The 144,179-nt window shown below is 44.8% G+C and overlaps 1 protein-coding gene across 2 annotated transcripts; it reads right to left on the bottom strand.

The window, feature by feature from the left end:
• Positions 1-80,004: 80,004 nt before the first annotated feature.
• On the bottom strand, positions 80,005-133,006 carry ANKRD46 (ankyrin repeat domain 46). Of its 2 annotated transcripts, XM_077493106.1 has the most exons (6): positions 132,861-133,006; positions 116,551-116,634; positions 111,538-111,865; positions 106,716-106,787; positions 97,195-97,428; positions 80,005-81,362 (listed from the first exon to the last, which is right to left on the bottom strand). In XM_077493106.1, the coding sequence occupies exons 3-6, from the start codon at positions 111,846-111,848 to the stop codon at positions 81,146-81,148; spliced, it is 834 nt and encodes a 277-aa protein (XP_077349232.1). In that variant the 5' UTR covers positions 111,849-111,865; positions 116,551-116,634; positions 132,861-133,006; the 3' UTR covers positions 80,005-81,145. The 2 variants fall into 2 exon arrangements, with proteins under 2 accessions (XP_077349232.1, XP_077349233.1); XM_077493107.1 differs by lacking the exon at positions 106,716-106,787 and having other exon boundaries at positions 132,861-133,005.
• Positions 133,007-144,179: the final 11,173 nt, after the last annotated feature.

The raw sequence follows: 144,179 nt of genomic DNA, 5'->3' as shown, positions 1-144,179 counted from the left end.
ACATTTTTTGCAGCTTATCCAAGCCTCCTCTTTAGTTCTAATGAGTGTTGGAAACATGCTCCAGTCTCCAGGATTCATCTCCAAACAGGTAACACCAGGTTTTTTTTTCAGCAGGAACTAGGGGGAACTCAGTTCCACCACCTCTGGCTCAGGTCTTCTGTTCCCTGCTCACCACTATCACTTGGTAACATTGAAGTCCAGCTTCTGAGTTAACAAGTGATAGCTTATCTCCCAGTAGCTCCCACTGGTCAGATCTCCTGAGCAGATCCCACTGAGTGCCAGACAGGGACAAGGGAGATACAGAACAGGTGCACCCTAGGTGGTCTCCATTTTTTCCCTGGTGACCAATTGTTGATGCTCCTACTGCATGGTCTCCCTTGCAAGTGACTGTAGTATAGTATAGTATGCTCGGAGGTACTACAGTCGGATAGGTTCTTCAGCTTAATATTGAAACAAAGGTAAGACATATGACAGATGGTGGAGCTTTTAAGGAGGGGGAGAAGATGAGGGCAGTGGAAAGAGGAATTTTATGCAGAGGGAAGAGCTACTATCTGATGCCATTTGGCAGGTATGTGTGTGTGGCGGGTGTCATGTCAAATAGTGTCCCCCGTCGGATAGTGTCTGCTGTGTACTGCGCATACGCAGTACACATCACAAGCAGATTCCGAAAATATCCGAAGATGAACGGCGAACGGCGCCTGCGCCGTAAGTCCAGGTTCAAGCCTCACCATCCAAGTGGACATAGAGTTATAATAAAAAGAGCAGAGCGAAGCGAGGCCGTGCCCGAAGCGTGGCTAGCGAAGCGAGCCCGCGAAGGGCCATCCACTTGGATGGTGGGTCTTGCACCTCGACTTACGTGGCAGGCGCCGTTCATCTTTGGAGATTTTCCGAATCTCCTTGTGCTCCGTACTGCGCAAGCGCTGTGCCTGCGCAGTACACAGCAGACACTATTTGATAGGCGGACATTTTTGGACAGAACACCGGCATGGTTGAGTTCCTGCACCTTTTCTCTGAGCAAAAAAGCCCTGGGTAACACCATCACCTTAATCCACTCACCATAGAATTTGTCAACACAGATATTGAACGTCCAAGAGAAGGAAGAGGTGTGAAGGTTGTGGAACCACACTATTCTAATTACATAATGCCATCCCATGGTGTCAGGTCTGCAGGACTGCTAATGCCATTATTTACATGGCTTAAACTGGCCTTACACTAGTAGAATTTCAAACAAATGAAAATTCTCCATACATCGGATGACTTGATGAATGTTGTTCGAAAGCACTTTAAATAATCGTTCACTTTTATAATTAGATTTTGGAATAATCTGATTTTCCCAAACAAGAACCACATTCACTGGTATAAATTTGTTCCTTTTAAATTTTCTCATCATTGTAGTGAAAAATAAATGTGATTTTTTTTTTACCCCACTAACGATTAGAAAATCAAATGAAGGTTTTTAAAATGAAAACATTTTAACTACTTGCTGACCACTGCACACCGATATATGTCGGCACAATGGTGGGCAAATGGGCGTACCTGTACGCCCCGTGGGACTGGTGGACTCAATGTCCGCCAGCCTCCTGGCAATCGTGTCACTGAGCCGCAAAACGGGGCAAACAAGGCATTTCCCTGTTCTGCCTTGTGACATGACAGAGATCACTGCTCCCTGTAATCGGGTGCAGTGATCGCTGTCATGTGAATGGAAGCCCATCCCGCCCACAGTTAGAATCACTCCCTAGGACACACTTAACCTCTTGATTGCCCCCTAGTGTTTAATGCCTTCCCTGCCAGTGCCATTTACACAGTAATCAGTGCATTTTTTTTTAACACTGCTCGCTGTATAAATAACAATGGTCCCAAAATAGTGTCAAAAGTGTCCAATGTGCCATAATGTCGCAGTCATGATACAAAATTGCAGATCACTGCCATAAATCTATCCCTTATTTTGACACTATAACTTTTGCACAAACCAATCAATATACGCTTATTGTGTTTTTTTTGTTTTTTTTACCAAAAATATGTAGAAGAATACGTTTCGGCCTAAACTGAAATATTTTTGTGGGATATTTATTATGGCAAAAAGTAAAAAATATTACTTTTTTTTTCAAAATTGTCGCTCTGTTTTTGTTTATAGTGTTTATAGTGCCAAAAATAAAAACCGCAGAGGTTATCAAATACCACCAAAAGAAAGCTCTATTTGTGGGAAAAAAAGGACATAAATTTTGTCTGGGTGCAACTTTGCAAGGCTGCGCAATTGTCAGGTAAATCATCACAGTGACGAATCGCAAAAAGTGCTCTGGTCAGGAAGGAGCTAAAATCTTCCTGGGCTGAAGCTTAAGTTAAAGTCAAAGAGAATCTACTAGTGAATTTTTTTGGCAAATTGCCAAGACATCTCTTGGAGTGCACATTTTGGACAGAAAGAATACCTGGTTTGTAAAAGTCAGAGATAAAGGTAATTTTGATAAAACTGGGACAACCAACCCCAAACAAGGGAATGTGAATGGCACAGGAACCGCACCTCATTCAAGTTCAATTCACATGCGATTCAGTATGGTGTGATCCGTGCTCCTTCATTTTGAATGGGCTAAAATCACGCCAAAGACGTGCATGCAGCAGTTTTGGAACTGCACTGCAACCGGATCGCATGGTCGTTTTGTACCAAATCCACTGCATTTGCGACTTGCATTTGGGGTGCCATTCAGCTCGCTTTGACACCTGCTGTAAATCGGAAGGGCAAAGGGCAGTGCAATTTGAATGTAGTACGGGAAAGGTGCGCAGATTGCAGGGTTTCCCGCACCGCACTAGTGTGAACCTAGCCTTAGACATCTTTCTTTCACATACAATGCTGTTTTAACATCCCAGGCTATTTAAAACAATCTGTAATCTGCTGGGCTAGGCTGTCAGTTTGACAGCTGGATTCTGCTCTGTGTATTTGGAGTGTGACAATAGTTCCTGTACAAATGAAAGATGTGGTTGTAATCTTCATTCATAAATAGTAATTATCTGCAAATATTCTCCTTTCGATCTGTACATGATGATTCAGCAGGAAGGGGACAAAATTGGAGCCATGTATAGTAGGTCTAAAGTATAGCTAAAAGCAAAACTCTGGCCTGGCTCGCTCCAGGGTAAGATTTGTGGTGACCAGAGGTCACTTCCAGTTGTCTGCATTTTACAGAATTGGCACAGCCCAAGGAATCTTTTTGAAGATCTTGTTGGCAGTGGTGGTACCTTGAGCCAGGTGGCACATGAGGTTGTTTCAATTTGCCTTCTTTAGCCTATGAGCTCTTTCGGAGGCATGCCTCTCAGCCCAGGCGATAGGATGATTCTGAAGCCTGATGCCAGTCTCTGGGGCTGGGGAGTCCACCATCTGAAAGGACAAGTGCAAGGCTATTGGAGCGCGGTGAAACACAGACTCCCCAAGTATCTTGAATGGAAAAAAAGCCTTTTTCTAGCATTGCAAGCCTTTCAAGATTTTCAAGGGGTTGACAACAAGACAGTAGTAGCCTACATTGCCTAAAAAGGGACACCAAAAGTCTTTTTCTTGTTGCATCTTGCAAAGAAACTTTTTGTGGGGCAGAGAATCACTTAAATCAGTTAAGGTTGGTCTTCTTCCCAGGAAAGCAAAGACAATTATTGGCTCGGTTAGGCAAAATATTTATTTTTTCCAAGTGCCTCATACCAATATTGGTCCTATGGGGCGTTCCAGCAGTAGCTCTCAGGGAGACTTCACTGAACATGCAGCTTCTGATATTTGCAACAGGATACCAATGCAAAGACTCCGTCATACAAGAGGTTCACAGTGCCATGGGATTCTCTTTGATCTTTGTCTCTGGTCAAATTAAATCCTTTATGGCAAGGTCAGTAACAGCTCCCCAATCCAATTTGAGGTTGTTCAGACCTTGGTGACCAGAAGATCATCCACGAACGCTACATAGGAGAGGATATGAAAGAAGTCTGTTTTGTCTACTCAGCAAAAGCTTTCTCGCCTGTGTTCCCTGCTCTAGCCAATATCCTTGACATTTTACAGTCAGCGCTAGGGGTTGGTCTGGCATTCAAATCCATTTAAGGTACAGATCGCTACCTTATCTTTTCACAGACTGCAGATGGGTGCCAAAGCCAGTGACCAGATGATTCTTCCAGATGACAATCCATATGACCTTGAAGCAAATCCTGGTTCCCTCTGTGGGACTTAAGCTTGGATCTAAGCGCACCCTTTTGCTCCAATAGGTTTCATTTCCATTGAAGTACCTCACGGTAAAACTAGTTCTGACAGCAACTACTTCAGACAGATATTGAAGATTGCAACACTTTCCTGCAAGGGCCCTTTGGTGGCTTTTTCTTTTTACCAGAGATAGGGGTACCACTTCTATCTCCAAAGTTCAATTTTAAAGTGGTATCCAATATCAGAGGGACTACTTCCCAGTTGTTCTGGAGTTTTCACATGAGAGGCACAGCAGGAAGACTTCAGTTTTCTTACAAATAGTCAAGTTACTAACAGTGTACTTAGTCAAAAGAGGAAAAGTGTACAATTGTTTCATTTAGCCATCAGGTCCTCAAGAGTCATCCACTCTTGGGTTACCAGGGTGATTATATTTGCATGCAGGAAGCATGCTTTTCTGCTCTGAAAACAATTGCAAACCTATTTGACTAGAGAGGTGGCAGCCTTTGGGGCAGTTATGCCAGGATTGTTTGAAAGATATAGGTAAGGGCTAGCTTGAAGTTCTGGTGTGGTCTTCATTCAACCTTACAAACTAAATATGCAACCAGCAAGTTTGGGACAAGAGAGATCAATTCTTTCTGGCTTGAGCAGCTTTTCTTTGATTGTCAGTATCTCTTTTCATTTGTTCTCTCCCACCCTATGTTGGCTTTGGTATATGGCTTTGGTATATCCCGTTATGTACTGACGGGAGGATGGGCCAGGAAAATTTAAAATTGTTATCACTTACCGTCTTTTATATTCAGCTTGGAACATGTGGTCATTGGGGGCTCCAAAGGAGGTGTTAACAGACAATTCCTTGGACTTCATGGCTTTGTTTATGCTCTGACATGCACTGTTAACTGTGGGGCCTTATATAGACAGGTGTGTGCTTTTCCAAATCATGTCCAATCAACTGAATTTACCACAGGTGGACTCCAATCAAGTTGTAGAAACATCTCAAGGATGATCAGTGGAAACAGGATACACCTGAGCTCAATTTTGAGTGTCAGGGCAAGGCTGTGAATACCTATGTACATGAAATTTTTATTGTTTTTTATTTTTAATAAATTTGCAAAGATTTCAAACAAACTTCTTTCATGTTGTCATTATGGGGTATTGTTTGTAGAATTTTGAGAAAAATAATGAAGTGAATCCATTTTGGAATAAGGCTGTAAAATAACAAAATGTGGAAAAAGTGAAGCACTGTGAATTCTTTTAGGATGCACTGTATGTGGCCCCACAGAAAAAAAGCCCAGTCCAGTGGGGCCACATATATGTATACTGTCGGTGTGAAGGGGTTAACGTAAAATAATATCTGATGGTCCACTTCAGATTGGTGAAACTTTTATATAAAATGTGATAGGGCGATGAATGGATGAATGGCTTAATGGCCAGACAGTTTCAGAAACGTTATATTTAGCTCCAGTTTTCACACAGTTTCATATTTGTTTAGTCTGGGTTGAGAAATTGAAAAGGCAGACCACAATGTAGGCTTCCATGACTAACTTGACATTTTGAAATACTTACACCTTTCTAATGTAAGCGAAAAACACTCCACCTACGTGTAACCTAATTGTGTGACTTACTGTCTCAGAGATAACAACAGGCACACGTATTACACAAACAAGCCCCATTCATAGCGGTTTCACTGTATGCAGACTTTGAAACAGCTGCACAGGAACCAGTGGTTGGGATGGTGTCTGGCCTTTTACAATATCACTGCTGCTATTATGGTAGGAATTTATAGATGAATGTAGACTTCTGCAGTGCATGGCAATGTACGTGTGTGTGTGCTGTATGGCGGAGCCATTCATTGTGAAAGGCATTGTCAACACATTGTACAATACAGCACAACACACCATTTGTAGAGTGTTGCGTTACCAAAAAAGGGTCATGTATGTTTTTTTCACCTGGTGTTAGGGTGAACTTCTACTTTAATGCTTATATGTAACATAAGCATCTGAACAAACCCCAAAAAAAATCATTAAAAATAAACTATAAAATTATATATGTGCTTATCAATTTTTGTTTAACTTTGACACTTTTAATTTGTTTATTGAGCTTCAAATGCATATACTGATAAGCACCGTAAACATAACATAGTGTGACGATTGACAGTGTAGCATAGCTGTCTGAAATAACAAGATAGAAAAGTGGAGTACAAAAAAAACTCAGAAAATTGTATCAAATACTTACCGTAATTTTCCTTTCCTGATGCCAATCCATGGCGGAATACATGTGGTAATAGCCCTGCCTACTTCCTCCCACAAGACCAATGCAGAGCTACAGAGAGTTAACAGCCCATTCCCTGTACATCGCTAGGAACAAACTGGGTGAGTTTAGAATAGTGTCATGGATTCTTGCCAGGAAAGGAAAATTACGGGAGCAGTGGCGGCTGGTGAAGTTTTTGGATGGGGGGGCGCCAGACCCCGCCCATCATGACCCCGCCCATCATTTTGGCCCCTCCCACTTCTCATAAACCACGCCCCTTATGTAATCTGAAAAAAAAATTGGCGTGGGTTCCCCCCTCCGAGAGCATACCAGGCCCTTAGGTCTGGTATGGATTCCAAGGGGAACCCCCTACGCCGAAAAAACGGCATGGGGGTCCCCCCAGATCCACACCAGACCCTTATCCGAGCACGCTACCCAGCCGGCCAGGAAAGGGGGTGGGGACGAGCGGGCGCCCCCCCCCTCCTGAGCCGTACCAGGCCGCGTGCCCTCAACATGGGGGGGTGCCTTGGGGGAGGGGTGGCGTGCGGCCCCCCCACCCCAAAGCATCTTGTCCCCATGTTGATGAGGACAAGGGCCTCTTCCCGACAACCCTGGCCGTTGGTTGTCGGGGTCTGCGGGTGGGGGGCTTATCGGAATCCGGGAGCCCCCTTTAATAAGGGGGCCCCGGATACCGGCCCCCCACCCTATGTGAATTAGTATGGGGTACAATGTACCCCTACCCATTCACCTGTGAAAAAAAGTACAAAAAAAACACAACACAGGGTTAAAATATTTTATTGCACAGCTCCGGGGGTCTCTCGTCTTCGGGGGTCTTCTCGCCGGACTCCTCCGCAATCTTCTTGTAGCTCTGTTGCTAGCGGAGGAGCCCGGCTTTCTTCCTCGCCGCCGGCCTCTTCTTCCGACTTCGGGGGTCTTGTCCCCCTCTTCGGTTCTTCTGCCGGGCCACCGCGCCTTCTTATAGCTCTTTTACAGGCGGTGGCCCAGTCTTCTGTCGCCGCCGCCGCCGCCCGTTCTTCTTCTTCTTCTCCAGGAGATGTTGACTCGACGATCTGTCCGGCCGCAATGCCAGGGACGCGCTGCGCTGCCACTTATATAGGGACAATGGGGCGGTGTCACATGGGTTGATGTCACATGGGTTGGTCACATGGGTTGATGTCACATGGCGACATTCCCAGCATCCTCCGGGACTGTGACATCGTAAGGGGGCGGGGTCACCATGTGACATCAACCCATGTGACCAACCCATGTGACATCAACCCATGTGACACCGCCCCATTGTCCCTATATAAGTGGCAGCGCAGCGCGTCCCTGGAGAGATCGTCGAGTCAACATCTCCTGGAGAAGAAGAAGAAGAAGAACGGGCGGCGGCGGCGACAGAAGACCGGGCCACCGCCTGTAAAAGAGCTATAAGAAGGCGCGGTGGCCCGGCAGAAGAACCGAAGAGGGGGACAAGACCCCCGAAGTCGGAAGAAGAGGCCGGCGGCGAGGAAGAAAGCCGGGCTCCTCCGCTAGCAAAAGAGCTACAAGAAGATAGCGGAGGAGTCTGGCGAGAAGACCCCCGAAGACGGAAGACCCCCCGGAGCTGTGCAATAAAATATTTTAACCCTGTGTTGTGTTTTTTTTGTACTTTTTTTCACAGGTGAATGGGTAGGGGTACATTGTACCCCATACTCATTCACATAGGGTGGGGGGCCGGTATCCGGGGCCCGCTTATTAAAGGGGGCTCCCGGATTCCGATAAGCCCCCCGCCCGCAGACCCCGACAACCAACGGTCAGGGTTTGTCGGGAAGAGGCCCTTGTCCTCATCAACATGGGGACAAGGTGCTTTGGGGTGGGGGGGCCGCACGCCACCCCTCCCCCAAGGCACCCCCCCATGTTGAGGGCACGTGGCCTGGTACGGCTCAGGAGGGGGGGGGCCTGCCGCTCGTCCCCACCCCCTTTCCTGGCCGGCCGGGTAGCGTGCTCGGATAAGGGTCTGGTGTGGATCTGGGGGGGACCCCCACGCCGTTTTTTCGGCATAGGGGGTTCCCCTTGGAATCCATACCAGACCTAAGGGCCTGGTATGTTCTCGGAGGGGGAACCCACGTCAAATTTTTTTTCATAAATTTGGCGTGGAGTTCCCCCTTCAGAGCTCATTCTCTGATTGGCCACGGCAAAAGTCGCCTGGCCTGGGGAAACCTTTCTGGCTGTGAAAGCTTTTTTTCCATTCATTCAGCTAAATGCATGAACATTCTCAACAAAGTAGAAACTAGAAAGCCTTTATGCGGTGACTCACCTCCTGCCTCACTGTCTTGCAGCTCCGCTCGGGCTGAGGAACGGAGCTGCCGACGTCACTTCCGGGTTTCGTGAAGCAGCCGAAAGCTGGAAGTGACCTGCCTGTCTAAGAATGACAATGCTCCCGCCCGTAGAATCACAGTGATTTTACGGGCGGAAGCTAGTCGGCGTTCTACAGTGCGCCGCAAGGCGGGTTTTTAACCCGCAAATGAAGCGCCATGGATGCAATCTTGTGATTGCATCGACGTGGCGCTTCTCATAGTGCACTGTGACCGGCGCCACAGTACAATATGTTAAATTGTTAAATGACATTTTTTTATTTTTTTAAATGTCTTAAAGGGCCCGTTTTTTTTTTTTTTTTTTTTTTACTTTTTTTTTTTTTACACCTAGGGGGAGGGGGGGCGGCCACTGGAATGGTGTCATGAATTTGTGCCAGGAAAAGAAAATTACATTAAGTATTTGATACAATTTTTTGTTTTCCTGGCACTAACATGGCAACATACATGTGGTAGACAAAACACCTAGCTATTGGGGGGGCGGGGGGTTGGGGAATCTTAAGCAAATCCTGGGGGGCTACAGTTCATTGAGGAAACTTTGAATGCCAACATGGACTGTGACATGCCGAAGCATAGCATTGAGCATCTGTGGGACATCCTCAAACGGAAGGTGGAGGAGCGCAAGGTCTCTAACATCCACCAGCTCTGTGATGTCATCATGGAGGAGTGGAAGAGGACTCCAGTGGCAACCTGTGAAGCTCTGGTGAACTCCATGTCCAAGAGGGTTAAGGCAGTACTGGGAAATAGTGGTGGCCACACAAAATATTGACACTTTGGGCCCAATTTGGACATTTTGACTTAGGGGTGTACTCACTTTTGTTTCCAGCGGTTTAGACATGAATGGCTGTGTGTTGAGTTATTTTGAGGGGACAGCGGGAAGGTTTTTTTTAGAGCTGTGTGAAGTTGGCACCCCATGTTTGTAAAACCAAAATAAAAATATACCATTCGTTTGTGCCGCATTTGTGCTGATTTGTTTGGCAAAAATTAGCATTTTTGCCAGTTCGGTTTTTGAGATATTAAACGTGCAATTTAATGCAAGCCCTGCCCACTTTGCACCCCGTGTTGCTGAATTTTAAAGACAAACAACCCATCAGTTTGTATCGCCTTTGTGGTGGTTTGTGCCGCAAAAATAAAAGTTTGTGCCGATTTGGTTTCCAAGATATTGTGCGGTATAGTTGCTGAAACCAAGCCCACTTTGCACCCCGTGTTGCTGAATTTTAAAAACAAACACGCCATTTCTTAGTGCCACGCTTGTGCCGCAAAAATAAACGTTTGTGCCGCTTTGATTTCCGAGATACTGTGCGTTATATGTTGCCAAACCACACTGACTTTACACCTAGTTATTAAATCTTACTTACAGAACTTACCGAAAACTTTTACTCTGCAAATTATGCGCTGCATTTGGAGATTTCACAAATGTTAATTCTCCATTAAGAACGCTAGTTTACAAGACCAACAGTTTCTGCTTCTGAGCATGCATGTTTGTACTTTGAAATTTTGTCTAACAGACTTGTGTACACATGATCGGAAAGTCCGACACCACACATTTCTTGGAGGAAAATTTGAGGACATGCTAGCCAACATTTGTTGGCGGAAAGTCCGGCAACAAAAGTCCGATGGAGCATACACACAGTCGAACTTTCCGCCAACAAGCTCCCATCCAACATTTCCCGTCGGAAAATCCGATCGTGTGTATGGGGCATAAGGCTCGGCTAAATCTTCTGGCTCGCTGAGCCTCGTTAAACCCTGAATGATTGCTGTGCTATGCCCAAAAGTGCCTACAGCAGTTGAAGGCAACCAAAGGAAGGACCGCATGTAGCTGGGACGAACATACATGATCCAGCTCATCAAACACACAACACACAATAACTCCTTTATTTTAAAAGAAAAATGTCCACCGATGTAATCCACATGTCAATCACGTCATCGAGTGATGTAGAGTCACGCCAATCACTATGGAAGACGGCTGCCGCTTTGGCGAAAGAAAAAATTCCCTTCTGCCAACGCGACCGATCCTGCCGAACTCTTGCTACAAAATGACGTATGGAAGTTTTAAACAAAGGTGTAAAGTCAGTGTAGTTTGGCAACATATAACACACAATATCTCGGAAATCAAAGGGGTACAAATGTTTATTTTTGCGGCACAAACGAATTGTGTGTTTGTCTTTAAAATTCAGAAACATGGGGTGCAAAAGTGGGTGGGGCTTGCATTGAATTGAATGTTTAATATCTCACAAACGCTCGTTTTTGCAGCACAAATTAGCACAAACGAATGGTATATTTTTATCCAGGTTTTACAAACAGCTGTTTTCCAGGCCTTAGAAATTGTTTGTTTTGCTGCTGTGAGAACATGCAGCAATAGTTTGAAAGTGTACTTGTCTATGTCCAGGGGTCCTGATGATCAAAAGGGCGTATTAAGCAGAAGGGTTGAAGTATCTGAAAGTATTTCTGAAAGTTCCGAGATTATCCAATAAATGGTATTCCAAAAATGATGCACTACAGGACAGGTCCACCAGCCTTGGGTGGAGTATCTTGGGACATAATGTGCAACTCTAGAGGGGACTAAATACCAGTTAGTTAATACTTTGTAGTTGGTTTCCACAGGGAGGATGTTGATGGAAAAAGATTTATTTGTCTCCTAAACTTGGGTTTAATCCTGAGTGGCCAACTCTGTGCCTAGATCTGATGACTATTTATGAGTATAAAGCACTGGGAGGAGGTAGCTAAGAGCTGAGAATGAACAATGAAGATCAGACCAATGGCACGGTAGTCTGAGGCACATTTGGGTTAAAAGGAGGTGAGTATCCTGGGCAAGTCTGGATACAGGATATTTGTTTGCTCCAAAATATTTAATTTATAAATATGAAAAGAGTTCGCTCTGCGGTATCTTTTCTTTGTGTTTCAGTAGTGCAAATGGCTTAAAGTGGTTGTAAACCCTTACAACACACTTTGACCTACAGGTAAGCCTAGATTAAGACTTACCTGTAGGTCCAAGAAATATCTCCTAAACCTACACGTTTAGGAGATATTTGCAAAAAGACAGGCACCGCTGTCTATGGCACATGCGCCGTAGACAGCGGCGCACAGGCGCATTGAGCATACCGCTGCTAACGGTGATATGCCGTTAGTGGCGACTCCCGTACACATGCGCAGGAGTGATGTCACCGCGGCTCTGGCCAATCACAGCGCCGGAGTCACAATACCCGGAAAGAAGATGGACACTCAGTGGAAGAGGGGACAGCGGTGACATTGCAGGCTCTTGTGTCAGGTCGGTGACACATAATGGGCTACTATGCGATGCATAGTAGCCCATTATGCTTTACTTTTGCAGGGAAACAAAGAGGAAGTAAACCCATCAGGGTTTACTTCCTCCTTAACCCCCTGTGATTACCATATTTTATACATTACTTACCTGTAAAAACCTCCCTTGTGTAGTTATCCAAAAGCGCTGAGACAGCCGCTGGGCACCACTTTCATGGATGTAACATCAGCATTCCCAGTGGACTCCTAGGTGTCACTCAAGTGACATTCTATAGCAGCCATTCTCAATCAGTGTTTCATAGAACCCTAGGGTTCCTTAGTACCTAAGGATTCCTTGAGCTTTGGATAATTAACCTCCCATGTGATGGTTCCTGCATAGTTCTGGGTCCAACACTGCTTGGCATAGCCAGCTTCATGAAACAAATGTTCCTTTCCACTTCCTGATTTCTTTATGGAGCTGGTGATGTAGCCCTGGCCTTACAGATGAATCCTAGAAAGGTTACAGCACCAGTGCTGCCTTCAGGAAGATGTAATCTCTGTACATATAAGTTAAACCCTGTTTATTTGCAGTCTTCTCTTTTCTATACCTGTTCAAAGTGCAGAATTTATAAAGCTTGTCTGGGAGTTACGAAAAAAAGGGGGTGGAGAGCTGAAATTACACACTGCAGAGCTCGGTGAGGAGAGCTCTGAGAGCTGATTGGAGGGAAGGGATGCACCCCTCCCCACAGCACACAGGGACAAAGCTGAGGTTGTCAATAAGCCAGAGGAACGAGGCAGCAGACAGGAATTATACTTGGTGCTCTTAACTGAGACAAGTACACACTATAGAGGGGTATGCTTTGTCCATATTCCATGTCCAAAGTTTGCAACCACTTTAATTACACACTTATATAGGGGTCCGTTTATATAACATTCACTGGATGAACATCACACACATTCGTGCAGGTTGCATGGATTTTGCCCGTAATTTCTGTAATTTATTAATTCTTTTGATCGTCTGCTCCATCTAAAATGGTAATGTGGTATCGTTTGCTGAAATAACTCACTGAGAATATACAATGCATTTTTGCCACTAGATGGGGTTTACAATCATAGGAATTAATCTATTATGGAAATTATAGCCAAAATGTATGTGTGTGACATTTATCCAGTACATTTTTTATAATAGACCCCATAGTGTTGGCGGTTTTAAAAAAAGGAATGGGAAGGAAAGGATGCTTTAAATGATGTGCTTACAGAAAATACACTGTGGTTTCAGTTTAGAGCTCCGAGGCCCTGAAGGTCTTGTAATGGTTCTTTCATTAAAGTATAACTAAGGCACCTTTCACACTTGTTCACCTGAAAGTCGGGCGACTTTGATGTGACTTGAAGCAATGCCTGTGTAAGCTTGAGGTCTATGGCCCTCAAGTTACATAAAGGTCAGGCCAAAGTATGCAAGGATTACTTTGAAGTCGCTACGACTTGAAGTCGCACAGATATGAACGGTCCTCATTAGAAATCATGGGATACGACTTGTCATGTGACTTTGCAGTCCCAATTCGCAGGTCAAGTCGCACAAGTGTGAAAGGGTCCTAAAGACAAAACTTTTTTTACCGTTTGAAAGAGTGGAGAGGGATTAGAACACCTGTCAAAGTTTACTGCTGTCTGTGCCCTGTTAGGGAGCTTCACTGTCTCTATTCTCTATCATGTTCATTGTTATCAGCAAAGGTGAAAGTTAAAGAAAAAATGTTTTCCTTGAGTTCCGCTTTAATTCAGGCTTTGCATTGGTGCAGATTCCTATAATCGCGGATAATAAACGTGGTGCGTATAGTTATGAGTAGTATCAGCAGGGTTTTATAGAAGGGTGTGAGACTTCCTTTGTGCTCTGCTTAGAGGTGGCTCCTGGTTTGCGCAGTGAATCACTGTGTGGTTACTTTTCTCATAGATGGATTTTGGCAGGAGAGATCTGGGAACTCCCCATTCTTCTAGACTCAACCCCCAAGCAGATGGACACACTTCATTTGCGGAAATACACAACGATATGGAAAGACTATTTCAGAACTGATAATCCCGCAGGTCCACTATACACAAACAAAGGCAGACAATCTCCGTCTGATGAGTCATTTTTGGCTTCTCAGGCTAAAGGAATAATGTATGCTTTACAGGGTGCAACAGACTTAGTATGGTTAGAATAGTATGTTCCCTGGCAAGGCTCCCTTGCAGAGTAGTGTGATATACGTGGCTTGGCTCAGGAATGCTGAACTACTTATTGAGAACAATATGTGACCGTAGGCTGCGTTCCAAACTACGGCTATGTCAATGACTAACCAGGAGAAATATGAATGAGGATTTCTTTCTATTTAAAGAGGATGTAAACCCTGATGGGTTTTACTTGCTCTTTATTCCCCTGCAAGTAAAAGCGTAATGGGCTAGTATGCATCACATACTAGCCCACTATGTGCCACTTACCTGCAAACAAAGACCGCAATGTCCCCACTGGACTGGGTAGTGCTGGGCCACTCAAGGACATTTATTGAGTTGCATCTCAATATAGCACGGTCCTTTACTCAGCAGGGTCCTGATGCACTTACAAACACATACTAGGGCCAATTTATAGACAGGATCTGATTAACCTACCAGCATTTCTTTGGAGTGTGGGAGGAAACTGGAGTACCTGGAGGAAACCCACGCAGGCACAGGGAGAACATGCAAACTCCAGGCAGATGTTGTCATGGTTGGGATTTGAATCAGTGACCCTATTGTTGCTAGGTGAGAGTGCTAACCACTACACCACTGTGCTGCCCCGTAGTTGTCCTGTAGCCACTCCTTTCTTATCTTGGCTATGTTGGAAGATGAACCTTCACCCCAGTCTAAGTTCCAAAGCACTCTGGAGCAGGTTTTCATCAAGGATGTCTCTGTACATTGCTGCGCTCATCTTTCCCTCGATCCTGACTAGTCTCCCAGTTCCTGCCGCTGAAAAACATCCCTACAGCATGATGCTGGCACCACCATGCTTCACTGTAGGGATGGTATTGGCCAGGTGATGAGCGGTGCCTGGTTTCCTCCAGATGTGACACTTGCCATTCAAGCCAGCTGCCAGCAGCTTCTTTGGAGCGCATTAGGAGCGGTGTACTCACTGCTCCTAAAGTGCCCCTGCCCATTGAAGACAATGGGGCAACGCTGCTATACCGCTGTCAAAGCGCCACTGCAGCTGCAATCAGGGCTGATTTAACCCCTTTTCGGCCGGTAGGAGGGTTAAAACTGCCCCACTAGCAGCCAAATAGCGCTGACACCCAGGGTGGCTCAGTGTGAAAGGTGTCTTAGTGAAGGAGAAAAATTACACATTTGCAAAATTTTATAACAAACCTTGAAAAAAAAATTTTCAAAATTTTCGGTCTTCTTTCGTTGCTTTAGCAAAAAATAAAAAACCTAGCGGTGATTAAATGGCACCAAAAGAAAGCTTTATTTTTTTTAAAAACGTAAAAAAAACTTCAAGAGGAAGTAAGCTCTTGTAAAAAAAAAAAAAACCCAAAAAAGACAACTTACAAGACAAAAGCATAATGAGCTAGTATGCATAGCAACGGCACATAGGTGCGCATGTGCCGTCATGTCATCGGCACATGCAGGGGATAGTTCCTAAACCATGCAGGTTTAGGAGATATATTGGTTAACTACAGGTAAGCCTTAAAGTGGAGGGCCACCCTTAAAAAAAAAAATAGCATTAATATTCTTTAACAAAATTTTTTAAAAATTTCGATTTTTTTTTAACTTACCAGAAACTCCTATTGCTAGGCAGTCTTCCTAATCTGCCTCTTCCTCTTCCGCAGCACTTCCTCCTCATTGACGAGCGACCCCGTTGCCTTCTGGGACATGTGTGTGTCCCAGAACACAATAGGGCCATTCACAAAGTGCCTTGGGACTCGTGCATGCGCAGTAGGAAACGGGCAGTGAAGCCTCAAGGCTCCACTGCCTGTTTATCTTTGTTAAGATAGCGGCGTCGGCAGGAGATCCGATGGCAGATCGGCCTCGGGGAGGCCATCATCGCGGGCTCTCGCTGGACAGGTAAGTGTTCTTATTAAAAGTCAGCAGCTACAGTGTTTGTAGCTGCTGACTTTTAAAAAAAAATTGCGGCCAGAACTCCCCTTTAATATAGGCTTACCTGTAGCATAAAGTTAAAAAATAGGGTTTACAACCACTTTCATATGGGCACAGTGTTGCATGACCATGCAATTGTCATTCAAAGTGTGACAATACTGAAAGCTGAAAATTGGCCTGAGCAGGAATGGGATAAAAGTGCCTAGTAGGCAAGTGGTTAATATTTTTTTTCTTTTCTTGTTATTTATTGCTTTCTTTTCCTTTTTTAAAACACACTGTGACCAGAGCAATATAATGTTACCATAGTAACATTGTACTACTCTGGTGAAGTGCTCAGGATTTTTTTTTTTTTACACATTATGTTTGCATATAGCAATGTAATGCATTGCTATATGCAAGCATTTTGCCAAATCCAACTGTTTCATTCAGTCTGTTTTGTTTTGATTAGCTGTGATTGGTCAGAGCTAATTACGTGGTACAGATAGGCTGTGATTGGCCCTGTTTGTACCATGTAATCACACTGACCCATCCCATCTAGCAACACAGTTGTATTCAATGGATGGAATGAAAGGAAGCCATGTATTGTTTACAACTGTCATGTGACCTGCTATGATATGTCACGGGAGTCACAGTGCAGGGGGGAAGCCCACTGCAAGAGTAGTTTTTGTCATTCCCTGAGAAGGGGTTTAAAGCTGAACTTCAGGCAGATGTAAAAAATAAAAATGAATGCAGCTAATCACTAATACAATATTACAGGTGTTTTAAAAATGTAATCACTATATGTAACTGGATTTGGTTTGTCTCAGCCACTTGTAGTCTACTGTACAACAGAGCTTAGATAGGGGCAGAGAGAAACAGCACAGGGAGCCAGTCAGATGTGCTGCAGTAAAAAGAGGAAAAAGTGCAGCGCTATCTGGATACAAGTAATAAACTGATCACCCAAACTATGCATACAAAATAACATATAGTGACATAAATTATAAGAATGCAATGTGAATCAAATAAACTAGAATAGGAAAAAGTAGAAACTTTTTGCTAAATATGTGATGAAAAAAGTCCAAAAGATGGTAAACAATAAAATAATAAAGTGTCCAGAAAGTGTTGGTGAAGTCCAAAAATGATAAGTGACTATCAAACAAATAGCCATTCCGTGAGTGTCCAACCCAGCAAGTGACAAATGTAATGCACCACCGACAGCACAAAACGCCTACCGGAACACGATGACACACACAAGCATATACTTGGTGGGTCAAACAGGCTTATTAGATGCCGATCAGACCTTTCCAGGGATCGTTCTCAGATAATGGGATCAAATTATGACAGGATCAATCTCTCCAGAGAAGCCAGATAGGAAGAGAGAGGGAGGAACATAGCGTAATTCCATATAAAAGGTGTTTATTAGGACAATAATGTAGGAAATGCACTTACATGCTTCCGAGTAATGACAAGCGCTTATAAAGAATAAAAACAGCGGTAATGAACAGGTCAGCATACAGACCCGACGCGTTTCGCTTGATTAAGCATCATCTGGGGTTGTGCTGCAGTACACGCTGATGGAAGAAGAGAACAGAGTGGCAGAAAGATTAATTCATCAGTGTGCTGCTTCTCCTTTAACTGTCCAGTCGCAGGGTGGGGAAAGGGAGAAGGCCTGAAAGTAAAAAAAATGTACCTGCAGCAGAGTAAGATCAGGTCCTGTTGTGCGGCAAAGCAGTGTAAATCCCTGGACTGGATGGACAAAAATAGAAATCCTTTGGCTGGTAAACGCACTCTCATATGCTGTGTGTATTTCATCTGTGTATATAGCTGTTCTCTTGAAGAAATCAAAACAAATGCCTGCAGCTCATGCCTATTATTTGCAGGGTTTTCTGTTATGTAGCTGAGAATGCAACCCTCTGTTACTGTTAGCATTGGCTCCACAGACCAAATTGAAGCCAAACTCTTTGTTCTTTTTCTTTTTGGGATAAATATTTTACATAAATAAATAAAATCTGATCATTGTAAGCACCACTGCCAGTGTTAAATGGTTTGTCTCAACCCTCTAACTGCTACATTTGCAGGAGGGCTTAAAAACAAGGAAACAAATCCAACCATCACATCTAAGAATTGGTAAGATGAAATATAATAAATGTTTGCTTTTGGGGGTTAATACTGCTTTAACAGCATACACTGGGTATGGGAACCCTAGGGAAACTACTACTACTACTCTCCCTTGTGTGTGGGGATGCCTGTGGGTGACCCGTCCTGGCCTACTCGATACCCGTTGACCGTTCTCTGCACACCCATGGACCCCAATTTGCGTTTTGGCCACAAGTTTCATTTTAATAAGACTTCCCCCATATGGAGGTTAGGAGAAGGAGGAGTCCACACCAGAAATATCTTTTAACAGTTCTCTAAATCAATAGAAACAAAGGTAGCTGCATCCTTGAGCCAACCCTTGAAGGTGGTGTAACCTGTTTTTAACATTGGGGGTGTCTCAGAGTCTGGCATCCCAAGACAAGGGAATACAAGCAGTCCTGGAAATTGCATACAGTCCTCACACTGCTCCCGGCTTTCCCACTAAGGAGAAACTAAAGGAATGAGGCCCAACTATTTACATGTTCCACATATAGAGCGAGACCCCAGTGGGTTACCGCCTTCACTATATATAAGCCAGATTTCCCATGGTGCCCCGCAGGGGAAACTAGGCCTTTAATACTCCTGAGCTATTCCTTGACTTATGGCTAGGGGGCATCTAGCGGTTACAGAGGGAATTACAACAGGACACCTGTGCCCTACCCTTAAACGGGTTGTAAACCTTGCGTTTTTTCACCTTAATGCATTATGTGATGCAGCAGCCCCCCAGATCCCCCTGTTACTTACCTGAACCTGGTCTTTCCAGCGACAGGGACAAGAACACCAGCTCCAGCCACTGTATCAGGTTCTGATTGAATAGATTGATAGCAGCGCAGCCAGTGGGCATGAGTCCTGCTGTCTGTGTCAATGGACGCAGCAGCAGGACATGGGAGCATGCCCCGAAGGAGAGCATCTCTCCAATGGGGCATTCGAGAAGAGGAGGAGCCAGGAGCTCCGCTGAGGGACCCCAGAAAGGGAGGATCAAGGCCACTCTGTGCAAAAGCAAATGCACAGAGGAAGTAAGTATGACATGTTTTTTTTTTTTTTTTTTTTTTTTTTAAACTAACCTTTACATATGCTTTTCACCTAGTATGCACAGAGCAAATTTATTTATTTCAGGTACTTATATAGCACCGTCAATTTACATATACATTGTAAATTCACATGAGGCCCAGTGTTGGCCGGAAATGGCTGATTCAATAGAAACTGTCTGATTTTTTGTACAACCAGCTGGGATGAATGAAAAAAAAAAAAACTAGTGGCGTGTACAAGGCTAGTGATTGTAAAGTCTTGTTTTTTTTTCTATAAAAATAACAAACATATTATACTTACCTGATCTGTACAGTTGGTTTTGCACAGAGTAGCCCAGATTCTCCTCTTCTCGGGTGCCCTTTCGGCACTCCTGGCCCCTTCCTCCTGTCGAGTGTCCCCACCGCAAGCAGCGTACTATGGGGGCACTGGAGCTGAGCTGCAGTTCTCTGTGTCCATTGAAAGACAGAGCTGCGGTTTGACCCCACCCCTCTCTCTCCTGATTAGCTAGCTGATTTTGATTGACAGTAGTGGAAGCCAATGGCTCCACTGCTGCATCTCAGCCCATCAGGGAGAGTTCCGGACGACCGAGACACTCTTGGACATCGCTAGACAGAGATGGGGCTCCAGAAAGTATTACGGGGCCACACAGAAGGCTTTTAGAATGCATTAAGATAAAAAACCTTCTGACTTTACAACTCTCTTAACCCTCATTTACCATTACCAAGGAGGGAATTAAATTGACCACTTACAGACCGGACCATTTTGCTGGTCAAAGACCAGACCACTTTTTGCGATTCGGCACTGCGTCGCTTTAACTGACAATTGTGCGGTCGTGCGACGTGGCTCCCAAACAAAATTGATGTCCTTTTTTTCCCACAAATAGAGCTTTCTTTTGGTGGTATTTGATCACCCCTGCGGTTTTTATTTTTTGCGCTATAAACAAAAATAGAGCGACAATTTTAAAAAAAAACGCATTATTTTTTACTTTTTGTTATAATAAATATCCCCCAAAAATATATAAAAAAAACATTTTTTTCCCTCAGTTTAGGCCGATACCTATTCTTCTACATATTTTTGGTAAAAAAAATCGCAAAAAGCGATTACTGATTGGTTTGCGCAAAAGTTATAGCGTTTACAAAATAGGGATAGTTTTATAGCATTTTTATTAATAATTTTTTATTATTTTTATAATAATGTAATGGCGGCGATCAGCAATTTTTATTGTGACTGCGACATTGTGGGGGACCCATCGGACATTTTTGACACATTTTTGGGACCATTGTCATTTATACAGTAATCACTGCTATATAAATGCAGTGATTCCTGTGTAAATGACACTGGCAGTGAAGGGGTTAACCAGTGGGTGGCAGTGTAGGGGTTAAGTGTTCCTAGGGGTGTGTTACTAACTGTGGGAGGGTTGGGCTTTCATTTAGTGAACACTGATCTCTGCTCCAATCACATGGAGCAGAGATCAGCGTCACAAGTTGCTAGGCAGAATGGAGAAATGCTGTTTACACAGCATTTTCTCCATTCAGCCGTCCCGTGAGACGATCGCGGGGATGCCCGTGGCGATCGAGTCCGCGGGTCCCGCGACCGGACTCACGGGGGTCCCGACCAGCGCGGGAGCATTGCGCCGCCAGCGGCGCGCTCCCGATGGCAGGGCGGCATTGAAGATTGGACGTACCTGTACGCCAATATGCCTGCCCGTGCCATTCTGTCGACGTACATCGTCGTGCGCTGCTCGGGAACCGGTTAAACCGTGTTTTTTTCACCTTAATGCATCCTATGTATTAAGGTGAAAAAACACCTGCCAATGACCCACACCCCAGCCCCCCCGTTTTAGTTACCTGAGCCCTAGAACTTGACCTGACGGGGATGTGCTGTCCCTCTGCCTGGGGTTCTTGGCTCTTGTTTGGATAGATTGATAGCAGGGCAGCCATTGGCTCCTGCTGCTGTCAATCAAATCCACTGAAGTGGGCTGGGGGCGGGGCCAAGTCATACATTCAGCTGCTATGGACACCTGGGAGCGTGCCCACAAGGTAACCCCCTCAGGAGAGCTCATCTCCTAGGAGGTTATCTGATGTGGAGAAGAGCCGCGAGAGCCGCCGGGGGACCCTAGAAGACGAGGTTTGGGGCCACTCTGTGCAAAATGAGCTGCACGGTGGAGGTAAGTATGATACGTTTGTTATTTTTTTTAAAACAACCCCTTACAATCACTTTAGGACCAGCTAGGGCTGGGGAAAAAAATTGATTTTAATCTTGAATCGAGTTGTGAGTTCAAATCATGAAAAAAAATTTTTTTCCCTTCAGAGTTTCCGTAGCAGGGGGCGTGTCCGCAGGCCCGTCGTGACTGGACAGGCAAAACAAGCAGCTTTGCAGAGCACACAGAGGACACGGGAGGCTGTATTCCCGATCTAGCCAGCAGTGAGGGGGCTGGGCCGGGAGCTCCACTGACGCGCTGACTTGCCCCCATGTAGCCTGTATGCTCAGAAAAGAACGGCTGTAGTTAGAGCAGTGATCGGGGTGGGCACATCAGTGGAGCTCCCGGCCCCAGTCTCTAATAAACTCATGCAGTATATCCGCAGTCTCTGATAATCTCATGCAGTATATCCGCAGTCTCTGATAATCTCATGCAGTATATCCGCAGTCTCTGATAATCTCATGCAGTACATCCACAGTCTCTGATAATCCTGTGCAGTATATCCACAGTCTCTGATAATCTCATGCAGTATATCCGCAGTCTCTGATAATCTCATGCAGTATATCCGCAGTCTCTGATAATCTCATGCAGTATATCCGCAGTCTCTGATAATCCTGTGCAGTATATCCACAGTCTCTGATAATCCTGTGCAGTATATCCACAGTCTCTGATAATCTCATGCAGTATATCCACAGTCTCTGATAATCTCATGCAGTATATCCACAATCTCTGATAATCTCATGCAGTATATCCAGAGTCTCTAATAATCTCATGCAGTATATCCACAGTCTCTGATAATCTCATGCAGTATATCCGCAGTCTCCGATAATCTCATGCAGTATATCCGCAGTCTCTGATAATCCTGTGCAGTATATCCGCAGTCTCTGATAATCCTGTGCAGTATATCCGCAGTCTCTGATAATCTCATGCAGTATATCCGCAGTCTCTGATAATCTCATGCAGTATGTCTGCACTCTCTGACCCTCTCCTGTAGTATGTGTATTAATGTGCTGCTTTACTTGCTCAATTACTTTTCAGTTAGAGAAAGGGTTTGCCTTTGCAATTTTGTTTGTTGATGCACTATAATTAATATAATAAAAAAAAATTTGAATCGTAAATCGAGTTTTTTATAGAAAAAAAAAAAAGATTTGGGGGGGAAATAGCCCAGCCCTAGGCTGAGCATACATGGGTCAGGTTGTTTCTGATCAGCCAGTGGGCTGACTGAAAAAAAAAAAAACGGAACGGCTTACCCCATCTACACATTTAACAAATGGATGGAGGAATCCAGGGACTCTGTCAGAATACAGTGATCAGTGCTGCAGCTGATTGGCCTGGTTGTGGGGCGCTTGCAGAGCAGCCCTATTGTATGGGTTGACCTCAATGGGTGTGACATGGGGTGAAATTCCTGCCATGGCTGTAATGCTTTGCTTGTGTACACCTCTAGCTGCTGCCTCTGTAGCTAAAGGGGGAGCAGTTGGGGGGCAGTAAAAACATGGCTCGATTGTGAGGTGCCCCTGTCCCTAAGCCCCGAAACCAATAGTGTGAATGAGTCCTAAGAAAGTTGGTAGGTACGAAACAGCATATGCAACTATAGAATATTCTGCATGTATGACCTCATCTAAAGGGGGTTAGATAGGGTCCTGTGTGGGCCCGTTACCATAGACCCTTAATTAGTAGCAAGAATATTCGTTCTCTGTGATTACTCATGTCTGAGTTCCTGAGTGGAAAAGTACCTGCACTGTATTTGATCGTTACAAAATGAACTGCCTGCACTTGGCACCTTATCTTTATTAAGCCTCTGGGGTATTACGGAGCATTCAGTGCCAAATACTTTACACAATAACAGGCCATGTCATTTCCTTTCTTCAGAGGTATTACAGACTTTATCCACTCTTATTAACACACAGCTCAGGTAGAAGAAAAATTCCACAGGATTGTTAACAATAGGCAGTGGAGATTTTCTGTGGTGTTATTGCGCCATCATACTTAAAGTAGATCTAAATCCAATCACTAAAATCTCTTATAAGCTTTAACATATTAATGTATTTTCAAAATGTCATTTTCAATCTGCCTGAAGCTTTCAAGTGGTTTGAAACCCTTACATGTACACAGTGAAATTAATATCCTCAGGTGATACACAGAGATGAAAGAAATCCTCCTACATACGTTGTACCTGTCTATCTGCAGCCTTCTGTTCTCCACATCTGTTCAAAGTGATGAATTAATAAGCTTGTCTGAGCTGTCAGAAAAAAGGGGGCAGAGAGCTGTCATTACACTTTGCAGAGCTCAGTGAGGAGAGCTGTGAGAGCTGATTGGAGGGAAGGGACACACCCTCTTCACACTGCACACAGAGCTGAGGCTGTCAATCAGCTTGAGGTCCCTCCCCTGTCACCTTTTTTCTCTTGGTGTCAGGAAAACATGTCAGAAGTGATTCGTGCTGATAGCAGAGTAATGAAGCAGCTGACAGAAATTGCACTTTTAGTTGAGACGAGTACACACTTTAGAGGGAGTAAGCTTTGTTCATATGTCATGCATAGGATTTGCAAACACTTTTATTATAATAATAGCTGGTCAATGACCTGGGTTCAGTCTGAACCTGGAAGCTAGATGTCATTGCTGAGCAAATGAGCTGAGGGCAGGAGATTCCCTGATCAGCAGCTCACATACACAAATGGGCGGGGATGCTTACAACATCATTGACCTAATATGGGCACATGGCCATATTAGGTCAATGTCATCGGGTATGGAGAATCTCCTGCCCACAGCCCATTGGCTTAACAATAACAGATAACTTCCACTTTTGAACAAACCCTGATTTGTACTTTGTACTATGGCGATATCCTTGAAACGATTTTCCAGTCCCAGGGTACGCCGGCCAAATGTTATTACAGCTTATTGTATATTAGCATGACTGGTAAGTTGTAGATATGATAATAAAGTAAAGCTATGAACACCCACAGAGGACAAACCAACAGTAAAAATGTTTGTGCGCCTTTAAATCAGTGGTGAATGGAGAAATTACCTTTTTCATTCTTGTTTGTCAGTGGCATAGTACTTTTCTTTCACTGGAGGTAAGCAGAAAAGCGTTCCTTTATATTGATGATCAGTATAATAGTGCCATTTTCCTTTTACATTGGTGGTCAATAGAAGAAGTGCCTCCTTACAATGAAGGCCAGTGGGGTGGGTGCCCCCTTACATTGGTGGTCAATAGAAGAAGTGCTTCCTTACAATGAAGGCCAGTGGGGTGGGTGCCCCCTTACATTGGTGGTCAATAGAAGAAGTGCTTCCTTACAATGAAGGCCAGTGGGGTGGGTGCCCCCTTACATTGGTGGTCAATAGAAGAAGTGCTTCCTTACAATGAAGGCCAGTGGGGTGGGTGCCCCCTTACATTGGTGGTCAATAGAAGTGTAAAAATAAAATAGTATAATACTGCGCTGACCTAACAAAAGTGAACAAATAATATTAACTGCTGCAACTAAATTATGTGAGATACCCACACCAAAATAAAAATACCAATACTTATTAGCTGCACTGAAAAAATAAAACATACATAAATTGCCTCAAAATGCCAATGAGACTAATGAGACATTAAGGTGATAGACAAAAACATCCAAGGCAATCAGTGGAATGACATAATCCAAAGGCAAAACAAATTATTGAATAGAGCAATAGATGAATAATATAGTCCTGGAAAAAAACAGTCCAAAGGTGAAAATCCACCAAATAAAATGAAGTCCTTAATGGTCTGTTAATGGTGACATCACACAAAAACACCCAAGAAACAGTGACAGTTTCTGCTGGGAGTCTCTCTGTGGAATGCCAGGCTGTGTAGGTCATGGCGGAAGAACAGGAGGACAGACTCCAGAGAAGAACCAACTGGAAGGCAGGTCTCCTCAAGCCCAAGGAGACGACTGAGTCTGTCAGTGTCTGCTAACTCTGAGACTGTAGAGCAGACAGGGGCGGACTGACCATTGGACCACTAGGGCACTGCCCGAGGGCCCCATGCCACTAGGGGGCCCAATCAGGGTTGCCAGCCTCAGTAAAACCAGAGACAGTATGTAAAAATGTGTGTGTTTTTTACATCTGTCTCTGAAATGTCCCTTACCGACATCCTTTTGCTCTAAAAAGAGATTATAGCTGCCCCACCTCTCCAGTACATTCTCAGCCAATAGAAACATGTCTGTGTATACTGTGTTTGTGTATACTGTGTGGCCCCATAATCTCTGAAAACCTGGGGGGCCCCATAATCTCCTATTGCCCGGGGGCCCCATGAGTTGTCAGTCCGCCCCTGGGAGCAGATTAAGTTAACTTGTTATGCGCAGTGACTAACTGGTCACTGGAGTGGACTTAGCACCTCAGCAATAGCCAGGGACAGTCACAGGAGGGAGAGACTGGGTGGTCTGGCCTGGGACTGGGGCCTGCCTGGGGGTCAGTGCAGTGGGGAGAAAAAGCACAGGGCCGAGGAGGAGGAGGAAACAAGGAAAGAAGGTGCTGCTGGCCTAGATGCCTACAAGGTGTTTTAGCCTGTGAGATAGATAATATTAATGATTGCATGAACTCATTCAGGAAAACATGGGCTGCTGCATCACTAGTGCAGATTTGCAGAAGCTGCGGGTCTGTTTGATGCAGTGCCAAGCAAAGCAGTATGTCTGCGGTCTCTGATTCACTCTTGTACTATGTCTGCAGTCTCTGATCCACTCTTGTACTATGTCTGTGGTCTCTGGTTCACTCTTGTACTATGTCTGCGGACTCTGGTTCAGTCTTGTACTATGTCTGCGGTCTCTGATCACTCTTGTCCCTCTGGGGACCCTGGGGACCCTGATTGAAGGGGGGCCTTCTGGGGACCCTAAAGTAAGGGGGGCCCTCTGGGAACCCTGATGTAAGGGGGGCCCTCTGGGGACCCTGATGTAAGGGGGGCTCTCTGGGGACCCTGGTGTAAGGGGGGCCTCTCTGGGGACCCTGATGTAAGGAAAGGGCTCTCTGGGAACCCTGATGTAAGAGGGTTGGCTCTCTGGGAACCCTGATGTAAAAGGGGAGGCTCTCTAGGGACCCTGATGTAAGGGGGAGTTCTCTGGGGACCCTGATATAAGGAGGGTCTCCCTGAGGACCCTGATGTATGGGGGGCTCTCTGGGGACCCTGGTGTAAGGGGGGACTCTCTAGGGATTCTAATATAAGTAGGGAGGCTCTCTGAGGATCCTGATGTTAGGGGAGGCTCTCTGGAGACCCTGATGTCACATGTATATTATATACATGTATATGCCTGCTTAAGTGTATGACTTTCTTTACTTCGTTGCTATGGGCTCTAGCCCAAGATCTTTTGTATACCTAGCAATGCCCCTGGTGGGGGCCCTTCATGGTTTCTTGCACTGGGGCCCTGAAGTTTCTAGTTACGCCTCTGTAATGGAGTCTTCTAGACATATAATAAGCAAGGGGTGCTTTGATGCACTGGTGCCCACCCAACACTATGAAACATGAATTTTTGGTAGAGCTGGCAATAAACTGTACATGACCAAACAGTTCAAATCCTGCAGCTGCAGATAAAAAGAATAAACTTATGAGCCCAGAACTAGTAAAATTATGCTGCTTGTCCTATATAGCTATACAAAGCAAACCTCTTCTTCTATTTAATTGCCCATGGTGATTTGCAACAAACTGCGTCACATGTTACCGAATCGGCCAGCTTCCCTAAGATGTTTACTGAATGAATGAGAGTCCATTGTATGGACAGGACACTGAAAACAGGGACAGATGCTAATGCTGCTGTCAGACTAACACACAAAGGAAGGAAATGGTAACTCTTGATAAGTTGTGTAATGGTAAATTTGTCCTCAGGAGTGGCACTGCAATGTATTGTGTAATCAGACCTCTTTTGTCCCCTTCATAACGGCCCCAGGAGGTGACCCAGTTTTGGATAAATTAAAAGAAAAATGTGTCTGTTGTCAATTTTTATCCCTCTTACCTTCATTTGCTTTATAGATCTAAAGGGAAAAGCAAATATTAAAAAAATTACTGCTAATGCCGCGTACACACGATCAAACAATCGGGTGGAAAAGTCCGGCAAACTCAAGTCCGCCGGACAATCCCCCCGTGTGTAGCCTCCGGCGTACTTTTTTGACCCGAAAGTACGGCGGACTTAGAAAGTAGTTTTGCACTCCAATCTTCCCGCCGGACTTGCATTTCGGTGGAAATCCGGCCGTGCTTGTGCCAGTCCGCCCGGAGAAAAGTCCGCTCATTTTGAGCGGTTCTCCAGGTAGGCGGGGCCCGCGAAGGAGACGTCGCTGACTCCACCACCTGGTATGGACTTAAAGGGGAACCCCAACGCCGAAAAAAATCGGCGGGGGGTCCCCCCAGGTCCACACCAGACCCTTGTCCGAGCACGCTACCCGGCCGGCCAGGAAATGGGGGACGAGCGAGCGCCCCCCCCCCCCTGAGCCGTACCAGGCCGCGTGCCCTCAACATGGGGGTGCCTTGGGGAAGGGGGGGCAGCGCAGCCCCCCCACCCCAAAGCACCTTGTCCCCATGTTGATGAGGACAAGGGCCTCTTCCAGACAACCCTGGCCATTGGTTGTCGGGGTCTGCGGGCGGGGGGCTTATCGGAATCTGGGAGCCCCCTTTAATAAGGGGATCCATGGATACCGGCCCCCCACCCTATGTGAATGAGTATGGAGTACAATGTACCCCTACCCATTCACCTGTAAAATAAAGTTAAAAAAAACACAACACACAAGATAAAATAGTTTATTGCACAGCTCCGGGGGTCTTCCGTCACAAGAATGATCATGCCAAATGGAAACAAATATTCAAAGATCAAAAATAGATCAATTAAAAAAAAAAAAAGAAAAAGAAAAGAGTACCTGAACTTCCTTTCCAACCCTCTGATCCCAATGTAAGAGACTGTTCATTGTCTACGCTTTGCAAATAAAATCCATTCAAGTGGATCTGTTGTCAGTCTCTCGAGTTACTGGGCCATCTACCACGGGACACCCCTAGACGTGAAACGGGGAAAGCAGAAGGTAACGGTAAGCCCAAATCTAACCAGCAGCTCCTTCGGGGGTAGTGCTACAAATACAAATTGGCCTAAATTGATGAAGAAACTAGATTTTTTTTTTTCAAAATTGTCAGTCTTTTTTTGTATATAGTGCAGAAAATAAAAACCACCAAAGGAAAGCTCTATTTGTGGGAAAAAAAGGACATCACATTTATTTGGGTACAGCATCGCACGACCGCACAATTGTCAGCTAAAATAACGCAGTGCCATATCGCAAAAAATATCCTGGTCAGGAAGTGGGTAAATCCTTCCGGGGCTAAAGTGATTAAGAGCTTTGTGGTGTGATTGGTTAGAAAGGGGCATATTTTAGAGTTGTTGCTGAGGTCAAGGTGGCAAGATTGGATGTGGGGCTTAAAGGATAGATCAGAGTCCAGGATTACACCTAGAACCCTGCGGGGACGGGTTGATAGTTGTGCGATCGATTTTGACAGAGAAATCAGGGGAAGGGGCATGTGGGGGAGGAAAAATCATAAATTTGGTTTTGGATTGAGTGAGCTTGAGGAAGTGGTGTGACATCCAGACTGATATATCTTTAAATTAGTGATACGTGAGAAGACTGGGGGGAGTGAGCTGAGGGGTAAAAAGATAGATTTGGGTGCCGTGTTCGCCCTGCAAGGGGCGCGCAGGCCGCTCGAGCACAGGTGGACATCTATTGATGCCCTCCCAATCTTAAAAAATCATTAATTCTTATTCACCCTGGTTAGTAGAGACATATTCCAACAGACTAAAGGCTGTAATTAAAGCAAAAGGTGGTTCAACAAAATACTGACAAAAGTGGGGGATCCTTTTTCCAACTCAGTTATTCTATTTTTGAATTTTGTTCATTTTTTTTTTCTGACACGTTGGTGTTATATCTTTTACTTGGATGTTATAAGTTGAGTAAATACAGCTGCATAAAACAAAAACTGTGTCTGCCTTCATTTCAGACAGCAAAGGAACAAAATGTGATTATTTTAAAGGGGAGTGATTCTTTTCTATACCCTCTGTATTTTGTTTTTATTATTGTTTGATCTTCCACTGTCGGAGAATAATATGACCATTTAGGTAGTAATTGATCGGTTCCCCAAGATGGCTCATTTTGTTCCTCTTTCTGGTCTCCCTTCTGCCCCTGCCTTGGTTCCCATTTTTGTACGAGAGATTTTCCGCCTTCATGGTGTTCCTTCTCATGTTGTTTTGGACAGGCAATTTTATGGACTGGAGAACTGCTTCTTCTTTGAAGCTTACCCTTTCTCCCCTCGCTACTCCACTGGTAGTCTCGGCAATTGATGGCACTGTGCTTCCAGGGGGCCCTATCCGTTTCCAGACACTACCTATTAGGATGTCGGTAGGGATAATCCACCAGGAGTGGATCTCCTTCCTCATCCTACCCAAGGCCTCTACCACATTGTATTGGGCCTTCCATGGCTACAGCTTCACTCGCCACATGTGGACTGGGTCTCTGGGCAGATCCTGGCTTGGGGTCCTTCGTGTTCCTCGTGCTGTCTTCTCAAGGTGACCCCCAAGGGGAAACTTCCCATTGCTACCACATCCGTATCGTCTGATCTTCCCGTGGCATACAGCGATTTCCGGGATGTGTTCTGTAAGAAGTCTGCTGAGGTGCTTCCTCCCCACAGATCTTTTGACTGTGCTATTGACCTTGTCCCTGGAGCAACCCTGCCCAGGGGTCGTACCTACCCTCTGTCCATTCCAGAGACCCAGGCCATGTCTGAGTATGTCTCCGAGAATCTGGAGAGAGGTTTCATCTGGAAATCCTCATCGCCTGCAGGAGCAGGGTTCTTTTTCGTTGCCAAAAAGGATGGTACCCTCAGACCCTGCATCGACTATAGAGGTTTAAACGCAGTGACTATCAAAAACCGATATCCCTTACCCCTAATATCTGAGCTATTCGACAGGTTGAAGGGGGCTTCCATTTTCACTAAGTTGGATCTCAGAGGTGCATACAATCTCATTCGAATACAGGAAGGTGACGAATGGAAGACCGTGTTTAACACTAGGGACGGGCATTACGAATACCTGGTTATGCCTTTTGGTTTGTATAATGCTCCAGCTGTGTTCCTGTCAGACTCGAGTAGAGGAGAGCCGATCGGCTGCTCCTCTGACAGGGGGGGTCTGTGCTGATCGATTATCAGCGCAGCCCCCCCCCCCCCGAGGATGCCCACACTGGACCACCAGGGACGCCACCAGACCACCAGGGATGCCCAAGACAAGGTATGCCACCCTAGACCACCAGGGATTCCAGTCAGTGCCACAATGGATGCCAATCAGTGCCCATAATGGATGCCAATCAGTGCCCACAATGGGCATCACTGATTGGCATGCATTATTGTTTGGCACTGATTGGCATCCATTAGTATAGTATATTATAATACAATGCCGCCTATCAGTTCCCATCTGTGCCGCCTATCAGTGCCCATCCGTGCCACCTATCAGTGCCACATATCAGTGTCCATCAATGCCACCTCATCAGTGCCACTTCATTGGTGCCCATCAGTGCCGCCTTATCATTGCCCATCAGTGTAACCCCATCAGTGCCCATCAGTGCCCATCCATGCCCATCTGTGCCGCCTATCCATGCCCATCTGTGCTGCCTACCCATGCCCATCTGTGACGCCTAACCATGCCCACCTGTACCACCTATCCATACCCATCCATGCCGCCCATCCATGCCAATCCGTGCCAGCTATCAGTGCCAATTTGTGCCACCTATCAGTGCCCATCCGTTTTGCCCATCAGTGCCACCCATCAGTGCCACCTATCAGTACCCATTAGTGCCACCTATCAGTGCCACATATCAGTGTCCATCAATGCCACCTCATCAGTGCCACTTCATTGGTGCCACCTCATTGGTACCCATCAGTAGTGATGGACGAACTTCCGACGGGACGTTTCGCGAAAGCGAAATGCGAACGGACCCAAACGTTCGCGAAACCGAACGTTCGCCGCGGGCCCCATTGACTTCAATGGGAGGCGAACTTTGCAAACCTTCATGTCGAATTTGCGGCCACGTGGTAATTATTAGGGGGTAAAACGTAGTCCCACCATCTGGACAATGACATAATACATGTATGAGGTGAATTTGGGATCGATAACTACAAGCATTTTTATTTTATTTGGGAAATTGTTCTAACAATTCAGGACTATGGAGCTAATGAAGGCAATGGAGGAGAGGGAAGGTCAGGGACCAGGGTAGGCAAAGAAGAGGGTGCAGGAGATGATCACCAGCAGCGTGACATACCGGAATGACACATGCACCGTGATAGAGGCATCTGACAGCAGCACCGTAATACAGAGCACTGACAGCAGCACCGTGACATACAGCGCTGACAGCAGCACCGTGACATACAGCGCTGACAGCAGCACCGTGACATACAGCGCTGACAGCAGCACCGTGACATACAGCGCTGACAGCAGCACCGTGACATACAGCGCTGACAGCAGCACCGTGACATACAGCGCTGACAGCAGCACCGTGACATACAGCGCTGACAGCAGCACCGTGACATACAGCACTGACAGCAGCACCGTAAGCAGCCCCAGGAGGAAGTCAGCACAGCACAGGGATGGTGTGATCCCCTCATAATAAGAACCCCCAGGAGGAAGTCAGCACAGCACAGGGATAGTGTGATCCCTTCATAATAAGAACCCCCAGGAGGAAGTCAGCACAGCACAGGGATATCATAAGCAGCCCCAGTAGAAATATGACACCGCTCAACCTCTTCAAAGAGGAGGGTAGGGGCATATAGTACGGTGTGCTTTTTTGGGTCAAGGAAGTGAGCAGACTGTACGTCAGTCCCTATACCGCTGAAGGACTGCTGCAGTATAGGGCAGCAGTCAGCAGTGGTGCACGTCAACCCTATCTATTGTGGACCGATAGCGGTCCTTACAGAACAGCAGACTGTACCGCACTCAAGCCTATGTACCGTAGCACCCTATACCAAGTTACCAGTCCTTATAAGAACTTTTGTGGACCAAGCAGGTTGTGTATTAGTGTTTAGCAGACTGTACGTCAGTCCCTATACCGCTGAAGGACTGCTGCAGTATAGGGCAGCGGTCAGCAGTGGTGCACGTCAACCCTATCTATTGTGGACCGATAGCGGTCCTTACAGAACAGCAGACTGTACCGCACTCAAGCCTATGTACCGTAGCACCCTATACCAAGTTACCAGTCCTTATAAGAACTTTTGTGGACCAAGCAGGTTGTGTATTAGTGTTTAGCAGACTGTACGTCAGTCCCTATACCGCTGAAGGACTGCTGCAGTATAGGGCAGCGGTCAGCAGTGGTGCACGTCAACCCTATCTATTGTGGACCGATAGCGGTCCTTACAGAACAGCAGACTGTACCGCACTCAAGCCTATGTACCGTAGCACCCTATACCAAGTTACCAGTCCTTATAAGAACTTTTGTGGAACAAGCAGGTTGTGTGTTAGTGATTAGCAGACTGTACGTCAGTCCCTATACCGCTGAAGGACTGCTGCAGTATAGGGCAGCGGTCAGCAGTGGTGCACGTCAACCCTATCTATTGTGGACCGATAGCGGTCCTTACAGAACAGCAGACTGTACCGCACTCAAGCCTATGTACCGTAGCACCCTATACCAAGTTACCAGTCCTTATAAGAACTTTTGTGGAACAAGCAGGTTGTGTGTTAGTGATTAGCAGACTGTACGTCAGTCCCTATACCGCTGAAGGACTGCTGCAGTATAGGGCAGCGGTCAGCAGTGGTGCACGTCAACCCTATCTATTGTGGACCGATAGCGGTCCTTACAGAACAGCAGACTGTACCGCACTCAAGCCTATGTACCGTAGCACCCTATACCAAGTTACCAGTCCTTATAAGAACTTTTGTGGAACAAGTGAGTTGTGAATGTTTAGCAGACTGCAGCAGAAGGGCAGCAGTCAAGTATAATATCCTTTCTATATTTGGAAGAAAGAATATTATACATGTACAAGCCTATTACTGTACCACTGATACCAGTCCTGAAAAGAACCTTTGTGGAACTAATAATAACAGCAAGTCTTTAAAATTACCCTCACTGCCTGACAACACTGCTTCCTTCCTGTCCCTATACAAATTGGCAAAAAAAGAGAACGATTAGTGGTTACTGGAACAGCTCTTTTGTGGACCTTGATAGTAACAGCTAATGATGATGATGATGATGATGATGATGAAAGACTAATCTGGCTGTCCCTGTAGCATACACCGTCCTTTCCCTTTCTCTAAACTAACAAAAGACACTCAGGCTGCTGCAAGAATCAGCAGCACAGCAAACCTATCAACACCTAACACCTATACCAGTCCTGAAAAGAACTTTTGTGTACCAAATAGCTAGTGGTTTATCTCTCCCTACTCCACACAGGAACCTGTCCCTATCGTAACAGAAGAAAGAATGTAAAATGGCCACCGGATCGGGTGTATTTATAGGTTAGGGGGAATGTCCAAGTGTCCATGTGCTGTCATGTCTCAATTGGCTGTCCTGTATCACATGATAAACGTGTCACCAAAGGTTAAAGTTCTTGTATACATTAAACACGTAAGTCCGCCGCGGCGAACGACGGAAAAAGGCGTTCGAACGTGCGGACCGCGAATGTCGGAAATTCGCCGCGAAACGACCGCCGGGCGAAACGTTCGTCCATCACTACCCATCAGTGCCGCCTTATCATTGCCCATCAGTGTAACCCCATCAGTGCCCATCAGTGAAGGGGAAAACTTATTTACAAAGTTTTGAAACTGAAACAAAAAAAACATGTTTTTTTTTAAAAAAATCGGTATTTTTTTATTTGTTTAGCAAAAAATAAAAACCGTAGAGGTGATCAAATACCACCAAAAGAAAGCTCTATTTGTGGGAAAAAAAGGACGTAAATTTTGTTTGGGAGCCACGTCGCACGACCGCGCAATTGTCAGTTAAAGCGACGCAGTGTCAAAGTGCGACAGTGCTGAAAGCTCAAAATTGGTCTGGGCAGGAAGGTGTTTAAGTGCCCTGTATTGAAGTGGTTAAGAAGGAAGTTTCAGGAAAAAAATTAAATTTTAAATAAGGAACTTTTTGAAGCAAAATACGGTTCAGTGCCCATCTGCAGCCTCACCATTGCCATCAATGCAACCTGATCAATGCCCATCTGCAGCCTCACAAGTGCCTTCAATGCAGCCTCATCAGTCCACATCAATGCAGCAGCCTCACCATTGCCTTCAATGCAGCAGCCTCACCATTGCCATCAGTGCAGCCTGATCTATGCCCATCTGCAGCCTAGAGGGGACAGGAAGGGGAGCGGGACGAGTGCCGACAGATTACATACAGTGAGAATCTCCTATGATAGACAGAACAGTGTTCCAATGGTGGCCCAGGAGACGGGACTCCTTATTACAGACGCCGCCAAGTAAACAAGAGATACTCACTGTATGTAATCTGGCGCCGCTCGTCCTGCCCCCCTCCCTGTCCCCTCTGAGGCAGCTAAAATTGAAGTATTATAACACACACACGCTATTTGCACCCGATCTTCATGTTGAAAAAGTGAGTGTTATACGCCAATAAATAAAGTATTTGCTTTTTATTGACTTTTACAATAGCAAAACATAAAAAAGGTAAGCACAAAAGAACCAACAATGTAAAAGCAGAGTCATCAAACAAAGGATACTCGTTACGAAAGACCAATCAAAGCCCCTAGAGCAGTAAGAGGAAGGCAATTTATTTGTTTATTATTATTATTATCATTCATTGATTCATTTTTATCTCCATATACCTACCTGCGCCTCACCAGAGGAAGCGAGAATTACCTCGCAAAACGCGTAGAGATCTTTCACGCAGCAGCAATAGATCGGTTGGAGTATCTGTATGGTGCTTTCAGGTCCCGCATATCTAATTTTTTCATATGAACTCTATGCAGCACCATTCATGTTCATCATTTATGTGTCATGGGTATGCAATAGTTTGTCTGCTTACCTGTTTCCATGTGTTCATCTAGAGACCAGCCGACCCTCACCTGTCTGCTTTTGTAATCCATCCTCTGGCATGGCTCCACCCTAGCTCCTATCAAGGAGCTCTATATTAACCTGTGCACTGCAGGCCAACCCTGCTGATCAACCTTTGTGTGTTAGCTTCCTGTTACCTGTCGTGTGCTCTTCTGTTGTTCCGTTACCGACTTTGGCGTGTCCTTGACTATCCCTGTTTGCCTGTGATCCTGACCTTTTGGTGTGTCCCTGACTATTCCTGTCTGCTTGTGGCCCCGACCTTAGCTTTGTCCCTCACTATCCCTATCCTCCTGTTGCCTACTGTGGGTGTGAGCTGGGGGACCCTGGGGGTCGCGACCTGGAGCCAGTTGCAGCCAAGTCCATCCTCACCACTAGAGGCGCTGGTGAACACCTACTGGCTCTTAGACTCCGCGCCCCAGGGAATCTTACGCTCTAACCCCAGTGGGATCTGTCTCCCGTCCGCAGCAGTCAGCCGTAGGGTCCACAACCTTGCGGTTCACTCCTGATCCCTACGGTGTGCATCTGTCACCTCGCCTCAAGGTGACTAGGGATGAGCTTCGTGTTCGAGTCGAACATACGTTCGACTCGAACATCCGCTGTTCGCCCGTTCGGCGAATTCCGAACGTTATGGGCTGTTCGCGCCAAATTCGTGTGGCGCTCACGGCCCACAATACACTGCGTCATCGCAGTGCATTGCTGGCTCATGATTGGCCAAGCATGCACTGTGACCCCGCATGCTTGGCCAATCACAGCGCCAGCAGCGAGGAGAGCCATGATTGGCCACAGGCAGGATGCCTGTGGCCAATCATAGCTCAGGCTGTGTAGTACATGCCCCACACTATATAAGGCCGCCAGCGCGGCGGCCTAGTGTAGTGTGTTGGCGTCTGAAGCAGTTAGTGGGTGTTCTGTGTACCTTCAACACAGTACACACCGATCGTTTTCGGCTGATTTTCGATCTTGCTGTTGTGTAGTGGTTGTTGTCTGTGTGCCCTGACCGCAGTATACACCGCTATATTCACCTCACCTATATAGCTAGTGATCTATCTTTTATAATAGAGCTTGCAGTCAGTAGTGTTAGGAGCTTGTGCGTGCTGTCTGCGTGCTCTGTACCCAGTACACACCGCTATATCCACCTACATAGCTCTTTTCTATTTGAGCCCACTTGCCATCTGCAGGAGTTATTGGAAGTTGTGTGTGCCTCCAGCACAGCACAGTATACATCTGTATATACCCCTTTATCTCTGGTGTTCTATAAAAAAGGCATCTGCAGGAGTTAGTGGTTATTTTGTGCCTCCAGCACAATATACACCTGTATCTACCCTTTATTGCTGTTCTCTAATAGAGCCATCTGCAGGGCTTAGTGGGTGTTGTGTGACTCAATTACAGTATACCCCTTTATCTCTGGTGTTCTATAATAAAGGCATCTGCAGGAGTTAGTGGGTGTTGTGTGACTCCAGCACAATATACACCTGTATCTACCGTTTATTGCTGTTCTCTAATAGAGCCATCTGCAGGGCTTAGTGGGTGTTGTGTGACTCCATTACACTGCTGTTTTACCCAACTCCCTTCAGGCCATTACCATGTCTGGAAGGCCAGCAAGGAGAGGCAGACAGGCGCGAGCCGATAAAAGAGGGCAAGCAGGCTCTGTGTCTAGAGACAACAGTGCTGGTCGTGGACGCGGTGCATTGTCATCAGCACGTGGCCATGGGACACGCTTGTCCTTCTTTTCGGCAGCTGGACATGTTGAACCGCAACATGCCAACGACTTGGTAGAGTGGATGACCAAGTCCTCTTCATCCTCCTCATCCTCTCTCACGCAGTCTCAGGGTACTAGCAAAGCAGCTGCCAACGCATCGTCTTCCCTCCTCTCAATGTCATCATCAGTGACTCCTTCCCTAGACCCACCACGTCCTCCTGAGGAGTCTCCTGAACTCTTTGAGCACAGTGTTGGGTACATGCTCCAGGAGGATGCCCAGTGTTTTGTGGGCTCTGATGATGACACTCAGCTAGAGGAAGGCAGTAGCGTGAGCGCAGAGAGAGGGGATGCTCAAGAAGGACAGCAATCTGGCAGTCATGTTCCACAAGCTGCAGCATACTGCCAGGTTTGCTACAGCGATGAAGAGGGAGGGGATGATGAGGGCACTGACTCCACGTGGGTGCCTGGTAGGAGAGAGGAGGAGGAGGAGGCACATGTCCAACGAGGCAGGATGCCCTCCGGGGGCCAGCTTAGGGGCAGCAGACCGACTGAATCACACCGCAGAGCTCCGCCTGTGCAGGGCGCTGCCTCTGCGCGTTATTCTAAAAGTTCTTTGGTGTGGGCCTTTTTTCAGACGAGTGCATCAGATCGCACCGCTGCTATTTGCAACATATACCAGACATATGTTGACCTGCCATGCAGCTCGTTGGCAAGCGTACCTCAAAGACCCACACCAAAGAACAAAGCGGACCTCTCCTTGCTCCTCATCAGCTGGCATCTCCAACCCCACTAGACCTTCAGTCCTCTCTGAAACCTGCTCTGAGAGGAATGAAGGTGTAGAATTAGGTGTGTCACAGCCAAGTGCTTCCGGGAACTCTGCTAGCAGTACACCCACGTCCGATTATAGCAGGCAAATGTCCCTGCCCCAGCTGCTAAACCAGCCAAAGAAGTTCACTCCCAGCCATCCACATGCCCAGCGGTTGAATGCTAGCTTGGCTAAATTGCTAGCACTTCAACTGCTGCCTTTTCAGTTGGTAGACTCGGCCCCCTTCCGTGAGTTTGTACAATGTGCGGTTCCTCAGTGGCAGGTCCCCAAACGCCACTTTTTCTCATGGAAGGCGATTCCGGCTCTCTACCGGCATGTGGAAGGCAATGTCCTTGCCTCGCTGGACAGGGCGGTCAGCGGTAAGGTGCATATTACCGCTGACTCATGGTCCAGCAGGCATGGACAGGGACGTTACCTGTCTTTCACGGCCCATTGGGTCACTCTTCTGTCAGCTGGGAAGGATGCAGGACAAGGTGCAGTAGTGTTGGAGGTTGTTCCGCCACCCCGCCTCCAAAATGCTACTATTGGTTGTGACACACCTCTCTCCTCCACCCCCTCCTCTTCTTCTTCCTCCATGGCCTCTTCCAGTGCTCTGTCCTCAGAACCAGCGGTGCTCCGTAGGCGTTCCAGGGGCTACGCAAGTACGCAGGCAAAACTATGCCATGCCGTGCTTGCGCTGGTTTGTTTGGGGGACAGGAGCCACACTGGGGCGGATGTTTTGTCAGCTCTGCAGGGGCAGGCCGAGAGGTGGTTGACGCCACGCCAGCTTAAGCCAGGAATGGTGGTTTGTGACAATGGCACCAACCTCCTCTCCGCCCTTCGACAGGGACAACTGACCCATGTGCCCTGTGTAGCTCACATCCTTAACCTGGTGGTGCAGCGGTTCTTGGGCAGGTACCCCGGCTTACAGGATGTACTGAAGCAGGCCAGGAAAGTCTGTGTGCATTTCCGCCGATCATTTAATGCCTGTGCTCGGCTGGCTGAGCTCCAAAAGGAGTTGAACCTGCCCAAGAACCGCCTTATATGTGACATGCCCACCAGATGGAACTCAACGTTGGCCATGCTGCAGCGGCTGCACACGCAGCAGAGAGCCATCAATGAGTCCCTGTGTGACTACGGCACCAGGACAGGGTCAGGGGAGCTCGGTTTTTTCTCACCACGCCAGTGGGGCATGATCAGGGATGCATGCACTGTCCTGTCACCATTTGAGGAGGCCACAAGGATGGTGAGCAGTGACAGTGCATGCATCAGTGACACTGTACCTCTTGTCCACCTCTTGGAGCATACGCTGCGTGGAATAATGGACAGGGCACTTGAGGCAGAACAGAGGCAGGAAGAGGAGGACTTCCTTGCCTCTCAAGGCCCCCTTTATCCAGACAGTGTTCCTGCTGTGCCACCCATCACACAGGAAGAGGATGAGGAGGAGGAAGAGGAGGAGGAGGATGATTGTGTCAGCATGGAGGTGGAGGCTGGCACTCAGCATCAGCAGCAGTCTTGTAGGGATGATTTACAGTCCCAAGAAACACGTGGACTTGTACGTGGCTGGGAGGAGGTAGCTGCGGATCATGTTTCCCTTAGTGACCCAGAGGACTCCGGACCGAATGCCTCAGCTAACCTACGCTGTGTGGCCTCCCTGATCCTGCAAAGCCTGCTGAAGGATCCTCGTATTCTTCGGATCAAGGAGAGGGACCATTACTGGCTGGCCACTCTCCTTCATCCACGGTACAAGGGTAAGGTTGCCGACCTTATCTTGCCATCGCAGAGGGAGCAGAGGATGAGACATCTCCGGGAGGCCTTGCAGAAAGGTCTGTGCAAAGCGTTCCCAGAGACTGGGAGGTTACAAACTCCTGGTCCTGGACAACGTGTTGCTGAGGCATCGGTCAGAAGGAGCGGTGGAGAAGGTGGCCCTCTGACTGATGCTTTCAGACAATTTTTTAGTCCGCAGCCCCAAGGTATGATCGGTTCCAGCAACCATCGCCAGCGTCTGATTTACATGGTGCAGGAATACCTAGGGGCAAGGTCAGACTTGGACACCTTTCCCACCGAAAATCCTCTGGCTTACTGGGTCTTGAGGATGGATCACTGGCCAGAGCTTGCACAGTATGCAATTGAGCTACTGGCCTGTCCTGCATCCAGCATTCTTTCGGAACGCACCTTCAGTGCTGCTGGTGGCTTTGTTACCGATCACAGGGTGCGCCTGTCCACCGAATCAGTTGATCGACTGACCTTCATCAAGATGAATCAGTCTTGGATCACCCACAGCTACCAAGCACCTGAAGCTGATGTAACCGAATAATTTTTTTTGAAATATCACATCCCTTCAAGACTGCCTATGCTGATGCTGAGTGACTGTCCTGTTATGTTGATTGTCTATCCTCTTCCTCCTCCGCTGATATGTTGGAAGAACATTTCTGGTTCTGGGTGATGCCATTAGCCCAATTTTTCTGCCCCTGTTTAACAGGGGCGTTTAAGTACAATTTTTGATGCAATGCTTTGCAGCAGGGCTAATTCCTGCAATAAAACTAGAGTATATGGGAGAGGTTGCAGTGTGGTGGCACCAGCACCAGTGCCTAAGGCCCAATTTTTCTGCCCCTGTTTAACAGGGGCGTTTAAGTAAAATTTTTGATGCAATGCTTTGCAGCAGGGCTAATTCCTGCAATAAAACTAGAGTATATGGGAGAGGTTGCAGTGTGGTGGCACCAGCACCAGTGCCTAAGGCCCAATTTTTCTGCCCCTGTTTAACAGGGACATGTAATTACAATTCTTGATATAATATTTCACAGGAGGGCCCGTTCCTGTGCCCACCCAGAGTAACTGTGAGGACTTATAGTGTTGTGGCACCAGCACCACAACCACTAAAGGTCAATTTTTCTACCACTGTTCAACAATGGCATGTAATTACAATTCTTGATATAATCGTTCACAGCAGGGCGCTCCAGCGCCCAGCAAGAGTCACTTTGAGGGCTTACAATGTTGTGGCAAAACCAACACCTTGTTCCGCCATTTCTGCAGAGCATATAGGGCAGGCCCCTACTTTCAAACATCCAACTTACAAACATCTCCTACTTGCAAACGGAAGGAGACAACAGCAAGTGAGATGAAAAAAGATGGACGACAAAACAAATTATACAGGGGTGATAACCCTTCCCTATGTTTTCCAAAAAACTTAAAAATAGTTTTTTTGACTGGAGCTACACTTTAAAAATGTACCAGTTGAAAATTACAAACAGATTCAACTTAACACAACAAACCTACACAGTCCCTGTCTTGTTTGCACCGCCTGTATACTGCTGTTCTGAGTATATAGGGCCTGGGGGCCACACGCATTTCCTTTTTTTTAAATGGGTACAGGGTTCCCCTTGATATGCGTACAAGACCCAAAGGGGCTGGTAATGGGCAGGGAGGGCTACCCATGCCATTTTTCTCAATGGTTTTCAACCATATTGCAGGAACCAGATATAACATTAAAACCGCAAGCAGTTTTCAATGATGTTATTTCTGTTTAATGTCATTTTGTGCAGGGACTGTTCTAAACACGGGAAACACGTGGCACTTCACAGGCATACTACAGACACCCCCCAGGCACCATATTTAAAGGAATATTTCACTTTTTTTTTCACTTTAATCATCATTAAAATCAGTGCTCCCGCCAAAACGGCCATTTTTAAAAACATTTTAGGCATTGACCCATGTCCCCTGGGGCAGGAGCCAGGTCCCCAAACCCTTTTTAGGACAGTATCTTGCATATTAGCCATTAAAATGAGCACTTTTAATTTCGAACGTTCGAGTCCCATAGACGTCAATGGGATTCTAAAGTTCGTTCGAATTTGGGGTCTGTTTGAAAGTTCTGGTGCGAACCGAACCGGGGGGTGTTCGGCTCATCCCTAAATATGACCTGACATTATGTCTTCTTTATCATTGTGGTACATATGTTTTTAAATGTATGATAATAAAAAAAAATTCATATTTTTACATTTACTGTCTGAGGTATGACTCTTTAAAAGTCTCGTGGGCAAAACATTTTTTTTTTCTGTGTTGGACATACAAATTTGGGAGTGAGACACTACCTCAACCCTTCTCACATTAGCTCTTATTGTCTATCTAAGCTTATTCCCCAATCTTGAGGTTGAGAAATAGTGATGGCCGAACGGTTCGCCCGGCGGTCGTTTCGCTGCGAATTTCGGACGTTCGCGGTCCGCTCGTTCGGCGGACTATTGGCGTCGTTCGCCCGGCGGACTTTCGTGTTTAATGTGTAAAATAACTTTGACCTATGATGACACATCCATCATGGGGTACAGGACAGCCAATTGAGACATGACAGCACATGGACACTTGGACATTCCCCCTAACTTATAAATACACCCGATCCGGCGGCCATTTTACATTCTTTCTTCTGTCACTATAGGGAAAGGTTGCTGTTTGGAGCAGGGACAGATAAAACGCTAGCTATTTGGTACACAAAAGTTCTTTTCAGGACTGGTATAGGTGTTAGGTGTATGTAGGTTTGCTGTGCTACTGATTGTTGCAGCAGCCTGAGTGTCTTTTGTCAGTTTAGATAAAGGGACAGAGCGCTGTGTCTGCTGCTATTTTAGGGACAGCCAGATTAGTCATCATCATCATTAGCTGTTACTATCAGGTCCACAAAAGTGCTATTCGAGTAACCAGTTATAGTTCCAGTCTCCTCTGTTTTGCCAGTTTGTATAGGGACAGGAAGGAAGCAGTGTGTCAGGCAGTGAGGGTCAGTTTAAACAGTAGCTGTTACTATTAGTTCCACAAAGGTTCTTTTCAGGACTGGTATCAGTGGTATGGTAATAGGCTTGTACACGTATAATATTCTTTCTTCCAAATATAGAAAGAATATTATACTTGACTGCTGCCCTTCTGCTGCAGTCTGCTAATCATTCACAACCCACTTGTTCCACAAAGCTCCTTATAAATAAGGACTGGTAACTTGGTCTGTCTAGGGTGCTACCGTACATAGTGTTGAGTGAGGTACAGTCTGCCTTTCTAGAAGGACTGGTATCGGTCCACAGTACATAGGGTTGAGGCGCACTACTGCTAACTGACCGCTGCCCTATACTGCAGCAGTCCTTCATCGGTATAGGGACTGACGTACAGTATGCTAATCATTCACACACAACCTACTTGGTCCACAAAAGTTCTTATAAGGACTGGTAAGGTATAGGGTGCTACAGTACATAGGGTTGAGTGAGGTACAGTCTGCTACTCTATAAGGACTGGTATAGGTCCACAATACATAGGGTTGAGGTGCACTACTGCTAACTGACCGCTGCCCTATACTGCAGCAGTCCTTCATCGGTATAGGGACTGACGTACAGTCTGCTAATCATTCACACACAACCTACTTGGTCCACAAAAGTTCTTATAAGGACTGGTAAGGTATAGGGTGCTACAGTACATAGGGTTGAGTGAGGTACAGTCTGCTACTCTATAAGGACTGGTATAGGTCCACAATACATAGGGTTGAGGTGCACTACTGCTAACTGACCGCTGCCCTATACTGCAGCAGTCCTTCATCGGTATAGGGACTGACGTACAGTCTGCTAATCATTCACACACAACCTACTTGGTCCACAAAAGTTCTTATAAGGACTGGTAAGGTATAGGGTGCTACAGTACATAGGGTTGAGTGAGGCACAGTCTGCTACTCTATAAGGACTGGTATAGGTCCACAATACATAGGGTTGAGGTGCACTACTGCTAACTGACCGCTGCCCTATACTGCAGCAGTCCTTCATTGGTATAGGGACTGAGAGTTTTGTCACAGGGTCATTTAAAAAATGACAGGCAGAGGAAGAGGCAGGCCCTTCCGCAGGGGTGGTAGGGGTAGGGCAGGAGCAACAGGCTTGAGCCAAAGTGGGAAGTTGCAGAAGGTGCGTTCAATTACTTTAAAGGACGCACCAGACTTGGTTGAGTGGCTCGCTCAGCCTTACTCTTCTGCACCCTCCTCATCCTCTCGATCTGCACCCTCTTCTTCACTCTCTGCTATGTGCACCCCCAAAGACACTACCACCAACAACACCACCACCACCACCACATACCTTCCGCTTGAGTCACAGGAATTATTTTCCGATCCATATCAAGAGGACATTTCTGATGCGCAGCCACTCTTGGCATTGGATCAGGAAGAGGAGGTAGCAACAACCGCTACTCAGCAGTCTGACGACAGTACCCAGATCAGCCCAAGGAGGAGGTTGGTCCCTGGTGTTGCTGCCTACTCCGAGATCTCTACTTATAGCGGTGGGGAAGATGACGTTGATGATGACGTGTCTAGTGATGTCACGTGGGTGCCCACAAGAGAGGAAGAGGAAGGGAGTTCAGAGGGAGATATGGACCAGCAGATAGGGAGGAGAAGCAGGAATAACTTACATTGCACAGGAGGGACAAAGCAGACTGCAAATGTATCAGGAGCGAGTCATCGACCATGTATGGTCACATCTGGCGCTCCCAGGACACCGGCACATGGCTCCGCAGTGTGGGCTTTTTTTAAGGTGTCTGCTGCTGACAATAGCGTTGCCATCTGCAATCTTTGCAGTCAACGCATTAGTCGCGGTAAGCCCAACACTCACCTAGGGACGACCGCCTTAAGAAGGCACATGAGCAGCCATCACCGAGCCCAGTGGGAGCAACGGAACACACAAAGCCACACTGCAGGCTCTCACCGTCCAGCCTCGTCTTCTACTTCTCCCTCTCCTCTCTCCTCACAATTGTCCTCCACTCCACCTTCCATCATGCCAAGCTCACGTTTTTCTGCAAAAAGGCAGGCTTCCGTGGCCTAATGTTCGAGCGTAAAAAAATGATGACGCCGGATAACCCTCTTGCCCAACGGTTGACGGCTGGCTTGTCAGAACTGATAGCCCGCCAACTACTGCCATATAAACTGGTGGACTCGGAGGCCTTTCACAAATTTGTGGCCATTGGAACACCACAATGGAAGGTCCCAGGAAGGAAGTATTTCTCAGAGAAGGGCATCCCAGAGCTATATGGCCATGTTCAGCGGCAAGTGAATGTATCTCTGGCACACAGTGTCGGTGCCAAGATACATCTGACCACAGACACGTGGTCTAGCAAACACGGGCAGGGAAGGTATATCACTTTTACTGCCCACTGGGTGAACCTTCTGACGGCCGTCAAGCATGTAACCCGTGGCACCCGTGTAGATTTGGTTTTACCGCCACGGATTGCATGCAGGCCTGACTCTTCTTCTCCTCCTCCTCCCTCTCCTCCTCGGCTGACTCCTCCTTTTCCACTGCTAGCGTCTCTTCCGCTACCCAAGCTCCCCAGAACCTATTCGACATGCCAGGTGAGACGTTGCCATGCCGTGCTGCGTCTGTTGTGCCTGGAAGCCAAGAGCCACACTGGCCCGGCACTCCTTTCAGCTTTGCGTTCACAGGCAGATCAGTGGCTAACACCGCTCAATTTGACAGTTGGTAAAGTGGTGTGTGACAACGGTGCCAATCTGCTTAGCGCATTGAAACAGGGCAAAATCATGCACGTGCCATGCATGGCACACGTCTTAAACTTGGTCGTGCAGCAATTCGTTGTCAAATACCCTGGGGTCCAGGACATCTTGCGGCAGGCAAGGAAAATCTCGGCCCATTTCAGAAGATCTTACACGGCCATGGCTCGCCTTGCTGACATTCAGCGGCGACACAATCTGCCGGACAGACGTCTTATTTGCGATTGCCCGACGCGCTGGAACTCAACCTTCTATATGCTTGATAGGCTGCTCCAGCAGAAACGTGCAGTTAACGTCTACCTGTATGAACTCTGCGGAAGAACCGGTTCTGGGGAGCTGGTTTTTTTTTCACCGCGCCAGTGGCTGCTCATGCGCGACGCATGCAGACTTCTGCGCCCATTTGAGGAGATCACCAAACTGGTCAGTCGCAGCCATGGCACCATCAGTGACATGGTACCTTATGCCTTCTTTATGGAGCGTGCATTGCGTCGTGTCATTGATCAAGCTGTGGAGGAGCAGGAGCGGGAAGATGAGGAAGTCGCAATGCTGGATGAATTCCCAGGGGGGGCTACTCTATCTGAGACAAGTCAACAACAGGAGTCTGAAGAGGAGTCAGAGGAGGATGGTGCCGGGGCGGATGAGGAGGAGCAAGAAGAGCATGCTTTAAACCTTTCTGGGATCCCTGTTGTGCGTGGATGGGGAGAGGAGAATGAAGAGGACGACATTATCCTGGATGATGAGCAGGAGCCAGGCCACCACACCGCTTCCACTTTAGTGCAAATGGGGGCCTTCATGCTCCAGTGTTTTAATAGGGACCCCCGTATAAAAAGCATAAGGGTCAAGGACAAGTACTGGGTGGCAACGTACTTAGACCCCCGGTACAAACACAAAATGGCGGAAATGTTACCGCCGTCACAGAGGGCTGTCAGAATGCAGCACTTCCAGGCCTTGCTTCGAGAAATGCTGCATTCTGCTTTTGCGTGCGCTGGCAGAGGAGCAATTCCCACTCCCAGAGAAGGAGTTGCGGGTACCAATCCAACAGCGCCTGCAAGAAGAGGCCGGTTTGAAGATGTGCTGGTGACTTCGGATATGAGGTCATTCTTTCAGCCGACCCATCGACAGGTGTCATCCGGATCCAGCATCAGGGAACGCCTAGACCGTCAGGTGTCCGACTACATCGGGTTAACGGCCGATGTGGATGCTCTGAGGAGTGATGAACCCCTGGACTACTGGGTGGGCAGGCTTGACCTCTGGCCAGAGCTTGCCCAATTTGCAATGGAACTGTTGGCTTGCCCCTCATCCAGTGTCCTGTCCAAAAGGACGTTCAGCGCAGCAGGGGGGATCGTGACCGATAAGCGTACTCGCCTAGCTCACGACAGTGTTAACTACCTCACATTTCTAAAAATGAATGAGGCATGGATCTCGGAGGAATTTAACACATGTGACCAGTAGACCATGTATATGTCTATAAACTATTTTTTTAATCGAGCACAGAGACCTTCTTTCTTCATTTGGCTCACTTCCTTGTCCAAAAAAAGCACACCGTACTATATGCCCGCACCCTCCTCTTTGAAGAGGTTGAGCGGTGTCATATTTCTACTGGGGCTGCTTATTATGAGGGGCTCCCACCATCCCTATGCTGTGCTGACATCCTCCTGGGGCTGTACCTCTGTTGTGCAAATTATGAGGGGCTCCCACCATCCCTGTGCTGTGCTGACTTCCTCCTGGAACTGTATCTCTGCTGTGCATATTTTGAGGTGCTCCCACCATCCCTGTGCTATGCTCATTATGAGGGGATCACACCATCCCTGTGCTGTGCTGACTTCCTCCTGGGGCTGCTTACGGTGCTGCTGTCAGTGCTGTATATCACGGTGCTGGTGTGAGTGCTTAATGTCACGCTGCTGATGTCAGTGCTCTCTATCACGGTGCTGCTGTCAGTGCTGTATATCACGGTGCGGGTGTGAGTGCTTAATGTCACGCTGCTGATGTCAGTGCTCTCTATCACGGTGCTGCTGTCGGTGCTGTATATCACGGTGCTGGTGTGAGTGCTTAATGTCACGCTGCTGATGTCAGTGCTCTCTATCACGGTGCTGCTGTCAGTGCTGTATATCACGGTGCTGATGTCAGTGCTGTATGTCACGCTTCTGATGTCAGTGCTCTCTATCACGGTGCTGCTGTCAGTGCTGTATATCACGGTGCTGGTGTGAGTGATTTATGTCACGCTGCTGATGTCAGTGCTCTCTATCACGGTGTTGCTGTCAATGCTGTATGTCACGGTGCTGCTGTTAATGCTTTATGTCACGCTGCTGATGTCAGTGCTCTCTATCACGGTGCTGTTGTCAGATGACTCTATCACGGTGCAGGTGTCATTGCTGTATGTCACGCTGCTGGTGATCATCTCCTGCACCCTCTTCTTTGCCTACCCTGGTCCCTGACCTTCCCTCTCCTCCATTGCCTTCATGCGCTGCACAGTCCAGAATTGTCAGAACAATTTGCCATATAAAAAAAGAATGCTTGTAGTTATCGATCCCAAATTCACCTCATACATGTGTTATGTCATTGGCCATGTGGTGGGACTATGTTTGCCCAGCTAATAATTATTTTGTGGCTGCAAATTTGACCTAAAGGTTTGCGAAGTTTGCCTCCCATTGAAGTCAATGGGGCCCGCCACGAACGTTCGGTTTTGCGAACGATCGGCCGCGTTCGCGAAACGTCCCGTCGGAAGTTCGTCCATCACTATTGAGAAATGCCTTTTCTTTTTGTTGGCCAGAGAAGATATGCCCCTTGTGTTGGTAATAAGTGTAGACATGACCCCTTGACAATGCAGGTCAGTGGGAAATTGTCCACTTACATTGGTAGTCATTAGAGTGGGAGATTGATCTGTCTTGTTCGCTGTTCAAGGAACCCCCAGCAACCTCTGGAGGAACCCTCAAATTCCACAGAACCCTGGTTAGGAAAGCCTGCGTTAAAGATTGGAAAATGAGTGCTAATATACATAACATTTCTAAGCCAAAACTGCAAACAGACTCCTTTTTCTATCCTCAGATGCCTTGTACATAGTTTACCAAAAAGAACTCTCACAGCCTTTGTTCTTCTAATCTATGCCTTTTACAGCCTGGTCCATGCTAATATTTTTCCACCTAAAGGCAGAATGATTTGAATATTATCTTCATCTAACATTAAAACCAGCTTTGTTAGGTAATGTCTCCCGAGCTGGCGGAGTTATAATTACAGAGAGTATACGGTATGTACCTATTAACCTCTCAGTCACCATTTAACATTGTGGCAGTATGTTGGCTAAGGGACCATTGAATGAAGTTGCAAGCCCTGCAGGTATTTATAAATTACAATGTTTAATTTTTACTTTCACACAAAACCCTTGCATTGCTTGAAAGCCCGGAACTCAGTTCGCCTGCTAATTTTATTCCGCCTGGAACAATATTCCTCAGCGGGGTCTCTAGCACGGCCTGTACTCCTGTCCTGATTACAATAGCTCGATCAGACGAGCTTCCTGAGCTGTCGCGCATATAATAAATACTTTTATTGCTATGCTAGACATTGCAAATGCTAGGCAAAGTTGAGTACAGCATACACCCGCCAATCAAAGGTTTATGCCTGTTGTGTTGCTTTTCTTAGATAGTCTTTGTGACACAGGTCAGTATTATAGATATTAAAGTAAGATTAGCAGCCTCTATAAAGCAAACATTAAATGGAAAACTAGGCAAATGGCAATGTGTAAATCAGTCAGCTGATATGCATGGTTGATCAATGGGGTGCCATGCCCACATAGGGGGTCTGCAGACTCAGCGGGGGGGGGACAGGACTGAACATATTCTGTACGAAGATACGGCCAGACACCTCAGCACTGGTAATTTGGGCCCAGGTCTCTAAGGCCTCATGCACACTGGATGTCACAAAAATGTCAGTAGCGTTACCACGTTGAAAACTTGAGTTTTTCTGCGATTTTCTGCTTTTTTGCATTCTTCTTCCCTATTGTATGCCAAAACCACTTCAATAAATGCCTTGCATATTGATTCCTGTGTTCTCAGTCTCAGTGTGCTGTCTCTCTGCATTCCTAGTTCTTCATAGTCCACTATAAATCTATTTATTGGGCTTTTAAAAGTATATTTAAAGCCAAATGACAGACATTAGATAGAGGTCAGATATACAGGTATTAAATGGCTGCTAAAGAATCATTATTTCAAAGAATAGTTTAGGGTAGAATAGAAGGCAAACATTTTTTAAGGGAGCGGCCAGCAAAGGCCTCTTATTCTCTGGGTGTGGGCAGGATGAGAACACCCAGCTCCAGGTACCACCTCCACATGGTGAGTAGGTGGCCTCAGAGACTGAGGCCGCAAGGAAAGTGAGCAGCGAGGGTAGCCCAGAGGATAGGCTGACCAGGGCCCTAGAAGATTAAGACGTGCGGGAGGTGCAGGCAGCCAGGGGCCACTACTTGGGACATTCAAGTTATCACACCAAATGGATCCCCTGGCAGGAGCACAGGACCCCACCTGCTGGTGGCCATCATGAACATCTTAATACTGGCATGGAAGTTACCGGGCATCCCACACACACCTACCCACAGACAGGGACTAGGACAGGGGGGCACAGGAGGAAAAGCGGACAGGGCTAGGGGGTCTCTCTCCTTCACCCTCTTCTCTCTCTCCCTCATCCCCTCTCTTTCCCACCCCTGTTCTGTGATGAATGCATGTTTCATAGTTTCATAGTTTGTAAGGTTGAATAAAGACACCAGTCCATCCAGTTCAACCTGAGTGAATGTCTACAATTGTCCCTATCCCTGTACATTGTGCACTCACATCAGTCCCTAGCCTCAAGGAGCCCACAATCCAAGGTCCCCATTCATATACTAGGGGCAATTATGGACAGAAGCCAATTAACTTACCCGCATGTCTTTGGATTGTGGGAGGAAACCGGAGTACCCGGAGGAAACCCACGCAGGCACAGGGAGAACATGCAAACTCCAGGCAGGTAGTGTCGTGGTTGGGATTTGAACCAGTGACCCTTCTTATTGCTAGGTGAGAGTGCTAACCACTACACCACTGTGCCGCCCTAACTAGGGTAGTGCAATATATAGGTGGGGCTTGAGTATGGGCGAGGACACAAGGGGCCCCATATGTACTCAGTCTGCCCCTGCTCTGCACATGGTGTGAATAAGGCTTTAGAGATGGTTATAACCCAGTACTTTTGCCATCTATGTCCCATTAGGGAGATTTCACTTCACGTCTTGTCCCATAGCCACAACAAGTGAGAGGAAAGCCCTCCAATGTTAGGCAAATACCCGTTAGTCACCAGAACTAGTGTCCCCATTGAAAGACTACCTCTCCATTCTGTACTGGTGACAACCAAAAATGTGGGATTTTACTTTCACTGATAATGGTCACCAGGACAAATAGAGAGGATACATCTCCATAATAGGGACATAGATTGCAATAAAAACCTGACATATGTTTTAATCCCTCTCCACTCTAAAGAAAGAAAATGCCATCAGTTATGCTTTGAAATATGTTTATAGCTGAAACATTCTTTTAAAAGGACAACTGTACCTTTGGTAAAAGTCACGGGGAGCAAGGCTGGTGAAGTCACAAACTCCACCTGCGCAATTCAGAGGAAGCTTTGTTTTCATTCAAAGAATGCAAAGCTTCCTCTGAATGGCTGAGCAATGCTCAGCCTGAATGTATTTTTTAAGTTCTCATCACACTGCAGGAACACATCGCTATGTACTGTATACAGCGCTCCCAGCTGCTGCAACTGTTAGTGAAATAAATAGTTCACTTGGACCAGCTTGCTCCAAAGGCAAGGAGAGATTTTTGAAGTTGTAATTTTTTTGTTTAGTTTTTTGGAAAATTAAGGCATAAAAATCTATTTAGTGAGTGTGAGTGCAGTACAGCACAGCATAAGCATATGACTGGTGTGGTAGTACACACTCTCTTTTTACATACTGTTATCAGAGTAGGTTGGCGTTGCCATAGTGACACTATACAACTCGGGGGGGGGGGGGGTGATCCATTTTTTTTTTTTGATGATCACTGTTATAAGCAATAATTCTAACTGTTAAGAATGGCTTTCAGCTTGTTTACTATTGTGATTTGTGACTGGCTACGGCAAATCACGTTACAGGATGTCAGGTACCATGTGATAGCCGTGGGCCAATCACAGCATCACAACAGTAAGCAAGCCGTCATGATTCCTTCATTTCTATCAAAACCCAAGCTAAACATGCTAACCATCCAGTGGCCAGAATCTGTTAGACAAATATTAAAATTTTCTATATTTACTTCATCACTATATGTCAAAGAAACCTTTTGGCACCATTCACTCACTTACCCCAGCATAAAATAAACTGGCAGGTATTTTAATCCTTCCCTTTAGCCAAAACTAAAAAGAAAGGTTTGGGCTATACATATGCTTTAATGTCATGTTGTATATATCATTAAAGTATAAGGTTCCACACAGTGAAAAAAACTGGTCACAGCTCCCTTCTCAACGACCATATCTGGAGGGAAAACAACGTTTAACTAAAATAAATGTACACTCACCTGCCATCTTCCACAACAAAGAATGTCTGAGGGTTTTTGCTGCCATCCTTCAACTTCATGCCTATGGAAGACAATCAAACTAATTAACGGTAATAGTATTTACAGTCGGCCTGGTAATTAACGGGGCAAATCCCTCTGGTCCTTAAGTAGTTAAAAAAAAAAAAAATGGCTGACATCTTTCCCCAGTCTTTCTTCCGGCTTTGTGCCCTGATGACGTCATTCCTGCGCATTTGCGCGGGACCACTCCGTTCTGGCATGAAGCTCTGAAGGTCTGGCAAGGTAAGCTGGACCTTCAGAGTGCATGTGCCCATGACGTAACTGGCTGCATCCAGTGTGAATATCTCCTGAAGAGCCCTTTTACACTGTGGTGGGTGGGCATCGGCGGTAAAGCGGCGGTATTTTTAGTGCCGCTTTACCGTAGTTTTAGCCCTTTTTTAGCTGAAAAGGGGTCAAAACTGCCTGCAAAGCGCCGCTTGCCGGCGGTTTGGTGGCTCTGCCCCATTGTTTTTCAATGGAAAGGGGCACTGTAGGAGCGGTGTATACACCGCTCCTGCATCGCTGTAGCGCTGCAAAGATGTGGCTTGCAGGACTTTTTTTACCGTCCTGCAAGCGCACCGCTCCAGTGTGAAAGCACTCAGGCTTTCACACTGGAGTGAATGCAAAGAGTCCTTAAAGTCCACACAGGACGTGAAATATAGTGTTTCACACAACGTGAAAACAGCAGAGTGATCTTGAGGACATATCAAAGCAGTGAGTTCTAGGTAAAGACAAACAAGATGGGTACTCTTACCAAAACCATGAGGTCATACGGGCATAAAGAAATGGACGGATCCCCACAGGTCTGACAGCCGTTGAAATTACTGTAGGTCTTCCAGTCGGAGGAGGAATGGTCTGTATCATCCACAGGATTCCGATTTCTCCAAAGTTCCAGTAGAATAGACGGAAAAGATTCAACTCCAACCAAAAGCCAGGGTAATAAACAAGGCCAGGCTCATGTAGAGGATCACGAGGGACAAAAAAGAAAAACAGCTTCCCATAGTGTAGATGAAAAATAACAAGATGGCTGTTTATTGGCATAAAAATCAGCAAATACAGGATAAAAAAAAAATTATTTTTGTTCCTTTAAAATAAAAACGTGATCACATAAAAGAAGGCAATACAGGGAACATGACTACCACGCCCTACACGTTTCGTCCCATAGGACTTCAACAGGGGAATCACGTTTTTATTTTAAAGGAACAAAATTTTTTTTTTATCCTGTATTTGCTGATTTTTATGCCAATAAACAGCCATCTTTTTATTTTTCATCTACACTATGGGAAGCTGTTTTTCATTTTTGTCCCTCATGTGATCCTCTACATGAGCCTGGCCTTGTTTATTACTCTGACTTTTGATTGGAGTTGAATCTTTTCTGTCCATTCTACTGGAACTTTGGAGAAATCGTAATCCTGTGGATGATACAGACCATTCCTCCTCCGACTGGAAGACCTACAGTAATTTCAATGGCTGTCAGAACTGTGGGGATCCGTCCATTTCTTTATGCCCCGTATGACCTCATGGTTTTGGTAAGAGTACCCATCTAGTTCGTCTTTACCTAGAACTCACTGATTTGAGATGTTCTCAAGATCCCTCTGCTGCTTTCACGTTGTGTGAAACACTATATTTCACGTCCTATGTTGACTTTAAGGACTCTTTGCATTCACTTATTATTAGGACTTTATTGATTTTCTCTTTAATACTTGTCACGTATGTTCACAACACTTTCATAGCGCTACATTTATTGTTTATTTTTATTTATGAATTTGGTTATGTTCGTATGTAGCTGCTTTTTTTCACATTTTTGATTAGCACAATATTTCCCTATTTCATTTCACACTGGAGAGACAAGAGAGGCTCTCTACAGGCGCTATTTTTACCGCTGTAGCGCCTATAAAGTGCCTCAGAGTGAAAGTGGTCGAATGGTGCACATTTAGGAGATATTAATTCTACCTTATTATAGGCTTACCTGTAGGCTAAAATCTCAAAGCAGGCTTTAAAATGTTTTAGTATAATTAAAGACAAAACTTATTTTTTTTAGCTTGGATATGGTGGAAAGGGATTAGAACCCCTGTCATGTTTCTATTGCTGTCTGTACCCTCGTTAGGGAAATGTACCCTATTTGTCATGTTTACCTTAATCATAGAAAATGAAAGAAAAGAAAATCCCATATTTTGGGTCATACTCAGAACAGTAATAAAGGGGAGATATTCCAATGGTGACAACCAGGGATTCCCACAGTTTGGAGGGAGTTCTTCTCACTTCCTGTTTTTGACTATGGGACAGGAAGTGAAAGGAAATCTTCCCAATAAACCTGAAAAGGGTGATAAACCTCCCTTACATTATCCAAAATGAAAAAAAAAAACAGTTTTGAGTTTAGTTCTACTTTAGGAGCACACTTCTTTTCCTTTTCGTTGGTTGTTATAAATCACCCAACTTGTATATGAACTATAATTTTAGGTTGGTCCATGTATTCCTAATAGGAGGAAGAAGATGTGTTAAAATGTCCTTATGACCAGCAAAGAGAAAAGAGGTCTTCGTTAAACAATGGCACTGCTCCCTCTTGTGGCAGGAGCTGGAACACATATTTGATATTCCAAGATCCCTGTCTCACAACTGCCAGAATGAATGTGTCACAAATGTGAACAGGCCCATTTCAACAAGTATGTCCATACGGTGGATGACCATGGTGCACTTTTTGTGAGCAAGAGCAATGAGCTGGTAAAATCCAAGCAAGACAATCTGTTCCTTTGCTAATATTAGTCTTTTAGGAAGAGTCTGCACAGGTTACATGGTTCCCAAAAACATGCAATCATGGTGTGGGGTGAACTTCCAGTGGAATCGCCTAGGCCAGTGATGGTGAACCTATGGCACGTGTGCCACAGCCAGCATTCCGTGCCCTCTCTGTGGGCACGCCTGGATGAAGCACACACTGACACTGACCACCAAAAATATGACTGCTGAGCTACACGGGAATCCTTATGCCTGTTTCATGATTGGAAAGATCTTGCTCCAGAGTATTGTTTGGGAGGATTTGTAGCGCAGAGGGGTGTCATTACCGTTGCACCGATGGTAAGGGTCTGTCGTGTTGGGTGATGGTGATGGGACCCCTACTATCTTTATATCTGCTGGATGAGGTGGAGGGAGATCAGCTGTTGATTCATTGAACTCTTTTTTACTTCTCTGGACTGTTATGCATTATTTACATATTAATACATATTTATGAACTTCTTTTTGAGTGCGCCACATTTTTCCTTTTTTATATTGTATATATTGTTTCCCGCAATATAGTGCGAGCTGCCATTTTTATTTCTGATTTAGCGCAACAATTTTCATTTGTACAAATGTGGCAATGGGTATGCCTGTGAAATTAAAACATTTGTCAGGGTAGGTACGCAGCTGTACGTACATGTTTACAAAATATCCTGCCGACATTCTCTGCGCAATCAAAGGATGGGTCCAATAGCGACGAACTGTGACTCTGGACCTCTCACGCAATTTTCTACATCGTTCTAGCCTCATCAAGAGAAATGTCAGGAGCATTTCCTCACATATGCTCATTATGGGATCCATTTCCAAAAAAAAGCACAGAAATAGAGGCAAATACAAGTAGACAACTGCTCTCTCTGCTGCTGCTACTCACTCTGGTCAAAAGGGCTGAAATAGTTAACTAAAATGTTTTATGAGCCTCGGGAGGGTCTTAAATGAGGTAATCTTAATAAACGATTCTAGATGCAAGTGTGGTTAAACGCGGCTAAACACGGCATGCAAACGTGAACAGGCGTTTTAAATGCAGGTGTCAAAAAAATTAGTTCAGAGGACTTTGCCTTAGCGTCCCGTGTACATGGGGCCTTACCAGTGCCCAGCAAATGCATCCTTACCAATGCCCAGAAAATGCATCCATACCAGTGCCCAGCAAATGCATCCATACCAGTGCCCAGCAAATGCATCCATATCAGTGCTCAGCAACAAATGCATCCTTACCAATGTCCAGAAAATACATCCTTACCAATTCCCAGCAAAAGCATTCTTACCAATGCCCAGCATTTTCAATAAAATAAACTGTATAATTGAAATCTCGTATATTGTGTTTTTCTTTTAAGACAAAAGCTGTTAATTAGTTTGGACAATTGTACGAGTTGTTTTTTATAAACTAAAACCTTGGTATTTAGGTTTAATTGCTGAAATAAATAATATTGCTTGAAATAAATAAGTTGGTTTTGTGTTGCAGTTTGAGCACTCAGGATCAAAAACTTTTACCATCACTGGCCTAGGCAATCCAACCAAAAGTGTGGGCGGGTACCAAAATTTGGTACCTGCTTCCCACCAAAAAACAAAAAGTCCAAATGTGTTAGAGGAGGGTGGGAGGAGGACAAAACACAGAACTTCCCTTTTAGGGTGAAGTTCTGCTTTAATTATAGTGATAAATATGGCATTATCTGACTGCACCCTGCTTAACCACTTCAATACAGGGCACTTTCCCCCTTCCTGCCCAAGCCAATTTTTAGCTTTCAGCGCTGTCGCTGTTTAAATGACAATTGTGCAGTCATACTACACTGTACCCAAACAACATTTTGTTATCATTTTGTTCCCACAAATAGAGCTTTCTTTTGGTGGTATTTGATCACCTCTGGGGTTTGTATTTTTTGCTATACAAATAAAAAAAGACCGAATGTTTTGAAAAAGAAAAAGCTTTTCTTCGTTTCTGTTATAGAATTTTGTAAATAGGTACATTTTCTCCTTTACTGGTGGGCACTGATGAGGCCGCACTGACGGGCTCTGATAAGGCGGCATTGATGAGCACAGATGAGGTGGCACTGATATGCAGCACTGATGGGCACTCATAGGCGGCACAGATGGGCACTCATAGGTGGCACTGATGGGCACTGACAGGCTGCACCGATGGGTAATTATGGGTGGCACTGATGGGCACTGATCAGCACTGATAGGTGGGTACTGATAGGTGATACTGATGGACACTGATGAGTGGCACTGATTTACACTGATAGATGGCACTGATGGGCATCGCTGCTATTGAGGCACTGACAGATATTGCTGGTGGGCACTGATTGGCATTATGTGTGGACACACATTGGCATCATGTGTGGGAGCACATTGCCACCCATGGCCACCAGAGATGCCATACCTGGTGGTTATCAGTGGTGGCCATCCCTGGTGGTCCTGATGGTACCCCTGGTGGTCCTGGGCAGGTATCTGCAAGGGGAGGCTGTGCTGATAAACAATCAGCACAGACCCCCCTGTCAGAGGAGCAGCCGATCGTCTCTCCTCTACTTTCGTTAGACGCGAGTGAGGAAAGGCCGATAAACGGCTCTTCCTGTTTACATTGTGATCAGCCGTGATTGGACATGGCTGATCACATGGTAAAGTGTCTCAGTCAGAGACTCTTTACCTAAATCGGAGTTGCGGTGTGTCAGACTGACACGCCGCAGCAACGATCGACGAAATTCACGCCCTGGGGGCGTGCAGTGGCTTGTTATCCTGATCATGTCATATGACGTCTGGTCAGGATATTGCAACCACTTTGCCGCCGTCATTCTGTCAACCAGACTGCCCTGAGCTCCAAGTTGTTGAATGGGAGCTTATTTCCTCGTATTACCGTTTCCTTGGGAAGTAATACTTTGGGAAGATGCAGACTAGAATACTGCAATCACTGAGCAGCAAATGATATCACCTGTGATGCATTTCAGTTATCTTGCAAACTTGGCCTGCTAGTGGGTCCTGAGGAGAGGAGTTGAAAACTACTGCTCTAAATCTTTGCCAATTTTCAATCACCTAAAGATACACGCCTATACAGTAACCCATGGTCAGGACCGGGGTGGATAAGGGGTGAATGAGGCGGTATGGAGGGTGGCTGAGGCAGTAAGGGGGGTAAGTGAAGTGGTGAGGGTGGGAAGACATTTTTACAGGTACAAACAGCAGGATATTCAGCTCACCTGAATCCCTCTGGTAAGCCTGGAACATCTGTGCAAGGCCTGCCCTGTGTGCCAATTTCCTACCTACCGTGATGTCATTCCCTGGCTGGGTAGGTGGCTGATGGAGGAAGTTCCGTTCTTGTCCTTTTCTTTCTCTGAATGTCAGGGCCTGGGGATGGGGCAAGCATGTGATTGATTGCTAGGATTGCTGATTCCTAGAAACCAATCACGTGTTTGCCCTGCCCCTAGGCCCCGATTTTCAGAGATGAAGGAGGGCAAGAACGAAAGAAAGGGAAAGTCTGGGGATCACACTGCCACTCAGCATATATTCTCTGACAGATCTGATTGCTGAGGCCGAGTGGAGCAGGTTTCATACAGCATTGATGACTAACTGGGCATTTGGGCAGGATGCTCTGGGCAAGGTTCAGACCACCCTTCCCCCCTTCCCTTCCCTGAGATGGAGAGTAGGGAAACCAGTAGCCGTGGCTGTGCCCTAGGCAGCTGCTTATCCTAGCAGTAGTGCCAGCCCTGCCCACGGTGTATAAATACTCTGCCTGTGTTCTCTGCGTGCTGAACAGCTTAAATTATTTTCTCAATGTTATCACTCATTTTATTATTCTTTATTTCGGGGTCAGTGGGGTCATTTTTACATTTAAGCTGGAGTTTTGCATTATAACATTAATTTGAAGACTAGCAGCTTTGTCAAAAAAACATGTTTATCTAATTAATAAGCTGCTTTCTGTCTAAGCCTGCTTTCCTTGATGACAGATTTCCTTTTACAATTAAGGATTAAGCCCACCCGAAACGGGTCGTTTTGGGTGGATGCCACTGGAATCAAATAACCGCTTGCTTTATAGATAGGTGCCAGCATGGTGAAATTCTGCTTGCTTCTTCTACCTCTCATGGACTCTGAATATTATATCTCTCATCTCAGGCCCTCCTTTCTCCTCTTGACTTGCTGCCAAAGCAGTTATCAGTATCACGCTCCCGCGGAGGGATTCCCCTTGTAATCACTTTTATATCTTACAGTGGGAGCGTGACACTGTGGCTCAGCTTGGTGATAATTGAGTCATGAGAGCAGAGCTGGAAGCTGGCACTGAGATCTTGCTAACAGAATGTCCAAGAGATAAAGAGCCAGCAGTTCTTTCATTTGGCTGGGTTCCCTAACATTAAACAGATACGAATGCAGGCAGCCCCAAGACCATCATCACATAACACACTTGTAGATAGCATCTGCTTTACTCAGGATGTCAGTCAATACAAATCCAGAACATCAAGTAAAGTGTATGTCTGGCCAAAACAACAAAAAAAATGACATAAATCCAATACATGTACATTTCCCCATGTTTTATCCCTTTAAACTGCAAACACCGACACATTTCTGTTGATCTGTTCGATGTGCTCCTAACATCCTGTTTGACCTGAGAACACCTTTCCTGCTCGGTTCTTCCCTGCTGGACTCTAAAACACTACTTGGACCTAGTTCACACCTATATTTTTTTTGGTACTTTTTGCAGAAAGGCATTACAGTCCATTTACCATGGTTTCCTATGGGACACATTCACATTTATGATTTTTTTCAGCTGCTGCATTTTTGAAACGAGTCAGTGACTTTTTTAAACTCTGAATACCTTTTAGATTGAATAGACTTCGATGGAGACACTGCAGAAAATCATGTAGTGTATTTTGATATGTTTTGTGTTTTTAATCTGCCCAACAAATTGGCCAAAAAAAGCATAAAGATACAAAACGCATGTGCAAAAATGCACCACAAAAAAGCCCCCAAAAACGGATCAAAAGCAAACTGCATAGGTGTGAAATGGGTTATTCTTCAATCTGGGTCTATGCCCCCGATGATGTCAGTTATCATGAAATGCGTTGGGTCGAATCAACGCATGTGACATCGTCATGCCTGTTTGTACTCTGGAAGCAGTTCTTATATCGCTTGGCAATGCCTTATATATACAGTGCTTTGCTTTTAATAATAGTTTCTTATGGATTCACACTATGTGGGCATTTCTATTTTGATTTTACAGTGGAATCTTGCATTATAATCGTTGCCATGTAGATTTAATATACAACTGGGGAATCGGAGATATCATGAGAATTTGACCAAACAACAGGGGTCCCAGTATCTTATAAGATATGGTTTACAGGCTGATTTGACTTTGTAATAGAGTTTGTTTACTCTGGTAAGAGTCCATTCCCTATATTGGTGACACCTTCTATCACACAGCAGTGTATGCATTATTGGATTGGGACTATTGCTCTCATCATATGAGCTTAAAGTCGACTTACAATAATATTTTTATTATAGCACCTAATTAGTGTGTTTTGTAAGGCATTATTATTAGGGCGGCAAAATTATGTTTATATAGGTCATTCTTTAATCCTCTTTGTCCCATTCCGCATGCATACATTGATTTCTTTTTCCACTTAAAAATTGTTGTTGGCAACTAATATAGCCCACCATTTACAGGAACTGGTTCACCGGGACCAATTGGGGTTTATCCCCACCAGGTAAACAAGGGATAACATGACTAAGGTCCTCCATCTACTTCACATTGCCAATCGACTCATACACCCTGTGTCTTTCTCAGAATGGACGGAGAGAAAGCGTTTGATCACGTAAATTGGCAATATATGTTCACAGTTCTATGCCATCTCGGCTTGGGGGAAACCATAATTAACTGGATTGCCAAATTATACACAAACCCCACGGCTCAGTTTAAAGCGAATGGAGTCCTCTCTGACCCATTCCCTATTATAAGTGGCATGAGGCAGGAGTGTCCGCTATCCCCCCTACTTTTCGCCCTTTCGCTTGAGCCATTTCTTTGCAGAGTCCACCTAAACCCGGACATGCAAAGATATGTGGAGGAGCTATTATTTTCCTTGACGAACCCCACAATCTCACTCCCTAACTTCCTCCGTGAATTTGACCTCTATGGTTCACTTTCCACGTTACAAATACATTTCACTAAATCAGAAGCCATGCAGATCGGGATACCTCCTACCCTCTTATCAGCGCTGCAATCTAGTTTCAGCTTTACATGGACGGACTCTGCTTTGAAGTATTTAGGCACCTATATTCCCACGGATTTGTCCCGCACATTTGAACTCAATTTCCCCCCCCATTGATTATAACCCGCCTCCTGTTAGACACCTGGCATAAAGGTCTACACTCCTGGTTCGGCAGATGTAATCATTTGAAAATGTGCATCCTGCCAAAGTTTATTTATTTATTTCAAGCCTTGCCAATTCAGATTCCCCTGTCATACTTTAGACAAGTCCATTCTCGGTTCTTTACTGGAATGGGATCCTCAAGGTAATTTCTCAGGTGTTTTCGATCATCTTTCCAAAGAATCATGTGGTTTGCCTGTTGGGAGCCCTGGATGAGGAGATGTTGACTCCAGCTGCCCATACAGCGATAATCCGACTACTTTATGTAGCCAGAAAACTTATAGCGCAGTTATGGATTACTCCCAGGGTCCCCACCAGGCAGCATTGGAACGTTCAGGTGAACAAAATGCTAATCAGGGAAAAGTTGGCCTAATAACACAGAAATTCACCATCGGATATTCTGGTACTGGCGCCTCATCAGCTGATCAAACATAGATTGTTACAGGGATAATCCAGATGTGACAGAACCTATGGTCTGGAGATCTATTACTTACAGATTGTTCATGGGTGTGACAGCAGATGGGGATGCACCCTGTCAAACAGACACAGGTGTCTGGGGTTCAAGGAACATACCCAATCCTATAGCCCGTGTGTGTTATGTGTTCCGAACGCTTTTTTTTTTTGCCATTTTCCGTTTTATATTTTACTTTAACTATGCTTTTGTTCTATACTGCCACTAGTATTGTGTAAATCTAATGTATAATTGTCCCTTGTGGACCATTGTAACATGTATGGCCGACGTCGACTGCCTTATTGTGCTTTGACATTGTCTGATTTTCTATGGCATGTAACATTCCAATCTTTAATAAAAACTTCTTTGATTAAAAAAAAGACAAGTCCATTCTCTTTTTGTTAAGTTTATCTGGGCCAACAAAAAAAACACACCTACCTCGCATTTACTATCATTGCCCAAGCAGTATGACATTCGTAAATACTACCAGGCAACTCATCTGGATAGAATTATTGACTGGTGCCGCCACTGTGACTTCAAGTTGTGGCCGCAACTAGAACAAGCCCAAACTGACATTCCATTACCAAGGGCATTATGGTGCTATGACCACTTGCCACCTTCATTAAAGTTGCACTAGTGGATATGACACTTCGCATATGCTCACAGGCAAACCTACAGAATTGCCTTTCATCTCCCGAGTCCCCATTGCTCCTAATTGTAGGATATCCACGATCCCCCCCCAGGCATGGAACCCCACACATCTCGAACACTACGCCATTTAAGCCTGGCATTCCATGGAAGGAGTGATGTGGGCCCCTTTAAACTTTCATTTTGGACAGCACTCCAACCTCGACATTTCCTCAATACCCTGCCTAACCCTCAGAAACATCATCGTCCTTGGACGACCTTTGAGGAATATTCTTCTGATGATGGCTCCCTTCCACAAGTTCTATCCAAAACATACGTCCTCCTGAACTGCCCAGCTGAACAACCACCTTTAGCGTTCTTGCATAAATGGGAGGGAGAACTGAAATGCACGTTTACACCAGCCAAAGTACAACATATTCTCAGATTTTCATTGAAATCATCAAATTGCACGAAGATTTAAGAGACTATAAACTTTTAACTAGGTGGTACCTTACTTCCCACCTCTTACACAAATATTATCCGACCCCTTCTGACTTTTGTTGGAGATGGCAGGGGGACAGAGGAAAGCTGCTCCATGTCTTTTGGTCATGCCCTAAATTGACCCACTTTTGGGCAAAAGTTAGGGAAATTATCCAAAAGTTTACCGACTACAAGATTCCTGATGATCCGGCCTCCTTTCTGCTACATATCTTCACAATCCCAGGCAAACTTTATAAAAAGTCTATCGTGAGGCACCTCTTGAATGCTGCAAAGTCTTGCATCCCGCTCCATTGAAAGAAACAATTACCGCCGACCACTGCTGAGTGGCTTCGTAGGGTGGAAGAAATTAATAGATCAGAAGACTTGGTCCTCTCTGTGCACCATCAGCAGGAAAAGTACTCTAAAACTTGGGGTCTCTGGAACCAATTTTCGTTTCTGCGGAGGGTACGGCCCTTCTGGGAACATAATATTGCACATGTACTCCAGAGCCCGACTACCTTGGGTATCAGGACCCAAAGTCATCTTATCCCCCATCCTCCCAATCTTCCCCTCCCCACCATTCCTTTCTCTCCCTCTCTCCCATTTTTTCTCTCTTCCTTTCCTCTTCCTTATCTTTTTTGGATCATTGAAAATGAGAAAATTGGTCTTGGGCGAACCCAGGTCCTACTACACAGTCAGTCCTTTTTCCATTTTATGTGACAACTGATGGACAGTAGAAAGTACAGCTTGGTCATTGTCTTTCCGGATTCTTGTTATCCTGAGTATTACTTGTCATATTACATTCTATGGACTTTTTTTCTCATGATATTCACAGGCATCATACATAAAAGTGCTGTGTCTGATGTTTTTATTGTGTTAACATATAGATGTAATGACCTGTTTTCGCCTGTTGTGGGTATTACTAAAAAAACTATATATGGGAGGCGTGGCCTGGACATGGCGGTTCTTTTGTGCGCTCCAGGCTTCCCCTGCTTATCCTGACACAGTGCCGACATCCACCACCTGTTACACCGGCATGCTAATGACGAGAAAGTACAGGACCAGATTGTCAGCCCGAGCAGCCTGTTCCCGCACCTCCCAGGAGGATATACCAGCACGCAAACTGCACCTCTCTGGGTGCCATAGATGCGGCACCTCATGGCTCAGGCCGGAGCACCTAGACCATGCTGGATCCAGCTGCATCTCCTACCTCTTCCTCCATCTCAGACTCTTTACCCCTATACTCTTCTGTCCAGTCCCATTGGAGATGGCTAACTCCTCTGCGGGGGGGACACAAGAAACCTAGATGGAGATATCCAGGCATTCCTACAGGCCCTACCCATGAGGCAGGACATTAAGGCCTTGGTCCTCCGAGTGGAGGAGATACACCGCCAGGACATCCAGGTGGTGAGAGCAGATGCCCACTCACTCTCGGAGAGGCTGGATACAGGGGAGGCATCAATATCCTCCCAGGAGCATTGTGTGGCGACCCTAGAATGCTCATGCATCTCCCAAGCATATACGGCAGTCGAACTTCAACTCCACCTGGAAGATAGAAACTGCAGAAATAGCTTGCGGGGACTACCAGAGGCTACAGGCACCGAAGACCTTCCATGCCACGGTGAGTGCCATATTTAAGAAAAAATCAAATTCCCTCTGATCACAGTGAAGTTGGACAGGGTCCACAGGACCCTGGGACCCAGATCTAATGATCCCAAAAGGCCCCGGGATCTGGTGTGCCACCTTCATCACTATCCATAAAAAGAAACAATCCTCCGTTCAGCCTGGGAAGCCGGTGAGATCGAATTTGATGGTGCCTCCATCAAAATTCTCCCAGACCTGTCTAGGGCAATGCTTCAGTGCAGGGCCTGCTTGCGCCCTGTTCTTGACCTGGCTAGAGTCCGGGGTTGCACCAACAGATGGGGCTACACTTTCGGAGAGCCTCCTCTTCTTTTACCCTCCGTACCCCTGCTGACCTACTGGAATTATTTGCCTTCCTCAATATGGAACCCATCCAGATCCCGAATTGGCTCTAGATTATCTCAATGCACAGCGGGGGCCGCTCTGGTCTTCTGGGTCCAATGAGTTTCCCTCAAGCATGCCAGTAGAGACCCTGGAGGAGATTCTGTACCCCTTTGGAGAACAGTCTTTGGAATCCTAGATGGCGCTTATTCTACTCCAGCTACTGTGAGGTATGTGACTAATGTAGGACGTTCCTAGCAGTCCCCACCACTCACATACAGCTGGGTTGGCTGACTCTCTCCCTTGCCTGCACTTAAGAGGGCCTTCATCCCTCCTTGGAAATCTACAGGTGCGTACCCGTATACCGCTCACAGGCTGTGATACCTGACCTGGTCTTTGTGCCTCAATTTTTTCCTCTGTTACACGATTCCCATCTAGCAGTACACTCAGTGACTTCCTACCAGATTCTTCAACAAGGTCTTAGAGCCTTAAAGTTTTCCTGCTAAAGGACTATACTGTTTAATTTTACATGGTTTTGATGCCCTCCAGTATTCTCTCTACCTCTGCCTAATGTTTTCTATTGCACCATGGTTATACTGGCTCACTCAGGAATATATGTTGTTTACTATGTGCTGCACTAGGGCAGTGGAGACATTGCATGTACATATCTAAATTTGTCTACCTTCATATTTACCACTCTCCTGCCTGTTTTTGACATGTTAGACTTCTTTCATAGGTCTGTTTATGGGGGGCTGGAGCTCGTTTGCAAGGGTAGATTTGCATATATTATGTCCTCTATGAGAAGGCCCTTCTAGCGGTGTGTTATGTGTCAGCCTTCAGTGTTGCCCAGTAGTCCTACGTGGCATGTTCTTTCTGCTGCCCAGTGAGTTTTGCATCTCATCATCCTGATGCCCTGTGACTGACATGTAGCCCCTCCCTAAGTATGGGATACGGGTCCTGGTGGCCCTACCTTCCTTGGGCTTCTTCCCTATCGCACCCCCCCCCCCCTCACCTCCCCCCTACCATAGCCATCCTTCCTGTCCCCCGCTCCTCCTCCCTTTCCCATCCCCCCCCTTATCTCCTCTCCTCCCCACACCTTCCCTCCCCCATGAAGGCCTCAAACGTATGATGGGCCCTCTTAAACACCTCTGAGATGCTGTTATGTCTCTGCTGTAATTGGGGCGAGCTGGTCATCCGTGCCCGTGGGTGTATGATTTCTTCCTCCCTTTCGGGGAAGGGGGAACTCTCATGCATACGAGCAGACTCTTGGAGGTCTGGTAGGCCTTGAGCCCCTGTGTACATCAGGTTACATGTCGGGGATGATCATACTGCCTGTTATAGTTAAAGTTACAGTTTAAGTTACTAGACGTGTTATTTACCACATTTGCTGCTCTTCCTAAGGATACTGCATATGGTTTGTGCATGTTGATTTATACACATCAGATTTTTCGGTTCAACTGTTTTCACTGATTTTAAAGGTTGAGGTGTGTAGGGGCGGATGGGGCCCCATTCCCGGTTGAGTCTGTCCACACCCACATAGGCCAACACTCAGTCTCCAGTTTCGGACTGGTGACCATAATAGCAATAGTTTGCTTCCATCTTAGTGATCTATTATCGTCTCCTGCTCAGTTACTACTACTCTTCTTTCCTAGCTTTTCAACGCTATCTACCCCCCCCCCTTCTTTTTACCCCATCCCATCCCTACCCATGGAGGTTATCAATGTGATTTCTCTCAACACTAAGGTTAATGTTCCAGAGAAAAGACGGATGCTCATGCAAGACTTACATCGTCTTAAGTCAGATGTAGCTTTTATACAGGAGACCCATTTTAGGGACTACAGATTACCCATACTCAAGAATCGGTCCTTCCCGATGGTTTACCATTCCACCAATCCAACGGCAAAGTCGCAGGGAGTTTCTATTCTTTTTTCGAGCAGAGTGCCATAGTCCTGCGTAGAGTCCATTACAGACCCTGGAGGTCGCTTCCTGTTTTTAAAAGGCATGATTGGCGGTGTCAAAGTTACCTTGACAATTTTCTACGTCCTTAATGACCACCAAGATGTCTTCATAAGTAAGACGTTAGCTAGCTTGACAGATTTTGCCGAGGTGCAATTGATTGTGGAGGAAGACCTGAACGTCCCCTTGATCCCATCTGACGTTACCTCCTTGGGTATGTCCTCTGTCTCCCCTGGCTTTCATAAACGCATTGCCCATTCTTTACATAAGAGCCAACTAATTGACGTGTGGCGCCTTTTACATCCCACAGAAAGGGATTTCACTTTCTGTTCCCTTCCCCAAAAGGTATGCTCAAGCATTGACTACTTTTTAATACCTCACACTCAATTACGTGCATTAAGCACCTCCACCATAGGCTCCACTACTTAGGCCAACCATTCCCCGTTATTAATGTCCTAAGCTCTCACTAACGCCATAACATCCAGGTCCAAAAGCTGGAAGCTAAATGAAAGCCTGCAGGACAATGAAGTGCTTGCGGATGTCACTAGGGAACTAGATTTTTACTTCAGAACAAACGACACATCAGACTGTGACCCTGGTATTATTTGGGAGGCACACAAAGTGGTCATACGTGGTGTGCTTATCAAGCATGGGTCGAGGCTCAAGTGACAACTTACCAAACAGTTAACACCATTGTTGGAGGATTTGAAGGCCCTAGAAGCCCATCTTAAAGCGGGAGTCTGCCGGGAGTGCACGTTTTTTTTTTTTTTTAAAAAGCCAGCAGCTACAAATACTGCAGCTGCTGACTTTTAAAATAGTGACACTTACCTGTCCAGCGCGCCCGCGATGTCGGCACCCGAAGCCGATCTCTCGATCGTCTCTCGGGTGCTGCCGCCGCCATCTTGGGTGTGGGAATCAGGAAGTGGAGCCTTTCGGCTTCATTTCCAAGTTCCCTACTGCGCATGCGCGAGTTGCGCTGCGCAATGAGGATGGACCCGCTGCCTCTGGGATCTGTGTGTTTCCCAGCAGGCAGCGGGGGACTTTCGGAAAGGGGCGTAATCTACGCCCCTTTCCGCAGAGAGCTATCCAGGAAGTGGGTGCAGATACCTGTACTGTACAGGTACCTGCACCCCCCTCCCCCCTGAAAGGTGCCAATTGTGGCGCCGGAGGGGGGGAGGGTTCCAATGAGCGGAAGGTCCACTTTAGGGTGGACCTTCGCTTTAAACATGCACCATCTCCTTCCCTAGAGAAAGAACTCCTCACCCGGAGTACACAAATTACAGACCTCCTGCAATTTAGAGCTAAAACGGTGCTGCAGATTTGTCAGAAAATATCGTACGAGTCCAGAAATAAACTGGCCTTATCTGATACCACCACGTGGACCCAAGGTTATAAAGCCTCACGATGTAGCACAGGAGTTCCAGAAATTTTATAACTCACTATACAACCTGACAACTAGGTCCCCACCACAGGAACACATAAATTTCTACCTGTCCTCCTCCCCCTTATCCTTATTTTATTTATTTGAGTCATTTGGAATATTCTTTATATCTTTTTTTGCATTCTGCATTTTCTTCTGAAGAATTGGAACTATATCCACGAAACATGTCAAGCTTTTAATGCAGTTTTTATTTATAAATTATGCGTTTACATCATATCCCACATATGGATTTCATCCATGTGCAATAATGAAATTTAGATTTTTTATTCTTGTCAATTATATGCACATCAGCTAGTCATATCTGTAATGTACTATGTTTTATGTGGAATTCATTAATAAACTATTAATATTATGTATTCATTTTCATTTGTGTAAACACACATCTCATTCACAGTCCTAACCCTCCCACCTTTTTATTAATCAACAGGGATGGAGGCTTATGCTCGGTTTGACCATATGCCTTATTCAAAGTCCCAAACCAACCTTTCTATATTTTTCAATATAGGGTTGGACATGTGTGACTAGAGTGGAAAAAGCTGCCTACACATATTTATTATTGATAGCTGACCCTATTGGATGTTGTTCCGCACCTATCTAAATATATAATACATTTATATGGAAGGCATAAATATTTCCAATCCCGTATAATTTGTAAATATGAGTTTGCCATTTTTCTTTGAAACATGTGATCTGATTGTTCTGCTTGGCTGTCTTGTTCCTGGTCCGGGAGCTGCAATGCACACTGGGGGCCTCCCCTTTTGTCCCTGTCCTTCATTGGGAGACTGGGTGGGCATTCCTGTTATGCATCGGCATCACGCCCTGCGCAGAGCACATGATGTCACCTCTTGGTGATGCGGCGCCGGCGGCTTTTATTGCATCCTCGGCGTACGTTAAGCATCTCACCAGGTGCTGGCCGCTTCCCGAGTCAGCTGTCCTGGTGAAAATACTTTATCTCAACACCCCCAGCATGACGTTGGGGGCGTCGTGCACAACGACCAGGGTGGGTATACATGGCAGTCCTGTGGGAGTAATGGTTTCTCATTCCATGCTGCACACCCTCTGGGACACACTTGTCAGCCATAGCACCTACACTAGGATCACTCATTTCACTTCCCTCTGGTTTCTTTTTTCTTATTTTGTCACTTTAGTTAGTTCCTGATTTTTTTGACAGGATTGGTCTCACTATCTCAGGATGTTTGCACTGTATCACTGTTTACTTTTCTTGGCATGAAGTTCTCTGGTGGTTTCACAAACACATTTTTCCACCCTTTCTCAGACTGAGCCCACTAGTATACAGGCTCAATGCCCTTTGCAAGTCACACCTCGCACTTATAATTGATCACTTGCATTTCTTTTCATTTATCTAGATATTGGAGCTGTTCCCAGGCACCATCATGCATCCCACTATGGACACTTCTCCTCCCCTCCCTCCCCATGTTTGTGGTGTATAGGGTGCAAGAAACTAACTTTAAATTTTATTATTTATTTTTTTGTAGAATTTAATAGACAGCTCTGTATAGCCCCTTTTTTACGGAAGGAGTTAACAGTAGGGGGTGATCAAGGGTTTGTGTTCCCTCAGTGTGTTCTAACTGGATGGGGATGGGAGTGACTAGGAGAGGAGACATATCATTTTTCCTACGTAGTAGGGACAAACGATATGTACCTCTTCTCTTACAGCACAGGGATTTGTGTGTTTACACACACAAATCCCTGTGATGGCGCTCTTGCACGTGATCGCGCGCACCCTCTGGTGGCCGAAAAAGGGTAGGACGTAACCGTACGGGATTTCCCACAGGAGAGCCATTGTGCTGCAGCATATCTGCGTGACATGGTCGGAAACTGGTTAAAAGCAGTGGCAAGCCTGCTAATCTTACAGGTTTGCTGATCTGACAGAACACCGCTGCTTTTAAAATTCAACATCAAAACAGTCAAGATGGATTTCAAAATACTGTATTTAACTATATTAGCTCAGTTTACTGGTAAAAATAGTTGTGAAATGCCTGACTCCAGTGGGTGTAAGAAGATGTTCGCTTGCCACCTTCTCACTGTATCCTTGTGGGCGAGTATGGGGTGTACCAAGATGGCTGTGATGGAACGTCACTTCTGTTACAAAATGTAACGGAACACAGATGACCTGTCAAAGTAAAGGGGTCCGTCAGCCCCTCAGAGCCCCAGCAGGAATCACCGATTTCTGCCGCTACAAATTGCATGGCCCTAAATCGCTGGGGTGAATGTATCCCAATACAGCTTTGGGAAATAAATATCACCGTTAGTGATAAGTTTGTTGGTGCAGTACTAAAGTTAAAGCCATTGTAAACAATAAAGTGTATGCATGGTCAAAACTTAAAATCTTATATGTAATCTAAAATTGTAATTCCATTATTTTTAGCCAGCGCTTATTAATCTCAATGTTCGTATCTCAAGTTTGTAAACTTACTTTGTGAAGATCCCCATGCATTTACATCCTAGAATTCTGTGATAAGTAACCATTATGAACTGTGAGTAGGCACCGCTGTGTCACACATTTCACAGAGCCTGCCTTCTGATCTACAGAGATGCTGAGGAGTTTCAGGAGGCGGAATCAAGTCAGGAATCACTGCATGCACGCAGCAAGGTACCATGGGATATGTAGTCCTAAGAATCCAGGAATATGTGGAAAGAGATGGCCAGCACACAGGCAGAACTCATACTATGAAAGGAGATTTTTTTTGTTTTATATTGGGATTGTCAAAAATAACCATACCTCCCAACTTTTTGAGATAGGAATGAGGGACACTTATTAGCAAAAGTGTGTAGGCATAGGACACACCCCTTAAAAGGAGCATTGTACAAAACAAATGATTGGTTAAACCCACAGGTGCTTTTTTTTTACCACTTCTATTTCTTTATATTGGCTTTTAGAGTTTTCAAATGCAGCAATTTAGAAATCGGATGAAAGGTTTAGCATGGTAAAACAATTTTTGATAGATTAGTAGTGCATTTTATATACAACTATATAGTTCAGACCAAAATGAGGGACAAATGAGGAGGAATGAGGGACAGATGGACTTTGTTCTGAATGAGGGACAGATGGACTTTGTTCTGAATGAGGGACAGTCCCTCGAAAATCAGGGACAGTTGGGAGCTATGAATAACTATTGCTTGTATTGTTGTTATTATAATGCTGATGTTATAATATGAAAGTGTGACCTTGAGGAAGACCAACATAGTGTGTGGTTTGTTTTTTGCTTATCATTGTGGAATTAGCTTTTGGCTGATTAATACTTTAATCTGCAGCACAATGAAAAGGATACATTGCGAATGAAATAAATGCTCATAAGAGACCCCCCCCCCCCCCCCCCCACTCGTGATCAGTTAATAACAGTGTATGTTGCTGAACGCCTGGCTTCCTTACATCAAATGCAAAATGTCTTCTTCAGAACCTCCTAATAGAAGTCAATTTTTGACAATGGATAACCCAGTAGTTAAATGTTAATATCATCTGCATCCCCAGAGTCTAGAAGGGATTAGTTATTATCAGTGTAAATATGTATTTTTCATTGATAGCCCTGAAATGCTGTTAGTCCTCTGTTTGGAACAAACTATTAAATGAAATCTAATGTTTACAAAAGTTAGATATTGCACTATAAACTGTTAAGTAAACACAGCGAGCCTTAGTAATAAATCAATTGCTGTATTCCAGCAAATTCAGTACAGTGTGTACTGTGAGCCCCCAAGACTGTGTGTCATCCCACGTACGGATTATCACATCCTTATAACACTGCCAAGCGTGTTATTTTTGTAATTATCTACTTCATAAGTGCCTGGCTTTACAGGAAAACTGTACTAAGGCAAATATAGTAGGCTGTCAATGCCTTATAAAAATGATAGTTGCCTGGCTCTCTTGGAAACCCAATATCTTCAGCACTTAAACAGTGTGTGTTTAGTATCACTTTAACTTACATTGCCCCTTCTATTTAGTGGGACTGCTTTAGCAGTCCCACTATTGTTATTCTTTTTTTTATTTATTAATCATCTTTTTATTATTATTCCGTACGTTTTTTGGCTCTGCATAACTTCTGCATATTTTCAGCTATTAAAGCCATTCAACTATTAAAAGGTTCAGCTCTCTCAGCTAATGATGAGACTTCAACTTTTTTTCTACTATTTATACTTTTTAAAATATTAAGCTTTTTAAAAGCGGAGGTCCACCCTAAAATGGACCTTCCGCTCATCGGAATCCTCCCCCCCTCCGGCGCCACAATTGGCACCTTTCAGGGGGGAGGGGGGTGCAGTTACCTGGATAATCCAGGTAAATGCACCCACTTCCGGGATAGCTCTCTGCGGAAAGGGGCGTAGATTACACCCCTTTCCGCAAGTGCCCCGCTGCCTGCTGGGAAAACACACAGATCCCAGAGGCAGCGGGGACCGTCCTTATTGCGCAGCTCCATTTCCTGATTCCCATACCCAAGATGGCGGCGGAAGCACCCGAGAAACGATCTACAGATCGGCTTCGGGTGCCGACATCGCGGGCGCGCTGGACAGGTAAGTGTCACTATTTTAAAAGTCAGCAGCTGCAGTATTTGTAGCTGCTGACTTTAAAAAAAAAATAAAAAATAAAAAAATGCGGAGTCCCGGCGGACTCCCGCTTTAACACTTTTTTTGAAGTCAATGAGAGCATGCTTAAAATCCGTAAAATCTTCTTCCACTGCCAAAAGTTTCAGCTCCTTCATACTTTTACCTACAGACGCCAAACAAACTTTAAAATGTTCTAAAAACATTCAGCTATCTGGCTATATCTTTTCAGTTTGATATCTTTTACAGTTTTTGTGAAAAAGCGGTTTAAGTTTAGTGATAATTTCAGAAAATGTCATTAAATTAAACACTAGAGATCCGCGCTATAGCCGAATGATGACTACAGCACCAACCTGCTTTGCCGGGACGTCTATTGACGTCGTCCTGTGCACGAGCGGCCTGCGCACCCCCTGAGGGTTGCACGTGGCTCGCTCTGTGATCAGCGAGTCTGCTTGGCTGTCAAAATTTTATAAAAAACTATTAAACACGATTTTTTTTTTTAATTTGCAACTTTTTTTGTTTGTTTAGCAAAAAATAAAACTCCCAGCTGTAATTAAATACCACCAAAAGAAAGCTTAATTTGTGGGAAAAAAATGATAAAAATTTCATTTGGGTACAGCGTAGCATGAGCGCGCAATTGTCATTCAAAGTGAGTCAGCACTGAAAGCTGAAAATTGGTCTCGGCAGGAGGGGGTTTAAGTGCCCAGTAAGCAAGTGGTTAAGGCAGCCAGGCTTTTGTTGTCTGTTTTGTTTCCATGGTTACCAAAGCTTCTTACACACAGTGATGGGCAGTGGGGGAGAGCACAGACACACCATGTACTGATTTATAATAGAGGAATATGATGGGGCAGTTTTGTTGGGGCAATTCTGATGGGGCAGTTCATTCCCACGCATTCTCTCCAGGAAATGCATTTTCTATTTCTGTATGTAGATTATGACATTTTAATTAAAAAAAAGTGGTTACATTTCTCAGTTTGGGAAAATGTAAATGTAATAAAGTCATGTGCGGTGGTTCACTGACTGGAGATCACAACTGAAGGATTCAACACCTTTATATATTTTAAATTTTTTTACAGAAACACGTTGTAACATAACTGAAAATTTACATTTGCAGCTACAAAACAAAAAGAAAATGCAAACACCTAGTAAGCAAAAGTATTTTTCATACATAAGGTTTATAGTTACAATATCAGAAAATCAGGAATATATAACAACAACTAAAAACACACAAATAAATACTGCTGACATTTTCTATACAAAAACAGTTCTCCTATATGGGCTGTAAAACTGTGGAAAAGGCTTTATATACATAATATTCAGCCAGACCCTTACCAAAGGTCCCATTTTACAGACAACAGTAAAGTGAAATCTGATTGACTATTAAGCTTCATCAAAAAAACTCATTGGTGTTGTAGAAGCAGCAGATCTGATTTAGGTAGCTGGGATGGGGTCCGGACACACTGCCGATCTGCAATCATGATGTTTTATTGGTATTTTCTTGCGCTCATTCAGAACTGTGGAATGATCACAAATTTTTTTAAAGTCTACCTGTTCTAAGGAACACGATACAAGGTATTATCTTGCGCCAACCTATCAGAATTTAGAATTTTACAACTTGTATAAGGTTGTGTTTTCAATGCACTGCGACCTTATCAGATGACATAAAGCAATAAGTATCAGCCAACCCAAAATTACATTTCCATTTTTGGAAAATGTTGATTTAGATCTAATGTTTTTTTTTTTCTCTTGGGGTTTCTTCAACTGAGTTTCCAGCTTGCAACATGTTCAAATTAGTTTATATCATGAAACATTCCAACATAGGAGAGTGAACACGTAAAAGTATGGGTGAACATTCACCAAGGGCTAAGTGAAGACACTTTGAAGCACTATTAAAGAGGAAGTAAACCCTGATGAGTTTACTTCCTCTTTCATTCCCTGCAAAGGCAAAGCATAATGGACTACTATGCATCGCATAGTAGCCCATTATGTGTCACTTACCTGACACAGGAGCCAGCGATGTCACCGCTGTCCCCTGTAGTCCGGCGCATCCATCTTCTCGGTGGGGTCTCGCAGCTCCGCCGCTGTCATTCGGCGAAGCCGTCACTCCCGCGCATGCGCACGGGAGCCGAGACGCGCGGCATCTTCGTCATAGACGATGCCACGCTCAGTGCACCTATGCGCCGTATACAGCGGTGCCTGTCTTCGGGCAAATATCTCCTAAACCGTATAGGTTTAGGAGATATTCCTTGGACCTACAGGTAAGCCTTAAAGGGGTTGTAAAGGTAAATGTTTTTTCACCTTAATGCATTCTATGCATTAAGGTGAAAAAACATCTCACACTGCTGGCGCCCCCAGTCCCCCCGTTTTACTTACCTGACCCCTCGAAAATCCCGCGCTCGCCCCCGCCGTCCTCTTCGCCGCTCAGCCTGGCCGCTGATTGGCTGGAGTGGATGGATTGAAAGCAGTGCAGCCATTGGCTCGCGCTGCTGTCAATCACATCCAATGACGCAGCGCGCCGGGGGGCGGGGCCTTGTGATACAGCGAGCGGCTATAGCCGCCGGCTGTATCACGGGAGCGCGCCCGCAGTGCTTCTCACCAATGCGAGGGAGCTCGCATTAACGTGAGAAGCACCTGCGGGAGGAAGCAGAGACAGCCGCCGAGGGACCCCAGAAGAGCAGGTTCGGGGCCACTCTGTGCAAAACGAGCTGCACAGTGGAGGTAAGTATGACATGTTTGTTATTTTAAAAAAATAAAAATTTTTACTTTACAACCCCTGTAATCTAGGCTTACCTGTAGGTCAAAGTGGTTTGTAAGGGTTTACAACCACTTTAAAGCGACACACAGGGTATAATTTTAACAGACGCAAGGTGTAAACAGGACTGTAAGCTAACCATTTTATTTAGCGACAGGGGCTGCTGTAATTGGCATTCTGGGAGCTGCCCGTCACTAAATAAAATGGTTAGCTCAGTCTTGTTAACACCTTTCATTTGCTTTGCTTCAAGAACTATAACCCCATGTCACTTCAGTGGTGCTTCAAAGAGTCTTCAAAGCCTCCATAGAAGTCTATGACAAAGCTCGCTTGAAGCACCTACAGCTTTTTTCAGCTTGTTTTGGAGGTAATGCAGGTATGAGATATCAACACACACAGGGCATCTCCCAAGCTTAAAAAAAACACCACGAAGCATTAAAAACACATGTTGAAGAGGTAGGTTCTTGCATGTGTGTTGGAAGTCAAAGCAAGTGTAAATGAGCCCTTAGTGCTACACTGGCAAATCTACATCTACATCTACAATAGCAGGTAGGTTTTTTTGCTGGAGACCCCAAGAGATGCAAGAGGCCAGCAGATAAATCAGGCCACTAAACTTCATCCACACCTAGAATACCACTTTTGGTTAGACGATGCGTGTTCAGGGATGATTTCCTTGGTCACTTGACACGTCAACCCATAATAATTAACAGCTATTGATGGTAAGTAATCCAACTCCAAAGGGTAAAGTCAGATGAGTAACACAGCATTCTTTTTAATAAAAGCAGGTTTGTTAAAGCACTGTGTATCTTAAAATAATTGGCATTTTTTTTTTTTTTTTTTTATAAAATACTTGTTTTTACCTTTCTTTGATCCTTTATTACATCATACGTGCTGCTGATCTCCTGCAGCCTCGTTCTGCCTACATGCACTCCAGTGACAGCTAACTATATAACATTTCTCTGGATGGGTTAACTGATGCTGACAACAATGGACCATGCCTGCATAATGCTAAACCCGCCACATGTAGTCTCCACCAGAAGGGTGTTTGATAGCATGACAACACAAGAGCAATATTGGGAGACAGGGAGAAAACTTTGTTGTCCTATAACAGGAAGTGCCTACAAAAAGGACTACACTGGCAGGATCATCAAGCATTATTGTAAGAAAAAGCTACAGGATTAAAAAAAATAAAAAATAATAATAATATTGAAAATAACTTTTTAAAACTACATAAAAATGTTAACGCTTATGTGGTATTGTAGTGATTGGGGTTACATAGACTTTAATATCATTAATTTTATATTGCTATTATATTGCATGCAAGGCTTCTCTGCGGAGCTGCTTGAACGTGGGAAAACCATCCACTGCAATATGTCTCTTTAGTTGCAGTGGATCAGTCACCTCCTATGTCACAAGTCGCGGAAGAGCAACTGGCACAGAATGCTTTAGCAGTATAAAACACTCCCATAAGTCCCCTAACTAATGACACGCCTAACTAGAACACACCATTCCGAACTAGCTGTTCAAGAAAAAGCACACTTTTGGAATTGAAAGGGGAATTCACTTTTTGCAGGTTATCGATAGGCTGGAGACTGGGATGGTTCTATCCCAATCCCCAATCTTTGGAAATTTTCAAGGTTTCATTATTATCGCTTGATGTGATATGGAGGTTGAGCTGAGCTAAGCTGCCGAAATAGTGCAGGGCCCGCATTTCCACAATACTTCCTGATAATTACAGTAAATGGTAAATAGTTTGAATATGCTAAGCTAACAGAGTACAAAGCAGCACCCTAGAGCTGTTCGTACATACCTTCCAGGATAATAATTAGCTGCTCAGAAGCCCTGAAGTTAGGGCATAGAATTATGGGCTTCTGATCATGTGACCACTGCGAGAGCCAATCACAGTGGTCACATGATCGAAAAGCTCCTCTACTTTCTGGTATTAGGGCCAGTTCATACCACATGCAGTCCTGTGCATTTTTTTCTGCATCAAAAACGCATAGAAAGCAGGTTATACAGTTTTCAATGGCATAGTTCACACCAGTGCTTGCAGTTGCAGTGTGTTCCAGTAAAAAAAAAAAAAAGTAGAACATGCTGCATTTTGCCTGTACTGAACTGTACTGGAACGCTGTAAAAAGCATAAAAAACTCACGTGAACACACCTAAATGCACCAAAAACGAACTGGAACACCCATGTTCTTATTTAAGGTTAAGGAAAAAAAAAAAGGGGGGGGGGGAATGCACTGGACTGCATCAAAAAACGCACCAAAAATGTGCATACAAAAAAGCATCTGGAGCGCATCCGGACTGCGTTTCTACAGTGTGAACTGGCCCTTATTGTACACTTCAAGGTCCAACAGGAGATGGCGGGAAGAGGCAAAAAGTCAGCAGCTACAGTAATTGTAGCTACGGATTTATTTTTCAAATTAAAAAGAGAGATACCACGCAAATGGTGAAAAATATGTTAAAATTTGTTTTCATACAGCCAGGTGAGATTCTCTTTTTAAATGTAAGTATGGCTTTAAAAAAACATCCATACTCACCTCACATGTTGGCTCTAAGTCCAAGAACAGCAATTACATGGTCGCTGATCACTCAGTTCTTAGTCTACTCTGAGAGGAGAGCAGTGACTGACATGCAGAGCCAACATTCAATCAGGCTCTGGAATCCATCCAGAGCCAGGAGCAGCTATACTACATCAAAGGATAGCGGGCAAAATCTCCCTATCAGTACACTCCTGTGACCCACAAGAGAAGTATGGCCTAAAAATCTTTGGCCATACTTCTCTTTTAAAGTATAACTATAGGCAAATCTTTTTTTTTTTGTCATTTTGGATAAAGTAAGGGAGAGTTATAACCCAGGTTTTTTTTTTTCCCCAGCTGTGTCCCACTGGGGTGATTTACTTCAACTTCCTGTCTTATGGCCAAAACAGGAAGCGAGGGCAAATCTCTCTAAATTAAGGGAACCCCTTAGGGCTCCCCTGGTCACCAGAACTAGTGTCCCCATTGGAAGACTTCACCCATTTTTACTGCTCTGGGGACAAGCCGCAGTTTGAGATTTTTGTTTACTTTCACTTTCAATGATAATGGTAAACCGGACAAATATTGGGTGAATCTCCCGGGGTACAGACAACAAAACCTGACAGATGTTCTATACCATCTCCACTTATGCAAACCTAAAAAAAAAAAAAAGTTTTTCCTTTAGTAAATATAGACTTCAGTTTCTGAACTTGGTCTTCACTCCTCAATGGGTTATCACAATAGCGGCAAACCTGAAAAGACAGGCAAGGGTGGCAGAACAGACCTCAGATTTCAGGTACCGTTTCCATATCTTAGCAACCCAGAACTCAGGGTTCCTAAGGAGCTCGTACAGACATCAGAAGGTACGTGTGCAGGTAGATCTAGGTGTCGCTTTCCCCTTTTACTGCTGGTTCACTCAACCAATCACCAGGCAAACTTCTAAATAAATACATAAAATACATATGAGTGCTGTTTTACATGTCAAAGGATTTGTATTTTTATCTAGTCCTGAGATTTTGACAGGCCTATTGGGCAGCACCATCAGACTGACGACTTGAACTTTCTCTATTGCAGTTAAGTACTAAAGTTTAGGGGTCTCCAAACGTCAGCCCTTTGCCTGCCTTTATCTGACCCTTGGGACACTATTCCTCCCATTGACATCAATAATTGGGCAATATTCCTCTCCCTGACGCTAACAATGGGGTATTATTCTTCCCATTGGCTCTGATGGGGAACTATTTCTCCCACTGACACCAATGATGGGACACTATTTCTCCCCCAAATACTAAAGATGGAGCATTGTTTACCCCCACTATTGCCAGGACATTTCTACACCCACCGGCCACACTCTGGCCCCCCTAAAGTCTGAAGAACCACAAGCTGGCCCTTTGTTTAAAAAGCTTGGAGATCCCGGAGTTAGATCAACAAGATTCATTTAGAGAGAATATGGCTTTTGAATACAGTTGTGATTTATCTTACACTTGCTTGATTAGTTACGAAGTTCAGACCAACAGGGTTTTTTCTCCTCATCTCTTATGGGTGTGCCAAAACTGGAAGATCTCCAAGATTCTGTTCCAGACTGACTCCTGCTACAACAAGGTCCTTCACAATTGTTTTCATTCTTTTTTTATGTTCTTAATAATATAAAATAAATTGAAGATCCAATGGTGGGATTGTTGCCCCCATGCAACTGATACACCACCAGGTGTGAACACCTAGGAACTCTATGACAGTCTTAAGAAAGCATATTCCTTACTCTAGTGGTCAATATATATATATATATATATATATATATATATATGTTATTAACATGCACAATATTTAAACCCAAAAGCAAAAATGTTACACATTGCAACTTACCAGTACTCAGCGGTGGCTGCATTAGCATTGTATTGGGTGTTCTTTTTCCTTTATTTTCACCTGCTAATCATGCCAGTAACATACTTCTTGCAGGGGATGACAATGCAGATTCCTTGAACTGTATCTATGAAGGAGCAGTATGGTCACACTAGAATGCTCTCCTGATTTGGGCTATAAGCAGCTCATCGCCATTATATAGAGGAAGGGTAACTGTAGTTCACAGAAGATAGCCAGTAAAGCTCATACTATTATTTGAGATTTCATTTCAGTTCACAGGAAGTTACAAGGACTCAAGATCAATTGGTATTTTTCTGTATTTGCACAAAAAAATAAAGTGAATGCCGCCACCACATTTATGGATCGGTAAGTTGCAATATATAAAATCCTTATCCTAAGGTCTAGACATACTTTAACGACTGTAGAAAAAAAAAAAACGTTATTCTTATAGGGTGTGCTGAGCCAAGAAGCAGTTATTAAGAAGGAAGCAGAGTCTGCATACATAAACAAATAAACAAATATGGCTGCTTCCATGTCAATATATTTATAGACAGAGAGAAACACGTTTTTTGTTTTTTTTTTCCTTTGGCCTCATTCACAAAGGCAGCAAGGGTGGTGGCAAAAACAGGATGTGGAGCCACGGTTTTATTGCTCCCTCAAGAAATACATGTGTCTGCTCAGGGCTGTACACATACCGTGGCAAAAATGAAACCCTCTGTCATGTTTGGTGAGCAGTATTGCCACCAAATACCAGTAAATGGTGCTAAATTTTCATCGTTAAAGGAGGCAGTTTGGATGGAACATATCAGCTCCCAGGCATCTGTCAAATGCCCTCTGTTGCCACCCATGCAAACAAGACCATAGTGCTAAGTTTATCTTCATCTTTTCTGCTACTACCTTGAAGTGTATTATCAGCTGGGGTAGACTGACCTTATAATGCTTTTTCAGGTTTGTACTGAAGACATGTTAACAAAGATAACACAAGATTATTGATTAAAAGAAATAACTAAACAAAACCATTATAGAGACACAAAACAATATATAACCGAATATCAGTTTTAACACTTCTGGAGAAAGAATGAAATGTTTGTGAAAACACAAATGACCATTTACACTGGAAACCTTCAGGCCACTTGATGAGTCAACCAACAACTTGGTTTTCCCGATGTTGACAAGCCACCATGATATGGAACAACTCCGTTGCTCTAGATTCTTTGTTCAAAATCCAAAAGGAAGTCTATCCCTTCAAAAACCTTTAACAAGAAGCTTCCTGGAGTCCTCCTAAACAGTTAACGAAGAAAGGATGATTAAGACAAGTCCAATCTAGGAGAGCAGTGGCCAAAATCCAGCCAGTGCGAGAAAAGGATGACAGGTGGGAAGCATCACTGCTCTAATGGACGAGTTCAGGCTGATTCTCCACAAATGGCAGTACTCCGCTGACATAGTAAGCTATGCCGAGAGAAAGTAGAGCAATAACAATGAGGAGGAGGAGCACCCTCCAGAATCCCAGATCCTCCACAAATTCCTGCCAAGTGGTGCGAAAGCTGGACAGGACTCCTTCCCCCTGCTGCAAGTTTGGGTTCAGGAGGGAATGGCTTTCCATAGCACTGTAAAAGAAGCAGACAAGTCAGAAAACACACAGCAAATATCCAATATATGTACACAACACATCACATGCAGGGAAAGCCTTGTCAGCCAAAGCAGGGAAAGTTGAGGTGTGCAATGGTTTGGGGGGGGGGAGGGGGGTTCATCCTTAACTTGATCTGTTCAGAAAAGTGGCGCTAGACAGAAGGCCCCATTTACACGAGTGTACCTTTGCATATAGCCCCATGTGAAGGGAAATATATGCCTGCAAGGGTTGCATTTAGTCCCATCCATGTCTTTTAAGAGGCAGCAGCTGCAGACACAGCTTCTTCCCAAAAAACATGAATGGCGTTGCCTGTATGCATACAACACCTGTTTATCCCATGCAGACATAGAAAGCCCTTCTCTCAGGTGTGTGCAAAGGTATGCCAGTATGGGCTTAAGAAAAAGATCTGCGCACAGACCACTTCTGCACAAATACAGGTTAAAAAGCATATTATATGTAACTGGTCAGCAACAAGTCAGACAGCTTTAGAGTGAAGCCTTGAACCTGGCCTGATTAAATATGTACAAAGATTGGTTATTTTAAAGAAAAAAAAAAAGACAATAACTGTATGTACTATAAAAGTATGATCCAATTGGCTCCAACGGGGGAAAATAAAATACCAACCTGATCCCCCAACAGGCAATCTCATATTCCCTGGATCAACTTTATCTATAAATATTAGTATCCCCTTATATATTTTTTGAATAAAAAAAAAAAAAAAAAGGCCTGGATTATTTTAAACAATCTACTAAGCTGGCTAGAACCAGCTCTTGAGGGACACATTCCACGTTGACAGACTATATACAGTACTAGCACTGGTGTGCATCCCTGGATTCCCTGGCTTGTGTGTACGCCATTCCCTACCAGAACATGACTAATTGGAGACATCTACTGGTAAGATCGGGAAATGACCATGAAGCCACTAAATAAAGAAGAGAGCATCAAGAATACTAAACTAGAGCTTATATAAATAGACTAAACAAGTGATAGAGTTTAAATCACATAGGAGGGCAATGTTTATAAACTAAACAGAATATTTGTGACAAATCCTAATGATTTTCTGACCATTTTTGTTTTCAAAAATAATGCATGGCGTTTGCATGTTCTCCAGGGGTCAAGTCCTGGGGGAAAAAAAGTGTGGGAACTCCCACCCAAGATTCACTCCCCCACCAAAAAAATAAATAAAAAAAATGATACGCTCATATGCACGAATGCTTCAAAAGTGGTATTTTTCATCCAATTTTCATATTGTGTGTATGAAGCTTAACTGTCAGTACATTAAAAAAAAACAATTCTCAATAAACATAAATACGGTAATTCTCTGAATAATCAGCGAGGAGTGCATCATGAGAGGTCTGACTAAATAAAATCTCTTAGCAGCAGGGACCTCATCTACCCATCAGCTAGCTATGATTGACAGGTAGATCGAAGCGGAAGCTGTTATGGGGCCCCCTGCTGGCAATGCCTGAATGGTCAGGTGTGCGGCACTTACTATTGCGAGCTGTGTCGGCAGCTGCTGGTGTAGCACCTGCCACACAGCTCGCATGCTTCAAAGTCTTGCAGGACACGGCTGCTAACGGGAACTGAGTTCCTGTTGTGGAAAAAGTACAGGAACTCTGTTCCCATAGGACTTGAGCCCTGATGTTCTCCCTGTGCTTGTATGGACTACCTTTGGGTACTGCAGTTTCCTCCCACAGGCCAAAAGACATGCTGAATGGATAACTGTCATCTTCCCACATTGGCCCTAGTATGTGTGTGTGTGTATGTATGCATTTGAAGTAGGAATCTTAGATTGTAAACTCCTTGTCGGCAGAGACTGATGCGAATGCACAATATGTAAAGTGCTGTGTAATTTGTTAGCGCTATAAAAATAGATTATAAATAACTAAAGTTGCACCATGATCCATATCTGGGACACTTGCTTGCGTTGCATGCCCCCCCCTACAAACAGATTAAAAACAGTCTGATTAGACATTTCCTAACTGCGGCTAGATCGGTTATTGTCAGATGCTGGTGCCAATCTGACCCAGCAAACTTAGCTGCCTGGGCTTGTGAAATGTATCAAATTGAGTATATGCAAAATCTGATAGTTTGGGATGAAGACAAATCTGATTCTCACAATCTTATATGTAGTGTCTGGAATCATTTCCAGTACTCATTACCACTAACGTGGTTTAGCCTCCCGAGTTATTCCAGGATCCTCTAAACAGTTTGTTGCCCCTCTGTTGGTTTAAGTAGGTACTTCTTGCCCTCTCATCCCTCTCCCCTCACCTCCCTTTCCCAATTTTAATTATTGAATTTTGTGCGTTTTATTTTTTACCCACTCTCTTTTTCTGTTCTCTCTCTCCTCTTTCGTCATTTCTGGACTTATTCTTTTTATTACACTATTGCTGTTCTGGTTTTCGGAGGTGCTCTGTTTCACAGATAATCATTTGTTAATGTCCTACCTGCAAAAAATATTTGTTTTTTGCCTCACCTATGAATGGCCTTTGCAGCAAAGAGCACATGAAAGGGCAATCAATGCATGCAAAACAAAATCAAAGAAATTTCCAGCTCAATTTACCAACCAGCCTTCAACCAAATTATCCTAACAGTATGCATTAACAACACGGGTTTCATTTGCACACATTTGTTAAATACATGTGTAAGCTACAGAGCCCTGTCAAGGCCCCCCAGTATTTTCTGTAGTCATCTAAAATTTTGAGAGCCTCCACAGTGGATTACATGTGTTTTCCTATCCATAATAATGCATGTGCTTCCACTGTGGGGCTCTGTAGCTTACGCATGTATTTTTCAAACATATGCAAACTGAACCCCTGTTTTTAACTCGTACTGTTACGATAATTCAGTTGGTTGCAGGCTAGGTGGTAAGTTGAGCTGGGAATTTCTTTGGTTTTGTTGTGGATCTGTTTTATCCCCTACTTTTATGATCTGTGTTTCGGTCATCTGTATGTTCTTGGTCGAACTTTGGAATGATGGTTGTTTTCCCATTTCATGCAAATATGGGTTTGTTGTTTCTGATGCTTGTCATTATATTCTTTACCTATATGTGCGTGTTTGGATACGTCAATGTTCCTTTGATAAGTTTGTATTTGTTTTTGTATCTTATTTATACCTATAAACTCAATAAAATTTGATTAAAACATAAATAACTAAAATTCATTTTTTAAATGGGTTTTTCCTCGATCATGACTGCCATCTCTTGGTCTTGTACTGAGCAGGTAAGGGCTGGGGGAGGTGATGTATTACTGCAGCCCCTGAATGGCTTATAGCAAGGCTCTTTAGCCGGTTGCAAAGGAACAAACCCAAAAAATATTGAATTTTTGGATTTACATACACTGTAATAAAATCTGTTTACCTTCAGTGTCTGTCAGTAGACGGCAGTTTTGTGGAAACACATTGGATCAGAGAGTCTTTGTAGCGCCACTCAGCTTTTTGGACGAATTACATTGTCACCAGACAATTTTTTCATGGCTGAATTTTCTGCCTTGCTGTAAGTGTAACCTTTACAAGCATTTTAATAAACTTATGTGGTTTTACACTGAGGCTTTTTCTTTCCTTATATAGGATTTCCTGAATCTTGGAGTTCTATCTTTGGTTGTGATATTCAGACAGGTGGTCATATTCCACAGCGAGTCTGATCTCTATAATAGGGATCCACCATGGTAAGAGGCCAACTTTACTTTATCAAACATATTTTAGTTACATAGTAGGTGAGGATGAAAAAAAGACACAAGTCCATCCTATGTGTGTGATTATATTTCAGTATTACATTGCAAATCCCTGTATGATGCGATCGTTCAGGTGGTTATCTACCGTAATAGTTTCTTGAAACTATCATTGCCCCTTCGCTGAAACCACCGCCTGTGGAAGGGAATTCCACATCCTTGCCACTCTTACAGTAGAGAACCCTCTACGCAGTTTAAGGTTAAACCTCTTTTCTTCTATTTTAATGAGTGGCCACAAGTCTTGTTAAACTCCCTTTTGCGGGGTCACCAGTATGGTATTTGTATATTGAAATCATATCCCCTCTCAAGCATTTCTTCTCCAGAGAGAATAAGTTCAGTGCTCGCAACCTTTCCTCATAACGAATATCCTCCAGACCCTTTATTAGCTTTGTTGCCCTTCTTTGTACTTGCTCCATTTCCAGTATATCCTTCCTGAAGAATGGTGCCCAGAACTGGACAGCATATTCCAGGTGCAGCCAGACCAGAGTCTTGTAGAGCAGGAGAATTATTTTATCTCTGGAGTTGATCCCCTTTTTAATGCATGCCAATATTCTGTTTGCTTTGTTAGCAGCAGCCTGAGCCTATCTACTAGGACCCCCAGGTCCTTTTCCATCCTAGATTCCCCCAGAGGTTCTCCCCCCAGTCTATAGATTGCATTGATATTTTTGCCACCCAAGTGCATTATTTTACATTTTTCTACATTGAACTTCATTAGCCATGTAGTTGCAGATCCCATTCATTTGTTCAGCTCTTTTTGCAAGGTTTCCACATCCTGCCGAGAAGTTATTGCCCTGCTTAGCTTAGTATCATATGCAAATACAGAGATTGAACCGTTTACCCCATCCTCCAGGTCGTTTATGAACAAATTAAATAGGTTTGGTCCCAGCACAGAACCCTGGGGAACCCCACTACCCACCCCTGACCATTCCGAGTACTCCCCATTTATCACCACCCTCTGAACTCGCCTTGTAGCCAGTTTTCAGTCCATGTACTCACCCTATGGTTCATGCCAACGGACCTTATTTTGTACAGTAAATGTTTATGGGGAACTGTGTCAAATGGTTTTGCAAAATCCAGATACACCACGTCTACGGGCTTTATCTAGCTGGCAACTCACCTCCTCATAGAAGGTTAGTAGATTGGTTTGGCAAGAACGATTCTTCATTAATCTATGCCGATTACTGCTAATGATACCGTTATCATTAATAAAATCTTGTATATAGTCCCTTATCATCCCCTCCAAGAGTTTACATACTATTGATTTTAGGCTAACTGGTCTGTAATTCCCAGGGATGTATTTTGGGCCAGTTCATTAGTGCTACATTGCTTTTTCTCCAATCAGCTGCAACCATTCCAGTCAGTAAAAAATTAGGAACAATGGTCTAGCAATTACTTGACTGAGTTCCCCAAGTACCCTTGGGTGCAAGCCATCTGGTCCTGGTGATTTATTAATGTTAAGTTTCCCCAAGTCTAATTTTAATTCTGTCCTCTGTTAAGTCATTGGAAATTACTTCCAAGTGGAATCCAGTAGACATCTTGCAAAATGTCAGCGCTTTTCAGCATAGGAGATTAATGCAGAAATCTGTCTGAAAGATTCCACATGCTGCATCTTTGCTCATGAATATGAACCTTGTGCAATATAATTGTTTGTCACATAAGGCACGATTTTTTCATACATAGATTGTTTATTCATATGTACTGTTTTGAGCACCTTGGAGTGTCAACTATACACTAATCTAGCAGCAGTCTCAATTTATTATGGCAATTTATCTCACAAACTATTATTGTGTACACATAAGTCACTTTGTTCAAATACACTGTGTTACATACTTTAACACAGGGAATAGCTCAACATTTATAGTATTAGTATTTGTTACCTTCAGTGTCTGCCTTTCACTTAAAAAATTAGGAACTCAGCTGATTTCTGTGATATATGATCGCCTGCTGGGGACCAGTCAATAATATACAGAAATGGTCTCTAACCCAAACTAGAACAAGGAACTTATCAAAGGAGAGGACTGAAGAAAAAAAAAATGAAGTGGATGAACATTTAGGGTGCCCAAGGAACACATAAAACATTATATAGCAATAAGGGGATTTACTCCACTAAATATATATATTTTGTATGATGCGAATTAGGATGCGGTGCCTTATTAAATGTCCTATGATATCCTATTCTAATACAAACGAATTATCAAATGAGTATATATCGTTTTGCTATAGGATACTCAAGCTTAATTTTTTGACAGGTTGGGGGTACCCATTGAAGTAAAGTCAGAAACCCATTTTAAGTTTTGGAACATAACAGAGTATGTTCACCAATTCAAGTATAAGAAAAGCCTAACTATTGTTAAAATGTACACTCCACCTTCCTCCCATACCATAAAAAAAAAAAAAAAAAAAAGATCTGTGTACTTACCTATTTTTTTTTTTTTATCTGGTCCTGTGTCGTGATGCAGCATCTCTGGCTCCCCTGTGTCAGTGAGAAGCTGCGGCAGGGGAAAAAAAAAAGGGAGTGCCAACAACAGCTGGGCCAGGGCTGCCTAAGGATACTCATGGTTTTGGGGTATTCACAAAACTCTCTTAAACAGGGTAGCCAAAGTTGTAGGATCATGTGGCACCGGGCGAGATGACATCACTGAGAGCAAGACAAAGGAGCGTGCCCTGAGTCCCATCTACCAGTGCGCATGCTCCGGAATGCCATTGCAACCCACCAGAGACATCATCATCGGCCTGATCCAAACCTTGTAAAGATGGGGGAAAAGGAAAGAGGGGCTGGAGGGTAACCAACCCCCGGGACTTTTGAACCGGTACCGGATAAAGAAACAAGATAATCACGTGCTAAAAAAAATAAATCAATAGAATTTTATTAAGAATACAAATACCAAAAAATGCTTCCTAAAAAGAGGGAGTATGGATATATGTAACAACTACTCAAGTACAAAAAATGGTACAGATTCACAGATCACCATACATGTTACCAAACTTGTACAAAAGTATGCTGCATTTCTCTCTACATGTTTCGCTCTCTTGAGCTTCCTCAGAATGTTGCAGCATATATAGTTACAGAGAAGACTGAAAGATAGAATAATAAATAGATAAATACACTTCACAAGTACATATGAAGAATCTGAAACAAAAATTTCTATAATAGTCTGAGTATCTGCCTCAATCAAGATTGCTGATCCCAGCAGATACAGCTTTAGATCAAATTATCAGATACAAGGGCATATGCTATGTCATGATCAGTAAACAATGACAGATATATATTAATATGTCAGAAAATGTGTAAAAAATACATCATTCCTAATAGTGAAAAAACAGAATAAAGCAATTCAATTTTGAATACATACAACATATGGCCGCCTTACCCTGTGGGTCATAACTCCATGCTTGGTACACAATTGATCAAGGAATGACTTTTTGTGTGGAAAGAGTCCCACAGATACGAATGCGCCAAACGAGAAAACTCGATATCCCCTGGCAGTCTGCAGAGGCACGAGATATATAGTAGAATGAACAAGAGATATAATGTAATGTTTCAAACAAAAAACAAACACATATTTATCCCAAAAGGGACATACCTAAGAGGTGTCAGAAGTATAGGCATTCATTGAGCCAAATTTTGACTGTAGAGGGCAGTGTGCCTCAAGAATGATCAGGATGATGTCAGATGCTGAGTGTAATTGAATCCTCTAGATAGATAATTAGCCTATAAAAGTTGAAGACAAAAACGTTTTATTACAGTGGTATGCTATCTATTTGATAGGGAACAACAAATGTTCCACAGCCTAATTAAATAAGTTTTGTTATATATCATTTAAAAAAGCTCATATATGAAAATGTCAAACAGTGATTCAGTAGGCAGACTGTACCTTTCCGCGAGAAAGAATGAGAAAGACTGATGATTTATCCAGACTGCTCCAAAAGGGGATCCTTCACCGTCAATTGCCAAATAGGCAATGACAGTGAAGGTGTTTTATCTCGTGGCTCCAGCCCGGCGGCGTCTGACATCACCGCCGGGCTGCGGGCGTGTTTTTCAAGATGATTGCCCTAATTGTGAGAAGTTTTTAATCTGCGCATGCGCGAACGACGTAGTGCACGTCGGTGTAGCGCATCGGCCATTTTTGAAAATGGCAAACATTAGGGTATTGCAACCATGTATGTGGCGCCTGCGCGGATGACGCAAATTGCGTCATTCACACGCTGGCATCCATGATGGAAAATGTCAAAAATGCCCATTCAAATACACAGACCGGGAGAAGCGCTAGGTACAGGGAGAGAGACGGAACGGCGAGATAGAGACACCAGCATCCGTCATCACCAAATCTCCTGAGGAGAGACATAGGCGAATCAACCAGTGGGCACACGCCCGCAGCCCGGCAGTGACGTCAGACGCCGCCGGGCTGGAGCCACGAGATAAAACACCTTCACTGTCATTGCCTATTTGGCAATTGATGGTGAAGGATCCCCTTTTGGAGCAGTCTGGATGAATCATCACAGTCTTTCTCATTCTTTCTCGCGGAAAGGTACAGTCTGCCTACTGAATCACTGTTTGACATTTTCATATATGAGCTTTTTTAAATAATATACAACAAAACTTATTTAATTAGGCTGTGGAACATTTTTTTGTTCCCTATCAAATAGATAGCATACCACTGTAATAAAACGTTTTTGCCTTCAACTTTTATAGGCTAATTATCTATCTAGAGCAGGGGTCTCAAACTGGTGGCCCCCCAGCTGTTGCAAAACTACAAGTCCCATGAGCCATTGCAAGGCTCACAGTTACAAGCATGACTCCCACAGGCAGAGGCATGATGGGACTTGGAGTTCTGCAACAGCTGGAGGGCCGTCAGTTTGAGACCCCTGATCTAGAGGATTCAATTACACTCAGCATATGACATCATCCTGATCATTCTTGAGGCACACTGCCCTCTACAGTCAAAATTTGGCTCAATGAATGCCTATACTTCTGACACCTCTTAGGTATGTCCCTTTTGGGATAAATGTGTTTGTTTTTTGTTTGAAACATTACATTATATCTCTTGTTCATTCTACTATATATCTCGTGCCTCTGCAGACTGCCGGGAGTTTTCTCGTTTGGCGCATTTGTATGTGTGGGACTCTTTCCACACAAAAAGTCATTCCTTGATCAATTGTGTACTAAGCATGGAGTTATGACCCACAGGGTAAGGCGGCCATATGTTGTATGTATTTATTCAAAATTGAATTGCTTTATTCTGTTTTTTCACTATTAGGAATGATGTATTTTTTACACATTTTCTGACATATTAATATATATCTGTCATTGTTTACTGATCATGACATAGCATATGCCCTTGTATCTGATAATTTGATCTAAAGCTGTATCTGCTGGGATCAGCAATCTTGATTGAGGCAGATACTCAGACTATTATAGAAATTTTTGTTTCAAATTCTTCATATGTACTTGTGAAGTGTATTTATCTATTTATTATTCTATCTATCTTTCAGTCTTCTCTGTAACTGTATATGCTGCAACATTCTGAGGAAGCTCAAGAGAGCGAAACATGTAGAGAGAAATGCAGCATACTTTTGTACAAGTTTGGTAACATGTATGGTGATCTGTGAATCTGTACCATTTTTTGTACTTGAGTAGTTGTTACATATATCCATACTCCCTCTTTTTTAGGAAGCATTTTTTGGTATTTGTATTCTTAATAAAATTCTATTGATTCAATTTTTTTGGCACGTGATTATCTTGTTTCTTTATCCGGTACCGGTTCAAAAGTCTCAGGGGTTGGTTACCCTCCAGCCCCTCTTTCCTTTTCCCCCATCTTTAAAAGTTTATACTCTGGGATGTGGTACCATTTTATCTTGATCAACTTCATCTATTAAATCTTTTTTCTGATCCAAACCTTGGTTTCATCACCGTGGTCCCAGAGATCCTGCTGGCTAGGATTTCTCCCCCACAGGCAGATCAGCTGTTCAGAACGCAGCTCTGCAGTGAACGCCACGCCAGTGTGGATGGATTTGTCCCTTACTTCATTAACCTCCATGTAAGTGGATAATGCAGCTGCATCTCATTAAAATGTTTACAGTTCTAACCTAGAGGCGCCTGTGTTTCTCTTCTCGTTTGCCAACTGATAACAACCCAGAGGCAGAGTACAGAAAGTCATCAGCTCACATGATTTCTGCATGAAAGAAAAGGCGTTTTTTTTTTTTTGGGGGGGTTGGCACTTTTCAAACAGATACAGTGCCTTGCGAAAGTATTCGGCCCCCTTGAACTTTTCAACCTTTTGCCCCATTTCAGGCTTCAAACAAAGATATAAAACTTTTATTTTTTGTGAAGAATCACCAACAAGTGGGACACAATTGTGAAGTGGAACGAAATCTATTGGATTTTTGAAACTTTTTTAACTAATAAAAAAAATGAAAAGTGGGGCGTGCAAAATTATTCGGCCCCCTTGAGTTAATACTTTGTAGAGCCACCTTTTGCTGCGATTACAGCTGCAAGTCGCTTGGGGTATGTCTCTATCAGCTTTGCACATCGAGAGACTGAAATTCTTGCCCATTCTTCCTTGCAAAACAGCTCGAGCTCAGTGAGGTTGGATGGAGAGCGTTTGTGAACAGCAGTTTTCAGCTCTTTCCACAGATTCTCGATTGGATTCAGGTCTGGACTTTGACTTGACCATTCTAACACCTGGATACGTTTATTTGTGAACCATTCCTTTGTGGATTTTGCTGTATGTTTGGGATCATTGTCTTGTTGGAAGATAAATCTCTGTCCCAGTTTCAGGTCTTTTGCAGACTCCAACAGGTTTTCATCCAGAATGGTCCTGTATTTGGCTGCATCCATCTTCCCCGTCCCTGCTGAAGAAAAACAGGCCCAAACCATGATGCTGCCACCACCATGTTTGACAGTGGGGATGGTGTGTTGAGGGGGATGAGCTGTGTTGCTTTTACGGCAAACATATCGTTTTGCATTGTGGGCAAAAAGTTCGATGTTGGTTTCATCTGACCAGAGCACCTTCTTCCACATGTTTGGTGTGTCTCCCAGGTGGCTTGTGGCAAACTTTAGACGAGACTTTTTATGGATATATTTGAGAAATGGCTTTCTTCTTGCCACTCTTCCATAAAGGCCAGATTTGTGCAGTGTACGACTGATTGTTGTCCTATGGACAGACTCTCCCACCTCAGCTGTAGTTCTCTGCAGTTCATCCAGAGTGATCATGGGCCTCTTGGCTGCATCTCTGATCAGTCTTCTCCTTGTCTGAGCTGAAAGTTTAGAGGGACGGCTAGGTCTTGGTATATTTGCAGTGGTCTGATACTCCTTCCATTTCAAAATGATCGCTTGCACAGTGCTCCTTGGGATGTTTAAAGCTTGGGAAATCTTTTTGTATCCAAATCCGGCTTTAAACTTCTCCACAACAGTATTACGGACCTGCCTGGTGTGTTCCTTGGTCTTCATGATGCTCTCTGCGCTTTCAACAGAACCCTGAGACTATCACAGAGCAGGTGCATTTATACAGAGACTTGATTACACACAGGTGGATTCTATTTATCACCATCAGTCATTTAGGACAACATTGAATCATTCAGAGATCCTCGCTGAACTTCTGGAGCGAGTTTGCTGCACTGAAAGTAAAGAGGCCGAATAATTTTGCACGCACCACTTTTCAGTTTTTTTATTTGCTAAAAAAGTTTAAATTATCCAATAGATTTCGTTCCACTTCACAATTTTGTCCCACTTGTTGGTGATTCTTCACAAAAAATTAAAATTTTATATCTTTATGTTTGAAGCCTGAAATGTGGCAAAAGGTTGAAAAGTTCAAGGGGGCGAATACTTTCGCAAGGCACTGTATAATAATAAAATTTTGCAATGCTATAGCTAACAGGGAGTAAACAAGAAAAAAATTGAATGTTATCGTTTACACACTTAAAAAAGGCATACCCTCTTGGATTGATAATAAACTGAAATATATGATTAACTTTAACTCATCCACAAGGTTTGGGAAGAGGGTTACACATTAGCCCAAGAGAGATCAAATCAAAGGTCACCTTCACTATGAACTATCAACACCAACTTTAGACTGGTCTTTCTGGTTTAGAAGGTGGAGTTTTATATTATATTAGCAAAAGACTAAGGTCACCTTCCATAAAAAACTGAATTTTTAAAAGAGAAATTTATAAAACAAAAACATTCAGAGATACAGGCTGTGCAAATTGTATCTAAACCTTAAAGTGGAACTACACTGAGCACCACAAACTGAAAACGCTTATCAATTCATTTTAATATTCACAGCAAACTTCCCCATCCATCCATGTCTCCATGCTTTATTTTCTTGAGAAATCACTTTGACCAGATAAAGATCCCACACATTGGTGACGAATTACAGACCAATTTCCATTCGCAATGTTCACTTGAAAAACTGTATGCAAAAATCTTAGTAGGGTTTAACCCTATCAGAGAAGCCCACGATAATACCATGAAATCTTTTAACGTTGACTGACCACAAACTCTAATGCTGCGTACACACGATCGGATGTTCCAACAACAAAAACATGGATTATTTTCCAAAGGATGTTGGCTCAAACTTGTCTTGCATACACACGGTCACACAAATGTTGTCAGAAATTACGAACGTCAAGAACACGGTAACATACAACATGTACAACGGGACTATAAAAAAGGATGTTCCATAGCCAGTGCACCACTCGTACTTGATTCTGAGCATGCGTGGAATTTTGAGAGTTGGACTTGTGTACACAGGCTCGGAATTTCCAACAAGTTTTGTTGTCGGAAAATTTGAGAACCCGCTCTCAAACATTTTGAAATTCCAACACCAAATGTTCGATGGAGCATACACACTTTGACAACGAGCTCACATCAAACATTTCCCGTCAGAAATTCCGATCATGTGTATGTGGCATAAGAGGCTCCTTACTGTCCATCGATGGCGAGAAGGGGTTTGACAGAGTGGCCTGGGACCACATGGCAGCAATTTCTTGTGCCTAGTTGATGTTTTTTGTACCCAATGTGTGCTCAAATACAAGCCCTATATATGTCCTCACAAACCAAAGTAAGAATGAACAGCCACCTGTCAGATGCCCTCATAATAAGCAATAAGACCAAACGGGGATGTCCCCATTTAGTTCATATTTTACATAAAATATACAAATTGCAGCCTACACCGATGATGCAGAAACCCAGGACCACTATCCCTAATCATATAAAGGAGCTGAAGCTCTTTGGCTTGATTTCCAATTTGAAGATAAATTACTCCAATACTCACTTAACACCACTTTGCCTCCTGAGGTGGTTTTACACTGCCAGTCCCATTTCCTCTTCACCTGGAAATCTGGAGCTATTACATACTTGGGAATACAGTTTGCCTTTTCCTAAAACCTTGCAACAGGACCTTAATAGTTGAGACAGGTTCTGTTTTCCATGAATCCGAAGGGCTGTGGCTTTGAAAATGTGGCTTAAGTTCCTGTACATAATCAAAACTGTCCCGAATAAGCGCCCTGCAACTTTATTCACCCATTTACATAAGGCTTTTAGTTCCTTTGTTTAAAAAAATCAAAACCCTCAAGAATAAACTGGACGAATTTCATGGGCAGGTTGGTTGTACTGAAGTCAATCTGTATCCTGATGGGGGAGAAACCTTGCAATGTCAGAATAGAATAGCACAGCATGAGGGATTCACCCATCAACACTGACTGTGGTGATAGGGGATTAAAGTGATTTGCTTTCCTTCAACCCATGGTTGAACCTGCAATAGAATTGCACAAAGTGGCCCTGATCCTCCTCTTCTGTGGTCCCCTACCGGTACTTCTGGCTAATCCACTTCATGGTGTGCCACCATAGAAAGCCGTTTCAGGCCCACCTGTCTAGGTCCATAGACACAGACAGCTGCTACAGATGGGCAGGGCGCAGCGCTGGATCAAGTAAGGGCTCGGGTAAGTATAAGGAAATGTAAGGGGGTTATATTATTACCTAAACATATTTTTTTACCTTAATGCAGGGAATACATTAAGCTAAAAAATGTTTAGGCTTTTGAGCTACTTTAATTTCTTCCAAGACAGAAGGACCATGCATCATAAAATACGATGTGTTGGATTAAAAAAAAATATATATATCTTCTGCTTACTTGGATATCATGAACACGGACAATGCCTAGATTTTCTGGCATCAAGTTAAAAAAATCCAGTGACTGAAGGAAGTTTCTTTTGAATTTTTTTTGCACAGTACAATACACTAAATCTGTTGATCTATTACTCTGTCTAAACTTCAAGGTACCCCACAAACTAGTAAGGTGGTATGCACTTTTTCCTTTCCCTTCTTCTATCTTAACCCTCATTACCAAGCTCAATAGGAGACTATTCCATCTACTTATGAACGACACATGGTACCTTCTTCACCTCATCTCCTAATCATCACTAATAGGTAGCCAAGGCTCTTGAAATCATAATTGGCAGCTCTGGTTGTCGTCAGTTGGTTCTGGATGCTTACATGTAGAATGAATTCTTTGAGGCGTTATAGTATTTACTTTACTGAACGATATGAAAATGTTGATTAAGAGAGATTAGTTTCACCTAAACCTTTTCTGTAAATTCAAGTTTAGCTCCACCAGATTGACTCCTTGGCCATCCTACTGATCAGTGAAACTACCTATCCAGACCAAGAGGCACCCTTGGAAGGAATGGCTAAGCTCAAAGTTTGCAAGAAGGGTTGAGATCTGTACATACCTTTCATTACTGATATCTCTGGATCTTGTAATCATTCTAACATGCGTTTTTTTTTTTTTAAGGTAACCTCAGCTTAGCCATTCCCCCCCCCCCCCCCCCCCCTCAATCACCTGCTTTTTTTACGTTTGTGAAATGTTCATTATAAGCGCCGCAAAGTGGAAATTTAAGAGGCAATAATGTTTTATGGTGCCATTTAGCTAAACGAGTTAGCACACAGCACAAGCTGCAGGGTGATCGTGAACTACACAAAGCTTGATAAAAGGGTCACCTCAAAGGAAACCTGTTATGGATGCAAGCTGCCCTTGCCTAAATATTTTTAAAGTCACAAACCCTCATTTGTAGGTTTGTTCTGCATGCAAATAGGGATTTGAGTTTTTTTTTTTTACCTTTCTGATCTGTCCACTTGTTTTAGGTTGGTAACTCAAAGTATTGAAGCCACAGGGTCAATATAGGCAGACAACTGGCATCTTCAAAAATAAATCATCAATGGCTTCTGTATTTCCCTCATGTCAGGTTTACTTCTGAGGGCACATACCCAGGTTATGTGCTCGGTGCAGAAAAAGCCATTTTGTTGGTTAGAAAAATATTAATGCAATTCCAGCTTATCAACACTCAAGATCACAATACAGGACTGTTAGGATTAGGATGGTTCACCTCTTCCAATAACCAATTCTGACTAGCAATATCAACAGAAACTTTGCCTGCTGGTGGGGTGAAAGGTGAATATAAACATAAGAAAACATCATTCCCATGGTTGAACCGGCAATAGAATTGCACAAAGCGGCCCTGATCCTCCTCTGGGCAACAGCAGACTCAATTACCTGGCCAATATTGGTGTAAAAAGGTTTAAAGATCTAGTCCAATTGTTTTTGGTTTCCCCAAACAAGACATTTCCAGGAGGCATAAACCCATTGGCCTGGGTGCTCTGAACATGCATGTCAATTCTACAGAAGAAACTTGGCAAAATACATCTCCCTGAATTCAAACCTGTATGTCCTGCCATCCTGATTCTCTAACTAGAGTTAGATTACCCTCCACGTCCTCCTTTCTTCACTCTCTGCTTCAAAAACAAAGTGACTTATATCACCTATATTCAATTTCCAAACGGGGTTGTACAACTGGGCACTAAAAACGCCATCTTGCTTACAATCCTTTTTTTTTTCTCCCCCCAATCAAATCGCATTTGCTAAAATGTTAACCCTCAGAGGCAATAATCATACAAGCCCTGTAGTGAGATGAGGCTTGAGGCACTGAAAGGAAAGTTAGCACATTAGCAATGTTGTGTGCAAGCATGAAGTAGTGGTTAAGCACAGAGGAATTAGGCAAGAATATAAAGAGAACCCAACGTACCAATCTTCCTCTGTGGATCCCTCTGACAGAGTGCTGTGTCCCTTTTCCATTAGCAGCTCAGAGCATTGGATATACCTTTCACTTTCAGCCGTCTGCATGGTTTCCATCTTAGAGTGAGTGCCTCTGTTAAAGCCCTTCACTTCTTGCTCCTCCAGAGACTCTAACATGCGGATGACTTCTTTATTCACCCCTCTGCGTTTGGCCAAGACAAGTGGAGTGGCCCCTTGGTGATTGCTGGGAAGATATTCAGAACAAGTACATTAAAAGGAGAACTCTAGGAAGCACCATGTTGCCAAAACAAAATCCCACAGGTATTTTAGAATAAACCTCCTCCCTTTGTGGAAACATTTAGGGGCTTCCAGGATGATCATAGTAACTAAGTCAGAATGGGAAATCCCAACTTTCACAGCCGTCATTAGGACAGGGTTAGAAGTCAAATCTTCCAACACTGGGTTTCCGTGACCACTCCTTACCTGGGGATTTACACTCATTTTGGAAAGATTTCCTCACTTCCCATTTTCCCTTTGGGACAGGAAGTTAAGAGAAACCTCTCCAATTAGATACAGATAGCACAATAAATTTTTTCTTAATATTATAACACTGTATTTTCACATATTTACAGGGTACAGTGCCTTGCGAAAGTATTCGGCCCCCTTGAACTTTTCAACCTTTTGCCACAATTCAGGCTTCAAACATAAAGATATAAAATTTTAATTTTTTGTGAAGAATCACCAACAAGTGGGACACAATTGTGAAGTGGAACGAAATCTATTGGATATTTTAAACTTTTTTAGCAATAAAAAACTGAAAAGTGGTGCGTGCAAAATTATTCGGCCCCTTTACTTTCAGTGCAGCAAACTCACTCCAGAAGTTCAGCGAGGATCTCTGAATGATCCAATGTTGTCCTAAAAGACTGATGGTGATAAATAGAATCCACCTGTGTGTAATCAAGTCTCTGTATAAATGCACCTGCTCTGTGATAGTCTCAGAGTTCTGTTGAAAGCGCAGAGAGCATCATGAAGACCAAGAAACACACCAGGCAGGTCCGTAATACTGTTGTGGAGAAGTTTAAAGCCGGATTTGGATACAAAAAGATTTCCCAAGCTTTAAACATCCCAAGGAGCACTGTGCAAGTGATTATTTTGAAATGGGAGTATCAGACCACTGCAAATCTACCAAGACCTGGCCGTCCCTCTAAACTTTCAGCTTAGACAAGGAGAAGACTGATCAGAGATGCAACCAAGAGGCCCATGATCACTCTGGATGAACTGCAGAGAACTACAGCTGAGGTGGGAGAGTCTGTCCATAGGACAACAATCAGTCGTACACTGCACAAATCTGGCCTTTATGGAAGAGTGGCAAGAAGAAAGCCATTTCTCAGAGATATCCATAAAAAGTCTCGTCTAAAGTTTGCCACAAGCCACCTGGGAGACACACCAAACATGTGGAAGAAGGTGCTCTGGTCAGATGAAACCAAAATCAAACTTTTTGCCCACAATGCAAAACGATATGTTTGGCGTAAAAGCAACAAAGCTCATCACCCTCAACACACCATCCCCACTGTCAAACATGGTGGTGGCAGCATCATGGTTTGGGCCTGCTTTTCTTCAGCAGGGACAGGGAAGATGGTTAAAATTGAGGGGGAAGATGGATGCAGCCAAATACAGGACCATTCTGGATGAAAACCTGTTGGAGTCTGCAAAAGACTTGAAACTGGGACGGAGATTTATCTTCCAACAAGACAATGATCCCAAACATACAGCAAAATCTACAAAGGAATGGTTCACAAATAAATGTATCCAGGTGTTAGAATGGCCAAGTCAAAGTCCAGACCTGAATCCAATCGAAAAAAAGAAGAAAGAAGAGAGAGATTTTTCCCCTGCTGTTGTGTCCCGCTTTTAAATTTGCGTACCAACACCAGGAAAAAAGAAAAAGTAGCTACCTTAGGCTTCGGAAGTTGACAGTGGATATGATCATGTAACGGTATAAATACTGAATCCAATCGAGAATCTGTGAAAAGAGCTGAAAACTGCTGTTCAAACGCTCTCCATCCAACCTCACTGAGCTCGAGCTGTTTTGCAAGGAAGAATGGGCAAGAATTTCAGTCTCTCGATGTGCAAAACTGATAGAGACATACCCCAAGCGACTTGCAGCTGTAATCACAGCAAAAGGTGGCTCTACAAAGTATTAACGCAAGGGGGCCGAATAATTTTGCACGCCCCACTTTTCATTTTTTTTATTAGTTAAAAAAAGTTTCAAAAATCCAATAGATTTCGTTCCACTTCACAATTGTGTCCCACTTGTTGGTGATTCTTCACAAAAAATAAAATTTTTATATCTTTATGTTTGAAGCCTGAAATGTGGCAAAAGGTTGAAAAGTTCAAGGGGGCCGAACACTTTCGCAAGGCACTGTATGTTTATGTTTTAAACTACAGGACTGTAATCAGCAGGGAGTGTTTCCAATTGCAGCTCTAACCCTGTGCCTGATCTCATAATTGTATACCTGTAGGGCAAATTCTTTTTTTTTTTACTAACAAGGCTTTATTTTCAATGATCGATTTTGAATTTGCACAAAGGAAGGGACTGGAGCTGGGCATGCTGCTGGGTGGGAACGGCCCTCTTACTGGGTGGTTTCAGGGGGATGCATGTTCCTTTGGCACTCTCAGAGTGTGGGGATTTGACACTTGAGGCTGTTGGGGTTTTTGATGTGTGTGTGTTGTCACGTGTGGTGTATGGCATGCTGTCTGGGCTGGAACCTACTCGCCTTCCTGCTGGTCTCCAGCGCCACGCGAAGGAACTGGCAGGGAGGAGAGGTGGACCACAGTGCCCATGGATTGGCTGGTGCTGAAGCAGAGGGGAGTGTGGCAGAGCCTTTCCACATGACGGTGGCAGGGGGTGGAGGGTGCATGTGTGTGGAGAGGAAGAGAGAAACTTTGGCTCTGCTGCGGGCAGGCAGCAGAGCTGGAGTTTTTTGTTTTTGGATGTTGGAGCTCAATTGGCTGCTCTCCTCCCAGAGCTGCATGTCGGGGTGTCAGAAGCCCAGGTATTGCAAAGGGGTTTCTGTTTGCAATGGTGACCTGGCGACCCCTGCCCACCTCTACACATCCCTCCCCCCTAGTCTTGATACACTCTGGGTCCAGTCCCCCCCCCCACTTATATACACCCTGTTCCCCCTCCACCTCTGTACATACACACACACACACACACACACACACCCGGTCCCGTCTTCCCCCCTGTATACAAACCGGGTCCTGTCCCCCCTCTATATACACCCCGGCCCTGGGTCCCCTATATATTCATATAGCTCTCTCTATCCATCTTTATATCAGGTATATCAGGTGGAGTCATAGGAGAAGACATTACAGTTGATACTGGAGCCCAGGCCAATGTATATGGAGCGCATCTGTCTCAGATCCACAGCATTCCTGTTGAAGAGTGTAGCAGCTCCCCGGTGCACAGCGGACGAACATACAGCCCAGGCAGCTCCCCCCCCGCTCCATCCTCCACCGCACCAAACTCCGTCTGAGAGTACTGTCAGTCTGCCCGTTTCATCCGGTGGTGGCTACACGTGGGGGGGGGGTTTGGGCTGGGGGCACACAGCCCACCTCACTCTCTGCCAAGGCCTGACCTCCCCCACCTACCCCTTCTGCACTCTAAGGGTAGGAAGGTAAGCTTGGTGGACATGCAGCTTGGGCACTGCGGGCAGCAGATGAGCCAACGCAGCTCCCCCAGAGTGTAGGCGTTCATCCTCTAATCCTACTCGGGCATTGGGGAGGACAGAGGCCACCTGAGGGGAGGAGCCCGGCCACCCCTGACTATATCACTCACATCAGGCCTGACAGCAAGACATCAGACTTCTGCCTGGCCTACTGCATACTTCCAGGAAAGCACAGAGACCAGCCCGACCAGGGGGGAAGAGAGAAGGATCAGATGCCCAGCGCCCAGAGCAGCATGTCTTGGGCATCGGTAAAGGGAATTGCAGCGAGTGGGCTGGTGGAAGCCAGGCACTGGGACGTGGTTTTGGTCGCCATGGTGACCTGGTGCATAGGATTTGTCGAGTCCTCATCTAAGGGACTGCTGCATGTAAATGCTAGTCTCGGTTGATTTAGACATCTGGTGACATCACTACCGTGCTGCTCGCTGTTCTCCTTGCTGGAGAGGAAGCGGTACCTGAGCACAAGGATCTTCCTGGCTCTGCTTCATTCATTTTGTAGATCTGTGCTTTCTGCACCTCTCCCCCTGCCACCTTCCCATCAGTTTTCAGATAACCAGTCACCAGGGGGCATGACATGCAGTGTAGAACATGGGGACTAATATAACCAGGATGTATTAATTTCTGAACCAGAGAAACAATCTGAACTAAAACACAGGGCATAAACCAGCTCATAATCTACATACAGTGCCTTCAAAAAGTATTCATACCCCCTTGGAATTTTCCACATTTTGTCATGGTACAACCAAAAAAGTGAATGTGGGGGCATGGTCTGGACATGGCCAAGTAGAGACGCGTGTCCTGTGAGCTCCTGGTCTTCTCCCACTCCCTCCGCCTTATTCTGGGCCCTCTAGCGGTATGCTCTCAGCAAAGAGAAAAAAGACAAAGACCAACTGCCAAGACAACCTGTGGGACCCGTACAACTAAATCTGGAGGGGAAATACAGTGCTTTTTCCCAAGCTCTCAGACATCTCCTGATATCAAGATGCCGGAGCCACACGGCTCTCACTATGAGGCGTTGAACTCACGTGAACCCCCTTGCCTCTCCTACCTCAAAATGCTTTTTTCGGAGACCCCTGCAGCCTTCCGACTGGACTTACACGGCTCCTCTCCATACCCTATGACATTTTGAACACGCTCTGGACACTTCTCCAGGCCCTCCCGACCAAGGCGAATATAGAAGCTCTCATTGATAGACTGGAGGATGCCCACCGACAAGAGCTACAGGTCATCAAATCAGACATGTAATCTCAAATCGTTTGTCTTCCAGGGAAACTGGTTACGACGCTGAAATCTTTGCAAGAATCTCATGTGGCCACAGAGATGACTCTGCAACTACACTTGGAGGACTTGGAAGAGAAGGGCAGCCGCAACAATCTGTGCCTCCGGTGTCTCCCTGAAGCCACTGGTACGGAGAATCTGCCAGACACGGCTGTTGCTATCCTGCACAAAGTTCTGGTGTCAATTCACCCCCTGAAAACTTTGAATTTGACAGTATTCATAGGGCTCTAGGGCCCAATAGGCCACGCAATGTTATTTGCCAACTGCCTCGATATACCCACAAGTACGTCATCCTCCGCAAGGTGTGGGAAATCTGATGCCATAGATGTTGATGGGGCAGAAATCAAGATTCTTCCTGACCTCTCAAAGGCGACTTTGCACCGCCGCGCCCTGTTCTACCCTATGCCACATCTGGCCCACCGACTAGACTTCACTTATAGATGGGGTTTTCCCCTCTCGGTCACATTCAGCAAGGGGTCCCATTCCTTTACGCTCTGCACGCCAGCGGACCTGCCTGCTTTCTTTAGTTTTCTGGAGGCCAACCCTATCCAAGTTCCCAATTGGTAAATTCTGCCACTCGGTTGTTTGGGAACGTCAACCGTTTGGAGGAGCCCTCAGCCACAGAGGGTTAGATGGTGCCCATGTGAGTCCTAACTGAAATACCAATACTGGGATTCTGACGTCTTTTCCTGCTTGACAATCTGTGCCCCTTCAACACTTTGTGGATTCTTGTCACTTTTTCATGAATGGTTGCCATGCCTTCCTGAGAAAACGATGGCAGCCTGCTGCTTCATCACTACAAGACCCTCATCCCCTAGTCGTATGAACCTGCCATAGCCCGATACCCTCATTGCTACTCTTGGAGGTGTTGGAAATACCCCGACTCTACCCTAAAAGGGCTTTGTTCCCGAATTTTTAATGATGTAGGTGGGTTGGTGGCCTATTCGCTTCTGATGTTGAAGATTACGCACTTATTGCACCCTATACCACTGCTTAAAGTTTGAATGCTCCCCTCATTCTCCAAAAACAGCATGTTTTATTTCTCACTCACTGAATGACTCAGAGCCTTAATGATTTGTATCACTCTAGATAATCGAGTGCCAATATATGCCTAAACTGCCTATTATATTCATTCTAGAGTATATATTTTTCTTTGGATGATAATACCTCCATGGTTGCTGATCTCAGGCACATCTTCTGGTAGGCAGATGGTTGCCTGACAAAGAATACTACAGACTTGTGTATGTGGCTACCCCCTCCCTTTCTCCCTCTGGTGGGGGCAGGAGGGGATGGCATCCCCCAGCCTCCACGGGGGTCTCCTTTACTGATGCTTTGGTATGAGGGTGGGGTTCCCCTTTTACAGAGAGCCGCCTTCAATTAAATGTCCTCTCACTCCAATTACCTCCACTGGGCTTGATCCCTTTGAGACTGCAGGCTATTAAGGATCCACTGACGAGATCCTGGGGGCAGAGCACCTTTGAACACTTACCGGTAGGTGGTATCTGAGTGATATTACGGCCATCTCAAGGGGGCCTTGCCCCTTTGAGGGTAGGAATTTTCCCAGGGTTTGTTCTAGAGGAAACCCCTTGGGCACATTTTGTGTATACGTCATGGTGGATATTCTCTCTTTCGGGATATATGTCAACCATATAACTGTTTCATGCAACGGTTATTGAAATGCTGTACTTATACTTTGCAGTTTTGTTCTTTTATTCCCTTTATTTGGGACCTATCTCGTCCACACGGACGGGACAGAATTTTATTCATTTTGTCCTCTACCTCAGGCCTGCGTGGTCCACCACCTCCCTTCCGCCTGGAGCTTTTTGGGCTTGTTCCAACTGTTCCCCCACTTAGGCTGGCACACTTCTCTCTGACTGCGCTCTTGCAATATTGTGAAACATTAGGTTCAGAGGTTCTGCTCGGATAACTGATTGAACCTTACTTTCAGTGTCATCTTTTATTTACTACTCTATCTTTCCATTTCTTCCTACCTACCCATCCTCAATCCCCCCTTCTTCGACCTACCCAAACCCTTTACCCCCCCCCCTTTTTTTTTTATTCCCCTTTCCCCTTTGGCCCTGCTAGAGATGGATGCTAGAGATTACAAACTTCCTGTTCTTAAAAACAGGTTTTACCCTTTGACTTATTCTACTAATAGAGCTGCTAAATCTAAGGGGGTCTCCATACTACCGTCCGGAAGGCTCCTGTGGACATGTCAAGACACCCTTGCATACCCTGATGGACGTTTAATGTTTATTAAAGACATGATTGGTGACATTAAAGTGACCTTAGCTACAGTATATGCACCAAATAATCACCAGGACATCTTTATTAGCTGAAATTTTCATAGTCTCTTCGAGTTTACTTAGGGCCAGTTGATCATTGTGGGGGGGGGGGGGCGCGACTTCAATACTCCCCTGATACCATCTGTAGACACTTCATCAGGCTACTCCGCTATCCCTCCTGGATCCCACAAGCAAATAGCACAGGCTATACACAAGGCCCAGTTGGTAGATATTTGGCGATTACAGCACTTGGAAGAGAGGGACTACATGTTCTACTCCTCTCCCCATAAAATATACACACGGATAGACTACTTTCTCGTTCCCCAGTGTCAATTGCATGCCGTGCGGGACTCCTCTACAGTTACAATTACGTGGTCTGACCACGCCCCTATAGTACTGACATATATACACTCTCTGATGTTCCTTCCTCCAAAACCCGATTTTGGAAGTTAAATGAAAGTCTTTTACAGACTCGAGGTTCTGGAGGAAGTGGGCAAAGAATTACATTTCTACTTTCAAAAAAATAATAACCTAGAGTGTGATCCATGGATTCTTTGGGAAGCCCCACAAAGCGGTTATCAGAAGCACTCTCATTAAACATGGGTAACGGATCAAGAAACTACGTGAGGGAAAACTTGTGTCTTTGCTGTCTGGTATTCCTAGTCTGGAATCCAGACATTAATATATGCTCCGACACTGACACTTGAAGGAGACCTTATGGCTCTTTGCAGACAAGTGACTGACTTAGTACACTGTAAAGCCAAAGCGGTTTTACTAACATGTTGCAAAATGCACTATGAATCAGGATATAAATGTGGCCGATTGCTAGCCAAATCAGTTAGGGAGCAGTTTGGTGACCTATATTCCTCAAATTTTGACTTCCACTGGCCAAAAAGCCATCTACCCAAACTGATTGCGCTTGAATTTAGCAATTTCTATTCCTCTCTTTACAACTTACCAGAACAATCTCCCTCTTAGGCTCAACTAGACAACTACCTTAACTTTCCCCTGAAATTTGGGAATAACTGTAGGCTCCTATTACATTAGAGGAACTCCAACAAGCCATTAGCTCATCCAAAGTAGGTAAAGCCCCGGGCCTTTAGGGTTTCACTTTACAATACAAAAAAAAAAAAATTCTTCCCACTCTCGGCCCTTATATAATGAAGTGATTTAACGTGCTTGGGTCAGGGACAGGCCACCCACCGGAAACCCTACAAGCTCATGTCTGTCTTCCCTAAAGAAGGCAAAGATCCAACCTCCTGTAGTAGTTATAGGCCCATTTTCATTCTGAAAAATCAATCTCAAGCTGTTTAGTAAGATTTCAGCCTCTGGTCTCGCACATTATTTACAATTAGTTCACTTAGATCAAGTAGGATACATTCCAACTAGGGAAACCCAGGACAAAGTTAAAATACTCAAGCTCATTTAGGTAGCCAATGCGACACACACTCCTTGTGCATTGCTGGAAACAGATGCAGAGAAAGCATTTGGCCGGGTGAAACCATGCTAAAATGGATCGCCAGGATATATTCCAACCAGACAGCTCAAGTTAGAGCTAATTAAGTTTTCTCCAACCCCTTCCCTATTACTAATGGGACTAGACAGGGGTGTGCTCTATTCCCTCTTCTTTTTGCCCTATCTTTCACACCCTTTCTATGCAAAGTCCGCTTAAATACAGATATCACTGGGCTTACTGCTGGAGGCATACACCATAAAATATCAGCCTATGCTGATAATATGCTTTTTTCCTTGACCAATCCGGTAGTGTCGCTCCTAAATCTTCTTTGCGAATTTGAAATATCGGTCTCGTTAGCAACTTGAAAATCATTACATTTTTTTGGGCACATAAATCCCCTAGGCTTCCCCGTCAACTCGAAACCGTACTTCATCATTACAATAAAAAACATGATTCGCTTTTCTCTCAAATAATTTGTGTGTACTAGGATTCAGGAAACCAAATTTTGAAATCTTGGCGAGGTGGTACCATACCCCTTATAGGTTACCTAAATTCTACCCCCATGCTATTGATCGCTGGTGGAGATGCTGGAAGGGAAGGGGAACACTACTTCATATCATTTGGCCCTGCCCCCAAACTTAACCACTAATGGAAAGAGGTCAGGAGGATCATCCAAAAAATTCACTGGATTATGAGATTCCTGACGATTCTGCCTTTTTCTTATTACATGTTTCAACCATTTGGGCAAGAATTTACAAAAAACAAAAAAAAAACGATTGTACGTCACCTCCTGAATGCTGCCATGTCATGTATTCCCCTCAATTGGAAACTCTCACACCCACGGACCATCAGTTGTTCGCTTCATAAAGTGGAAGAAATAAATAAGATGGAATACTTAATACACACGGCACAACACAAACGTGAAAAATACACCAAGACTTGGAGATTATGGGATAGGTTTGTCCTTTCTGAAGAAGGGAAAGCTCTATTCGGAACATGACTTTTCTCCCAATTAAACCTATTTTCACTGGCTGCCTTGCTGCAACATCCCATCTCAAACCTCCCCCCTTTCCCTCTCACAACTTGTCCCTCCCCCCTCATATCCTTTTTATTTCCTAGCTTAAAGCGGAGTTCCACCTAAAAATGGAACTTCCGCTTTAAGCACTCCTTGCCCCCTTACATGCCACATTTGGCATGTAATTTTTTTGTGGGGGGGGGGGGGAGTGGGGGCTTCATTAGGAGGGGGATTTCCTGTCCCACTTCCTCCTTCCACCCAGGGACCGCCTAGGCGACTCGTTCTTTTGCCTTAGGCGGCCCCTCCCTCTAGGCGATCTCCTGGGACACGCGACAGGTCCCAGGAGATCGCCTGTCCACTCCGGGAGCGCAGCGCAACTTGCGCACGCACCATGCATGCCCAGCATGAAGCCGAAAGCTGGCACGGCCGGGTGCCCAGAGTGGCAACGGAGGCGCCGGCGGAGAGGAGGTGGAGAGGAGCGACACCCCGTTTGGCTGCATCGCTGGAACGTGGAACAGGTAAGTGTCTGTTTATTAAAAGTCAGCAACTACACTTTTTGTAGCTGCTGACTTTTAATAAACATAAAAAGCCTGGAACTCCCCTTTAAGAAAAAGACAAAAAGGGATGGGCAGCCCCGTGTCTCCCTTTTAGTAATTCACCTGGTGTGCTCTTTGACATATATGTACACCAACGCATGTATTTTCTGCTGTCATCTACTGGTTGAATGCATTTTTTGGGTGGACACAACAATTTCTATCCTCTATTGAAGTGATTTGGTGCTGCCGTTCCTGGCTTAAATTGAAGATTAAAAAAAAAAATTAAAAAAAGTAAAATGTATTGTAATTGGAATTGTGTGATAGACCAACACAAAGTTGTACATAATTATGAAGTGGAAGGAAAATGATAAATGGTTTGCAGCATTTTTTACAAACATCTGAAATGCTTGGCGTGCATTTGTATTCAGCCCCCCCGAGTCAATACTTTGTAGAACCACCTTTCCATGCAATTACAGCTACAAGTCTTTTTGGGGATGTCTCTACCAGGCTTTGCACATCTAGGAGCGTGGAATTTCTGCCCATTCTTCTTTGCAAAATAGCTCAAGCTCTCCCAGATTGGATATAGAGAGCATCTGTGAACAGCAATTTTCAAGTCTTGCCACAGATTCTCAATTGGATTTAGGTCTAAACTTTGACTGGGCCATTTGAACAGATGAACATGCTTTGATCTAAACCATTCCACTGTAGCTCTGGCTGTATGTTTAGGGTCCTTGTCCTGCTGGACAAGGACCCTAAGCCCAAGTCTCAAGTCGTTTGCAGACTAACAGGTTCTCTTTTAAATTGCCCTGTATTTGGCTCCATCCATCTTTACACCAACTCTGACCAGCTTTCCTGTCCCTGCTGAAGAAAAGCATCTCCACAACATGATGCTGCCACCATCAGGGTGATGAGCAGTGGTAGTTTTCTGCCACACACAGCGTTTGCTTTTAAAGGCCAAAAAGTTAAATTTTGGTTTCATCTGACCAGAGCACCTTCTTCCACGTTTGCCGTGTCCCCCCCCACATGGCTTCTCGCAAACTGTAAAACAGGACTCATTTCAACAATGGCTTTCTTCTCGCCACTCTTCCATAAAGGCCAGATTTGTGAAGTGCACGACTAATAGTTGTCCTGTGGACAGATTCTTCCACCTGAGCTGTGGATCTCTGCAACTCCTCCAGAGTTACCATGGTCCTCTTGGCCGCCTCCCTGATTATTGCTCTCCTTGCCCGGCCTGTCAGTTCAGGTGGACGGACATGTCTTGGTAGATTTGCAGTTGTGCCATACTCTTCCCATTTTCGGATGATGGATTGAATAGTGCTCTGTGAGATATTCAAAGCTTGGGATATTTTTTTTTTTGTAACCAAATCCTACTTTAAAACTTCCACAACTTTATCCCTGACCTGTCTGGTGTTCCTTGGCCTTCATGACGCTGTTTGTTCACGAAGGTCATCTAACAAACCCAAGGGCTTCACAGAACAGCTGTATTTATACTGAGGTTAAATTACACACAGGTGGACTATTTAGTAATTAGGCGACTTCTGAAGGCAATTAGTTCCACTAGATTTTAGTTAAGGGTATCAGAGTAAAAGGGGCCGAATACAAATTCATGCCACACTTTTTAGATATTTGTAAAAAAAAAAAAAAATCCTCTTCACAATTATGTGCCACTTTGTGTTGGTCTAGCACATAAAATACATTTACATTTTTGGTTGCAATATGACAAAATGTGAAAAATTTCAAGGTGTATGAATACTTTTTCAAGGCACTGTATACAACACAGAGGTGAATGACTGGTCTGAAGAACCTGATAAAATATATTAAATTGTCATACACTATTGTACATATAGGAAACTCCCTTCATATTTCAAACTGCACTCATCTACGACCTTCAAATAAAATACAAATGCGTGTTTACTGACATTTATTGCAACAGTCAGGAAGCCAGAGATCAAATTACATGTAAACTCTCATCCCTATGGTAATCAGAGATGTAAATTTGTGCGCTGAATAAATGCGAAAGTAAAAAACTCTGAGGTCCCAAAATTCTTAGAATTAACCCTGCTGTCTCAACCAGTGTTCCCCAAACAGTGGCTCTTTGCTTGCCTTTATATGGCCCTCAGGCCACTGTTCTTCCCACTGATAACAGGCACTATTCTTTTTACTGACAACAAGGCACCATTCCTCCCCACTGACACCAATAGCAGGGCACAATTCTTCCTACTGACACCAACAGTAGAGGCACAATTTCTCTCAGTGACACCAGCATTGGGGCACCTCAGCTCCCTCCGATACTAATGACGGGGCACGATTCCTCCCACTGACACCAAGGATAGGGCACGATTCCTCCCACTGACACCAATGATGGGGCACCATTCCTTTTCCTTCTGACTACAGCCATTGACCTCCAAACCCGAAACACTGCTTACCCCCCTGATGCTGGGGTATTTTCTACTCCCACTGGCCACATTCCAGCCCCCTAAAGTTTGAAGGATGATAAAACTGGCCCTCTGTTTAGAAAGCTTGGAGACTCCTGATCTGGACTATGGGAATTAAAGTATTTTCCTATGCTTGACCAACAGTATCTCTCTAGCTGCTTGCACTGTGAAGTAACCTTAACCACTTGCTTACTGGGCACTTAAACCCCCCTCCTACCCAGACTGATGTCCCGCTCACTGCCACCGGTGATTAGGGGTGCAACGGATCGGCACCGATCCGTAATCCGAACGGGTCACCCTGCTCGGATCAGCACACGCCGCGATCTCGGCCTTAGGAAAGGCCGCAGCTTTAGCCTAGTTCCGGAGTAGTGGCCATCTTGGTGCAACCGTCTGCATTTACAATGTGATTGCTCTGTCATTTCGGAGCGATCACCTGTAAACATGACGACGCCGGTTCCTCTCTCCCCTCTCTGTACTGATCCGTACAGTGGAGGGGAGAAATCGGATGGAAGCAGCGCTGTGGGTTGCACCTGTAGAGCCCACAACGCTGCTCTGTGACAAGTGCAGTCACAGCCATCCCTCCATACCCTGCCAATACTCTGCAATACCCTGCCAATACTCATCCATGCTCAGCCAATATTACATTGGGGGAGATGACGTGGATATTACAGTGGGGGAGATTGTGGATATTACAGTGGGGGCTATATGGTGGTGGAATTTTCACAGGTTTTTGCAAATTCAATTATTATTTTCTGATCCGAAAAATTATCCCAACCGTGACTCTGATCCGAGGAAAGATCCGATCCGTGAGTTTTTTTGATCCGTTGCACCCCTACCGGTGATCATTTTTTTTTCTCCTCACGCTGTCAGCACGAAGAGAAAAAATAGCCGATTACTGGTTGTGTTGACATCACGTGATCAGCTGTCATTGGCTGACAGCTGATCACGTGGTAAGGGGGGTCGGGATCGACCCCTTACTCTGATCTGTGATCCAGCGAGTCTCAGACTCGCTGATCACAGAGCGGGGCGCGCAGGCTGCTCGTGCATGGGACGACCTTAATAGACGTCTTCCTGGCAATGCAGGTCTGCGCTGTAGCCGTCATTCATATATAGCGTGGATCCCTAGTGGTTAAAAGTTCACAACAAAGAATCTGAAGTTGGTTTCAAACATTTCATAAACACCTGCTGTGTGTTTACATTAGAAGACTAGAAAGCGGTCATGATTCCGCTCTAAAAGCACGCTCACAGACAGTTTGAGGCTTAAAAACCTGCTGTAGCAAAAAATCCCAGCATCTTTATCTGCCCACGAAGTTGTAAGTGGTCCTTTCATGCATCAGGCTAAACACATGCATGCGTGTATGACATTCGCAGAATTCTGAATTCCTGTGTACAGGGAATATGTCCTATGTGCATGCATATATTTAGATGACCTGATTTTATGGTGATTGTCAAAGTCACAATGTCACCTTTTCTATCCTTCCTTTTGTTCAGAGGCAGGGGACATAGTAACTATAATGACACTTGTGAATTTATTTACAGTCCTCCTTTGCGAAATCAGTCTGCTCAGCAAGACTATTTGGTAGAGAAACATGGAACACAGAAGTCCCTGCAGCAGGCACTTACCATATATCAATCTTAAGGCCATTGGAGACAAGGAACTGAATAGTGTCAACGTGGCCACATAAGTGAAGTGCTGTGTTCCCCTGGTAATCCGTTGCCAGAAGATCTGCTCCAAACTTGTGCAGGAGCTGACAGATGTCTACGTTTCCTCTAGCCGCGGCCAAGTGCAGGGCGGTGCGGCCGCGACTGTCCCGGATGTTAGGGTCAAAGCCACTTTCAAGGAGCCGCTTGGAGTAGTTGAAGTCCCCATCAATGCAGGCTTGCAGCAGGGGCACGTTGGTCTGGGATGAATCGTTCACAAACACATAGGACATGGTTGCACGTGGATGTGCTGTAACATTCAAAAAGAAAGAAATTTACTCATAGAATATATCCACTATATAAATGTTTGTTCCGGCATAAATGATTTGCCTCAACCTTCTAACTTCTGCAGGACAGCTTGTTCTGTTGAAAAACAACAGACGGACTGGCCAGATCATCAGGTCAAAATAAAAGAAAGCCTAAAAAAATAAAACTATTGCAGCCATCACAGCCAAAGGTTGGTGAGCCGCAGTATAATTAAGATTTACTTTTGAGTTTTGGAGTTGAGTTTAAGCTTACTTTTGAGTTTAAGACCAGGCCTTTTTCGGACAATTTTTGTTTAAAGAGGTCCTCCACCTTGAAGTGGAAGTTCCGCTCATCTGATCCCTCGCCCCCTCCGGTGCCACAATCGGCACCTTTCAGGGGGGAGGGGGGGTGCAGTTACCTGGATAATCCAGGTATCTGCACCCACTTCCGAGACAAGACCGCCGCAGATGCCCCCCCCTTCCCCCCCCCCCCGTTGTGTTCTGGGAAACACACAGTTCCCAGGACACAGCGGGGACCAGCAGAGAAGCGCGACTCGCGCATGCGCAGTAGGGAACCGGGCAGTGAAGCCGCAATGCTTCACTTCCCGATTCCCTGATAGAGGATGGCGACGGAGGCAGCAAAGAGACGAGCGATTGCTCGTCATCTGCCGCCGACATCGCTGGACCCTGGGACAGGTAAGTGTCAATTTATTAAAAGTCAGCAGCTGCAATATTTGTAGATGCTGGCTTTTAATATTTTTTTAAAGGTGCAAAACAACTTTAAACCAATATTTTTTGGTAGAAATTACTTAGAACCCCCAAACATAGAGGCAATATTTATCATTAAATTTATTTCACTAATACAAATTAAACTAAAAGGTGAAACGAATATATGAGATAGACTCATTACATGCAAAGCAAGATAGTTCAAGCTGTGATTTGTCATAATTGTGATGATTATGGCTTACAGCTCATGAAAACCCCAAAACCACAATCTCAGAAGATTAGAATATTACATGCAATCAATAAAACAAGGATTGTACATAGAACATTATTGGACCTCTGAAAAGTATAAGCATGCATATGTACTCAGTACTTGGTTTGGGCCGCTTTTGCAGCAATTTCTTCCTCAATGCGGCATGGCAAGGAAGCCATCAGCCTGTGGCACTGCTGAGGTGTTATGGATGCTTCAATAGCGGCCTTCAGCTCTTCTGCATCGTTTGGTCTCATGTCTCTCATCTTTCTCTTGGCAACGCCCCATAGATTCTCTATGGGGTTCAGGTCAGGTGAGTTTGCTGGCCAACCAAGGACAGTAATCCCATAGTCACTGAACCAGGTTTTGGTGCTTTTGGCAGTGCGGGCAGGCGCCAAGTCCTGCTGGAAAATGAAGTCAGCATCCTCAGAGATCGTCTGCCGAAGGAAGCATGAAGTACTCCAAAATCTACTGGTAGACTGTTGCGTTGACCCTGGATTTAATGAAGCACAGGGGACCAACACCAGCAGATGAAATGGCTCCCCAAATCAACACAGACTGTGGAATCTTCACACTGGACTTCAAGCATCTTGCAGTGCGTGCCTCTCCATTTTTCCTCCATACTCTGGGTCCTTGGTTTCCAAATGAGATGCAAATTTTGCTCTCATCAGAAAAGAGGACTTTGGACCACCGAGCAACAGACCAGGTCTGTTTTTCTTTAGCCCAGGTAAGACGCTTCTGACTTGGTTGCTTGTTCAGGAGTGGCATGACAAGAGGAATACGACATTTGAAGCCCATGTCCAGGATCTGTCTGTGTGTGGTGGCTCTTGATGCACTGACTCCAGCCTGAGTCCATTCCCTGTGAAAGTCCCCAACACTTGTGAATGGTCTTTTCCTGACAATCCTCTCCAGGCTACTTGTGCACCTTTTTCTTCCACACTTTTACAGCGCTCTGGGAACATCCAACTTCTTTTGCAATTACCTTTAGAGGCTTTCCCTCCTTATGGAGGATGTCAATGATGGTTTTCTACACAACTGTCAGGTCAGCAGTCTTTCCCATGATTGTGATTCCTACTGAACCAGACTGAGAGACCATTTAAAGGCTCAGGAACCCTTTGCAGGTGTTATGGCTTAATTACCTGATTAGAGTGGGACATATTGAGCCTAGAATATTGCACATTTTCACAATATTCTAATTTTCAGAAATTGTAGATTTGGGGTTTTCATGGGCTGTAAGCCATAATCACCACAATTATGACAAATCATGGCTTGAACTATCTTGCTTTGCATGTAATGAGTCTCATATTAGTTTCACCTTTTAACTTGCATTAGTGAAATAAATGAACTTTTGCACGGTATTCTAATTTTTTGAGTATCACCTGTATATTTTTTAGCAGAGGCCCTAGAGAATAAAAATGGTGGGTTTTGCAATTTTTTATGTCACACAGTATTTGCGTAGTGGTTTTTCGAATGTAAATAAAAAAAAAAGATGAAAAAAAAATAACACTTTAATGAATTATAATGCACACAAACACAACGCCCAATTTTTGGTAAAATATAAAAGAAAGATAGCGTTACGCCGAGTAAATATATACCCAACATGTCATGCTTTAAAACTGCACATGATCAGGGAATGGTGACAAACTACGTTGCCAGAGGTAATGCTTTAAAACCCTTTTCAGGTTACCAGTTTAGAGTCAGAGGAGGTCTGGAGCTGGATTTATTGCTCTCGGTCTGACGTTTCCAGCAAAACCTCAGATGTGGTGCAATTGCCATTTATGCATGCATGCGTGCGTGCGGGACCATAGGGGTGCATTAAAAATGTTACACTCTTTTTTTAATCACTTTTATTTCTGTCACAAGGAGCATAAACATTCCACATTCCTTGTGACAGAAATAGCCAGTGCCAAGTACTCTTTATGGAGAGATCTGATCAAGATCGGTGTTATCAGATACTTTCCAAATTTAAAAATGGCGCTGTTTGCATTCGGGAAGTGAGGAAAATGCTTGTCGTGTCCAGTTTCCTATGCCACAGATCATTAGGGACCTCCGGTCCTCGACAAGCTCTGTGGTAAACTGACAGAACTGCCAGCTTTCATTCTGGGCTTGCCAGTGGGATGGTAAAGCCCACAGAGGTACTGGAAGGCAACCACTCCTGCCGCCTGTAAAAGTCATCTAGCTGCTAATCGGCCCTTAGAACAGCTTTTACGCAAAAGCCGGTAGCCGGCAGAAGAAAAAACCGGGATGAGGCCTATAGCTGCAGGCATCATCCCGTTACTACCACTGAAAGTAAAATGATGTACATGTATGATTTGGCGTTAAGTGAAAATATGATGTGGCCCTTTGAAAAACTGTAATAGTCAGCTGCCCAGTGGTTGCAAATACAGTAAAACCTTGAATTGTGAGCATAATTCCTTCCAGAGACATGCTTGTAATCCAAAGAACTTGTATATCGAAGCAAATTTCCCCATAAGAAGGGTCCTTCAGTTTATAGTCCATATAAAAAGATTATAGCAATGTGATAGGTTGTGTAACCATAAAATGTCTATCCACAAATGGCAGCCTCCACAAGGGGATTAGAAGCAAAATCCAGCAGGTGCTAGAGAGTATTAAAGAGTAGAAAGGCGCCTCTAAGGCCCCTTTCACACATGCGGACAGTATGTCCATATTTCATCCATCCGTTTGCGGATGAAATACGGACATACATGCATCCCTATGGGATAGCGAGTGCCTGTGGATGAACATTCGCTGACACCCGATATCGTCCTATTCTGCAGATGGAGGAAAATCCTATTTTTCTATCTGTCTGCAGAGCGGATCAGATGAACACGGACAGACGGTCTGTGTTCATCCGATCCCCCATAGAGGAGAGCGGAGATCTGACAGGGCGGCCGCCCTATCATCCGCTGGCTCAGCGGGGATAAACGGAGCAATCCTCGCTGAGCAAGCGGATCATCACAGGGCAGATCATTACGGATCCGTCCCATGTGAAAGGGGCCTTAGTGTAGCAATCTGTCCGTCAGAGGCTCTTTACCGAGATCGGTGTAGCAGTGTGTCAGAATGACACACCACACCTCCGATCACCACGATGCGCGGCCCCACGGGCACGCAAGATCGGTCATTCTGGAGGGCCGTCATATGACGTCCACCCAGAACAAGAGGAGCACTGCCCAGCCCTTGTGTGCCGGCCGACAGGTGGGAAGTGATTAAAGGATAAGGTCACCTTTACAAATTATATATTTATAATAATAATAATAATATTAATAATAATAATAATAATAATAATAATTAAAAAAAAAGGCACCTTATTCTGCAGGTGAAATAAATTTGCATTTTTTCCCTATGGAACCTGCAGAGCAATGCAGGGATTCTGCAGACTCTCAAAAGAGTGGTCTGCCCGTTCCTCCAATACGGGCAGACATTTACATGAAAGTAGGAAGATCAATGGACTACGAGAGTGCTCCCCAGTGCCCTCACAGTTCAATGAGAAGTACAAGCCATCAGCTGCAATGGTTGACGGTACTTGTAGTCTAGTCCTTCATTGGAAACTGGTCACGTGGGCAGAGCCCCGCAAGGCCACGCTGTTTTCAATTTGTGACAGCGGGTCCAGGGAGCAGATAATGTGCCGGCTAATATATGGTCCCCATATGCCAATAACAAAATTGTAGTTTTCCTTTAAGTAAAGTAGCAGTCACGCACAAAAGAAAAACGACTTACGTGTGCTCCAGTTAATGGAATCTGGCCTATGTCTCTACTCCGTTTGGTTTGATAACTTGCAGTCCAATGTATTTACTTTTAGATCTGGAAAAAACAAGAATAATTCTGGTAATTTGAGATACTGTATAACGTTTCTCCATGTAGGTAACACTCAGGGGCATGTCTGAGATTCCAGGCATTGCTGGTCACTCCATTTTTAGTCAGCTTTGCTGTACAGATTTTGAACTAGAAATTTAGAATCAAAAAAGAGAATTTCAAAATAATTACAAAGTTACTCGTTCACACAATAACTTTAGTCTCTAAAGAATGATCATTGTCTGGATCTCTTCAGAGGGCGCCTGACAGGCGGTCCAGGAGGGATTGCATTGTCTCCTCACTGCCCACTTTAGCCCCTAGAAGCTGCAAACACCTGCATTGCATTTAGTTGTGAGACACTTGCAGAGGGGCCCCATTCACTTGAATGGGTCGCATTTGGCAGGTGCTATGCCTCTCAAAAGCAATGGTGGGGTATAATTCCTGTGGCGGCGGCAAAGCAAAACATGGCCACAGCATGTGTACACCCCTGCAGCTAAAGGGGGAGAGGTTGGGGAGTGATGGTAAAAACGCGGCTATACCTTCCCAACCACTAGTGTGAAGGAACCCTACTTGCAAGGGAAATTTTTAATTAAGCTGGCCATACACCAGTAGAATTTAATCTTAGGTTAGGTTCCCATCTATGAGGTTGATGCGGTTTTCCGGTATGTTTTGCGCTTTTGACCATCATGCATTTTTTATGCATTTTGCGTTTTTTTTTTCTAATAGGAGATGCTCCTTAAACTGAATAGCTGAATAAGGAGTGGGTGACTGCCGCCAAATCCTTACCAACCGATGACTCGTCAGCTTTTAGTGGGATTCCCCACTGACCGCTGAATGTAAACAAAAGCATGCTGGCATTAAAAAATACTGCATAGGGTCCCCCTCAATCCATACCAGGCCTTGGTATGGATTTTAATGGGAACCCACAATTTTTTTTTCTTTAACCACTTGCCGCCCGCCCTATAGCAGAATGATGGCGGCAAAGTGGTTTTAAATCCTGACCAGGCGTCATATGACGTCCTCAGGATTTTGAGCCACTGCGCGCCCCCGGGGGCGCACATCACGGCAATCGATGTTGCCGTGTGTCAGTCTGACACCCTGCAACTATGATCTCGGTAAAGAGTCTCCAACGGAGACTCATTACCACGTGATCATCAGTGTCCGATCACAGCTGATCACAGTGTAAATAGGAAGAGCCGTTGATCGGCTTTTCCTCACTCGCTTCTGTCAGACGCGAGTAGAGGAGAGCCGATCGCGGCTCCTCTGATGGGGGGGGTCTGTGCTGATCGATTATCAGCGCAGACCCCCCCCCCCCCAGGATGCCCACACTGGACCACCAGGGACACCACCAGACCACCAGGGATGCCCAGCACCAGGTATGCCACCCTAGACCACCAGGGATGCCAGTCAGTGCCCACAATAGGCATCACTGATTGGCATGCATTGTTTGGCACTGATTGGCATCCATCAATATAATACAATACAGTGCCGCCTATCAGCGCCCATCCGTGCCGCCTATCAGCGCCCATCCGTGCCGCCTATCAGCGCCCATCCGTGTCGCCCATCAGTGCCACCTATCAGTGCCCATCAATGGCGCCTATCAGTGCCACATATCAGTGCCCATCAATGCCACCTCATTGGTGCCCAGTGCCGCCTTATCAGTGCAGCCCCATCAGTGCCCATGAGTGAAGGAGAAAAAAAACTTACTTATTTACAAAGTTTTGAAACTAAAAACAAAAAAAAAAAACTTTTTTTTTCAAACTTTTCGGTCTTTGTTTAGCAAAAAATAAAAACTGTAGAGGTGATCAAATACCACCAAAAGAAAGCTCTATTTGTGGGAAAAAAATGATAAAAAAATTCATTTGGGTACAGTGTAGCATGACCGCGCAATTTTCATTCAAAGTGCGACAGCGCTGAAAGCTCAAAATTGGTCTGGGCAGGAAGGTGTTTAAGTGCCCTGTATTGAAGTTGTTAAAAATGGCATGGGGTCCACCCAAAATCCATACCAAACCCTTATCCAAGCATGCAGGCAAGAAAAGGGGGGGCGGGGGAAACAAACACCCGCCCCCCCTCCTGAACCATACCAGGCTACATGCCCTCAACATGGAGAGGGGGTGCTGATGTTGAGATCAAGGGCCTCTTCCCCACAACCCTGGCCTGGTGGTTGTGGAGGTGCCTTATTGAAATCTGGGTATGGAGTACAGGTACATCGTACCCCACTAATTCACCAAAAAAAAAAAAAAAAAAGTTCCAAGTAAATAAAACCACACAGCCAGTTTTTAACAAGTCCTTTATTCATAAATCCCCAAAAAAATAAATGTCCCCTTAAGTAGATCCAACCTCAATCACAATGAACGCCGGACGCCCTGACCCTTTGCAAAAAACTCACTGGCTCCACATGCACAGATGTGAGCTAGATCCATAGGAAGCCATGTTAAATGGACTGTAATGCGTTTCTGCTAAAACGTATATGTGTAAACCAAGGGTTGGTCTTTGTATAAAAAAAAAAAAAGTCTGAAAAAATCATTTGTCAGTACATTCTTCTTCCCATCATTGAGTCAAATAACTTTATACAAAGCTGTTAAAATTCCACCCAGACCAGCTACTTGAATGGAATCCCAAATATATTAACTAGGTTTTGTGCCTAGGACACGCGATTACAATATGTACAATCTTTCCCCAACAAAAACCATATTCACAGTTCCAGTTAGTTCATTCAAGAAAAAAAAAAGATGTCATCCCGTTCCTTCAAATCTTGTCACCGTGGTTGAAAACCACATGAATTGACCCCAATAACCATTAGAAAACCGAACGAATGTTCTGAAAACGACAAATTTTCAAACAAAATTCTACTGGTGTATATGGCCATCTTCACTTCCAAGGATTTTCAATTGTACAAATGAACACCAACACAACCTGTGCTGCTGGAAGAGCGCCCTCTTATGCACCATCATGCTGTTTGAGTGGGTGCACCCTGTACCACCTTTGAACAAATCTTTTTTCCTCTAGGACAGTGGTCTCCAAACACCAGCCCTTTGCCAGTCTTTACCCGGCCCTTGAGGCTCTATTCCACCCATTGATACCAACGATGAGGCATTAATTGGAGGTCCTCATCGGAGGATGAAATATTTCAATTAACCACTTGAGATCCGCGCTATAGTCAATTGACGGCTACAGCGCGGATCTCCTTTTCCGGGACTACGTCTATTGATGTCGTCCCGTGTACGAGCGGCCTGCGCGCCCCCTGAGGGGCGCGCTCTGTGATCGGCGAGTCCATGAGACTCGCCTGATCACCGATCCGTGCAAGGGGTCGATCCCGACCCCTTATCACGTGATCAGCTGTCAGCCAATGACAGCTGATCATGTGATATAACGGAGCCGGTAATTGGCTATTATTCCTCCTCGCGCTGATAGCGCGAGGAGAAAAAAAAAAAAAAAAGCCGATCACCGGCGGCCTTGATCGGGACATCAGTCCCGATCACGGCCAGCCCTGCTAGCGCCCACCTGCCCCCTGACAGTGCCCACCTGCCCCCTGCAGTGCCCCACTTATTAAAAGTAAGTGCCCCCCGTCAGTGCCACCCAGCAGTGCCACCCAGCAGTGCCCACAATCTACCTAAAAGGTGCTGCACCCCAGTGCCGCCCATCAGTGCCCAGCAGTGCCGCCCATCAGTGCCCAGCAGTGCCACCTATCAGTCCCACCTATCAGTGGTACCCATCAGTGCCCATCCGTGCCACCCATCCGTGCCATCTTATCTGTGCCCATCAGTGCCGCCTTATCTGTGCCTATTAGTGCCGCCTTAACTATGCCTATCAGTGCCCACCAGTGCAGCCCATCAGTGCAGCCCATCAGTGCCCACCAATGCAGCCCATCAGTGCCCACCAATGCAGCCCACCAATGCAGCCCATCAGTGCCCACCAATGCAGCCCATCAGTGCCCACCAATGCAGCCCATCAGTGCCCACCAATGCAGCCCATCAGTGCCCACCAATGCAGCCCATCAGTGCCCACCAGTGCAGCCCATCAGTGCCCACCAGTGCAGCCCATCAGTGCCCACCAGTGCAGCCCATCAGTGCCCACCAGTGCAGCCCATCAGTGCCGCCTCATCAGCGCACTTCAATGAAGGAGAAAAATGACCTGTTTGCAAAATTTTATAACAAACTATTAAAACATGATTTTTTTTTTTGCATTTTTTTTGTTTGTTTAGCAAAAAATAAAACTCCGAGCTGTAACTAAATACCACCAAAAGAAAGCTCTATTTGTGGGAAAAAAATGATAAAAATTTCATTTGGGTACAGTGTTGTATGCCCGCGCAATTGTCATTCAAAGTGCATCAGCGCTGAAAGCTGAAAATTGGTCTGGGACTGAGGGGGGTTTAAGTGCCCAGTAAGCAAGTGGTTAAAGAACCAGCAGCACAAGGGACACATCACACCGATTGTAAGTAATGTCCCTAGTGCTTTATCTTTTTTCACTTTAAAAGTAGGGAGGGTTATAACCCTGGCTACATTTTTTTCCCCCATAGGCCAGAATGTAAGAGGCCAACAGGAATGTGCAGATGTCAAAAAGAGGCTTGATTACAAGGAATATACACTCAACCAGCTACTTTATCATGTACACCTTGCTTGTACCGGGTTGGACCCCCTTTTGCCTTCAGAATAGCATTAAATCTTCATAGCATAGATTCAACAAGGTGTTGGAAACATTCCTCAGAGATGTTGGTCCATATTGACATGATAGCATTACACAGTTGCCGCAGATTTGTCACCTGCACATCCATGATGTGAATCTCCCATTCCACCACATCCCAAAGGTGTTCTATTGGATTGAGATCTGGTGACTGTGGAGGCCATTGGAGTACAGAGACCTCATTGTCATGTTCAGGAAACCAGTGGTGAGAGGATTGGAGCTGTGTGAAATGGTCCATTATCCTGCTGGAAGGAGCCATCAGAAGATGGGAACACTCACTGTAGTCAAAGGGATGGACATGGTCAGCAACAATACTCAGGTAGGCCGTGGCGTTTAAACGATGCACAATTGATAGTAAGGGGCTCAAAGTGTGGCAAGAAAATATCCGCCACACCATTACACCACCAGCCTGATCCATTGATACAAGGCAGGATGGATCCATGCCTTCATGTTGTTTATACCAAATTCTGACCCTACCATCTGAGTGTCGCAGCTGAAATCGACTCATCAGACCAGGCAATGTTTTTCCAATCTTCTATTGTCCAGTTTTGGTGAGCATGTGTGAATCGTAGCCTCAGTTTCCTGTTCTTAGCCAACAGGAGTAGCACCCAGTGTGATCTTCTGCTGCTGCTGTAGCTCATCTGCTTCAAGGTTCGATGTGTTGTGCCTTCAGAGATGGTATTCTGCATACCTTGGTTGTAACAAGTGGTTATTTGAGTTACTGTTGCCTTTCTAGCATCTCCAACCAGTCTGCCCAATCTCCTCTGACATCAACAAGGCATTTTCTTCCACACAACTTCCGTTCTCTGGATATTTTCTCTTTTTCAGACCATTTTCTGTAAACCTTAGAGATGATTGTGTGAAAATCCCAGTAGCTCAGCAGTTTTAGAAATACTCAGACCAGCCCACCTGGCACCAACAACCATGCCATGTCCAAAGCGAGCAAAGTCCTTTCATGTATTTAGAGAGAGAGACAATTTTACCCGCTCATTTTTTGGGCACCAAAAAAAGGATAATTAGGGAACTGGAAAAAGTGCAGAGAAGGGCAACCAAACTGATAAGAGGCATGGAGGAGCTCAGCTATGAAGAAAGATTAGAGGAACTGAATTTATTCTCTCTTGAGAACGAGAATAAAAGCAATTGTAAAGGCAGAAGGATTTTTTTTATCTTAATACATTCTATGCATTAGAGCTGCACGATTCTGACCAAAACGAGAATCACATTTTTTTTGCTTAGGCTAAAAAGATCACGATTCTGGCGACATGAAATTTTTCACATTATACAAAAAAAATGGGCTAACTTTACTGTTTTGTTTTTTAATTCATTAAAGTATTTTTGTTCAAAAATTGCATTTGAAAGACCGCTGCGCAAATACAGTGCGACATAAATTGCAACCACCACCATTTTATTCTCTAGGGTGTCAGAAACAGGTTTAGTGTTTAAGTGGTTAAACTTTTTTCAGTACACTGTCTATTCCATTGACAAATTGTTACAATGTTTATACTTAAAGCGGGATTCCACCCTAAAGTGGAACCTCCGCTGATCGGATCCCTCCCCCCCTCCGGTGTCACAATTGACACCTTTCAGGGGGGAGGGGGGTGGAGATACCTGTCAAAGACAGGTTTTTTTCACCCACTTCCGGGCATAGACTCCCACGGGAGTCTACGCCATTTCCTGCCCTGCCGCGCTGTCTGCTGGGACACACACGGGTCCCAGTGACAGCGCGGAGATTTCCTATTGCGCGACGCGGCTCGCGCATGCGCAGTAGGGAACCGGGAAGTGAAGCCGATTCGCTTCACTTCCTGATTCCCTTAGCTAGAATGGCGGCGGCAGCAGCCGAGGCCCGAGCGGTCGATCGGCCTCGCTGGACCCCGGGACAGGTGAGTGTCCATTTATTAAAAGTCAGCAGCTGTAGTATTTATAGCTGCTGGCTTTTAATATTTTTTTTTTTTGGCGGAATCCCTCTTTAAGTTCAATTGATAAAGAATGTTTTGATTCTTGGCAGACTTGGCAGTTTTTCTCTTCCTTTCTTCTGAGGGCTGTGGTTTCAGAAGAGCACAGAGAATTCTTTGTATATAAAGAATTGTGAAACACTTTAGTCAAGATCGCGATAACGATTCTTGACGATTAATTGTGCAGCTCTACTATGCATTAAAGCGTTTGCATTGCCCGCTTGGTGATTTTTACCTACAGTTATGCCTATGATAAGGCTTACTTGTAGGTAAAAAGAATTTCCTCAGAAACCTGCAAGGTTTAGGAGATTGACACTGCATGCAGCCGCTGATATCAGCGGCGCATGCACTCTGCAGGTCCGGGGTATCCTGCCGTAACTTCCTGGAATGAATGGCTCATCGTGGCTCCGGCCACTCACAGCGCCAGAGCCAGCGATCCCAGAAGAAACACAGGGAATATGTCAGCTCCCTCATCGGACGTCACTGCAGGGCTTCAGTCTAAGGTAAGAATTTCACAATCTGCTAGTATGCAATGCATATTAGCACATTATGCTATTGTTTTGGGGGGGGGGGGGGGGGTTCAGCCGTTTACTACTGCACTGCCCTCTAGATCAGTCGTTATTCAAACAAGTTCTCAAGTACCCTCAACAGGCCATGTTTTGGGAATTTCTCTTACATAAAATAGCTGTTCAAAATACCAATCCATTGACTGATTTAAATCACCCGTGCAAGATAAAGGAAAACCTGCAAACATGGCCTGTTGGGGGTACTTGAGGACAGGGTTGAGAATCACTGCTCTAGAAGCAGCAATGTTGTGGCAGTGTCTCAGCTGCCCGGTACTCCCCTTCTTATTGGCTGAGACAGCAGCGCCATTGGCTCCCACAACTGCTGTCAAAGTCAGCCAGCCAATGAGAGAAAGGGGGCAGGGCCTGCCTGCGGCTCTGTGTTTGAATGGCCAAAAAGCTGCGGCTAGGTTCGGGTGCCCCCATAGCAAACTGCTGGCTGTGGGGGCCCTCAACAGGAGGGAGGGGCCTGAGAAGAGGAGGATCTGGGCTGCTATGTGCAAAACCACTAAACAGAGCAGATAAGAATAAACATTTTTTTTTTTTTTTAGTTAAAAATAAACTAGACTTTAGTAGCATTTTAAGAGGGGATATGAACAAGATGTATAAATAAATGAGGGGTCCATATAGTCAACTTGGTGTTGAGTTATTAACTTTAACCACTTGCCGACCAGCTGCCGCAGTTTCACTGCGTCAGGTTGGCTCGGCTGGGCAAATCGACATTACCTTACACAGCTTCCCATTATGGCCACTAGGGGCGCACGCATGCCGCCGGAGGCATGCAGGCCCAAGGCTCACCGCCGGAGCTGATGCGAGTGGCCACCTGTGATCGCTCGCAACAGAGTGTGTGTGTAAGCACGCAGATACCCCGGTTCTTTCAGGGGAGAAGAGACAAAGTATGAACAGCGATCTGTCATCTCTCCTAGTAAGTCCCACCCCCCTCTTCAGTTAGAACACAGTTAACCCCTTGATCGCCCCCTAGTGTTAACCCCTTCCCTGACAGTGGCATTTTTACAGTAATCAGTGCATTTTTATAGCACTGATCGCTGTATAATTGTCAATGGCTCCAAAAATGTATCAAGTGTCCGCCATAATGTCATGGTCCTGATAAAAATCACAGGTCGCCGCCATTACAAGTAAAAAAAAATAATAAATGGCATAAATCTATCCCCTATTTTGTAGACGCTATAACTTTTGCGCAAACAAATATACGCTTATTGCGTTTTGTTTTTTTAACCAAAAATATGTAGAAGAATACATATCGGCCTAAACTGAGGAAAAGATTTGTTTTTTTGAAGAAAAAAAAAAAGTGGGATATTTATTATAGCAAATAGTAAAAGATAGTGTTTTTTTCAAAATTGTCGCTCTTTTGTTTATAGCGCAAAAATAAAACACAGATGATCAAATACCACCAAAAGAAAGCTCTATTTTTTGGAAAAAAATAAAAAAAAAAGTACGTCAATTTTGTTTGGGTCCAACGTCGCACGAGCGTGCAATTGTCAGTTAAAGTGAAGCAGTGCCATATCGCAAAAAATGGTCCAGTCATTGAGCAACCTAATCTTTCGGGGCTAAAGTGGTTAAAGGGGTTGTAGATCATTTTGTTTTCACCTTAATGCATCCTAAGCAAAACATTTCTGCCACTGACCGGGCCCTTCAGCCCCCCCCCCCCCCTTACTCACCCGAGCCCCGTAATTCCCACACTGGAGATGCTCTCTTCTCCTCTGCCTGTTGTCTTGGCTCTAGATTGGATAGATTGATAGCAGGGCAGCCATTGGCTCCCGCCGCAGTCAATCAAATCCAATGATGTGGGTGCCGGGGCTGAGTCTGGCATTCTGCGTCTATGGATGCAAATGCAGGACTCAGGAGCGTAAACGCAAGGTAACCCCCCCCCCCCAGGAGTGCACTTCTCCTAGTGGGTTCTTTGATGCGGGGAGGAGCTATCAGCTCTGCCAGGGGACCCCAGAAGTCAAGGATCAGGGCCACTCTGTGCAAAACAAACTGCACAGTGGAGGTATGACATGTTTGTTATTTAAAAAAAAAAAAAAAAAAAAAAAAGCCTTCAGCCTCGTACACACAATCGGATTGTTGGCCAACAGAGTGTCACATTTTTGTCTGAAGGGCGTGTGCCAGGAACTTGTCTTGCATACTAACAGCACACAATTGTCAGCCAACAAACACAGTGACGTACTATGTGGAATTTCAGCTCTTGCGCGCCACTGCTTGGCCACCTTCTGCTAATGTTGTGTTTGGTGAGCACTGATTCCGAGCATGCGTGTTTGTATTTTGGACTTGTGTGACGGATTTGTGTACAGACGCGTCTGACAACAGACCGTTGCCTGCCAAAAGTTTACTAGCCTGCCATCCAACATTTGTTGGTGGAACAGTCACCAGATCTCAAACCAATAGAGCACCTTTGGGATGTGGTGGAATGGGATACTGGCTTTATGGCTGTGCAAGCAGACAAATCTGCAGCCGCTGTGTGATGTTAGGTCACTATGGACCATAATCTCTGAAGAATGTTTCCAACACCTTGTTGAATCTATGTTACTCATTTTTGTGTTTTTTTAAAAGTCAGCAGCTACAAAAAAAAAAAAAAAAAAAATGATGCTCGCTTGTCCTAGAATCCAGCAATGTGGCCGCCTGAACCCTTGCCTCTCCCCGATGCCAGCATTACAAGTGTTGACACCCAGCTGTGACAGCCGGCGGCTTCATAGTTGGGTGCACACTGCGCATGCTCGAGTCACGTCTCCTCAGTGGCCGGGAAATCTTCTGGGACCTGTGACGTGTCCCAGAAGATTGCAAGGAGGGAAGGGAAGAGGAAAACTTCCGCTCCAGTCGTCTAGTTGGCCCCTGTCACAAGTACCCGCTCCCCCAAAAAATGACGTGCCAAATGTGGCATAGAAGGGGTTGAGGAGTGCTTAAAGCAGAACTTCAATTTTTGGGTGGAATTCCACTTTAAGGCAGTTCTGAAAGCAAAAGGGGTTCCAACCCGGTACTTGCTAGGTATATATTATAAAGTGGCTGGTAAATATACAGTTGTGCTCATAAGTTTACATACCCTGACAGAATTTATGATTTCTTGGCTAGAGATATTATTCAGAGAATATGAAAAACAAACAAAAACTTTTCTTTCACTTATGGTTAGTGTTTGGCTGAAGCCATTTATTATCAATCAAACGTGTTTACTCTTTTTAAATCATAATGGAAACAGAAACTACCCAAATGACCCTGACCAAAAGTTTACATACCCCAGTTCTTAATACAGTGTATTGCCTCCTTTAACATCAATGACAGCTTGAGCTCTTTCGTGGTATTTGTCTTCTCAGATGGTAAAGCTGTCCATTCCTCTTGGCAAAAAGTCTCCAGTTCCTGTAAATTCTTGGGCTGTCTTGCATGAGCTGCACATATGAGATCTCCCCAGAGTGGCTCAATGAAATTGAGGTCAGGAGACTGAGATGGCCACTCCAGAACGTTCACTTTATTCTGCTGTAGCCAATGACAGGTCGACTTGGCCTTGAGTTTTGGATCATTGTCATGTTGGAATGTCCAAGTACGTCCCATGCGCAGCTTCTTGGCTGATGAATGCAAATGTTCCTCCAGTGTTGTTAACATACTGCATTCATCTTGCTAACAATTTTGACCAAATTTCCTGTGCCTTTGTAACTCACACATCCCCAAAACATCAGCGATCCACCTCCTTACCTTTCATCATAGGTCTTGTTGACGTCTCTCCAAAAGTAGCGTTCATGGTTGTGGCCAAAAAGCTCAATTTTGGTCTCATCACTCCAAATGACTTTGTGCCAGAAGGTTTGAGGCTTGTCTCTGTGTTGTTTGGCGTATTGTAAGTGGGATACTTTGTGGCATTTGCGTAGTAATGGCTTTCTTCTGGTGATTCAACCATGCAGCCCATCTTTCTTCAAGTGCTTCCTTATTGTGCATCTTGCAACAGCCACACCACATGTTTTCAGAGAGTTCTGTATTTCACCTGAAGTTATTTGGGAGTTTTTTCTTTGCATCCTGAAGAATTTTCCTGGCAGTTGTGGCTGAAATTTTAGTTGGTCTACCTGACCGTGGTTTGGTTTCAACAGAATCCCTCATTTTCCACTTCTTGATTAGAGTTTGAACACTGCTGATTGGCATTCTCAATTCCTTGGATATCTTTTTATATCCCTTTCCTGTTTTATACAGGTCAACTACCTTTTCCCAGATCCTTTAACAATTCTTTTGCTTTTCCCATGACTCAGAATCCAGAAACGTCAGTGCAGCACTGGATGAAAGATGCAAGGGTCTGTCAGGAGTCCAGAAACTCATTGAGCTTTTATACACACACTAAATTACAAGCAAACAGATCACAGGTGAGGATGGTTACCTTTAATAGCCATTCAAACCTCTTTGTGTCAACTTGTGTGCATGTTAAGAGGCCAAAATCAAATCCAAATACCAGGGTATGTAAACTTTTGATCAGGGTCATTTGGGTAGTTTCTGTTGTCATTATGATTTAAAAAGAGTAAACACGGTTGATTGATAATAAATGGTTTCAGCCAAACACTAACCATGATGAGTGAAAGAAATGTTTTTGTGTTATCATTCATATTCTCTGAAAAATGGCCAAGAAATTAAATTCTGCCCGGGTATGTAAAAACTTATGAGCACAGCTGTATGTACTGAACACCTCTGTGTACTTAAAGAGGGATTCCACCAAAAAAAAAAATATGAAAAGCCAGCAGCTATAAATACTACAGCTGCTGACTTTTAATAAATGGACACTCACCTGTCCCGGGTTCCAGCGATGCCGGCAGCCGAGGCCGATCGATCGCTCGGCCCTCGGCTGCTGCCGCCACCATTCTAGGTGAGGGAATCAGGAAGTGAAGCGAATCGGCTTCACTTCCCGGTTCCCTACTGCGCATGCGCGAGCCGTGCCGCACAATAGGAAATCTCCGCGCTGTCACTGGGACCCGTGTGTGTCCCAGCAGACAGCGCGGCAGGACAGGAAATGGTGTAGACTCCCACGGGAGTCTATGCCCGGAAGTGGGTGAAAATACCTGTCTTTGACAGGTATCTCCACCCCCCTCCCCCCTGAAAGGTGTCAATTGTGACACCGGAGGGGGGGAGGGATCCGATCAGAGGAGGTTCCACTTTAGGGTGGAATCCCGCTTTAATGTCAAGAGCAGCAGGCAACTTCACAATCCCACAGGTTCAAGTTAGAGATGGCAAGCCTTGTGCAAAAGGTGGCACAAGTCAGACATCACTTTAGCCCAGGGCTCGACAAAACCCGGGCGCCAGGTCGCATTGGCGACTAGAAATAGCGACCTCGCGCCTGGGGCAGCACAGCTCGGGGTATCCTGTCTCTGTGGACCCCCCCAGCGTGATCGCGTCGGGCCGTTCCGCCGGCGGCCGAAAATTTAGGCCGCGGCTTTGAGGCCTTCTGCGGTCCTATGATTCCTTATGGAATCTGGCGCCCTCTTGTGGTCGCCGTTGGTATGACAAACCAGCAATGCTAATGAAGCTCCCTCTGAGTGTTTTATATTACCTGCCTTTTCTTCCCTTTATTTAGAACCCCCTAAACATTATATATATTTTTTATTCTAACACCCTAGAGAATAAAATGGTGGTTGTTGCAATACTGTCTGTCACACCGTATTTGTGCAGTGGACTTACAAGCGCACTTTTGTTGGGAAAAATAATTTAGTTAATAAAAAAATAAGACAACAGTAAAGTTAGCCCAATTATTTTTTATATTGTGAAAGATAATGTTACGCCGAGTAAATTGATACCCAACATGTCACGCTTCAAAATTGCACCCGCTCATGGAATGGCGACAAACTTTTACCCTTTAAAATCTCCATAGGCGACGTTTAAAAAAAATTCTACAGGTTGCACGTTTTGAGTTACAGAGGAGGTCTGGGGCTAGAATTATTGCTCTCGCTCTACCGATCACGGCGCTACCTCCTATGTGTGGTTCGAACACCGATTTTATATGCGGGCAGGACAGGGCGCGTTTAAAAATTATTATTTTTTCTTCTTATTTTAACTTTTTTTTTTTTTTTCCACTGTTCTTTTAAAAAAAATGTTGTGTCACTTTTATTCTTATTACAAGGAATGTAAAAATCCCTTGTAATAGAAAAAGCATGACAGGTCCTCTTAAATATGAGATCTGGGGTCAGAGAGACCTCGGATCTCATATTTACACTAAAATGCAATTGAAAAAAAAATTGTCATTTGAAAAAAAAAAAAAAAAAAAAAAAAAATGTCCCTCTAAGAGCTATGGGCAATGACTTGGAGACGGGGGGGGGGGGGGACAGGGGGGGCGGCGACGGCGCTGCTATCTTCCCCTCACTCGTCTCCATGTCAGGCCAGGGACAGGTCCGGATCGCCGTCGCGGACCTGGCTCCTAACTTTTTAAGCTGGCTCCTAGATTCCAAGCAAATTTGTCAACCCCTGCTTTAGCCTATTAACTTAGAAGGGCAGATATATACATTCTTCTTCATCATTACAGCAAAATTATTATACAAAATGAATCAAGGAAAAAAAAAAAAAAATCATCACTCTCGCTGTTAGGGGCAATATCCATCACCTGTAGAGTAGGTGCTCCTGCGCTAAAAGGGATTATACATATATTCTATAGGTGCTGCATCCACCGTAAGGGCCAAACTGTTACCCAAATGTACAGAAAAAAATATAAAAAGGTAAGTGGTTTTGCACTCCTAAAATTATTTAGAATTGAGGTTCCTAGCAAATGCTGGTTTAGGGAAGTGGTAAATAATAAAAATGGATATTGATTGGGGTTCATAACATAATTATGTATCCAAATAAAATAAATGTTTCCCAGTCGAAGTCACGTGTGTTGTGACGTAACATGTAGGATACAGAGGCATACAGACACCGGAAGAGACGGTCAGGTACGAGCTCGGCGCTCGTTTTTACACTGTGCAACCTACATATGGAAATGTGAGTTTCTCAATCATTTTATTTAATAAACTTCATCTTATTGAAAAATACTACACCATGGTAGGCTCTTTATCCCCTCTTTATACCCCGACATACTGTACATACGAGATCCATTCAGCGGAAAGAAAACAAAAGGACGACCCCCCCAGGCTCTGCTGTATACCAAGTAGGGACGCGCAGGAACACCACAATTTGAAGGAGCTTAACCCCCCTCTCCTCTTCTACATGCCATTTACCTTACAGCAGTAAGGTAACGATTTAGCACAGCCACGAGTGTCAGTGACACTGAAGATTTTTTGCCACATTAAAAAAGCCACACTGTCACTGAAGAGTACTACAATATCACTCAGTGTCCCTGGAAAACACTGTTACACTTGCACTATTTTGCACAGTGGACCCTATAAGAGCTCCACACTCCACTCTGGAATTTATTTATTCACTTTACATATTTGCACAATTCTGCCATATATTTGCTTACTTGCACTTTTTTGCTTATCAATTAGTGGCACTGATTATTATTTATATACTTTGTTTATCTGCACAGAATTATTGTCTATTTATATATTTTTTTATATTTTCGGATTTTATATCAATTTACTATTTTACATATTATTGATTTGATCTATTTTTAATACCTCATTGCAATCAGATAGCATTTATTTTATCTGGACCCATTGTTATTTGGATACATGATAATTATGTTATGAACCCCAATCAATATCCATTTTTATTATTTACCACTTCCCTAAACCAGCATTTGCCAGGATCCTCAATTCTAAATAATTTTAGGAGTGCAACACCACTTACCTTTATATTTAATATCAATCACCTGTCGCTATGGGCAATGCCACTTATATAAGCTACAGCAGAGGGTTGAGCCATCTCACCCCTCCGCCACAGCTAGGGTAACATCTGATCTCATGCCACAGCAGTGCCTCAGCACCTCATCCTCCTGCCGCAGCTACAGCAGCACCTCAGCCTTGACCTCCTGCCACATCGCCTCAACCTTCCTGCACAGCTATGGCAGCGCCTCATCCTCCTGCCGCAGCACCTCATCCTTCTGCCGTGGCAACATCTGAGCTTTTGCCATAGCTACAGCAGCATCTCAGCCTTCTGCCACAGTATCGTGCCGCAGCCACGGCAGTGCCTCAGCCTCATGCTGCAGCCACGGCAGTGCCTCAGCCTCCTGCCGCTGTGCCTCAGCCTCCTGCCGCAACCATGGCAGCGCTCTCAGCCTCCTGCCGCAACCATGGCAGCCCTCTCAGCCTCCTGCCGCAACCATGGCAGCGCTCTCAGCCTCCTGCCGCAGTGCCTCAGCCTCCTGCCGCAACCATGGCAGAGCCTCAGCCTCCTGCCGCAACCATGGCAGTGCCTCAGCCTCCTGCCGCAACCATGGCAGTGCCTCAGCCTCCTGCCGCAACCATGGCAGTGCCTCAGCCTCCTGCCGCAACCATGGCAGTGCCTCAGCCTCCTGCCGCAACCATGGCAGTGCCTCAGCCTCCTGCCGCAACCATGGCAGTGCCTCAGCCTCCTGCCGCAACCATGGCAGTGCCTCAGCCTCCTGCCGCAACCATGGCAGTGCCTCAGCCTCCTGTCGCAACCATGGCAGTGCCTCAGCCTCCTGCCGCAACCATGGCAGTGCCTCAGCCTCCTGCCGCAACCATGGCAGCGTCTCCGCACCGTGCCACAGCTACTGAAAGCATATTTCAGCCCTTGGACACATCTAAACCCCTCACTGAAAACGCACAGCTACGGGCCATTATTTCTCCCATACCTTTTGCTTTATCTCCCCAAATTCTTCACCTATAACCCGTCCCTTGACACCGGCCTATGGCAACGTCTTGGCCCCCTGTCATAGCTATGGGAAGAACATTTTAACCCTTTATCAACAATGACAGCTCCCAGACACCGGCTATGAGATGTTTTATGTCCCAGCCACCTAATGCTTCTGTCTTGCACCGAAGTCCAATATATGCCAAACACACATCCACCTTCTTCTGGGCACAGATGTCTCCTCCCCCGGAGATGTCAGTCCAGCCTGTCCGCCCCCACCATTACATCTAGTACACAACTGCTTGCAGCCTCTTACCTACAATGCAGCTCCACGTCCAGCGATCCCCGGACACAGTACAGGCCAGCCCGCTGCTAATCATCCATCAGATAACCGGAAGTGAGGGATCCAGGCAGCAGCAGGAGGGGGAGCGAGGAGAGACGCGCGCTCCCGGACAACACTCGCGGGTACGCGGAATATGCATAGCTGAATGCAACGACGTCATGCGCGTTCGAGTCGAGCTCTGCGTGAGCGTGCCTTGGTTGGCGTGACGTCCTATTGGCATTCAGTGGGCGATGTGCTGCAGAGTCAGGGCTACACACAGGGTTAGAACAAGCAGAAAAAAGCTGCACAAGGACTTACCTGTGGGACTAGAAGTTCCAGCATGTGCTCACTGCATGCTTCCTGACATAACTGTGTGGGCTGCCATGTATCATACATTTTGCCCTGAGGAATGCTTCAATTACTTCCAAATGTAGACCCCATTCCCATTTCCTCTTCACCCCAATGTGTATTTTCACACATCGTGTATCTTGTAGGTTTCTTTGAATAGGACGCCATATCCGTGACAAAATCGCCGAAAGTGTATTCAAGTGTTGAGCTTTTTTACCGTTTGTCAGGGTGTCATTAATAGTTAATTGTCCAAAAAGCATGACGTTTGTTTTTCCTGCATTCTGGAATACGCATGCTGTACTGTATGTGTTCCCACAACGTGCAGATTTGATTGGGTCCTCAGGAAAACGCCTGATAAAACTGAATTCATTGGAGGCCAGTGCCCCTTGGTGCTATTTCACACTCGCTGTAGAGTGTGGTGCCCCATGAAAGGCAATCTGCGTTTAGATCACTTTTCCGAGGGTATTTGACAGTCAGTGAGAAGGCATTACATTACCTCCTTACCGCTTTTTTTTCCTTTATTGTAGGAACCAACACATTGCCAGTTCCATGGAAAAAAAAACTATGAACAGCATATCCCCAACATATTACCAACCCATGGTCTTCCTATGACTTTATTTAACCCTATAATGGTGCACTTCTACACCGTAAACCCTTGTATTGCATGCAACTGCACTGCATCCCTATTAAACTTAATGGACATGTTTGACAGTAGATAGCACCATTGTTGGGACAGCTCATGTAGGCAACTGGGGGGCTGTAAAACCACAGCTCAACTGCCCCCTGCTGCCTCCACTCCCGTGCCAGATCCTGCCCCGGGTGCCCACGCAACCACTGCAACACCTTTTCCATTGCCTCACCTGTGACTATGGGTGGTTGATTCAAGCAAATTCCGTCTATCTATTTTTACTTTTTATATACAAGACTTACACATTGTCTGATATAATACTTTTGCTTTATAGATATTCAATTTACATCAGTTCCTGATGAGTGGCAAGTTAGCCACGAAACGCGTCGAGCTTCAGATGCCACAAATTCAATAATCATGCAGTTTTGTAACATATTCTGTATATACTGTTTTACCTAATTTACTTGAATATCATTGTCAATGTGCAATATGCCAATGTATGAATCAATGGAAGATGCAATATGTGCCACTGCTTTTGATGTATTTTACTGTGTAATATTTAATAAATTCAACATTATCAGAACTATATAGCTCATTTTTTGCTTCCAAATCCGCATGCTTCATGCAAAGTCCCAACTTCTTCTCTTGCTTCGTTTTGATAGGGATGGAGGCAATTGTGACGTAACTTTCCTATGCCTCATACAAAGTCCCAACCCTTTTTCCTTTACACAACTGCCCCTTTTTAACCCCCCCTTTGGTCACGCATCTGTAAAAAGAAATCACATTGGTGGTCAGGATGAAGAACGCTCTCCTTGCAGACAGATAAAAATATCATCAGTGTAATGGTGTTGGCTCTGCCATGTGAGGTTGGCACTGGGACTATGGCAGCACCATCAGGTGGGAGGTCAGTCAGCCACAGCTCAATGAACTGTTAGCAACCTCTGGAGTAGGGATGAGCTCAGGCAGGTTCAAGGATGAGCCATCAGAGCTGTCCCGCCAGGATGCTGTTAAAGGCCTCAGTCTCACAGGCATATTACAGCATATGGTATAAAGTGCGCTACTCTTTTTTACATCTACATGTGCTGGATATATCCAAAAACAAAGAAGACTAAATAACTGTAGCGGCCATAACCCGTTGCTGGGCGGCCTTGACTGAATGGGCTTACTGGTTACCTTCTCCTGGCCTGCTCCTCCGCGTCTAGGGGATACCCAATGACTTGCATACTAACACAGATAAAGTCCTTTCAAAAGGTTTTATTTTGCAGTAGAACTTTCACAAAACACAGTCTCTTAGGGAACAGAGGGCACGGGTGAAGAACTCAGGTACCTTGAACTGCAGGTTTAACAAGTCTCTACTTCCACCCAGAGAGTAGCCACTCGCAGCTGGGCACTTCAAAGCTGAACAGACCTCTAGCCAGAGATCATGGCAGTCAGCACGTTGACTCAAAACTTGAACAATCAACTGAAGATGAACAGGAACCTTTTTCCAACTGCACCTGGAACGTTTTCCGCTTCCTCTGAGGTACTGGAAAAGTGTGAACTCATCAATGTCCTTCCCAACTCAGTAACCAGGCACTTCTCAGGATGCCACTTGTCGGCCCTCCTCCGAAGAGTCCTCCCCAGGTCACTTCCATGAGCTGTGGTGTCCCTCCAAGCTGAGAGCACACCCGGACACTTTGAATCCTCCCTCAGTTACTGCACCTCGGACCGGCAGGTTCCGAGACTCGGGAACAGACGGATCCCCACCCCAGACCAGACGGGTCTATCAGGGGCCACTGACAGGAACATAGTGCGGGATGTCGAACGCCCCGGTCCTGGAACCAGAACAGACCACACGGGTCTCACGAACAACTTCGGAACTCCGAACACGTGACCCACACCTGCTTAAGTACCCCCTCCTAGACTCCTCAGTTGGTCCCCGGCACTCCTGCTGATTGGCTCCGAGAGGGCCATACCCAAACATCCAACCAGGCCTGGTACTAGCCTGTCATGTGCACCTCACCGTTCATGACCAGGCAGAACTTCAAACATGGCCTGGCCAGACTGGTGTTAAGGCCTACCTACACAATTAACCCCCAGAACTGTAGGGCCCTGAGGCAAAAACTAAATTTATAATGCGTGTGACATTTGATCCTAAATGTCATCCGCTACATAAGTAATGAAGGTATTAAATAAATAAAATGTTTGATACAAATATCATTCAGGTAAAATGTGCCAGTGCCTGAATTAAAGTGCAATCCATGACTCCATTAAAATAATATTCATTAAACATTCAAGCAACAAAGTCCATTGTGATAAGCAAGTGCAAAGTTTTCATTGAAAAAAATTGGTTGGTGTATAGATCAATCCCATCCTCTATTGGTCGATGCCAGTGCTCTTAAAGTGACAGTGCAATGCTATTTCACTCCATGTGCGCTGTGCCCCAACCCCAATGGGTCCAGACTCACCAAATGTAGTTATTCTCTTATGGCTTATGCCAAAAGGGATCACAAGAATGCTTTCCACAGCTCAGCTGTGCGTGGCTAGGTGTCCGTAATGCTGTTTCTTTTTACTCACACCAGTTGGAGTTAAACTTGTGTATAAAGCAGAGAGGGATATCTTCTCACAAAAACGTCTTTATTAAAACACATCAACACAGCATAAAAAGCTACTCACATTGTTAAGTCCCTCCCCGACACCCAGGGATCATCTGCCTGTAAATATTATAACTGCCACTGGCCGTCACTCTCAAAAGCCAATGCTATCCGTGTATCGACTCAGTGAGCCAAGAGAACCGCTCGCCCGACTCATATGGGTTTCGTCTCTCAATTAGATATTATCAGGAAATGTCTCCTGATGATATCTAATTGAGAAAGTAGTCTCTTTAAACACTTGCTTACTGGGCACTTATACCCCCTTTCTGACTGACCAGGCCAATTTTCAGCTTTCAGCGCTGTAGCAACATGCTTTTTTGATGGTTCAATGATGCTTTGGTGATGGTTTTTTGAAGCTTTAATGAAGCGTGGCAAATTCCCTATATGTGTTGATTTTTGAGCCACCTAGCTCTGCTGATCCCCACTTTATGGTAACCCCCAGCTCTGCTGATCCCCCACTCAGTAGTAACCCCCAGCTCTGCTGATCCTCTGTTTTGCTGATCCTCCTCTCTCTCTGGTCCCCACTCACCTCCTGCTATATTGTTTCCATGCTGCGCAGAATGTGAGACATTGCTAGTTTCACCTGCTCCGATCTCCCAGTTCTGCTGATTCTCTGCCACTTAGTCCTCTCTATCTGGTCCCCACTCACCTTCTGCTACAGTGTTTTCCCATGTTGCATACCGTATGTGACGTCTGTTATTTGTTACAGTCTTAACCCCGCTCATCTTCCTGCTGCTCCACACTGCACACCAGATGTGACATCAGCACCAGACACTTCAAGAATATATACACATGAACCAGAAGTTACTGCTGATGACATCTTTCTGGTTCACTTGTTGGTTTCCCAGGGCATCCTGGGCTATCTCATACCTGCAATACCTCCAAAACAAAGCAAAGCTAAAGCTGAATAAAAGCCTCTCAAAAGCTGCAGGTGGTGTTAGCGAGCTTTGTCATAGACTTCTATGGAGGCTTTGGAGACAATTTGAAGCACCATAAAGCGACATGGGATATCATTTTTGAAACAAAGCAAACACAACAAGTAAACAGGACTGTGAGTTAACTATTTATGTAGGAGCTTTGGCATTCAGAAAGGACATAGGGGACCCAAGAACCTGTGCCCCCTGCTTTCTTAAGGGAAGGTTGACTTGGCAACCAATGATACAGATCCCCGTAAATCCCAGAACTGGGCTACACTTTGATAAATATTCGCTGTGCCAAAGATATGCTGAAAGAATCGCCACAACTTAAAAAGATGGCCTTTTCCTACCGTGAAGCATAAAATAAACATTGTTGGCCCAAAAAGGAGTACATGAGGGTAGGGCTCTCGGATGTCTATGAAGACTAGGTAAAGCTACCAAATGCAGAGCTGGGTAGACTAAGGGATTCCAATCTGGGTGCACAACGCATACAAAGCCTGCAAGTCTAGAAGGGGAAAAATACCCACTTGGGGTTTGAGAAGAGTAAGGAACTCTGAATAACCTCAAAACTACTCTGCACGTGAAAAAAAAAGACAATGGGGGTTATTTACTAAAGGAAAATATACTTTGCACTACAAGTGCAGTCGCTGTAGATCCCAGGGGGACATGCAAGAACAATAAAAAACAGCATTTTAGCTTGCACATGATTGGATGATAAAATCAGCAGAGTTTCCCCTCATTTCAGATCTACCCCTCAGGTTTACAGCGACTGCACTTCCAAGTGCACTTTCAGTGAATTTGCCTTTCCTAAATAACGCCCAATGACTCCTTGATCTAATAACACATGCTGGATGACATGAATCCACAAATAGCTAAGAGGCTCAAGGGTACAATCAAGCAAAGAGGCAGGAGAAAATCTTTATTGTGTACCCCTGAGAGATCCTCCAGAGTTAACACGTGTGGGAACTGAATCTTCCAGGGACTGTAAACAGCAACAGCTCTCCCCTGACCCTAGCTGAAGTAGATGGGGCCACATCTTTAAATCACAGATTAATCTGCATGTGAGCAGGGGCAGGTTGTAGTGTGATGGGGTGGTCATCATGTCCTCTATGTTTCCCTCCTTGTTGGATGCCAAGCAAGGGTCACATGAGAGGCTTACCCCAGGGGGTAGGGGTTCTTCTGGGCTACACTAGGCACTTTAGATAGAGTCGGTGCATTACACATGGAGTACCTTTGCTGGAACAGATGACTGACTTAAGTAAACTCTCTCGATGTACTAAACATCTTCATGGTTACTTGTGCATTTAGGAGGGCCACACAGAGCACTTGCTCTCTCCACCTGTCCATTGTATCACCGCTACTTCACTCCCAGTAACAGTATGGGGTCCTGCCGGGAATCTAGCATGGACTCCATGCGTGCACTTTATCCAACTCTTGCTTTTCCTGTAACTGCGTATAGGCTGAGGGCCCCGGCAGTGTGGATCTGCTCCTGTTGCTATGAGAGACAGATCTCTGCAGAAGGACTGCTGACAACATCTCCCTCAATGCAAGAGACTATTTCACCTGTCACAGGCTGCTAGAGAGACCTTCATTAACCTTGATAACCACTTTATACTTCACACTGTATTAATTCTTTTACTGTTATCTTCATACCCCAATGTGCGCTTAATGACCCAAGCTGTAGACTATATGTGTGTATATGGGAAAAGGCAAAGTATCAAAAGCTTTACTTAAATAATTCAGCATGATGAGATTCACAAGATAACAGTTCAATATAAAATGCAGTCTTTTTCTAACATCCCTGGTCCCTAACTTCAGGCTTGTGGCTGCCCCAGCATAGCTGCATGGGATGAAAGTCCATGCTTGGTGGAGTCCACAAAAGGCTTCTTCCAGGAGTGAGTATTTAAAGGTTTTATGTCCACCCTTTCTCTTCTTTCTTCAACACAGTACATAATAATTTTCTGCAGTCCCTTTTATTCCCCAAAGCCTTCACTATTTTTGTTGTATGGCTCTGGACTTGTTCTATCTTTTCAATATCTTTTTGTAAGTGAGGTCTCCAAAACTGCACACAGTATTCTAAATGAGGTCACTTTCTAACTAAAGATTTATAGTGAGCAGGGGCGTAACTATAGGTGGTGCAGCAGTCGCGACCGCAACCGGGCCCTCTGATGCAGGTGGCCCATGCAGCCCCCTCTACATATGGCTAGCAGCAGCATAGGCAGCTAGGGGTACCAGTGCACCATGCACACGGGTGGCTGGAGGTGGAGGGTGACTAGCAGAGCTCCATGCTGGACTATCGCACTGGCTGCTCTTTAGTTGTGCATTCCCCGCATGACCTGTGTCCTCAGCCGGCTCCTCAGAGTACCCGTCTACTGCTCCATGCATTGCCGCTCAGTCCGATGTCTGTTCTCCCCAGCCAGAGTCCCACCCCCCCCCCCCCCCCGAGTCCAGCCCACACTGCACTGCATACTTCTCACGGGTAAACAAACTTTAAGCACACAGATGCAGTTCAGCCCTATGAGAGCTGGCTCCCCGGAGGATACTGCAGGCTTGTCTGCCAGCCCCCCTCCTCTGCCGTCATACACAGATGATAAAAGGCCTTTCTGGGAGATATGCTGATCACCCGTCCAGCACACTGGATGGAGCCCAGGCCAACATGGATGAGTGTGCGGCCTACAGCTTGGTCATGGTGAGTGAGAGGACCCCATCCTACACACACCATTACATACCCCCTCCATCTCCCCCTGGGGACAGGGACCCCTTCTCAAGTGGGGACAGGGACCCCCACCTCCCCTGGGGACAGGGACCCCTTCTCACCTGGGGGCAGTAACTTCATCTGCCCTGGAGAAAAGGACCTCCTCTCTTCTGGGGACGGGGACCCCATCCTGCCTAGGGACAGTCCCCCTATGGGGCACCTAAAAATTAAAAAATACCAGTGGTGGAACTACAGGGCTCACAAAGGTCATACCTGTGACCACGCCCTGGAGTTCCACCACCGGACTCAGAGGGAAGGGCCCTGGCTGGGGTTCAGGGGGGGCCCTTCATGGTTTCTTGCATCGGGGCCCTGAAGGTTCTAGTTACGCCACTGATAGTGAGCCTGATTTTGCACTTTCCAGCTTTAGTAAATAAACACCATTGCGTACTTAAAAGTGGGGTATACCTGTATAGAGGAATCAGGACCTCCTTGCTCCTGCTGGCAATCCCTCATGCACTTCAGAATTCTTTTGGTTACCCCACCGCCTGCTCATTTTGCAATCACCTGAAATAAACACCCCCAAATCATTTTTCTAGTGGAAGTAAATCCCTTTGGAAGTTTAATAAGCTGGTCAATGTCTAATCCAGCATGCACTCCACACTTTGACAGCAGATGATGTGATACAACACACAGCATACATGTATTCAGCACAATGTCATGGGGGAGAGAGCTGCCAGCACCACAAATGACAATTGCAAAAAGTAAAACAGGAAAGTGACAATTTAAAATTTAAATGGATAGTCTAAAGTGCATAGATGACCTAATACACATCTAAAATATATCAAATTTAGAATAATTGTGAAGATATCAAACAGTATACATGTGCGATATTAAAATAATGATAACAGGTGATTGAACCGATGTATAACATGCATATAAAATGCAGTGATATCAGGTGATTAAACCAATGTATACCATACATATAAATGCAGTGATCTCAAATGATTAAACCAATATATACCATACACATAAAATACAGTGAACAACTTATTATAAACTCAAAAGCAATAATAGAAAACATAAATGAACAAAGAAAGAGTCCACTGAGTGAGAAAAAAGTGTTTGTTGAAAATGGAAATGTCCAAAACATATTTATCTCGATGGCCCAAATGCTAATTATCAAGCCACCGCTAAATGTGCATGAAAAAAGTGTGTGTGTGTGTGGGGGGGGGGGGGGGTGGAGCACCTTGTGAGAAGATTGATAAGCCTCAGTGTTATTGGTGGCGGTGTTCCATCCCCCCCCTTTTTTTCATGCACGTTTAGCGGTGGCTTGAAAATTACCATTTGGGGCGTCAAGATACATGTTTTGGACATTTCCATTTTCAACAAACACTTTATTCTCACTCAGTGGACTCTTTCTTTGTGCATTAATTTTTTCTATCATTGCTTTTGTGTTTATAATAAGTTGTTCACTGTATTTTATGTGTATGGCATATTTGGTTTAATCACTTGACATCACTGCAATTATATGTATGGTATACATTGGTTTAATCACTTGATATCACTTCATATTATATGCATGTTATACATCAGTTTAATCACCTGTTATTATTTCAATATCGCACATGTATACTGTTTGATATCTTCACAATTATTCTAAATTTTATATATTTTAGATGTGTATTAGGTCATCTATGCACACATTTTAAATTGTCACTAGAGCTGCACCATCGCTTTCCCATGATAGGGATCAAAACAGGGCAGTCTTTAAGGAGGGGAAAATGGGGCACCTGCCCCGGGCCCAGTCATTGTTGTGGGGCCCAAAGCAACTGCACCATACTTGCCAACTGTCCCGGTTTACATTCCGTTGTATCTTGAAGTCTAAGCCCCTGTACACACGGTCGGAGATTTCCACAACCAAATCCGTCGGATCTTGCCCGTCGGATTTTGTCCGTCGGATCTTGTCCGAAACTGTTGCATACACACGGTCGGACAAAGTTGGCGAAAAATCCGATCTTTCAGAACGTGATGACGTAATTTCGTTACGAGGGGACTACATTCAGGCTAGTAACCAATAGCTTTGATGTAGAAATTTGATGTGAGCATGCGTGGTACTTGGTCCGATCAAAATTCTCTACACATGATCGGAGTATGTCCGATCGGCCCAGTTGGTCGGGAAATATTTCCAACATGTTGGAAAATTGGGTCCGACGGATATTCCAACGGAATCAGTCCAATGCATACCACACACAGTCGGATTATCAGATGACACGGTCCGATAGGACACATTCCGACGGATTCTCCGACTGTGTGTACAAGGGCTAAGTCCCGTGCTGTGTCCTGATGTGTCAGTGAGAAGTGCTATCACTAAGCCTAGCTCTGCCCTCCAGACAGGGTCCATATGACCTTATCAGCATTCACATATAAATTACCGCTAATGATATGTAAATAGCAACGGCCAGCTGCATATTATGTAAATAGAGCAGGTCAGCGGCATTGATATGTATATCATGTCCGCCCCCCCCCCCCCCCCTAGGTCCCATCCACCCTCACCTCCTTTCTTGGCTATGTTTCTGCCTGTTTGATAGCACTGCACTGATCCCATCAACGTCCCCAGCACTGCCACTGATCACACCCTCCCTCCCAGCACTGCCACTGATCCCAGGAGTCGTAGGATCCTAGGAGTTATCTGTCTATTGGTGGATCCCTCCCCTCCCCAGTCCATGGTGTGCACACAGTGAGATGTGCTGTAACTTTCAGCAATCAGTGAACCATAATGATATGCTGTAACCTCTAGCAACCAATCAGTGAGCAATAATGATGTGCAGTAACTTACCAACCAACTAGTTAGCAGCAATGATATGCTTTAACCTTCAGAAAACAATCAGTGAGCGGTAAGGATGTGCAGTAATCTCTAGCAATCAGTGAGCAGAAATGATGTGCTGTAAACTCTGGCACAATCTCTGCCTAATCTGCTGCAGTAAACAGATTTTAAGTCTAGGTGCTATTCATTGTATGTCTCAGAGCAGGTGGAGAGAAAAACTGCATGGGGGGGTTCTAAGAAAATATTTACCCGGGATCTAATCAGTATTAAAGATGGCCCTAGATCAAGGCCAATACCATCTGAACAGCACACTCTAATTGCTAGTCAGCACCCGTAGCATATGAAACCCTATGCAGGGATCTAGACCAATCTGATAAATTCTGGGACTTTTACATTTGCACAATACAGTTTACAGGATGGATCCACACAATCTACATTGAATGAGCCCCCACTCACAGACTGGTGAACCATTAATTACTTCTCTACCAGTGCCTTTTATAAACAGTCTGAGGAATATCATGGCAGATAGAACTGCCCATTTGCCAATTTCCCCTCCAGTGAACAAAGACTGAAGCATTGTGTATGTCATTTTCTGATTCGGCTGTCATTTTCTGAAGCTGATGTGGACAGGGAAGAAGCTAATGGAGCATGATCATATCAATACATATCACTGCAAACAGCAGAGTGAGGACAGTAATTCTTGGGCCATCATCAGTGGTTAATTTTTAAATGATAGCCTGTAGAGGCTTTTAAAGCAATGCATTAGGACAATTTTAATTGCCAAAATTTGCCACTATTTTACGAACATGCGAAAATTTAAGGCTTGAGATTTTGGTTCTCCGTTTACTTATTGTAAACTATTTTGTTATATTTTACCAGTAAAGATTGGTAGTCTGACCCCCAACCAGGTTACCAGAATGGAGGCAGTTTGGACTATTGCGGTACAATGAAAACAGTACAATGAATAATGTAACAAAATTATAATTATAAAAAATACAGATGATTTTATTGATGCCAAAAAACAAATCATCATTTACATATTAAAAACATAAGCGCATTACACATGTATATGATCAGTAAATAGTCACAATAAAACTGTTGATCACAGATATCAGTTTCCTCTATTAGTTTCGCAGGTTATCTGTGATTAGATCAAAAAACAATAAGGTGATCGAAAAATGGAAAGAATAATAGAATTTTACCATACAGCAACATAATTGAGAAAATCTTTTAAGAAAGGTAAAGACGGGGAAAGAGCGACACAGCTT

The sequence above is a fragment of the Lithobates pipiens genome, unplaced genomic scaffold (genome assembly GCF_037356315.1).
Source record: "Lithobates pipiens isolate NorthernLeopardFrog02 unplaced genomic scaffold, aLitPip1_a1.2 Scaffold_19, whole genome shotgun sequence".
NCBI classification, from domain to species: domain Eukaryota; kingdom Metazoa; phylum Chordata; class Amphibia; order Anura; family Ranidae; genus Lithobates; species Lithobates pipiens.
The sequence above is the reverse complement of the archived record's forward strand: the minus strand, read 5'-3'. Positions and strand labels throughout refer to the sequence as shown.

Excerpts from the sequence above, each read along its gene's own strand:
- ANKRD46 (XM_077493106.1), bottom strand. The coding sequence starts at position 111,848 with ATGTCCTATGTGTTTGTGAACGATTCATCCCAGACCAACGTGCCCCTG. Across the intron at positions 106,788-111,537 it reads GGCCTTAAGATTGATATATG|CGAACAACTGATGGTCCGTG; the intron begins GTAAGTGCCTGC and ends CACTTTATGAAG. Across the intron at positions 81,363-97,194 it reads GGATCCACAGAGGAAGATTG|TGCTATGGAAAGCCATTCCC; the intron begins GTACGTTGGGTT and ends CTTCTTTTACAG.